This window comes from Numenius arquata, chromosome 1 (genome assembly GCF_964106895.1).
Source record: "Numenius arquata chromosome 1, bNumArq3.hap1.1, whole genome shotgun sequence".
Taxonomy (NCBI): domain Eukaryota; kingdom Metazoa; phylum Chordata; class Aves; order Charadriiformes; family Scolopacidae; genus Numenius; species Numenius arquata.
The window spans coordinates 48,291,303-48,417,600 of record NC_133576.1 but is presented as its reverse complement, the minus strand read 5'-3'; the positions used below and the strand labels follow the sequence as shown (position 1 = coordinate 48,417,600).

The 126,298-nt window shown below is 39.7% G+C and overlaps 2 protein-coding genes across 2 annotated transcripts; both read right to left on the bottom strand.

Annotated features, from left to right (window-relative positions):
* Positions 1-9,576: 9,576 nt before the first annotated feature.
* Positions 9,577-52,497, bottom strand: SRPX (sushi repeat containing protein X-linked). The gene is made up of 10 exons (XM_074149224.1): positions 52,418-52,497; positions 29,256-29,317; positions 22,986-23,177; positions 22,188-22,364; positions 16,326-16,452; positions 14,252-14,373; positions 13,388-13,567; positions 12,802-12,935; positions 11,416-11,537; positions 9,577-10,104 (listed from the first exon to the last, which is right to left on the bottom strand). Exons 1-10 carry the CDS (start codon positions 52,495-52,497, stop codon positions 9,924-9,926), a joined length of 1,377 nt encoding a protein of 458 aa, XP_074005325.1. The 3' UTR covers positions 9,577-9,923.
* Positions 52,498-82,029: 29,532 nt separating this feature from the next.
* Positions 82,030-122,841, bottom strand: RPGR (retinitis pigmentosa GTPase regulator). Its single transcript, XM_074159527.1, has 14 exons — positions 122,595-122,841; positions 120,327-120,452; positions 113,704-113,796; positions 111,092-111,154; positions 109,032-109,190; positions 106,991-107,140; positions 97,623-97,781; positions 91,778-91,933; positions 91,126-91,250; positions 89,813-89,995; positions 88,735-88,900; positions 87,316-87,422; positions 85,448-85,513; positions 82,030-84,450 (listed from the first exon to the last, which is right to left on the bottom strand). The coding sequence occupies exons 1-14, from the start codon at positions 122,668-122,670 to the stop codon at positions 82,030-82,032; spliced, it is 4,050 nt and encodes a 1,349-aa protein (XP_074015628.1). The 5' UTR covers positions 122,671-122,841.
* Between the last annotated feature and the right edge of the window lie 3,457 nt (positions 122,842-126,298).

Sequence of the window (126,298 nt, the reverse complement as noted above, 5' to 3'; positions counted from 1 at the left end):
AGGTCGTATGTGAAGAGCATGCTGTTTTGAATAGTTGTTGTGGGCTACTCCTGCCATAAGGAGATAGGGTTATAATTTTTTTTAAGGACAGCACATGTCTGCTTGCAAGACTGGATAACAATATAATTGCATGGCATGTGATCGCTCGGCGTATAAGACAAAGGAAGGTCAGTAAACTGACTGAACAACAATTCTTCTGAATTTTCCAGAATTAGAAACTCGATTCCTGTTTGAACTGGTAAATTCATCAAAATTCATCTATTCATCTATGTTCTTACCTTTTTATTTTTTTTCCTCCAATTGTTTTATTTTTGGAAGCAATGTAGTATTAGTGCTAAGGAAACAAATTGAAACATAGTCCTTACATAAGTTAATGGAAAAACCCAAACGTTCAAAAAAATGTATTGTTCCCTGTAGGTCAAAACAACAGTATTCAAAATTTCTGTGAAGAATAAAGACCATAAAATCTATCTGAACAACAGAATATGAACAGATAGCTAAGTAACTACAGCTGAAAATTTTGACATCTGTAGCTGTCCTAGTGTACAATTATGTCCATGTATTTAGACCTAAATCCAAAACATTAACATTTAATGTCAATTGCTTTTATTTTGAAGATATTTTATGCTGGTTTGGTTTGAGTGGCTTGAAACTGAGGGAAGTTTACAGGCGGTTTTTTAAAATCCTAATACTACTTATAAAAATATTTATTTTTGTTAAAAATATTATCTTCATTTTAATAAAAAATTTGTTTTATTATGAATAGTTTCCTATTAAAGTTATGATATGGCTTTAAAAAGTCATTGGAGGTACTGCTTGCCCAGTTTCAGACCCCCAATTTTCAGAAATTACTGAGTCGTCTTTGAAAATAAAATTCCCTTAGAAAATCTCAGTTTGGGAACCAAAAGTCAGTAACTGCTCAAGCAAACTGACTTAATATTCCTTCTTTATTTATTCTTCTTTTTTTTTTTTTAAGTCCTGCTCAAATTGGGCAGTGAAAGTCTAGTCTAGTTTAAGGTGGCTTTTCATTTTATGCCACAGATGCTGTGAGCTGATAAATTAGAGCACAAATATCAAGCACATGTATTTTATGACCTTTTTCTAATCATAATAGTCTTTAAGTATTATGGTTTTTTGGGGTTTTTTTGGTATCAGCATTCTCCAAACTGAAACCAAACCTAGTTTTTGGCACCTAAACTACCTCTCTTTAACAGAAACAGTGTGAATTGTCTTGGTTGTTTGTACTGCAAATGTGTGTTTATTTCGCGAATAATAATATTATATTGACATGGACGCACAAGCTTGATTTTTCCACTTGCTGGAAGTCGATTCAAAGAGATAAAGCTTGTTAAATCTAAAGAAAATAATTCTTCAAGGTAAAGTCCCAGACAGAGCTGTAGAGGAACAGTGGACAGTTGGATGTTTCAGTTTTGTTTCATCTTGATGGTGAAACTGGGAAAATGAAAAGAATACAAAAATTCCTCTATGTTGGCCCCCAAAATGGGAACCTTTTTCTCTTGTGAAAATGAAAAGCTTAAAATGTTTTTGAACTTAACTAAGCCTTTTGTTTTTACATGGAGTACAAGAGTTTGTCTAATTTTTGAATGGTATTTTCTAATCTTCTAAGCATTAACCTTTTGGCTATATCAAGTCTTGCTTTGAAAGGAAAAAGTCTGTGCTTCACCACTTCAGCTTCTGCCCATTTTGGTCCTATAGTAGAATTTGTGATGGATGGACTCCTCTGGGGATTGTCACCTGGCTCCTACGTGGGGTTTACGTTCTCCTTTTTCCTTCCAAAGGGCCAAAATGTCACTCTGAGCCTGCACCTGAAAGTATAGACCGGGCTGTGAATGTGGGTGTCAGCTGCAGTTCACATTATGAAAGGAACAATTTCACCTGGAAGTAATTGTGGCCGAGGCGGCGGTGCTTGCCGTTGATGGGATTTGGAGTAGTACAGTGAAATTACCTCCTAGATTAGCAGTGACAATTCTGCATTATGGTAGTGTATAGTAGATATCACACTCTGCCTCAAATGAGCCTCGGAGAGATGATGAGCATCATGTAAACACTAGAACAATTTGGAAAGCTTTGCTGGTCTGTCATGTTATCGGCACATTTGTAGGAAGTGTTTGATTTGTGGAAAATGTCACATTTAATTGTATCTCTTATATCTCTGTTCTCTTCCTTTACAAAAATGATTTGTGGTTTGGAAAAAAGCACAAGATGATTAACTGCAGATGTGATTTCTTGTTTCCCAGATATTTGAATTAATTGCCTATAATTGTGCGTCATCACGTACTGTGTGTTACCAGGCTGAACAAAAAGACAGAAAGCTAGGAATTAGGCAAAAAACCCTTATTTTTGTATGTATGTTTGTGGTATTGAAGGTGCATGAATGGTTTATTCAAGGCTAATTTTTAGGAGAAAATAGCCACAATTTTAACATTGATTCATAAACTCCTGTCCTGAGTAATTCGACACAGCAGAGCTGATGTTTCAAAAGTATTTCTCCACACAGACTTGAATAACTGAAGATGCGTCAATGGAGATGAAATCTTCTCTACAGTGGTTTTTGAAAGTGTATTACACAATGCATTTTACTCTGATACATATTTTTCTAGCAAGGCAACTACAAGGCTTTCATCACTATCTTTTTCCCCTTTGTGATTAGATTTTGAGGGTTTGACCCATTAAAGAAGAATAAAAGTGCAACTTTTGCTGTAAAACATCAAGTTGGGCCGGTAAATAAATCTTTAGACAGTGTGGTTATTGCAAGTATCCATCAGAAACAGCTGATGCTGACGGCTCCCCAAGCCCTGCCATCAGACTTTGGTATCCAGACCTGTTCTCTGGAAGTTTTTCTGCTCAGTTTATCAGCTATATGGCGACTTCAGGCTTCTAAATGTTGATACTCTTGCTTGCATGCTTACGTGCCCAAAGCAGGCCAAAATAGGTTTGAAATGGCCTCCCCATCTCCTCCACCCTGTTACGTTTGAGTGAGGGTGGGAGGAAAACTGCAAAGACTCTGAGGGACACTGTTGCCATCTTCCTGTGCTAATCCAAGTGCCGCTGCCTTCACTGAATTTCACTGAATTTTTAGAGTTGGAAGGGACCATAAAGATCATCTAGTCCAACTCCCCTGCTGAAGCAGGATTGCCCAGAGCAGGTATGAATGCCTTCCTTGAATGCCTTTTAGATGCCACATTTTGATCTTTCTTTCCCAGCTGGACGCTTTAGCAAATGGTTTAAGAGAGGAGGCGTTGGGATGGTGAGTATGTTTGGATCATGGTGCATTAGACTGGAAGCTTGTTCTTCTGGGCCTCTTCCAATGCAGATAATGCTAAGGTACAATGAAAAAAGGATTTTTATGTATTAATTTTTTATTTTTCTTTTTCTGCCTCTTTAGGCCCTGCCATGTGCAATTCTAAGTTTTATTCTGCAAAATATTGACTTCCAATCCACCAGTACTAATTGATAGGGAGAGATAACAAGAGGGTTGCATTTAGACTGGCGTAATTTTGGCTTCTTGAGGGGTATGCACATTGCCCAGCTTCGGGCATGTATAGTTTTCAGTTTGCTCTGTAGAGTCAATGAAGAGAAAGACTGCTTGGATCTCCTACACCTTCAAAAAAGAGCTCAGAGTCCTCTTTTCACAGCCGTCTGGTTTGTGTATTCACACAAGATAGTAAGAGTTGTACCTGAATCTTTGCAAGGGTGTCTCTTCCCTTCATCCCCCCCATTCAGTTCAGCAACCCACACTAGAGCGTTCTACCTGAACGTTGATCTCCAGTGTCTGGAAGGAGGTAGCATGCCGCAGTTAGGTGATAGCCCGGCTTCTTTTCATCCATACAAGGTAAAAACTGAAATTTTACTTCCCTAACATACAGTATTGATTTTCAGCACCTTGCCACAATGACAGAAGTAACCATCTCCTGAGAGCTGGCCCATGCACTTTGTAAAGTCTTTTTTTTTTTTTTTTAATAGTTTTTTTAAAATTACTTATTTAGTTTTACACACAGAAATGTCAACATTTGAGAACCCTAGAGAAATGGTGGTAGAGCGTGTGATGAATTTCAAAATAGGATGCAGACTTTTATTTGCAGTGATGTCTTTTACCTTAACTCAGCAAGAGACGCTGAGAAGCACGCTAGCAGAACCTTACCGCTGTGTCTCATGAAATCACCAGGCAGGAAATTCATGTTTGCAAATGCTATTTGATAAGTGGTAATAATACAGTGTTAATTATACTGCGTATATTGACACTGATACTGGAAAGTGAATCTTAACTTGCTTTTTAGGTGGTTTTTAGGTTGCTTGTCAAACTCACCCTAGCTGCATCTTGGCCCTTTATTAAGCTAAATTATTTCAACAATTCTACTTTGTGGCAATAACGTCTATTATAGCTGTGTGCTACTTCTCCTGACAGCTCGGTGTGTATTTTTGAGGATAATTCTAATTGTTGAGGTCTGCCTAAAGCCAAGTATAGTCATTTGTGGCAGCAATTAGAGAATGTCATGTATCCTTCGTTCTGCCTTTGTTCTGCTGAAAATCGGTTGCTAGCTATTTGTTTAATTATTCTGCTGGATGTGAACAGTAGTAGCAGTAAATGGCATTGCAGTAGGTTAAGTTCTGCCCAAATTTAGACAAAATAAAATGTTTTCTGCCCAGAACATTTTTGTACTGTGCACTGTATGTTCAGTTTTGTGGACAGTGGTGGCTGGTAATATATTTGCAGCTGTTGTCAAGATCAATGTTCTGTCTTTTAAATTAAAATACTGAAACATTGCTGTGTCCTTGTCTCTCCTAAAATACATTACAGCAAACTATAACTGTGTCCCCTAGGAATATCCCATATTATCACATTGAGTTAGAGAGTTACTTCACTTATATGTAATGAATAATGCAAGAGGCTTGGTATGTCTTCAGAGGTGGGACTTCTCTGACAATGTCTCTCTGCTTTTTTTGTCTTAATTTCTACACTTTAAGCATCTTTTTAGCTTTCATAAGCATCGAACCTGTTTTCTTTTTAACGTGCAATTCTAAGAATAAAGGAAATGCAGTGTTCTCGTCCCCCTTGCTAGTGAGTTATTTTACATTTGCCTTAACCCTGCAGGTTCAGCAGGTCCTCCCCTCCATCTCTGAACCTCCTACCTCTTTCCTAGTTCAAAGTCCTGCCCACCTGAAAATCCAGGTATTTTCAAAATGCATCTTTTCTGTAATTGCTGCTCTTGTTTATTGGTTTTTTTGGTGGTTTGTTTTTTCTTTTTTAATTAAAAATAAAAAGCATTCCATCACTCAATTTCTACTTGCAGCTGAGTAGTGTTCACTTCGACACACCTCCCAGAGCTGAGAGCTCTTTTGCATCTCTTCTCTTGGTTCACAATTTCCCTGAGGTTTTGTATCTTGCTGTCTCTTCCTGACCGTCTGAGACACCAGGAGGCAAAAAACGCTCCTGGGCTCTTGGCATGTGCTTGCCTCTTCTCACTTTGCAGTAGTCTGAAAGTCTGGCTCAGTGCGTTGGGTTCCTGCATCAAGATTAAGGGGAGACCACCACAGCGGGGTTCACTGGTCTCTTGGCATGATTTGGGCATAGGCACCTGGCTCTTTTGCCCTCACACCACTCCTGTCTAGTTTGTCCCCATGCTGGTTCTGGCCTTTATGGGGGTGGGAGCTCAAACACCCATAAAGTGGAAGGCAGCTCCAAATGGGGAGGAGACCTCCTGCCATTTCTCTGCTCATTGGACTTTGGTTATGACTGTACTTAAGGATTTGCCTGGGGATCTGGAAGACACCTCTGTAACGACTGCCATCTCTGCTCCCTTTCTCTTTGAGGTGATAGATGCCAAGTTCTCCTTGTAATTTTGAAGTATGGGCCAACCTAATTACTGAAATTCACGTCTTGGTTATTTTCTGGGTGCATGGGTGGCAATGGGAGATGCGGTGGTATCCAGATATGCACTAGCACATTGTGCGTGGACAGTGGCTTTCCCCTCTTGTTTCCCTTACGTTTTACAGAGCATGCAGCAGCTGGATCACCGCTTGGAAGAGGCCAGAGAAATGCATGTGCTGCCCACAGCTCCCAGTGTCCTCACTGGCTCCTTCAGCCCAGCCAGCTGTGCTGCTCTGCTCTCCCCTGCCAGTGTCTGCAAATGCTTCCCCTCTCTTCCCTTCACCGAGCTGCCATAAAAACATCCTCCAGCTGCGGATGGGGAGAGAGCAATGGGCAGCAGCTACATGGCCCAGAGGAGCTGTGCCATCTCCTGGCAGGGTAAAGCACTCACTCCCTTTTCCCTGTGGATGTGCAGCCCTGGCAGAGTGAGAGGTGAGTGGCTGGAAGCGATCTAGCGCTGAGATTGCACAGCCTAAACTCCATTATTTCACCACCTCAATTTAAAAAGTGGGTTGCGATCGTTAAGAGTATTTAAATGTACTTCAGGTTACTTTTTAGCCTCTGTGTTTTCATTAATTATGTGATGCAGTCTGACTCACGGTCTTAGGTAAGTACTGAGCTGTAACGAAGCTGCATGTTGTAGTCATTTAGTGCAGAGCTGTAAGGGTCATTGGTGATTTCATTAAAACACAGCGCTTTCTGTCCCAGAGGGGATGGTTTGAGCTTCAAGAATAGGAATGTTTAACTTTCAAGTTTGCCTCTCCTCTGTAGGCATAGAGGAGGTATGTGATGGCAGGGGTTGTTCTCATCAAATCAGGTGGATTCTTGGGTAGGGTCTGGGGAAAATCAGGCCATTTACAAAATTGTTTTGTGCTCATGAGAACTTGCTGCCTCTCACAACTTATCCCGGTAGTTTTGTTTGCAAAAGATCTTGCATGACAGAAACTTTAATTCTTTTCTGGTCTAAAATGGTTGAAGTCTTTTGGTTCATATTCAAAATTGAAACGTATCTCCAGACTGATGTAGGAACCTCCAGCCCGTGGCTGTATCCGCACACAGTGATCTGTCGCATCTCCTGCAATGAATAGCCTGGAGGTGGGAGTGGAAAGGACAAGGCTCATGGCAGGTCTTGCTTCTTGGAATCAGCCTTTAATCCTCCTCCCAGTTTGTGCTTTAAACAAGATTTGCATTTTGATAGCAGTGGTAGGATTAGAGGTATGGCAAGAAGAGCTATGTTGTTAGTACAACAAAGCCTCCCGCCTGTAGGATTTTGAGGGAGCTGAATTTTCTGTTAATTTTTTTTTTTTTTTAATATACACTAGTGTAGATACTGCATCTTGTTTACGCAGTATTATTTTTCTGGGACCAAAAGTCTACAGGACTAATTACTGGAATATATTTGAATATTTTGAGTTTATTTGAACATATAAATGCTGGGCTAAAGCCAGAAATACTAAGTCCCTTGTTCAAATATTCCTTTACCAAAAGGCCAATCTGCTACATCCCGTACATGCAGGCTGACTTGACTCCAAAACAGAGATGGCACAAGATGTTTTTCACTGTTCCATTCCTCCCCACAAAAATGCACAACAGAAAATGCCAGAAACCTTATATTACTAATCAAGAACAGCTTTTCTTAATCACAAGATTTTAATAGATGTTCTGTGTAGAACTATAACTAGTAATCCAATCACTCCTGCACTCTCCTCCACTTAATTCAATTTCCTGTAACAGCCCAGTGATTGCAATCACTTTCCTGATTGTAGCAATCGGAAAGCCCCACTCCTGCTCACTCGGTCATGAAAGATGGCTGGATGCACTGATTCTGTACCTAAATCAAGACGGAGCAGCAGCAGATTGGAATTGCAGCAGTACAGTAGAAAATTCAGACTTGTTAGAGATGGTTTCTTTAAAAAAAAAAAAAAAAATTACATCATTGGAAATCATTTGATGTGATTTTTGAATGATTAAAGTGAGGGGGAGGGGGGAACCTGTCTGCCTGTGCATTCATGCTGTAAGCATATGCACTCCAAGGCATCTGAGCCAGAGAACTGCACCCAGAGCAGTAAGTGTATGGAAGTCTCCGCAGGCTGGCTGGTCCGTGTGCGACGCTTAAGGCCTGAAGCAATGTGATGTGCTCAGCCACATCTAGTTTTCTTCATCACCGGTTGTTACACAGGTAGCAGAGGAAAGGCAGCTTGGGGTACAGCTGTGTCCATCACCACGCTGGCTCTTCGCCTCCTTGCTCTTCTATAGTGGGGTCTAGGACTTTCTTTTTGGTTTGGCAAGGTCTGGAAGAAAAATGCTATTTCTGTTTTTGCCACCAATCCTGTCCTTGCATCTTATTCCTAACAGCAACACTCAGAAAGCTCAGTCAGGGCTTCTTTGCCCTCCAGTTTCTCATCCTCGCAAACCTGGCACCACCACTTACAGAGTCCAGAGTGTATCCAGATCTTCTTTGCCTTTGGCATCACAGCAGGGCCAGCCAGCCAGCACCAGGGCTGTGCCATGCTTTCATACCTACTCTTGGGAGTTTAGTAACAGTCTCCTAATACTCCCAGAAGTAGACCGTCCTGTTCAGAAGACACCCTTCCACCCCCCACACCTCGGTGCTGTCTTACTTCAGTCCACAAATTAGCTTTTGCTAACTAGTGTCGGGGCTGACTTCCCTCTCTTCACATTCATTTCCCTCATTAATTCACTTGCAGGATCAACCCTTTTAAGAGACTTGCTAACTTCAGAGGGTGCGAGAGACTCAGTTCTTTGGTAAGGATTACTTTAAGGATGCTGACAAACTGTTTCTCTGCTGACACCAAAGTGTAAAATTAAACCATCTACCTTACAGTGAAAGACAAACAAACATTTGGCTGAAAAACCAGGGCCGTGCTCTGAGTGGCAAGAATGAACAGCACAGACAATGGAGTGCTGCTTTTCAGGCATGTCAAATTATTCATCAAATCCTATAAGCAGGCGTCCAAAGCTTTAACTCACAAATTTCACTCCTTTTATGCTTACATTCTTCGTGCATGATGTATATTTTTTTGCAGTGAACTGGCAAGGCTGTGGGCTATAACAAAATCAATTAAAAATTCTTTCCTTTTTTGCCTCCTAACAGTTTTCACTGCACAGGGAACTTTTTTGTTAATTTGTAAGTGCAAACAAATATTTTCACAGCTCTGGAAATGACAAATCCTTGGTGAAGTTCCCCTGGGGGTAATGTTTCCCTGCCATCAAATCAACAGCCTGGTCTGTCTCCAAGATGAAGAGGGGGAAAGAAATCTGTTACTCCAAGTCTGTTGGACATGAAAAACCAGCGGCATACCAGGTGAGAACATATTTTTCTATCAAGCATTGCAGTATGTGGCCTTCAGTAATTACTGCTCATCTCCTACACTGTTCCTTTATTGAATTCGTTCTGGCAATGACTTCCATAGTGCTGCTATCAGCTCATTTCTCCTCACTGCTGCTGAACACAGGTACCTTGTGCTGCCTTTGCCTTATGCTTTGTGTCTGTGATCGACCATATTATGAGTGGAACTGAAACGACACCACTGGGTTGCTTGTACACTTTAAATCTGAGGCTGATGTCTCTGTTCTAATGGTTTGCAGAGAGGTTATTTTGATCTAACTTTTGAATTAATCGATCAACTTTTATCTCCAAGAGGAATTTTAGACAACTAACTGTTTGCAAAACAATATTTTATTAATAAAAAGACTTATAAACAGTAAGAAAGAACCCCCCCAAAAAAATCCAAAATAAACTCCTGGAAACGTGCCTCAGTTCTTCACTGTCTGTACAAGAAATTCCACTGGGTAGTAATCCTACGTACAAAGTTCTCTAAAGGTGGCTGAAAGTACAAAGGAAAGCATCATGCATACTTCTATGCACAGCCTGATAGACTTAACAATACACACAAAAAAATCTGTACATCAGTGATTAAAAAAGCCATGCTTTTGTGTAGCACCAAGGGGAGAATTACGTGGACTAAAAAAAAAATAATTCACTGACAACTGCAAGCCCTGCAATCCTGAATTAGGGACATGATTGACCAATTTCTGCTTGCAGTTTCATCTCTTCTTTTCTCAAGGGAAAATTGTCAATAAGTGCAAAGAGCTCGGCTGGTGTTGCTGGGAAAGGGTAGCGTTCCTTGTCCATTCCGTGCTTGTCCATCACCACAATGTTGAAATTGTAATGGGGGATCCTCAGCAGCAGCCTGCAAAATAAGGAACTCATTTTGTTTAAGCCCATCATCTACTGCCTGGACACTTCAAACTAATAAATGGCAGAACCAGCCTGTTGGGGTCTAAGCAGAGGAAGGTGGGGATGGTCAGAGGGGGCTACGCAGGGTGGGCTTTGTTTCAGCTGTAAGAACAAGAGTCAGGTAGAGAGCAAGGTGTCGGCATGTGCTGCTGGCTGTACCTCTGCATTAGGGAAGGGTTGAGGTAACTGCACCCAGCTCTGTTTTCTTCTCAGACCTCTGAGTGTTAGTCTAGCACGTGCCATTACCTGTTGCTATCACAAGAGGAAAAAAACAACAGAAGACCAAAAAAAAGTACTCTATACGTTACCTAAAGAAAACCACCGCGACAGAGCTAGAGTTACAAGTAAACTATTCCCTTTCTTGGCTGGACTCCATTTCCTCAGGCATATCACCAAAAGATGCTCCTGGACTGTTTTCCTAAATAACTACTACTCTCCCTGCCAATGAGGCCTTCACTTTTGGCTCTTGTAGTCCTCCTGTCCCTAGGAAATGCTGGCACTTCAAGTCTCCCTTTCAAGTGAGAACCAACCCCCTGCCAGTCTAAACCCAAGCCAAAACAGTTTAGGCACCTCCGTAAAACTGCTGAATGCTGTAGTCAGGCTGGGGAGGCTGAGATTGTTTCCCCTTTGAAATACTGCCCACACCATTTCTACATGTGGGCCTTCAAAGTGCAACCACTGTGTCTGCTCCTGGCCTGGCCACAGCCACCAGCAGAGCTGTTGCTGCCATCTGGGGCTGCACTGGCAGCTGCTCCAAGGCTGTCCCTGCAGTGTAATTGCAGACTGTCGTGACTGCATCAGACCAACTCCAGCACAAACACAGACACATACTTGAAGTGTTTTGCGTGGCAGCACCCAAAAATATAGGCCTATAATGCGATCAAAGGGATACACAGGGAGTTCACATGAATTCAGAAATCCACTTTGGGTTGAGCAAAGGGTCAAGGAAGACATGGCACTTGACAGAGCGGCATAGACTACATTTTGTTTCACATTTAAATGGGTCACAGCCTACTTAATGTGAAACAAGCTGAAGTCTATGCTCTTAATTTCATAAATACCAAATGCCCACGAATTTGCAGTAGCTATTGCACAGACAGAGAGCAAACTCATCTTGAAACTTACTCTGCAAGATCTACCTTCCAGTGTCTAGCTATATATGCTAGTAGGATAGGTATATTTAGAGAGTAAGATGCATGGAATCAAAAGGAATGCGTCTCAAATACTAAGGTGCAAACACAACAGCAGCGAGAGATTACTTTACCTGACTTGCAGGGCAAGTGACGGGGGCAGCAGCTTTACCCCTATTCTTCCTATTTGTGCTGGGAAGACGCCCACCAATTCAACTACGGTAACATGTCGGAGGTCTAAACCACACTGTGCTGGCTGGAAGGGTTAAAAGAAGAAAGAGGTGTGTTAGTGATCAGTGAGAGAACAGGGGGTTGTTTTGATGTGCAGCGAGTGTTCGTAAAGAGGCCGATCTTCTTCTGTCAGTGAGATGGTTTAAACTGAAACGAGCGCATACTTTGAAAACTCTTTAATTCTCACTGCAAAGAACTACAGCCTCATGACTCCAGGGGATGTTCAATGACAGATTCTTAACTACTCTAAGAAACACAACACATGGGGACCACCTAGGAGAAATGTAAACTTGTCTTCGTAATGACATGAAAAGATGCCAGGGTATTAAGGACTGTGCCAGTAATCTAATTTGGCAATCAAAGCAAGGTCTGTGAGATGGAAGTTGACTGCAGAAAGTTTTCTTTCATGCCAACTTGTTTAACCACTGTCAGGCAGTGGGAAAAGTAGTATAGCCATTAAATTTAGTATTTTAAACTATTTCATTTTGATCAATATATTACATTTTCTTGCCAAGTAAATCTAGTGGGGGAAAAGAAAAACTTTTTTTTTTTTTTGTAATGCAACTGTAACTTAAGCCAGCAGTTATAAACGTCATCATGTTCATATCCCAGTGACTATACTGAGTTTTGTTACAGTTACGAGAAAAGAAGGAAGATAGAAGCACTTGCCACTGTGAAAGAATGCAGAACTGGCTCCTTTCCCTGAGGACACAGATATGTTTCTGAGGGACATCCCTAAGTCTAGCAAGAACCCAACAACAGCATCACATTTACAACACATAAGAAGGACAACTACCAGAAGTCCTCTGTTTTTTGGAACAAAATACCGCAGTGCTATCTCCAGCACTCTGGATGATTTCTATGCTGAGCCTCTAGTTGTTACAAAGTCTGTAGCCTGGTTTGCATGAACTGCAACCACTGAAGTGCTAGATGGTTTGGGTTTTTTTCAGCTTCTTTAGGAGCTGAGTTAGGGAATGATGATTGAGCACAAATTAATATTAAATTAATTTGTGGAAGATAGAAGAGGGTCAGAACTGCCTGGGATTGCCTGACCAGTCACTGAGAGGCAGCACAACCCAGATCTGACTTGAATTGGAGACTGAGGAGATGTTTCAACTCAAACCCATGTAAAAATGATTAATCCAGAACTCCTGATGCTTCAGCCAGATCCTCCAGTGTCTGAACTATAATAGTTGAAGCTTGCAGATTTGTATCAGTGGAACTTGTCCTCTTGTGTCCTTCTTTAAAGAAAAAAAAATAGTTGCACCCCCCCTCAAAATGTGTTTTACCTGCAGCATTCCCAACTGCATCCTGTAGAAGAAGTTGGCTGCAGTAGGAGTGGAAATAATTAGCAGTCTCCGCTTCTCATAAAATTGATCCAGAAGTGCAGCTGCAGTCCTCACATTCACATTAATATTCATGGCTAGGATTAAATTTAAAACAAAAGCTACAGAGGACACTGAAAACAGATCTATTTCTGAAAGCACAAACTAGACAGTAGACGCACAAGAAATAATAATAAAGAAGATATGGGTGAAATACCAGCCTCATTGAAGCCAACAATTTTATTTTAAGCTGAGCTGGCTTGCAAGATGGATTGACTCCAGGTTGAAGTTTTGTAGAGAGCTTTGAGCTAAAACACACTTATCAGTTTGTGAGGTACCATCATCATCCTAGGAAAGAGCAGCTAAAGGTGGCAAAGGCTTCAGCTGTAAGTGCAAATTGGCAGAGGAGATGAAGATGTTGAGTTTCTTACCTCTGGGGCATTAAAGTTTGCAGCTGTATTCCACCTCACACCCCCTTCCCAAATTCTCACTGCCACCAGAACCATTGCTCTGGCAGCCCTTCCGGTGAAGTGGTGAAATACTCACTTACGTGCACAGGTTGGCTCCACTCCCGACCACCCCAAATTGTACTGGCATACTCTAGCTGGGCTTCCTTGCAGCTCGTAGCCACCAATGCAGGAGAACTCACATGTAGCACCATAGTTATTTCCATCACCTGAACACTTGATGTAGCCATTATCTGGGGCGTTTAATTTCACACAGCGCCTGACTTTAAGCAAGAGGAAAAAAAAAAATAAAGAGACAAGGCATGAATCATCCTGTTTGCTACTAGGGTAGTATGGCCAGTGGAATACCAACATAGAAGACATTTTTTCTATTTGCTTTCTATATTATTGGAGTCGTGCTTAAAAACCCCAACCCATCAACCAAAAAAACCCACCTCGACTCATATGTAAACTAAAATGATACATATGTATAGGAGTACACATGTGACTGTGGTATCATGGTGATACATGGTGGTATGACAGCGCACAAAGAGAGCTGAAGTTGAAACCTACTGGTTTCATTTATCTATATTCAACTCCAGATTTCAAGATCTGGACTTATGAAAGGGCAGCCCTGCTTGACAGCTGAAAAAACTCCTTGCACACTTGTTTGAGCAGCTCACAAGCAAAGTATCAGGGAGAAGCCAGCAGGAGGGGTGTGGAGCTGGAAGCAGGACCCATCAATGAAGCTCTTCCCTGACGTGCACAGTGCTGGCCACCCACCCTGCCGCAGGCCTGGACCCCAGGGTCTTGAGCAAGACTACCTTCTCCCTTTCAGCATCAACATGCAGTTTATATACGTATATGAATATGCAGACAAATATAGAAAATGAGAGCATTTCTCAAATTGCCTACTAAGCCAGATGCAAATCAGTGACTGTATTTCTAGGGTAAAACATCGTTCTTACCTCTGACTTTCACCAGAAATTTGCAAGTGCCTTTGTTTTCAGCTCTGTCATACACAGTGTAGTGGATTTTGTGGTCGCCTTCTGGAAAATGTGACCCTGGTGGCAGGCCTTTCAAAATAACACTAAAGAAGGACAGACAATCATAAATTCACCACTATTTTCCTACTGACAATGCTGTAAAAGCCTGAAGAGTGACGTTTGGGGTATGCTAAAATTGCCTGGCTGCGCTGCATGACTGAAAAGTGTGAGTAAGCAAAGGAAGAAGCTGGGCAGCAGCAACTGTATTTAAACTGGCTGCCAGCATCCCACCCCGGAGTCGTACAAAAGGGTCCCACCCTTCAGATTTTCAAGATCACAAGGGAGGCAGAGCGAGCAGGGCCTGCTCACTTCTTGTAAGACAATCCATGGTGTAGCCAAGTATCAGGCCGTGCCCAAAGGAACTCCAGCTTCCCCTTCCTTACATAAAGAAAAGTCAAGATTGATCCTCCCTTAATTTATATCACGATCTGTCAGGGCTGCAGCGTAACCCAGAGCTGGCAGAGTGTAAGAAAATTTTCAGCCTCTCACAGTGGGGATGTAGCCATCTGGCAGCTCCGCGCTACTCCTGTGATTATACTAATGCACAAAAAATGGAATAGAAAGTGAGATTTATTGTCACAGCAGAAGGCTGTGTTGACCCACAGCAGTGTTTTCACCTGGAACTTGTTCCTAGCCTGCGAACGTGTCAGAAGAATTCAGGCATGTTAAATGTATCCTCAGTACTTAAGCAGTGAGGTTGAGCAGTGTTCCACATAATGGGAAAGCTCACATACTCATGGGGCTGCAGGAGGAAAGCACTGCACACGCTATAAAACATCACGGTTTAGCAAGATTTTATAAAAATAGATTTATGGAAAAGCTTCCACAGATCTTCAGACCTCTTACTCATGTGACAAAGTCTACATGGGATATTCCCCCCTCCTTTTTTTTTTTTTTCCACGAGACATTGTTTCATCAAAAAGACTTCCGAATGTCTTTATTGTGACACTTCTCAAAGTTTTTATTTTATAAGGCTTGATTTTTTTTATGCTGTTAATTGCCATAGAATTATCACATTAGACTTTTAACTGCAATATTTTTTAATTGTATAATGAATTCTTCTTTCTGCTATTATTTAAACTGTAACAATAAAAAGGCAACGTCACTGTCTGTCAACAGCTTTTTTGTATTCACATAAAACTGTAAGCATCTTTAAGCTTACAACTTTAAGATTTTAAGCTTAACCAGTCCACTATTACAGAGTTAAAAGATGTAACTTGCTTAATGAAAAAAAAAAGATTTTCTATACTCTTTCCATTACAATAATCCAACCAGACTGCCATAAATAATGCATGATAAAGATGGGGAAAATCAGAGACAGTGGTACCATCACAAGTGCACCTTGCTCTTCTGGAAAATGTGACTGGGAAACCATAAAAATTGACACCGAAATTTTGAAGAAAGCATTGAGTTTAAATCCAATGTTTAGAGCTCCCTAAGTTTCAAATGAGAAACATTACTTTACAAGTTACTGCAGAACACTGTGTCGTCAGTCCTCAGCACTACTTCAGGAAGAATCCTAAAGGTGATTGCAGGTATTGTTTTGTGACACAATTCAGCTTGGTTTTTTTAAGACAGTCAAAATTGCCTCTGCCACTACCTCCAATGCACTATTATCTTTTCATTGTTATGTATAAAAGGCAACTTGCTGTAAGAAAACTTGTTGTATATGAGAAGAGACCCGCAAAGAAGCCTCTGGAAAATTTCACAGCTGCAGTCAAAACGCTACTGTCATTTATTCTATCAGCTCTAAAAGAACCGCAATAATCAGCTACCCCTCTGCATTCCAGGTCCTGAACGATTCAAGTTGCCCATTTTTAATTTTTCAATTAAACACGCAATTCTTTACAGGCCATTGACGTGTGGCATCTATCAATAAGCATCTTGGATGAATTACAGGGAAAGGGTACCTGGCCACCCTCATCAGCTGAATTACTAACCAAGGATCCCAGGAATAAAAAGGAGAAAATGCAAACATTTACAGATTTGTACCTACTCTGTCAGAATCCCATCAGCAGTGTCCCGTCCTTCTGGGGTGTCCCAGAACACTCTGGCCGTCAACTTGTTGGGCTCTGCGGTTTTCTCCTTCACACTCGGGCACTGGATTCTGGGAGGTTCAGTATCTGTCAAAATAAACAGAATCACAGAAATGGCAAAAAGAGAAACAACGGAAGATTGACAAACTTGTCATTTCGCAGGGAATTGCTGCTGCATTTGATTTTTTTCCAAGTAATTCTTACAATAGTGCCTTACAAGTAATACAAAACAAAAAGTAGACCGGCTAAGTTTTGAAAGCTTATTTAACCGCTACCAGAATATTGTGACTATTATTCAGGAGCAAAGGAACAGTGGTGATGATAAAAGAACCTGATGGAGGACAAAGGTGATGCCCAGCTACTCGTCTTCAGTCACTTCTGTTACCAATCCTGCCAGCACAGCAGAAATAGATGGGCAAACCAAGTCCAAACACCATCACAATCATTAATTTAAAAAAATAATAACCTGTCTTTAATAGCTTAGTCTCAGATTTTTGTACCATTGCTTGGGTTATGCCCAAAACGAAGTCTAAATCCATGGATTTATATACCAGCTTTAAAAATGAGCATAGAGGCAGGAATGCAAATAGAAAACAATCCCTAAAGTGCTGCTTAAATGTAAAGGGTGGCAGGCCTTGTCTTTTCATTTGCAGGGCAGACACAAAAACTATAATCTGGATTTCTTTCAAAAAAATAGCAATGCGAAAAGGTTTAGGTCTTTATAAAAAGCATCAAATATGCAAAATAATTTCACAGCCCCTTATATTCTACAAGCAACGCACAATGTTTTCTACCAGTACAACTCAGGCAAATGCAGCCCTGCTATAGCCCCTTCAAACTTTCAATGGCATTCCAAGAACCTGGGACTCTTAAAAACTGGCTTGCCTCTATTTCTCCTGTTTTCCTCCAACCTCAAACACTGCAGCTTTGTGGGGCACCTCCACAGAAAGAGCTCCTGTCTTAATTTTGCACAGGAAGGAGTGGGGGAGGCACAGGCAAGTAAATAATTCAGAGCACATCAGGAGTATTGCAAATTACCTTGCACAAATGCTAATTTTTGTGGGACTTTTTTGGTAAATAATGATTTTTTATATATATATACACACATACATCTCTCCTCTTACAGTATTGAGAGGATAACCACTGCTTTCTTTGTAGATCCTACTGAGGGGTGAAGCTAGGAGGAGTGGGTTCCCACTACAGGGAGTGGAGCAATCAAAAACGAACAGCAGAAGCCAGTCAACAGCTTTGGAAGCTTCTTGTACTTTACAAGAATGCCCTTCACTAAAGATACACAAAGCACTTAGTTTTTCTTTATGGATTCTTTAACTTTTTCACTTTGTGAGTTCATTCACTCCTCCTTACTTCATCTGCTACTGTAGGTAAATGAGCAGGATTTTCAAGCATCCACTCCGGCTGTAGGAAGCACTTTGTCTCCTTTCCTTATGTTTCTTATTCACCCTCTTATTTTTAGAGTACCTTTCCATTATGTGTGGAAAACCACTCACACCGCAGCCAGAGAGAGCTCTGCCCTCCTCTGCAAAGCTACATCACTCTCAATAACCCCCCTCAGTATAGCTGAATTAGGGTAGGAAATAACCCAGTCTCACCAAGGCTGCTTCTGGCTCTGGTTAGTTTACTGCGGTGACAGCTCACCACTGTGCTACAGACAGTATACATTAAATAAATGTAATGCTGGAATAAAAGACAGAACAGGATTTAAGGACACAGTGTTTTAAGCACTTAATTAATCAGAAAGCTCATTATGCTATTTAGCGCAGAGAAGACTGGTTGGTATGAACTGGCTTGGACTTCCACATCATAAAGACAAACACCACGGTTACTGTGGGAACCAACTCGCCAAGCACCCAGGGGCCAGGCAGCCTTTTTAGCTGGGCTTAAAAATTCCTGGAAAGGATATTTTCTTTGGTCATTTCAGCTGCCTCTTAGTATTCAACAGGCACTAAACCGCACCAGAATAACAACTCTTTGAAACGGACCAAGAGAAACAGCAGTGGCCACTGGGATGTGTTTAAACCAAACAGCGCTCCGGTCTTTTTCCTCGTGCCCTTGTACAAAGTTACAGCCAATCTACAGCATATTAAGCACCTTGGCCACAGCTTGGCAGAAGGAAGACAGACCTAAAAAGGCCCAACCCACTTAAATGCAAAGAAGGTGACCAGAGAACATCCAGGCAAATGCACAAGTGACAAAACCGAAACACAACCCCTGTCCCCCACCCCCCCCAAAAAAAAGCAACCCACCTTTAATAAAATGTATGACATAAGCAAGGTGCCCACCTGCATCTTAGAAAACTAAACTGGTTCCAAAACAAACCCCAAACGGAGGAACCAACAAGATTGCTGACTGCTGGGGAGGTTTTATCAGAGGGAAAAAAATCATCATTGTAAGCACCAGATTGTCAGGATCTCTCTCTTAGTACGTATTCCCAGCCAGAGCTGGAGCCAGGACACACTGCAAGGTGTCTGACCCCCCCACTACGGCTGGTCTTACACTTTTACTACGGTGTCGCTGCTGAAAGACCAGTGAAAAGCCAAGCGGATTTGTTTAAGCTGTTTAGCAGGGTTATGTATGAAATGGGTGGATCTTGCCTGCAAGGTTTACAACACGGGCAGGGAAATTGAGTTTTCACAAAAAGTTTGGCGCCGGTCAGCCATTACTTCTCTTACATTCTCGTCAGTTGTCGCTTTTCTCAGCTACTTGGCAGCAGCAACTGGTACTCTGGCTCCACGCTGGGAAGTAGCATTGCAGACATGGCATCAGGAGGTCAGCAGTGGAATACTCAATTTTAAAGCTGTCTTTTGAACTTTGTGGAGAAAAATGCTAAGTTTTCAAATAGGTTTTTGATATTTTATTTTTTTTTAAACATACTTCTGGGACTGGCCACATTAACAGCATCAACAACATTTAAATAGCTTATTAACTGCCTTTCTCATAGTTTTTAAAGGATTATGTTTACTTGCTTGTGAATTTGGGATGACGAGGAAAGAAACAGAGGGATGGTACTGAATGCCCACCGCTTGCTTATTCAAGAGTCCATATGGGATAAGTAATCGGCCTGTTGCTACATAAACACGCTCTTATTACTGATTGCTAATGACATTAAATGATGGCTGGAAGCTAATTCAAAACATTACTCTGTGTCAGAAGCATAAAGAGATGAAGAGACTGGAAATCATAGAAGGGGGAATAAAAAACACTGTTCTGCTCTCCCCGCCTCCCTCTCCAAGGCATTGCTCTGTATTTCAAAACATCCATTATCAGGGCCTGTATAAGCTTGTTTCAGACATCCGTAGTTGGAAGCTGTTAGTTAACTACCTATCAATACAGTCTTAGGATGTGACAAAAGGATGACTTAGCATGGTGACAGCCATTTACCACAGCCTCTGTTATATAATCAGCAGGAAAATGAAACCTTTCTAGAAGAAAAGACAGTGACATTTTTCAGTCTTCTAAAGGAAAATAGCTATTTCAATCTATGTCACAGTGCATTAAGGATATAATGGAAATACTATTCAAGTGAGTATTGGCATTTTTAGCTAACTGATAACCAAAAGCAGCTGTACGTTGATCTTTTTTAATCAAAGTTATTTCAGCAAAATGAAGGATATCCTTCCTCTTATAGGAGGGTGACAGACTGCTTTGTTAGGACAAAATACTCACTGTCTGTAAGGACTTTGGTAAGCGACTACTAAAACATACCTAATGCTCTTTAATTAAAAAAAATACCTTTTTCCTCCCCTTTTAATGAATACCTGTTTCAGCAATGATAGTAGCCTTTCCTACATGGACCTTCACTACTACATTGTGAACCCCACATAGTTTCGTGCAAAACTGCTAAGCAGTGCAACTGCAATAAAAAAGAGGAAAGACCCTTGTTTTCAAGAGGATTATTAATTCAGGTCTGCAGTAATTTTCCCATACTTCATGGTAATAACTGTAGAGTCCCCAGGCCACTTCCCTACCTATTCTCAATGACACGCACTTTACCAGCCCATGCCTACAAACACACATCACATCCCTACTGTGCAGAGTACAACTAATTGCTTATATGCTACAGAAATAAGCCAGCCTCTTTGCCTTTGCATTTCGTTGCTTCCCTCACCTTAATTTTGTTCCTCAGCCGAACGTGAGCTGTTTAGCCACTTCTCTGCTGGCCACTGGTAAGCTTTCATAGGCTGCAGTTCACTAATGACTTTTCTGTAATTACTGAATTACACTAAGGGATATGTGTTCTGCTGCATCATACTGTTAGGGTCATGTCTGGTCACAAAAATCCTTTGCCCTATTCTTTCAACCTATCAAGAGGTCAAAAAACCCCTTATTAAACAGTTTGCTAACTATATAACTCACTATTTGCACGTAGGAACTGTGTACACACAAGATTTGAAAGGGTGTTCCTTTCAAATAGTTCCATACTATGTGGTATTACTAGAACTTAAAAGTATTGCTTTTACTGGGTTACTTGGGACTTGCAATCATACCATACGCAACAAATATCCTGCATTTCTGGAATCAAAAAGAAGTGTTAGTGCTAACTTAGCCTCTTTTTTTGCTTAAGACATACTTGCTTACTCTACTCTGCAAGACAGCATCCTCTGTAATAAGCACCTCGTTGCTGCCAACGGATGAGGTTCTGAAAGTGCCAGGAAATACAGAAGACAACATTTTATCATTCCCAAACTTAAAAGGGTTTGTTTTCCTTCCTCTGCCCACACCACTGAGAAGGACAAGGCTTGTTTTTTTGTATATAAAAACAAGAGACACCACAAATAGTCTAAGCATAAGCAGCAGGCTCATTTCTACATTTGTACAACACCAAGTAACAGGAAACCTGAACAAAACTCTACAAATGTCAGGCCACAGTGTAGAAACTCCAAAGCCATTTGCTAACCTAGACTGAGCCACAGGCATTCTGAGGAAAACCACGTTACCATACACAGAAAACACTGAGCACAACTACTCTACCACCCACAAGCTTAAATTACTGATAGCCAACTCAGATGGCCAAATACTTTCCTTTGTGGGTGGCTGCTGAACCTTTTATCAGAGACTTCCCAGAAACAAAAGCAGCAGCTGAAACTCAACTATCTTCCTAAATCTCATTAGTAGGAAGGAAAGTTAAATTTCAATATTTACTTATCTCTCTTCTGATTTTTGTATATAAAACCAATTATTCCAGCTCAGGTTCCTGGGAGACTCCTAACTATGTAATGAAAATTGCTGGCATAACTAATGTGAACTAGGCTGAAATTTAGTTTAGCTCACTGCAACCATGCTGGTAACATTAATCCAGTCACATTCCCTGGATATATCTGGAAACCATGATCCCAAGAAAGAAAAGTAACAGAATAGGTGAGACAAAGGGTTTAGTTTCAAACCCATTTTATCATTACATTGCAGAGAGCAGGACAGACTCCAGCACAGAGAACATGCTAGAAGAGCAGCACAGTAATTAGAGACTACTGAGTCACCCAGGAGACCAGGGAAGGCTGTTATAAGCATTGTAAAGCACTGACCATTTGCACGAACCTCATTACAGTTATACAGTGATAACACTTGGACCTGATAGCATGTGTGTAAAGAAGATGGTCACGTGGGACTGAAAGTACTAAGTGACAGAGAGCATTCTGCATCCCTTGGAAAACTGTTCTCTGCTACCTCAAAAGGGACAGTTGCTTTTTTTTCCCCCCCGAGGAGGTGGAAAAAAGAGCATTTTGGAATTCATTTGGATGACTCAGGCACCAGCAGGTACCTCAAGCTGTAGACTTTCCAGGATGCAGACTAACCATCCTACTTACCAACGCAGGATGCTGGCCGGCCACTCCAAACTTTGTTGTCCATGCATGTTACTATACGGTCGCCTTTCAGCTGGTATCCCGGTGAACAGTAGTACTCACACCTTGAGCCAAAGTAGGCACCGTCTAAACACTTGAAGCCCCCATTGGTCGGCATGGACAGGGTTGGGCAGCGCTTTTCTGGAAAGGAAAAACAAAGACTTCTGGAAACCTGTTATCCCCCTTTATGTGAATGTGGGGTATTACACAGAAATAAGGATTCAGATAGCAAACAACAAGTGGGAAAAAGTCATCTTCCACATGAGGCTTTTCGCACTGTTCTTATTAGTTGCATTTCAAATTTAACTTTACATACACAGTGGCCTAATGCAATATTTATATGAGCAAAAGATGGAAATTACCTATTCCTCTCTACTCAGAAAATGTTCTACTGCAAGAACAGTAGCACCTGATAGCACCTGACACAAATTGTGTCAGCTTACAAAATCCAAGATGGGCAATATCTTAAAGCAGAGCTTTATGCCTCTGTCATAAAATTATTCCCACAAATCAAAATCCCACACTCATAAAATGTTCCCTATCTTTGCCCTCTGCCAAGAGTATTTGTACCACTCATGATACTTTTCATGCCATGTAGCACTGTAAGATCATTAGCAACAAGCCAATATGCATATCAAAGTACACTGTCAATGTTTAAAATGCAAATAACAATCCCAAGATCACTGTTTCAAAGGCAAGTAAAATTTATTGTCTGCTGAATCTGAGGTACAAGCCACACACAGAGATTTCATAGCTACTTACGTTTGCACAGCACTTTCCCAGACCAGCGTTTGCTTGATTGACAAATTAGCTGCTGAGGGCCATGCAGTTCATAGCCTTTTTGACAGCGAATATCACATCTTGTCCCCAATACATTCTTGTAATATTCCCCTTGAGGGGTCCTGCAGTTTGCATAGCCATGTTTCACCTTAATGGGGGAGCACCATGGTGTTTCTAGCACAGAGAACAAAAAAAACCACTCATAGTACTTTGTAAAACGTGAAAGGTCAGACACAAACATAAAATCACTTTCTTTATTCAAGGTCACAGAGAAGACATAAAAAAAAAAAAAAGTCTTATTTAAAAAGCCACCAGTCCTCAAAGTGGAGAAGTAACAGTGCAGCAAGGTGTACTAAGTCTTATATACCAGAAGGTCAGCCCTTCAAAGGCTGGCAGCTCTTTATCACAAAACATTAAAGATTGTAGCCATTTGAAGGGGGGGTGAGGGGGTGGTCTATATTTTTTTTGTCCATGGAATAAGTGTGCCACCATGTGGACAGTTTGATGACAACCGGACCTTTTTTCCCCCTCTTGTTTTTTTAGATGGATATATCTCACTTCTCTTTGGTAACAAAAATTTGCATTGGGACCACCTTTGGTCTAGCTGTAGCTGTAATCTTTACAACATTTAGCTCTCTCACTGCCCACTGAAAATAAAACAAATCTTCCATAATAACTGGTGCAGTGCAGGATATCACCTTGGCTGAACTCTGTGATAGTTCAAGCTCTCCCACAATTATAAAGGCTGTGACTTATATAAATCATCCTGCCATTTTGTCAAGCCTGTCTGTACACATCCTCCATGTGTCAGAACAGCCACTCGGGGTTTAAGTACAGCTCCAGATTTGCAAAGTCACTTTCCAAGTCAGCACCCAGGATTAACGCTGAACTGGGACTTGGGAAGCACGCAAAACCAGCAGCTCCCTCCCTGTTCTCAGCAGTTCTGTGGTGCCACATTGAAATACTCTTTGTTATCACCCACAAAATGGCCTTCTACCAGCAAAGGGGCACACTACCATTGCCAAGATTAAATCTGAAGGCAACTGTCCAATCCAACAGACTAAGGGAAGAGCTTTCAAAAAAGATCTGACCCTATTCCTCTCTTTTTGGTAGTAATTTGTAGCTTCCAAGTGCAACGTGCTTTCAGGCACAATGCATGTATTTAACAGAACAAACCCCTGCGCTTCCTTCAGAGGGTGTTGATGTTCATTCTATATACTTAGCACATATCCAGAAAAGGGAACCCCAGCTGCAGAAATTTAAATCCAGTTCCAAATATGCTTAAAGGTCTGGATTTTGTGTATTGTACTCTTCACCTCAAAAGATGGGTGGGCGACTACCTTTCCTTAATATCATGGAAATGTAGCCTAAAGTACAACTACCCTCTAGTTGCTCCTGGATGCAGGCCAGTGACATATGGATGGATCTGACAAGTCAGAGGGAAGCTGGAATTTGGCTGGGACTTCATGGCTAATGCTCCTACCAAACCCACAGGAAAAAGGGAAACACATAAAACTGAACCTTTAATAGAAGGTCAGGACTACACTTTAAAATACTCAGGATATAGGTACTACCTTCCTGTGAGCATTTAATACCATAGTGTGATACTGATGAGTGCAGTATCAAATAAAGACTTCCCCTTCCCAGCCAAAGCTTCAAAATCTTTGTTTAGCTTGAACACAGGGTGCACCAAGAAAGCTGTGCTTTTTCTGCAGTGAGCAGCTTCTCTGGAGGAGTTTCCTACATGAGGAGTGACTAAGCCTGCCCCTTCTCAGCTCCAAGATTTGAAAAGGGCATATTGAGAGGGAAGAGGGAGGGATTGAAAGGCAAAAAGAGAAAGATGACAGGTCCTGAAATCCTGTGTGACAATGTGTGACATGCGGGAGGTACATGACAAAACTTTCAAAGTCTGCAAGAAAGATGGAAAAAGAAAAAACAAACCACAAAGAGTTTTAGCCTTCATCCTTAAAAAGTAACAGGAGACATTTAAAAACAATTTCTCAATCCTTTCTAGCATATGTTCACTTTAACTCTGAATTCCTATGATTATTATGTACATTTTTCTACACGATTTAGATCAGCTCCACACATAAACAAAAATCAATACAGCCTAGTATATTTCTCATATATGGGATATTTATATTCAGTGTGCAATGTCTCTAAGACATACACTTTCCCAATGGAAATTACATTTTGCACTTACATTTTGCTGTGCTGGTCCCGAATCCACACAAATACCATCTGAGGACTAAATTCAGAGACTAATCATCTTAAAAATCACCTAGTCAAAACTAGCTTTTGACTAGATCAAGAGCAGGTTGCTCTAGACTAGTCTGCTTTTGAAGCAGTTGTCTTGTACTACGACATGCTTGTTTTTGTATTTTGCCAATACATGGGGAAAACCCTTTACAAAGATGTGCAAATGGCATTACACGTGTCACCAAATACACAGGAACTAAGGCAAGGGAAATGAGCAGACCAGCCTCACAGCACACAGTAGCTTAGGGGTAGATTGCAGTTCAGCTTTTTGGCTAAGCCACACAATCATCCCATCTCTGTTTTTTTTCCACCTACGGTCCTGTTTTCTACAAGTACTGAATGTCAAATGTACCCTCCACTATTTACCACAGAATTATGAAAACGTAGTTTGGTGGAGAGTGGTTTTTGTTTGTCTGGGGCTTTTTTAGAACAATTTCCTGTCCTTCACTCTAATCTCTATCCCATACTTACCAAAAGACATAGAAAAAAAAAGCCCATCAACTGACTTGGGCCACTTTGTTGAGGGGCTGTATCACAGTGACTCACATTTTTCATGCTTGCTGTGAACCAAACTAAAACTGGGAGAGCAGGCGAGGGGGGTGAACTAACAGGAACAGAAGTCCATCAGCTACTGCTGAAGTAATGAGTGATGACAGCACCCATCCCCGCAGCCCCCTTAGCTGCCCACCCCACTGCCACTGCTGCAGCCTCAAGCATCACCTCTGACCACACTGGGGGAAGCCATGCACTTTGGATTCACAGGTGGCTCATTCACCTCCTGTGGAGAAATCCTCCTCCTCCTGAGCTAACAACAGCTTTTCCATGATCTCCCCTTCAGTGGTCTCATCCCCCAAATTCCCAACTTTTCTGTCCGTCTTCTTCTCCTGCCCCGAGACCCTAAATGTCAATTTTATTTTTTTTTAAATTAAAAAAAAAAAAAAGCAAGCTTTTCTTGTTTGCCGTAGGATCTCCTCAACTAAGGAGGCCTCAGGGTTTTTTTGCCGAAGGGTTTAAACCTGAAGTTCCTAGGAGAACACTGACTGAAGGGGCACAGCAGGGGGGATGAAGACTCAGGTAGGCTGAGATTTTGCCCCAGCCAGCTAGGTAATCCTTCCGCAAATCAGTTCAAGATATTTATGCCTCAGGTTTTCCACATATATAAGGTGCAAACGCACATGGCTGATTTTCTTTGTAAAGGGTGTGAAGACAAACACACTTTGCAACATGAACAAGAGGCTAATAAAATTAAAATAAACAAAAAAAGGCAAAGCAGCTGTTTCAGGTATTGCAAATTGCCAGAGTTGTTCTGCAAATTTTTGCAGCTTTACAAACCAGCTTGCCCTGATTAAACTGCTGCGTATATATTTTTTAAGAAGTAGCTAACAGCTAACAAATGCAGTTTAATGCACAAACGGAATACTGAAAAAGAAAAAGCCCTTCCTGTAGTGTTGTTGCAGCTACAGTGGTCTACACAGAGAAACAAAGCAAAGGCTCCTAGGGAGGGGTAATAACATCTTTTACTGGACCAAATGACACTGTCAGAAAGAAAAACAAAACCAGACATGCTTTTGGACGCAGATAACTTGAAGAGCTTAGGAGGAACATCTGTTTGATCTAAATCACTGAATGTGATTAGAAGAAAGTGGGTGAGGCAGGCTTTATAAGGGGGCAAATATCTGGGTTTAGACCAACTGATACCACTGAAAAAAGCCCCAGCTAACTTGAAAAGCTGATGTGCCTGAAAGCACATCAAACGATACAACAAAGTTTTAGATCAAAGTTTGTTTATTTTTAAGTGAAGGCACATACTCGTTTTCAAAGGCTAAGCAGCTACATAGAATATTTATGGAATATTAGGGCTAGACGGGGCCCCCAAAGGTCACACAAGATGTTCTCTGCCTCAAGACAAGATCAGCCATCTTCCCGAAGGCTTTGGGAATAAGAAAAGCTACAGACTGTTACAGAACTGTTATATCCAGGAAGCCTTTCCTCATCAAATATGATCCCAGCCCAGCCATGCCAAGTGGCTGCAAGGAAAGCATTTTCTAGAGCATCATTTCCCCCGATCCCTCAGTCCTGTTTGAACACCAGCCTCAGCTGAGCATTTCCTTCACAAGCAGCATGCAAAGGGACAGGTTGCACTGTTGCTTGCTGGTACATCAGCCAACAGAGCTGAGGGTTCACCAGGGAGGAAGGGAAAAGCTCTTTAAAAATGCCGTGGGCACAGAAGGTCTCAGTGATGTTTCTCTGGAAAGCTGAGCAAGTTGAAAAACGTTCAGATGAAGACAAAAGGGTTTGGTAGGAGGTCGATTCCCCCCACAATAAACTGCAATGTTTTGTTTGCAGATGCCAAAGAGGATGAATTTGTGTGCTTGCTTGTACTGTTTAGTGAGCGTGTGTGCAAAGACAAAACAATGCTGCTTATGTATGCTATCATCAGTTGAGAAAATTAATTTAGTTATTTGTCACTGGGAAGTTTTATTTGCTGAGCAATGGGCCATACCCAAAATGCTGGACTGCATACATAAGGAGAAGCTCTGAAAGTAGCTACTCAGCCCATTCTTCCTTGCTTTGTCTGTTTCCATCCCCTTCCCCCCCAATACTAACTTAAATAAGTATGCTAATGAAGAGTGAGCCTTTTCTACTCCAATGCTTTATACTCTTAGATTCACATTGTCTGATCTTCAATGTTTGGCAGTAGTGCTTCCAAACTCAGAACAGTTTTTAATATCTGCATGAATGAGTCATTATGTTTCACTTACCCTGGTGACACTTCGGCTGACATGAGTATAATCCATTTTGGATCACCATATAAAAGGAATTTATACAGAATCCGCATTTTAACTACTTGCCTGCCCTGGCATGAATTGGCATTGACTTATCTTCATGATCTCTGGAATACTTTTTCTATGTGTCTGCTGAGTGTTACATGTGAAAAGGCAACAAAAAGTAAGTTTACCTAAACAAAGCTTTCGAGAAATATTTCTGCATGTGTTTGAAAGCAAAATTTTATACTGAAGTATTTTACTGGGAGGAACGTAAGACATTTATGAAAAGAGCAACATAGCTGTAGCATCTGTGCTTTCCTCTGTTGTTCATAAATGTCTGAATCACTTTATGACTTACCTCCTACAAGGCCCATTGATTCTTTGCAGGGAATCAGTAACATATAAGACACCAATGCCCAGTATTTTCAAGTAATCAAAATGATTTATTACAATGCTAGCGTGTCCACATATTAGTTTGCTGCAGTTACCGTTTAAAGTGACAAATTAAATGCTACCTTTCTTTACTGTCTAGGCTTCTGAGGGATTTTGGCAGAGGAGAGGGGTATTGAGACAGAAGCAGACTTTTTAAGAAAATGGACAGAGTAAATGGAGTATTTACAGGTAGTGGCAAAAAGCTTCTGAATCCTGCCAAATGGCAAAATCTTCTAGAATAGGGAAGAAAACCTGAATTTTCTTTATAAACATGCAAGTCCATTCACTCCTTCATCCAGCTACATATTTTGGTTCTGGAATGTACACGTTCATTTGTTAAACACATTTCACTTGGCATTTCAGCTAGCAGGTTAACCTGAAATGTGATCAACTTTATGGGAAAAAAACTCATGAAAATCAAGTTCTCTTGCGTATACTTCTATACATTACCATCGTAGGCTCAGGTTTTGAGTTAGCTTATCATTGATGGTTTTGTTAGGATGTATGAAGAAGAAAGAGAAGCTCTTCCTAGATTTTCATGATTTAACAACCTGATCTTCCAAGAGCAAAGGCAGTGCAAAAGTTACTTACTCAGGTGCATAAAAGAGTGGTGATCAGTATTTTGTCTAATTTCCATTGTTCAAAAAAGTAGAAATTAAATCTTGATCTAAAAATCCATGAGAAAAACCATGGAGCTGGATCTCCAAGATTTTTTAATCCATGAAAAGAAAAAGAAGGAAGCTTTCTTTCAGCAATCAGCTGATCCTCTTTAGCACATAAGCAAAGCATTCACCTTTATATCTATTGCGTGCATACACATCTTCGTCATCTTCAAGGGGTGAATATCCCGATCCTACAATACAAAATAGAGAAAAAAACTGCAGCAAGAAAGGAAATATAAATTAAGAATAAAAGAAAGCTTTGCAAAAAGACATGCAAGATTAGGATGCAATAATCTATGCAATGCCATCAGCATGGGCTTCTCTGAAGCTGAGTCATAGCAGACCCAGTTTATAGTGAAGTTGGAAGGGGCAAACCGATTTGATATTCAAGTAAAATAGCAAATCTTTCTCTCTGCTCCTAGAGCAGTGCTGTGCAATGCCATGTTGCACATGTCAAGCCACAGCTCCTCTATTAAGTTGATCTATTAAGCAGAGAGAACAGAGGAGGTAGGGGGTGAAGGGGCACATCAAAGGTTTCACTATAAAGTGGTTCCATAGTGTAAGTGGCTGTTAATAGCCATCAGGCCAAACAGCAGAAGTAAAATGTGCATAACTCAAGAACAACTCTCTTTTACCACCTGTACAATCTTCATATCAAAAACAAAACATTGAGGTACATTACCTGCAAACAAAAGTTACACTCAAATCAAAACCACAGTTTGGTATCAACCAGTCTTCTGGGTTTGTTGTTCAAAATAAAGAGATAGTATAGTCCTGTACTTCTAAAAATCTGTGCAACAGATAAAAGCTTAAAATAAAGGTAGAAAATGCTTTATAAAAACAGAAACCATTTGGAGCATCACCATTCAAGTAATTCATCAATAAAACATGGCAGTCAGCAAGAAAGCCTTTAAAATATCCTTAAGCGACAGTTACTTAAAATCAGCAGCTTCAGCGCATGAATTCTAGTCTGAATTCTAGATAAGTCTTCTCCAAGAAAGTGGTCTCATACAAATTTCCCCTCTGAGAAATCTTTCCAAAAACCTTGCATGCAATAGGCAGGTACTCAGGAGGCTCAGCACTACGCTACAGGAGCTTCTCACACACGGTATCTCCAATTACAGCTATGGGGTTATTTCATCACCATTTGATCAGGTCTGACACCATGGTCTGTACAAGCTGCTGTTTAAAGTTATGCTAAATAAAATAATGCAGGCATCTCAATAAGCTACAAACTTCACGTGCAAAGCACACAATTTTCTACAGAAATCAAACCCAAAAGACATTAATGGCTAAGACGATTTAGCATAAGGATAAAAGAGCTACCAAAACAATGTTTATCTCCCTAAAATTACTGTCAGCATCTGTCAACAGATTCCACTTATTATAAAAAAAGAAAATAAAATTCCTGGAAACAAGCAAAACTTTACTTCTTACTCTACCTGCCTCAGGAAAACCCAGGAGAGAAACCCAGCCCATGTCTCTGGCAGCTGCTCCACAGGAATAGCTTTAGTGCATAGGGTCCCTCCACAGAAGGGCAGTGCCCTCCACAGCACCAGCCGCAGTGCAGCTCGGAAGGGTTTGGACCACCTGAAGATGAAGGCCTTTGCATCTCCCGTGACTGTTTCTTGCCTCGTTACTTGCTCGTTGGGTGCTAGCACCCAGGACCCGCGACCAGCCCGCAGCACTCACTCCAGGAACCGTGGGGAAGAAGGGGACACATGCGCTCCACATCAAACCAAAAACTTGCACCAGTACTACAGCTCTGTGAACCATATGCCTGCATGTGAAAAATCAAGAGTTGTGTTTGAATCTAGCATAAAAGTAGCAAAACTCACAATTCACCTTGGGGCCGATTCAAAGCTTGTTGTTATCACCGGGAATCCTCCCACCAGTGTTCAGAAGGCTTTGAGCTGAGACCTGATGAAGTCAACTTCCAAACAGCTTCTCCCCTGATGAAGCCAACTTCCAAACAGCTTCTCCCCTGAAACTGAGGGCTTTATACAGCACAGGCTTCCGATCACTTGGGAGCCATTTCTCTGCATTTTCAACTCTGTGTTGTTGTGGTTGAAATTCTGATGACTAAACACTGATCTCTGAGAAACTTCTCAACATAAAATCGTTAAAGTTTGTTGCACTTCAAGTCTGCAACATAAAGAGCAAGCTGTGATCCCCGAGGGCTTCATGGAAGCCTTGATATGTAAATGAACACCTCTCTAAACATCAATTATTCTGTCAGAAATTTACTATTTACTCAGTTTGAGAAAAAAAAAAAAGTTATCTCAGTGTTACCATTCTTAATTGTCCAAATTTTAGTGTGCAGTGACATTAGCATTCAAAATCAGTACATGTTAGAGCTATGTGAGCTCTTACGTATTTACCTTTACTTAGACGGTAAATAACTAAATGCTTTTCGAAGTCGCCTAACAAAAATTGGCCTGAGAGAGTTATTCACTACTCTTGCCCTGAAATGAAGCTCAGTTCACGGCGTTTGACATCTCCCATTTCCAGCTTATTTTCTAGCTTGAAATCAGAAGCGCTTTGGGTTTCTTTCCTGACAAACAGTGTTTTGTTACTGTTAACAACCACAGCAGGCCTGGCCTGGGGAACCATGGGAGAGGTGGTCCTCATGCTACCCTGGGAGGGTCTCACTCCCACTTTTACACAGCCTTGTCTCACAGGGAGCCCACCGGCCAACGCCGGCCCTCAGCGGGGCTGCGTAAGCTGGGGACATTAAGGGTAGTTTGGCCGTAGCCCATAAGCCCCGGGCCATGCCATGAAGAACTGACCCAATCCAGAGGGATGTCCCCCAATAGCTGGGCTGGCTCTAGAAGGACATAATGATGGACACACCACCACACCACTGCCCCAGGCACTGCAGCACTGCCTCACACAGAGGTGCTGGGCTTTCTCCTGTCTCTACACACTCTTCTTCACACATGCCTGGACCTAGTACTCTCACAGAATCACAGAATGGTAGGGCTTGGAAGTGACCTTCTGAGATCACCTAGTCCAAGCCCCTGCCAAAGCAGGTCCACCTAGAGCAGGCTGGACAGGAATGCATCCAGGCGGGTTTTGAGCATCTCCAGAGATGGAGACTCCACACCCTCTCTGGGCAGCCTGTTCCAGTGCTCTGTCACCCTCAAAGTATGAAGTTTTTCCTCATCCTGAGATGTAATTTCCTGTGTTCCAGTTTGTGCCTGTTGCCCCTTGTCCTGTCACTGGGCACCACTGGAAAAAGTCTGGCTCCACCCTCTTGACACCCACTCTTTACATATTTATAAGCATCGATGAGATCTCCTGTACCTCTCCCCATATTCACCCACCCACGTCCTGCTGACAGAGGCGCGTACAGCCATGTTACACAGCAGCCCGCCATCAAAGCTGTCCTGCTTCGGCAGATGGCTTCTGTCCCGGCAGCCACGAGGCCTGACCTGGTGCCTCATTCCCCACTGGTGCCACTCCATGAGACATCCTAAGCAAATCACCGTGTCATCCTCATTTTCTCAGCCACAAAACAAAGTATTTCTGCTTCACATACGTTCAAAATTAGCTACCAAGCCACATAAGGACAAAGCATTGTTCCGCGTTCAAAGTGCTAAAATTATCACTGTACAGAAACTGGATATTTGAGGAAGAATGACAAGAACAACAAGCTGCTTTACAGCTGTCCCACAGCATGGTTCAGGGTACAGCAGGTTCCTGCAAAAACCAGCTGTGGATTTTGTTCTGGTAGACGACAAGCAAAAAGCAGGAAATAACACTTTCATTTTAAAATGAGTCTATTGTGAGATTAATCTATGGACTTAGATGGTTTTGTTTATGTTAGGAAAAAAGTTTTTTTTATTCACAAAATAACTGCTACATTGTCTAACTAGGGCATGCCTAGGAAAACTTCCTCTTTACGTACATTTTATTAGGTCATAGAGTTTTAATGACACTACATGCCACCTAGTAGAAAAGACGTAGCAATGTCTGTCACCAAGATCTCAATAGTCTGTGCCAAATGAATAAATCCAGGGATAAGAATGCCACCGAGAGCAGGAGGAGCTATGACAGTGAGCTGGTAAGCCTTCTGACGAAGGAAAAAACCTTGTACAAGAAGAATTCGTTATTAAGAGAACACATTTACTTTCAGTGTTCAAACTGGCAAGCTCAGGGGAGACTCAGACACACACCAGTTCCCCACTTGGGCAAAACCTAAATCAGATGATTTCAGGATCAGTTTTGCCTGAGTTTTGTGGTTGCCCAATCCAGTCCAAGTGTCCTGATGCCAGCCTTCAAGCCAATTCTCATTCAGCAAAACACTTAAGTATCTCCTGAAGTGGTCTCACCAGCTTCAAGGGACCACTTGTTTAACCCTAGACCCACTCAAAATTGATTACAGATGTTTACGTTCATCATCAAGCATCTGATGAAGCAGTCCACTGCTTTAGTACCACAATCTACACCCAGTGAAGGCAGCTATTCTCAGTTTCTCGTGACGGCTCAATTTCCACACGTACAGCCCAGCATTTGCTCTCCTGGTCAGGGGCTTTGGTCTATTGGAAAAGAAAGGGAGGGAAGCAGAGAATATAGCCGCATTCCTGAATGGGCAGAGATTATAATGACACATTCACATACGCACAAAATACAATATATATAAATTAAATACAGCCAAACGTGTTGAGCAAGATACTTCCTACATTTCTAGGATCTGATTATCCTTCCCTTTGCCTGTTTGTTAGTAAGTCTACAAAAGCTTTGACAGGAGATCATTTCAACTGCTACACGAGAGCAACAATCAATTTGACAGTGTCTGCTGAGCCAGAGAAAGAAGACAAATGCTATTAGATTGCAGAGAAGTTTTAAGAGGACTTCTGCAGTCCCTCAGTTTTGCTCAAAACCTTACTTTTTTATGTACATTACTCCTTTGTGCACCATAGATCCCTGAGCAGACAGAAATCCACTTTCAGACAATAAGATCCCAAATTTCACCACACTTGTCAGGCACACCAACTCAGGTCACAGCAAGCAAAACCCCTCTAATGGGTAGGTAACCTCCACAATAAAACCTTTCAGATATTACATAGTATTAACCTTTAATTAGAAAACAATCTTTCCATTCTGCCTTAAAAGTCTCCAGAACTGGAAGAGCTATCAATAATTCCTTAGCCGCCTTGATCCTAGAAGCAACAAAAAACTTTGCACCTTCTCCAACCTGAAACTTCTCACTGGTTCATTTAATTCTGACAAGCAGCAGCAAGGCAAGGTTTAAAACAATAATAAAAACGCATAAAAAAGCCCCCCCAACAGTATCAATAGAAGACTTAAAGGTGTCTTTAAAATAAAGGAAAAACAAAGTACCAGTAAGTGAGAAACCCAACATTAAAGCCTGCAACTGCATATAAACACCGTAGCAGAGTTATTCACGCTAAGATCTCATGGTCGCCGGGACTAAGCTCACGGGCAAAGGGAACGAGGACTCTGGTGCTGCACTGTTCGATGCCCCTGGTTATGTGGGGGATTGCGCATGGGCAAATTTAGGGTCACGCACATGGGACTCCTCTCCCCACTGCAAAGGTTCACCCTTGCAGGCCTGCTGGCAGAATCAGGGCACAAAAACATAATGTCATAATGCAGGTGTGCACATGAACAACATACAACATGCAATTGTGTTATAAATCCTTTGTAATTGAGAAAAAGAAGGAATATGGGCTATAAGAGGCAGAACGGCCATGCAAACTTTTTTCCCATGACTAACATAAAATTTTTTAACTCTTTTTGAGTTGGATCAACTGAAAACAAGCTACAGACAACAACAGCATAGATCATGAAACCATTCAGAAACCTTTTACCGTTTACTGCCCTGAGACAGGACAAGTTCAGGAACTTAAGTACAAGAGGCTACAGCATTTAGCTTGCAATAAGGGCTTTTTTTCTGAACTGCAGTTTTCACCTCCCTAATTTAGCACCAGGCAGACTGAAGGGTTTCATATCTACTGCACTTACAGTCCTGCACAATACATTAGTAAAGGCTCGGATCTCTTATTTTGTCAATTAGGACCACTGGGTTTCTTAAGCCTTTTTTCTTCCCCTTTCTCATGGTCTTTTGCTCAGGGTTTATAAGGATTACCTGAAGTTGAGGTACATACTGTACAGCAGCAAAAGCTGACGTTCCAGTTTATGCTCTGCTGAAGCTTGAAGTCTTAAATATAGCACCATACTTAAGTATGTATTTCAGTAAAGATCACTATTTCCTATTTTTTTGAACATTTCTGGGAAATGGGAGAACAGATAAGCCAACCCTACAAATACAGTGGTAACTTCCAATGTCAGCTGCATGGCAAATTTCATAGAATAACCAAAGGGAAACAAAGTGAAAAAAACCCACCCCAAAACAAACAAACAAAAAAACTAGTTGTCATGACACAGGGAAACAACATGAGTTAAATGAGCTTAGCCGGCATCTTCTCTGGTCTGCAGGCACTGGCTACTCTTGATACTGGGAGGAAAGGAAAGGTTCATTCCACAGGCTATCCAAAACAGACGAGAGCTCCTGGGAATTCCTTCCATATTCAAACAGCTGATCAGTTTAAGCACGTGTAAGATGAGGATGATGAGTTTCCACTGGTAAGTCTGTAACATCTGCATTTAGTTCCTCCAATGTTTTGCCTCAGAGTTTTATATTCCACGGTACCTGAAGCCATATCAAATATACAAATTAAAACACTTAACCTTTTTGCGCAGCAGACCGAAGAGCTTCTTGCGGCACAGCAGGGCTGGTCACACTAAGACCTCAGAAGCCTGGTAGATGTACACGAGGTGGCAGAAAAGGTGCCAAAAATGTTCATGACCATCATGTTAGAGGGCTTTACTTTGTGTGTAAAATACTTGTACTCATTTTATGATGGCAGTAAACATGGAAAGGTGGGTTTTTTCATCTCATTCTTTACTGGTTTAACGTTACAACCCAGTTCTGCAAAGCTCATGCTAAAATGCCAGTGGCTTCAGTGAGATTTCAATATTTGTTTAAAAGCTGCCTGCACACTTAAGGTATTTTGTTGCGTCTGGTCTTTAAAGCTTGAAAAAAGCCCATAACAAATATAAAAGTAATTTTGTAACAGAAATCAAAGCAGAATGAACAACAGAGGAAAAGTCAGCAAAATCAATTAATAAACAGCCAGAGATACTGATTTGCCTTGAATCTTCCTACGGGTGAGCTGATACAGAAATGCAGCTGTATTAATTAACATATTTAAATGTAGAGAATTTAATGACAACTGCTCATATTAAGCAGTCTTCAAAATGCAGAGTAAGTCCAAAGACAACATTTGTCCTCCTCTTTCCTCAAAGGATGTTCCCATTGGCCACACCACTTTTCATCCTCCTGCTTGACTCAACCAATAGTCCCAGTCACCTTTGCAATGCACAGGATTGCAAATCCAAGCACAGAAACCCGACCATCTTGTATTCAGCAAGAGTTGTGCTGAACTGAGAAGTAGAGGATATCAAGCAAATCATGGCATATTCCTGAATCCAAACCTAGCTCATTCAGCCAGACCAAGTTAACAGTTTTTCCAGTAATCTTCTGTGCAGTTTAGTAGCCCAGTTGATTAACTTCCAGAGGTGTCTAGAAATTTCCCTGCTTGTATTTATGGAAACCGACACGTGGGTAGCACAGATTTGAGCTTCAATGCACACTCACAAGCCCCACACCACTGTCGTGCTTCAATTCCTTGCAGGTGTAAGGTCTTTCAGGCACAGAGAGTAATCCTGCAGTAAGAAGATCCCCTCAGGGCTATACACAGATTAATTCACTGTGTCTCAGTATCAATTAAGATGCAAACACCATGTTTTAAAGCACAGGTTTTAACTTGCTTCAAGAGAGATGCCTCATACGAGATTCCATCAAAGCACAGTTCTTTCAAAGCAGTCATAATCAAAGCACAATTGAAATGCAGAGCAGAAAGCTGCAGAATTAGCAAGTTCAAAAGAGGTCAGAGATGTGTGAAGTTTGCATGCCGGCAGTAGCTTATGCTTTGTGGAATGAAACCACCCAATTACACAGAAATTGTGAATCTGATCAGGAAAGATGCAGGCACAGGTTCTTTTCCCAAAAGACAGTCTTCCCTCCTCCCTTGCCATCTGTGACCCAGTGCGACTATGGGAAACTGCAGCTGACACCAAGCCATGACGGTGTTTCAAAACAGATTAACTAAACATGTTGAGAAAAACACGGCTTTACATAAAAGTCAGCTAACGAAATGAGTTTTATGTGCTGGCAAATACTGTGTGACAAAGAAAACACTACTCCTGGCACCAGGTCCCTCGTTCATTTCCATGAAATCACATATCCAGCAGCAGGCAAGCCATGCCCATGCAATTTACTCTCACAAAAATCAGCAGTGGGATAGAAATGGCTTGGGCACAGCAGTCAGTGTTAGTCCAGAAGAGCTCTGGAATGTACAATTGAACTCTGCTTCCTTTTACGTACACATGTAGCTATCTTAGACACAGCAAATCCATAGCAGTACACTTTCCACCACTGATTTGGTTTTTTGGGGAATATTTTTTTTTCCTCTCCAGACTGGCAATAAAAGTGGAAGTTGTTCAAGTGGCTCTGATTCAACCCAGGCAGAAGTCCTGTAACACAGCAGCAGTCAAGGGAAAAGCTGGCAGACTTAACCAGAGGCTATATACACCTTCGCCAACACATGTCTACAGTCCAGGAGCCTTAGTGCTGTCGTAAGCTGCTCCCAGATATCCTTCTCCATTGAAAATGCATTTGCTTTTACTATAATTGTGTATTTAGAGTTAGGATAAGCAATGTATTCAAATATCGCTTGCAGTATACACGTGGAAAATCACCAAAAGCCTTGGGTAATTTTTTTTTTTGTTTGTTTGTTTGTTGTTTTTTTTTAAATACTATACACTTGAAGCAGTAAAAAACTAACACACTTCATGAAAATTGTGTCCTTATGTTCAACAAAAACAAATGAGGCATTTTGAGAACCCAAATTCTGGTTTGCCCTAGATGCTCTTGTGACATATTGAGTGATTGAATGGGAAGCGAGTATTTCATCAAATTTTTCTTAAAATACAATGTTAAGAGTTGTAATATATATACACTTATATTGCTGTTTTTCAACAGATAATATATTTAAAGAAAATCTAGACTAAAAGGTGAAACATAAGGATGTATTGAAATATTGTCTAATACTGAAATACACACTATTGAAAAGTGTCAATTTCTTTAAAAAAAAAAAGCTCAACAGGCTAATAAAGACAGACATGGGAGCTGACACTAGTATGTCTTCAAAAGAAATATCAGTCATCTCTTGTGTTGTTCGTTATATCCCACATAGGCCACACTCCCTTACTGGCTGAGACATACATCCCCCAAGGTACCACACTGACTGATCAAGTAGATGGGCTACGGGGGTCAAGCTGGGAGCTTGGCTCAAAGGGAAAAATCTAAACATTACGTACATTGAACAGTGCTCTCATGAAATGCTGATTTTCAGCATGGCCAGTAATATTTTTTTTTTTTTTTGTTGGGACTCATTGCCAAACCAAACATTTAAATATCTAGGGAGGAACAAGTTCATTTCCATGATTTTTTAAGCTAGCAAGAGAAGGCCCAAGAGCACCTGCCCTCCCTTTTAAAGGGCTCCATCTGATCAGGATCTTGCAAATAAACTGAAATCCAGCAAAATAAAATAAAATAAAAAAACCCCAAAGACAGGCAAACAAAAGAAGTCCCTGAATATTTGGAGTGGCAGTTGTTATGCCAAGAAACAGTTGTTATGCCAAGAAACCAACAGGGAGGACATTGGAGAAAAATGTTTCCTTTGTTCAAGCCATGGGGAACTCCAAGTTTGACTTTTGCTTAAGGAACTCCAATAAATAATGCTTAAAAAAAAACCCCAAAAACCTAATGGCAGCATCTCTCTTCATCACCAGGAACAGTCACAGTACCACAGCCTGTTACCAAAGAAAGGATGAAAAGTGTCATGAACACTAAAATGTAAATCAATTCAACCGAACAAAATGTACATTCTTTAATCAATAGGTTTAAGGAGGGTAAACACCCTGCATTACATCTACATAAAACACAGCTATCATGGCTTCACACTGCATAATAATGTATTCACTATACTGAGCACATACACGGTCTAAGCCAGAGGTTAAGCATATCAGGAAAGCAAAGTGTTCATTATTTACAGCAGCTATGGGGTTGCATATGGAAAATATAGACAAGTCTTGATATAGAAGAATTTGTTGCCTGACAAACTACAAGAGGCTCTGCAAAGGCTGTCTGCACGTTGCCCATGGTGTGGACATCTGTAACCATTACAGGTTTATTTGCCGCTCTCACATAGAATCGTCCACCAGTAATACATATTTTCTACAGCAAAACCCATCTGTCCCATCCTGGCAGACACCAGCTCATCTCTATTCACAGCTTTGTCATTGCTCGTATGGGCTACAACAGCCTAATCTACCTAAGCACGAAGTTCCAGGCAATTAAGGAAATTCCAACTATTTTATAACCCTGCAGCACATCTCCACCTGCCCTGTTTTCTAGGCTAGCCTCTCACTGCGCTTCTACTGCTGATTTATGTTTGTCCCACCAGATAAGCTGTGTCCAGGTGAAGTCAACAGCCACCCTCGCAACAGCCACGCTGACTGGTCTGCCTCCAAGCTATCTGAAAGGGGGAAAGACTACATTGGGATGAATCCCCGTTGAGATGAACATGCTTGGATGCCGCAGTGGTTTCCATCCCTGATGGCAAGGCACACCTCCACCAGGACAGCAGATCTGATGATTAGCCCCCCGGCCTGTGGCACAAACTCTTCTAGCTCAAAGGGCTCTCACAGGCCATTGCTACCATCTATGCCAAGCAGAAGCAATTGGGGTTATTTTTTTTTTCTTTTAGCTTTATAAAACTGAGTTTATAACAAATCAAGCTTGAATTACACATAAAGCCCTACATAAAGAAGATGCTTCAGAGGCTTCTTCAATGGGGAAAGGATGAGAAGACAGGCTACATTGTGGGCAGGCGCACCATTAGATGCGCCAAAAGGCTGCAAGATGGAAAAGCAAACTGGTACTCTGAAGAGGCAAACAAATGCTACCACTTAAAGATAACAGTGTTATCTTTTAAGATCCAGAGAGATAATTCCTGTGAACATACTTCAATATGCCTTTTTCCCCCCCTTATATTAAAATATTATAGGGTCTTTAACATAGGCCTACATTTTAGGAATAGATTGAAAAGGCAGAAAAACAGAAGGCCACTTATAGAAGGCCAATAAAGGACTGAAAAGAGGTATTTACTACTGGTAACTAAAAAGAGGTAGAACTACTAGTACCTGGTTAATTAACTTAAGAACATTCAAGCTGAAAGTCTCCTAATGACAAATTCCAGTGGCCTTTGGGATAACTTTCCAACAGAAGAGACTGAAAACTAATCCTGATCTATTCTGAATTGGTGACAGATGGAAGAAATCTTTTTTTATTATTATTTTATTTAAATGCTGACACTGCAAACTGGCACATCTCAGTATCTAACTTTTAACATTACAGCACCAGATACACTGCTTTCCTCTCTTCATCCTTGAGTCACGTGTTATTTCTGAAGCTCTGCCATTTTAGAAGTATTTTTCAAATTTTATGAGGAGACTAAAAGAAAGGCTCCCTAGGAAAAAAAATCTCAGCTTTAAGTATCAGACACTACACCAACACTTGAAAAATAGCATCAGGAGCTGCCTATAATCCATAGGAAACTCTCCAACAAGTTCCTAGAAAACAGAAGAAAAATGTGAAGTTACTGACTGTAATCTCCTCTTGCTCTTTAGTAAGTGGAGTCACACAGTGTTAGAAGCGACACAGAACTACCATAAACCCTATGCTGGCAGCAAGCTCCCTTGAGGACTTCTCCCCTGCAAAATTTTTCTTTACCTTCTCTGCTTAAGTCACCACTTAAAAAGAAAACATCTTTTGTTGTGGCTCATTATCCTCAATTGGCTCAAGCAGGACTTCTCCCCACACCAGCTTCAACTTCTCATCTTGCATTTTCTCATTAGTTATCTTCTTATGAATAAATAAGACTGCAGACCAGAAGTCTGTCACAGCATACTTTACACCTCACTTTTATGTGAGCAGCTTCCTTTTAGAGAAACTAGAAGCACCAACACTGTTTTACGAAGTCCTTGCATCAGAAAATTTGTTATTTTATCCATGACACCTGCAAACAGACAAAAGCATTAAGGGCTGTTGGTATTAATACTGGAGGCCCTTCTTGGAAGAAAAATAAGAGACCTTCCAGGACTACCGATGCTTTACTAGTGCTTTGCAAGGGTAGCACGAAGAAGAAAAAGCAGGCATTACACCAGGGAGGAAGAGCTGAAGGAAAGACTCAGTGCCATGTAAGGCAGCCAGCAGTGAGTGAAGATGACAGAACTGAGTGAAGATGACAGAAAAACAGATGGAACGTAAAACAAAAAAACCAAACAAACAAAAAAAAAAAGAGGCGCAGAGGAACAGAAAGAAAATTTATCAGAAAACCAATCAATGAAGGAAAAAGTAAACAACTGCTGTCAAGACTCAGGAGGTAGGAATTTAATTTATTTCTGAAGACTATTATTAAAAACAGCCTCAAAGCAAACAGTATTTAATATGGAGTTCACAGCCAAAAGCACAGAAGTTGTATAAACCAACTGATGAGAACTGGCTTGCTCATTTTGTTTAAAATAATAAGTGTTAATCATATCCTAAGGCAGACTCAGAAGTTCTTTGCTAAAGACAGCATAAAATAATGCTGATTGGATCTTAAAGGAACATTTGAGATACTCCCTCCAAACCCTTCCTCATTTTTCATTAATATTCACATCAGTGGCAACTCCCAATCAAAAGGATATTCTCCAAGTTCTCACTTCCATTGAAAACAAGAGGGTAAACAAGTTTCCTTCCGGAAGAGTGACCAAGGTCATTTGTAAGGATACTGGCTTAGATGCTCCAGTTTCACTAATGATACATGCGTATTACAAAAGTCACAAGAGTATTACCAAAAAATATACTGTATTGTTGTCTTTTGATACACTAGACTTTGATCTTTTGGTGGTTCTTTTAAATTATATCTGCTGAAATTACATGATTCGTGAGAAGCATTAGCTTTATATTAAAAAATATATATACAGCCATACTGCCAAAGACAATACGCAGAAACTTCAAATTCCCCAAACTATATAAAATAAATCAACATAAAATTAAAATTTGTCAGTCTTTGGAACCCTAAATACTGGTTTAAGGCAAAGAGAAACCTGGCAATACCAATATAATAACTTAAGCAAAATTAATGACCCCAATGTTTTATAGAATTACACCCTGCTCTTTCAGGAGAGGGAAAAGGGCAGTGAAAATCCACTGCCCCTACCGGAAACAGCAGAGGTGACCAGAGCACCTAAAGTGGGACCCTAAAAGAAACCTTTTTGGAGAGAAGAGGAACGTGTATATGGCCAACCTGTAGGTTTTTCAGAAGCTTGAAGATAGAATGGAAACATACTTTTTCCTAGTCCTTGCAGTAAATGTTGAGGGCTTCTCCTTCTCCCTTGGTAACCTGGTCCCAGCTTCAGCAGATCCTTTACACCAGAACTCAGAAGAGCATCCTCAGCAAGTGCAGGGCAACAGAGACGGTGACCGTGCTTGCCTACCTCCCACCTGCACCACATCATTACTAAATATCCAGCAGAACCCCTTTCCTTCTCCCCATCCCTCCCATCCTGCGAGGCCAAGAGCAGATAACAGCAGGCTGTGGCCAGCACCACAGTCCTCAGCAAGAAGGACGATGCCCCATCTCCTTCAGCTCCTGGAAATGCAGCAGGAGGTCCAGCCACAACCTCCTGATACCAGGACAGAGCATGCTAGGAAGCAGCAGGGCTAAGCAGGGAAATACAAAGTTGTGCTGTATTTGGTGCAGCTACGTTACTTAAGGATGGCCATGCTCTGGGTCCCCTTCGTTAGGGGGAGGCTGATGGCTAGCACTGATGAACAACATCTGGCAGGAACGGCCAGCTCCAGCAAGCAAGCTGGCCAACAGCTTCAAATTACCAAGGTCAGGGTTCACTTAACGTAATTAGGATGTAATCCTTTAACAGCCAGTTCTACAAATTTCAGTTGTCCACAAAGGCAGTTTAGTACTGAAAAACTGCTCAGGTTTCATAAATGTCCTGAAGATGGCATCTAGAGGCTCTTGGAAAGCACTAGCCAAACTCCTAGCAGAACAGACATTTTTAAATAACAGATTTATGGGTTTGTTTGTATTCTTGTCACAGCAAGTTTCTTCTGAGTGTCAAAATATTATGCTATTCAAAGAAACTGGGAAAATACAGCAAAGATCAGCTGTTTTGTCTCATAAAGACAGGATAGGGATGCCACCATATTTCTCACTGGTTCCTCCTCACAGAAGCATCAAAGTCTGAAAAACTGACTGGTGAGATTTCAGGGCTTGCCATTAAAGGCAGACTGACAACCTGCAAGTTTGTCACACAGACCGGAGACAAGAATATAAAAAGGGAGCACATCAAACACACTGGGGAAAAAAAAATAAATTACTAATCCACACAAAATACTAAGCTGGTAATAATTCTCACAGAAAAATGAAACCATTGCCTAATCGTTACTACAAATTAATACACTGTAAATAATGTGGAATTTAACACAAAACGCATCAGGAGACTGAACACGTGAGACATATCACTCCCCGTAACACTCACACCAGCTCCAACCCTGCCAGCCCCTTGCACATCAGAGCCCTTGGCTTGGCCTCAGAGCAACCCTGTCCCTGCAGTGGGACCTGGTCCCTCTCCCAACTCTGCTCGCTGGCTCTGGGCTTCTGGGGGAGGTCCCTGTCTTGCTGCCAGCCCTCACGGCACCGGGACAGCCCTAAACCTGAAATATTCTATGTAGAAATGAGACATTTAAAGCCTCCTCCCCTCTTTTTTTTTTTTTTTTAATAATTGAAAAATATCAACTCCCCGGTTTTCTATGTATCACAACCAGGTACAACATTTCACAGAAGAAAATACAGTCTCTTCAGATGGGGAGCCTACATAGCTTTTGCAAAAAGCCTTAATGATTTGGACCACCCAGATACAAACATAAAATCAAATGCTTCCGTTCCTTCATTTAGTGCTCTCACCTTCCATTTGCAAATCTGATTCCATGTCATCAAAATGGTGAAACACTTGACATGGATTTCCACTGCAAACAGACCAAATAATAACCAAACGATCTACACTCGCCTATCTACAAACGTGCTTTTGAGTTTTGTTCATTTCTTTTCATGATTTAAAGTTTCCCTCCTTTCTTATGAAATTTTACTATGATATGCAAAATTGGAAATACACTGTATAGTCAGTTCCACAGTCTGGCGTGTCTTGTATGCAAAAGACAATCATATATAGTTTATATATAGTCCTGTGCTGGCCTTTTTAACATCAATGAAAATGGGATGTTACCTTCAGCATGAACAGCAGAATGCAAGGGGTTAAAGAGCTGTACAGGGCAGCTCATCCAGTCATTCGCCTCTCACCGCTCTGTCCCCCTGCAGTGGACAGGCTCCTCAGCATCTCTTATTTGCAAAGGCACCAGTTCAACAGCAGCCGGAGACAAGTCAACATTTGCCAGTAAGAAATCAGGCCAAGGGCAACCTCCAACAAGACCTGACAATAAGCTCCCCGGTTCCAGCTCCCTCACCCAGCTTGTTCTGAGAACAGAAATCATTTTCTGGGAAAAAGTAGCTAAATTACAGGTCGTTTCAACCATCCCTCGACAACCCACCACCTCAGCGAGAAGCTGGTAGCAGGACCAGTCCATCAGCCAGCCTTCAAAAAATTTTCAGGAGCTTGTTACAGGGCTGGAGCACTCTCATCACAGGTGGCTGAGAACTAAAAGCCCAAAAGAGACACAATCCTGCACGAACTTGAAAGCTGCTGTATACCACGGAGCCTGCCAAGCCTTCCTCCTCCCCTGCTCACACATAGAGAGTATCTCACTGCGATGGCAGGGATTCCTCACAGCTCCTTCCACAGTGGAAACTAGAAGTGACTAGGAATTAAATAGGATGGTTTTAAAAGAACCGTTTGAGCAAATGTAATCCAAAACGTAAGTTACTGCATCAGCTCTCACAAGGGCTTGGGAGGAGGGTGATGAGGAGAAGAGCCTGCAGCTTGTTGAACAGCACTGGCATGCAGGACTTTTCAGTTGACATTTATTTAAATTGTGCAATAACTAATCTATGCACCCACAAGGTCTTATTTATGTCTTCCCTTTGCGCACTTCTGTTGCCATCTGTCAGTCCCACTTATCATGGTGTCTTCATCCAAGAAAGACCCAGAAGATTTTGGAGAGCATGGCTTCCTGTGAACTGGAACCCTGAGAACCATCTACACCACAAAAAACATTGCTAATACATTAATTTATTCTCATGTGTCACGTACTACAATATGAATTTTTTCTGTTTCCCGCCTTCTCATTGTCTTTGTGCAATAAAGAATAGCCTTGTTAAGGACAGAAGAGTAAAAAGAGAGACAAGGGTTTTGTTTTAGAAATGACATTCACCCACTGCAAATAAATCAAAGCCCATTGTCCTTGTGAGGGGCTTACAACCCGGGAAATATTTTATAACTCAGACAGAGGACTTATTTTCAGTTCCTTTGTATGAATCTGTTTTGGCAAACCAGTTTACCCTTCCAACAGGGAAATCAGCTATACATCAATCATATTATCCTTCTAATGAGTTACAAGTTGTCTTTCATTGCACACACAATATAGGTAGGTTTTAATGTACGTTTTAGCTAAAATGTCTGAGTCGTTTTATAAGTATGCCACATATTAAAGATTTCCCTACAAACTGGCAGACAAAAATATTGCAAAAAGATAACTTTGAATAAGAATAAAACAAAAGAACATTCAGGGCTGCAGTGCACATCCTGTGCAATTACTGGCATCTAAGAGGTCTGAAATGCCTTGGAACCACCTAAAGATAGAGTTTAATATTCTTGGTTTTGACATTCAGTTGGCAAGAGGCACAGAATCCCCAATCGGAAGCATTTTTCCTAAAAACAGAGCCTAAAAACAATTCAAGTGTTTATATTTTCAGAAAAGATGACAAGTTGTCAGCCGGTTAACCACTGCAAGCTGAAGGACAAAAAGGTATTGGTGATACACCAACAGCACTACTGACATTCATACAAAAGCTGCCTTCCCTTATTACAGAACTACTCAGGATTTGATGCATTTTACTGGAAATTTCCTTAAAGTCAAAGCAAGTTTACAGTTACTGCTATCTCCTATTTCTCCCAGTTATTTCCTATCTCATTAAGAGAAATGTCAAGTACCAATGAGAAACTCAAAATGTGTTTCCCGATAGCTACCAAAATGGAAACGCTGCTGGCAGCTGTAACTGCAGCAGCCCAGAACCACAACCAGGCACAGGTCACCCCTTTTCAGCTTTTTCCTTACTTTCCCTTTTTCCTTACTACAGTAATAATAAAGGTGCCCCCTTTTCAGCCCAGGCCACTCACATCCATTCCCTTACTGGGAAAGATATTTTTTTATTATTTTTTGGGCTGTGGGTTTGTTTTTTTTTTTATTTAAACATTTCACTGCCACCGTAACTCAGTGCCAGGCATATTGTTTCTGTATCTGCCTCCAGGCAGCTTAGAACTGTGTGAATGTCTGCGAGCCAACATGGTTTTAATCTTCAAGAATAGCTGGACAGAGGCATGTTAATTTTGGCCTGTTTTACTTAAAAGTGACACAGTATAACTAGAGAACCACAACGGATGGACTCAAGATGGGCAGAATCAAATCAAGTAATTGTTTTTAAGTGCATTGCCCAACAGCTGAAAACTCTAAAGAAAACTGTAAGTGGCGTAGGCTCTTAACACCGAGGCAGGAGCTGGAAGCAGCATCTCCCACCATCTGGCCATTGTCAGGCAGCCTGATGAAAGACCTCTGAGGGACACCAGGATGGACCACAGACCCCAGCAGCTTAAAACTCTCACGGTACAGCCAAAAAGGAGACAGACTTTGCTAAGTGACTCATGTTGCCAGCCCACACTGGTTAAGTGTAGGCTTTGGGTAAACCATGCAGCATGACAAGGCACTGCTGGAGAAGCCTGAATACATGACTACTTTCAAACTGCAAAGCTATTCTTAGTGGATATATGTATGACATGTCTAAATCCAGTACCGTAAACGGCAATGGCATTTCCTGAAAAGAAGAAGAGGGCGAGAAGTAGGGAAAAATAAAATCAGATGTCTTCAATCACCCTGCTCAAATTGTAAGAAAACCTCTCTATTCAGAGTTGTGATAAAATTTAAATTCGACGTGACTGGAAAAAAAAAGGGTTTCCTTCTGTAACAACACCACAGTAATTTCAGAATCTTCAAGACAAACTTTCCTTATAACACAAACTTCTAAATCATCCAAATTGCATTTGTGAAGTATTCTCACACGTGTATATTTTTACCCTCTGCGAGATTTGGAGCAAAAGGTAGCAGTAACATAAACCATATTGTTATATATTTTTCTGCAAAGCTGCAGAAGGTTCTTCTGTGCCTCCCTGAAGGACACAGCCGCACGTCACAATTCAAGGACTATACAAATCAGACATACATGCACATATGTAGATACTTACTCACCAGTTTCAAACAAATTAATGCAATCAAGAATCCTTATGATATGCATCCTGCAAGTTTTGATTGTGGGGTTCCCCCCCTGCTTGAAAATAGCTCATAATGACCTGGTAGTGTCTCACTAGAACAACCCAGAACACGCCTCTTTTCACGCATTCTCTTTTCTTTTTGAGGTCTGTGCATCAGGCAAAACCTGGTCTCTCTGAGCAGCCAACCTAAACCCCACTGATGTCACCCATCCTCAGATGAAGACACATTTTTCATGAGTAAGCAAAAAACATGAAGTTATACAAACCGTATCTGCTCAAACGGCAAAAACCTTTGCCAAAAATGCCCTCCTGCCTCCAGCTTGAGCTGCACAGGCTGGCAGAGGCTCAGCACTCCGGCTTGGCTGGGGGTGTTTCCCTCTCCCAGCCTGTAATTTGCCCTGCAGACTGCCGGGAAGGGACGGCAGCTCTTCGACTGCTGAGCTGACCTTCGATGGCTGAAACGAGGGCAGTAAAGACCCAGAGAAGGCCACCTGAAAGAGACAACACCAGCCAAAGCAGTAAAATGGGTTCCAACCTTGCTACTTATTTCACACCAAATGGCACAAGAGGGTAAAGGAAGACATCCTAGATAAATTTATGTGAGCCACATCCCAGTTTGGTCTCTCCAGCAGGCTTCCCTCTTCCTGGAGGCTTGTGGCAACTCGCTGAGAGATCACACATGAAGCCACAACATTACTCACAGCCAGCGAGTCAGGGATGCTCACGCAGGGTAAGGCAAGAAAGCTGGGCGGCCCATCTCAAAGTCAAGAGATAAGTTAAAAATCGCACGCGGAACAGTAGAAAAGAGTTGAAAACTGCTGCCCGGCTGAGAGAAGAAAGGATGTTTCCAGGAATGCAAAGCAGGAACAAAAGTAGTTTTGGGAGAAAGCCATTTTGGAAATCTCTCCTGTACTGCAGACATGCCTGGGAGCCCTGGCCGGGGCCCGGACCTGGACCCTACCGTGTTAGCACCTGAACAAACAGGGACCCAGGCGAGGGATCCTGCCCAAGGTCTTGCACACCAGAAGTTAGGCAGCATGGATGGACAGGAGGAAGCCCAGGACAGCTGTGGAGAGAGCAAGGAGTCCACCCTGCTGGGCAAAACCAAGCTGCAGTTGTCTAATATATCCTGGAGGGAAAGCACGACTCCCAAAAGTAACCAAAAAAAAAAAAGAGATGCTGTTGAGAAAGATATGAAGGAACACAAAGTAGCTGCTTTTCCAAGGTAGCATCTGCGAAGTGCTACAGAGCAAAGCACAAAAACAGCACTAAAAATAAAAATCAGGAGTTGGTGATGAAGACCAGCCAGCCCAACCGGGGAACTGCAGCACAGCCAGCCCAGTAACTTCTGCTTGAGAAACAAGCAAAAACTCACAAGCAACACTTTCTCCTCAAATAAGCCTTTTAGCAGAAAAGATTCATTTTAACAGTAGTCCAGCACCAAGGTATTTCGACAGACTCACCTGGGCATGCCAGTAGCAGGCTTTTAACATGCTCCCATGCTAAACACATTCTCCCTCCACCTTCACAGAACTGAAGAGGGGGATGTGATTTTAGACATTTCTCTCGGGAAAAATCCCTGCAGCTGCCAAGAAACACTAGTTAGTGATAATGGTGGGTGGGGGAAGGATTTCTTATCATCCTGATGTTGCACTTGACGAGCTGTACTCTCCACGTATTTACTCCTTCCACATTTCTGTGCATTATGTAGAGGGCAAAGACACCATTTATTTCGTCAAGCACAACAAAATCTTGTCAAACCAAAGAAAGATATTGGCAAAGCTGAGCTTCCCATATGTACTAACTTGGGGAAATTTAATTTATTTGCATGGGTCTCTCAAGAAATATAAGAATCCTTTCTCTCGTCATGTAAAGACATGCCAAATGACAAGCTGAAGTGGTTTCAAACGCTGGCAGGGCTCTGAAGTGGCTATTTCAAGTTACAGAAAAGATCAGAATTGTTAAAACCTACAATTTGGAGTCACTTTCAAGGTACTGCAGCATAAATTTTCAATTTGAACAACCTTAACAGTGCTCCTTGAAATACAATCACAGATAGAAATGGTGGCAGAGAAGTGCCGGCCAGCCAGCCATGTCCTGTACGCTGAGCTAAAAAAATTTAAGTGGATGCCTTGTGAAATGGATGATCGCCAGCACACCACAACTTTTACATACATAACTTGAAACAGCAGATAATATAATAATAAAAAAAAAAAAGAACCAACACAGCCATTTCAGAAGCAGAAAAATTAGCCAAGTATTTAGAGGAACATGTAATTTTTTACCCCAGTTGGGGAAAAAACATTTATACTTTCAGAAATTTCGCAGAAGTACCACTAAAGACACAAAGACTGACAATATTAAATTATAGTCTGTATTACAATACAGTATACATTACAATTTCATGAAGTATTAGATTACTGATATACTTTCTGGACAAAAAAAATTAGTAGTGTGATGGGGGTGGAGGTAGGGAGGGATGGGAGTGTTGGTGTTTGCCTCTTCATAGCTCTCCACTCCAAACTATTACACTAGTGGACTGGGGACCCAACCCTTTGAAACAGTCTCTCCCAATGAAGACGTTCCTGGGACCCTTACATTACCTAATCTCACGTATGGCAGCATAGTACAGGTCTCAAAAATTAAGACCATTGCATTAGTACCTAAAAATTTAAGTATATTTTTTTTTTTACACACCTTATAAGCTACCAGAGAACCTAGTTAGTGACTCAACAATTATTTCAGGGACTCCTCCAAGATAGTCTGCCTGTGGTAACGGAATTGCAAGAAATTCCAACATGAAGTCAAAACACGCAAGAACACAGGATTCATCATTTGTGTCTTTACAGCGCATCCATGCAAATGGTGTTCCTCACACTTTCTCTGGCTTTCAGTCAATTATGGTTTTCAACAGTGCATTAATACATCTGACAGTGTGGGCTGAAGTCCATCCCCATCTCCAAACTTCATTCTTCCACTCAAACTCCAAACTTCCATTCAAATCAGTTGACAGTGCTATCTAAGCAGTAGACTTTTCACACAGGCATCTCCAATGGGGAAAAGCAAGGAAGAACAAGTCTATGCAACTTGCCTAAGGCTATATATCATATATGTAAGGAGTTTGAATTTTCAACCATACTCAACTGAATGCCAATATAATAGCAAGCCAACTCTTGTTCCCTGTACCTTCATCAGCCATAAATTTGACCCCGCTGATACTCATCCCATTCATATCTCTATAGTGGGAGAAAACCAAAATAAAAAAGTATTTCAGTAATGTTCCTGATTATTTATAACTACTGGTTTCAGCTGTCTGAGAGATGAGGAGACTACAGTAAAACACACCTCAACATTACCAAATTGTTTTAAGAACTGATGGCTTTGATATTCCAATTTATATGCCCATTTGCTCATTCACACCTTTCACAGATGAGAGCCCACCTGTACTGATGGCAGTCTCAATTGCAAGTTTTTATAAACACTGCATTTATACACTCTAGATGTTCAGGAAGTCCATATCACGTCTACTAGCATTTACTACTGCAGCGGACCAACAATGAAAAGGGATACAGCAGCTTGCAGGCACGAGGAATAACTGCTATTGACTGTTCTGCTGCACCTCCTATACCATCTCCAACGCTTGCCTGGACTTAACTACTCAAGCCGTTATAAACAGTTAGCATGCCTCTGCTCTTTGGCAAGGTATATTTCACTGCAAGAAAAGGCACAGCTGAACAACTCATCAAAAGCACCTCTCAGGAAATTTTCATAATTTCACCCTTCGTTTGTGTGATCTCACCCTGGAGATTTCAGCTGCACCTAACGAAGGCCCCGGGTGTTGCTGAAGAGCGAGCAGCCTGAGCTGGCCTAGCAAGGAGAATGTGATGACCTGGTTACTTAAGGACCATTTGGAAAGAAATGTATTGCTTTGATAATGCTTAAAGCCGTGAGGAGTTTTCAGTAGGGAATTACTAAAGCTCACGAAGATGGCCCACTTTACATGAGAAAATACGAAAGCAGCGTCAGGGGATGAGTTAACGTTATGAATTGATGTAAACATGATATATCTGTCGCACTTGAGGTCACTGGAGAATGTAATTTCTATTAGACTTCTCTGCTGCTGGAAGTCTTATTCATTCACGTGCAATCATGTTTGTTGGACTCGATGATCCCAAGGGTCTCTTCCAACCTGGATGATTCTATGATTCTGTGATCATCCAGCTAACTGGGGCTTATTTAGAAGGAGCCAACCCATCCAAAGCACAACGCTTGGGATAAAGCTAGATCTCAGGACATACTTATCCACTTGTATTCACGTGCTGGTTTTTGTCTTGTAGTGGGACGGCAAGCGACTTGAGGGCAGCCCCTGCCTTTCTGCTCTGTGGTGAGCCAGCATGCCCACCGCCTAACTCTGCCTCCACCACGAGCTCACCTTCAGCACCCTCAGCTTCAGGGGACCAGCACGGGACGGAACCAAGAACACAAGTGGATCCTGCGCGTACTTCTGCACAAACTGTCACCTAAGATTAACAGGCAGACAGCAAGCTGTATTTAAAAAAACCCCAACGATAAAAAGCTCAGCTGACACAACAGGCCCCACCCTTGGCAACGCAGAACACCAGCTGCTCTGGGGCCCGGAGACTGTTTCTTGACCATTTTGCAGCTTGGTCCGATGGATAGACAAGAGCTGTGAGTGGGACTCAAGATACTAATTGCAATGCCCTATTTCTTAGAAGCCTGCCATATGACTCTAAGCAATCTTAAATATTTACTTCCTTCAGTTTTGTCCTCCTGTCCTTTGTCCATTTACAGCATAAACTCAATTGGGCAAGGACTGACTCTCTGAAGGGCGGCAGGACTCGGGAGTCTCACCCACAGATGCACCCCTTGCTCTACAAAGCAACTTTGAGAAGAGCTACCCAACAACCCGACCTCCATCTACTCATATTTAATCCAAATATATACACGTTACAAGCTTACCACACGTATATATTGCTTTTCATTGAACTAAATCTCATACAGATTTTGAAAACAGTTCTGTAACGTTACATGGTCTTTAAGTGATTTTAATGGCATCTCTCTCGAGGTTCACACCAATACCCTGTTCCAATGCGCAGTTTCTTTTTTAATGCAGTATAACCACTTCCCATTAATTTTATCACAGGTTAGCTTTTCCTTTCATCTGTCTACTAACACTGTAAAAACACGAGTACAACAGTCTTACACTGTGCAGTGACACTTGATTTCATCTCCATGTACCCAAAACACCAAACAAGTGATTTCCGCATGTATATATGCACGTATGTACAGCTGCATGCTCGCCCAAGGAAAAGTTTTAAGGTTGTTTTAACTTCCAAAAGGCGCATCTCTAAAATGATCTTGAAGAGCAAAAACAGTTTTCTCTGACTGGTGCCATCAGAGAGATTTTGTCAGTGCATTGCGGGCTTTAAATGGAACAACGTGAAAAGACCACGGGCATCGTTTCAAGATTTGAAACTACAGCTACAGGTAATACAGCAGCTGTTTCAAATGCTTTCAAGTATTTTAAGAATTTTAAGTATTCAGGTATTTTTCAGTCTCCTCCTTAATGCCAAGGAGATAGTTAATTCAATGACATTTTCACAGACAAAATACTGTCTTGATTTTTACTGCCTAGCACCAAATATTGATCACAGAACTCTGTTTACAGGATGCTAATTATTTCTATTTAGTGTGGTGCTCACCATAGCCTTTGGGTTACAGAGCACAAATGTTCTACAGTAAAAACTTCAGCGTTACCAAATCATGAATTCAAGAACTGACTAGACTATTTCTGATGTTTCAATAGCAATCTACTACTGAAAATAAACATTTTGTATGAATCCAAAATAGACTGTTTGGCTTTGTCTACAAAATAGTTAAATGTCAACTTCCTGGTAACAGTTCATTGAAGTAAGCGCATGTATAATCTGTATTCAGGAGGGCCACATACACATGAATCCTATGGAGATTTTTTGAAGTCTATTTTAGTTTACTTAATGGCATTCTGTACCCAATGTGAACAATTACATATGGACACAGTACCATTAAAGAAAATATCTATTTACAGTTTCACTAGATTTCATATTGAGAATAAAGATTTGAAAGAATATCACACTTTCTCTATTAAAAAACAAACAAACAAAAGAAATGGAACCTGAAACTTTAACTTTATATTAGGGTTTACAAATACAGCTGCTGATGATTAGAGTTCTTTGGAGCCTTTGACACTAAGCATAAGAGGAAAATTGGACTTTCAAATGAGTGAAAGCTGAAACAAGCAGGCTATTGTGCAGCCAACTTGAAGATCACATGCAGAAATTGGATTTTTGAGATTGGAGAAGTTACATTTGGCCTTTTAGGAAGAAAGAGAAGGACAGGATATTAGCATCCTCTGCAAACTAATTGAAGGCTAACATTCACATGAACCGCAAAGTAAAGCATTCACTCATCTTCCTAAGAAAATAAAGAGAGTTTGGCAGTACAATAGTCCTCAGAGAAATGCCAGGACAGAAACTTCTGTTGTCTTTGTTGATTTAGCAACTGATGTGTCCAATACCTTAGTGTTTTGTAAAGAAAGAACATAAACGTGTTCCAGCATCTTTCACGTTGGAAAGAAGCCACTTCAAGCACGCCAACAAAAATAAGAAAAGCTAACTTCAACCCACAAATACCATCATTATGCCATTTTATGCCCCTCCACAGGCAGAACCATAGCTTAAGTAGGGATGGCTCCTAGATGCAAAAAATAGGTATCACCACAAACAGTTCTCCACCTTTCTCACCTGCTCCTTGCCTCTGTTCACTATCAGCCCATAGTAACGCACCGCAATTTGAAGCAATACCCACTGACTTTGAGGGCTCTGTTCTGACCACAAATTTTCATTGACTACACCTGTTAAACCCCCACTGCATGCCAGTTTACACTGGCTTTACTTGCCATGTCTGCCGAGCCAGCAATGTTTAATCTGACAAGGTGCCACTGCTTTAGAAGAACAGGGAGACCTACACGGCAATTTCCTTCTGCCAGAGAAATGGGCCTACGTTTGGGCTTATTTCAAATTTTGCGAGGGGAAATGCAAATAATTAGAGGTGAAACAGCATAAGCATATGCTTTTAAAACTACTCGGAGCGTAAGAGTCTAGTCAGATTTACCCTTTCATTTTTCACACTGAAAACTGAGATGAGCTTTCTGCATACGCCTGTCTACACACGGGCAACAAGAATGGGTGAAAGACTCTCAAGTGTCAAGGTCCTGGAGCCAGGGCTGGTAGATCAGACATATACTCGCCCCCTCCCCCCCCCCCTCCCTTAACAATTAAGGGCATCACGGAGTCTCTATTCTACTTAAGTAACTTCGAGTGGGCGTCTTCTCCTTCCTCTGTAGGTTTGCCAGGATAACGGCAAGGGAGATGCAGACGTGATGGATGCCCCACGTGAAAACGCCATGGGCCACCACCGACCCTGCACCCCGCCTCTTTAAACCCCCAAAACGGACCGAAGTTTTAACGGCGCCGAATAAGCCGGGGCTCTTAAACGGCGGCGGAGGCTTCATTTCAGCTGTCGGCCGTCCCGGGACGAGCCGAGGCAAGGACAAGACGGAGGACGAGACAAAGCGCTCCGGGCTGGGACCCAGCAGCAAGACACACACACACACACACGCACCCACCCCCCTCCCGCACCTCGACCCTCTCCCGGCCGGTCGCCCCTCGGGGCTGCCGGGGCCACCGCCCCGCTCCCCGGCCGCCCCCTCCGCGGGCCGCGGGCGGGCAGCGCTCCCCTGCCCGGCGGGAGGAGGCGGCTCCACCGCCGGGCTCCCCGCTGCCCCGCCACGGGGGGCTCCCAGGCCCCCTTCCTTCCCTTCCCTACCCTCGTAGGCCAGGCTGGGGCAGGCGCCCAGGGCGAGCAGGGCGGCGAGGCGCAGCCAGCAGCTCCCCATGCTGCGCGGCGGCGGCGGCGGCCCGTCCCGGCTGAGGGCTGCGCGGCAAAGGGGCAGGCGGGGGAGGAGGAGGAGTGGGACGGAGACATTCTCCGAGCGGGCTCCCGGGCGCCGCCAGAGACTCCTCCTCCCTCCTCCCGCCGCCGCTGGGGCAGGCCGCCCCGCCCCGCATCGCCCCCCCACTGCCGCCGGCACCGGGGGTGGCAGCGGGCAGGAGGGGGCTCGGGCGTTTGGGAGGGACGCGCTGCCCCCCCCGCCCCCCGGGTCTCCGGCACAGGAGGAGCCCCGGGGTTAACCCCCTTTCCCCCCGCCCCCCCGAGGGACTTCTCCCGCCCACGGGCGGAGGCGCAGCCCCCCCTCCGACGTGGCCTTCGGGAATCGCCCTGGCCCGGCGAGTGGCGTGGGGGTCCCTCGCCACTGGTGCGTGGCCTGTGGTCCCTCACCCTGGTGTGTGCGTGCCCTGACCCGCTACGCCGCCCCGGCCTCAAGCAGAGCACCGAGCTGGCCGGGACAGTGTCCCCTCCAAGGACGGGAGGGTACCAGCCCCGGCTTCGCTGGTGTTGGGGCTCCCCTTGAGCCAGGGCGGGATGGGGAGGAAGAGCCGGGCTCCCTCCGGTCCCTTCTCCGGCAGCCTGGGACCTCGCAAGGAAAGGAGGCCGCTGCCATCGCATCCCATCCAAGGTGGTGGTGGCCCAGAGAGTTTTGCGGGCAAGGAAACGGACTGCGCTTTCCAAGATGAACTGCTTCATTTGCTCAGCAGTTTGCAGATGGACAGGCTTAAATGTTCAAAAATCATGAGTCAGATCCTCAAAAGTCATGAGATTAAAAAATAAATAATTTTGAAGTCTTCACATTTCCCATTAACTTTTTGAGCTGCTAGGGTGTTGCGGGGTCACAGTTTCAGGCTTTCTTCCATAACCACAAAAGACTAGAGGCTTTTTTTCCACCTTCCAGATGAAAGCAAATTCCCCAATCGCTCCTACCCTACGGAAGTGAGGGCTTCAGGCAGAGCATCAAATGTTCCAACACTTTTGATTTGAGATCTGTCAACCCTGCAGCTTGACTACAGCTTAGCTTGGATATTAACTTATATTTTTTTTTCACTTTCTGCCTTTAGAGGTAGCATCTAATGTGCACTATAAGATGGTGAAGGTGCGGGAAAGTGCTGCCCCAGCTAGTGTGGTGACTGGAAAATTTTGGATGCTGGGGCAGTAAGGGGGGAGAGATCTCAAGGGAGTTCCTTGGGTCCCACCTCTGTGCTACATTATTTGCAGCAAAGCACAGACAAATAGGGAATAGTTCTAATAGTAAAGGAATATTTCTTTAAGGGATACCAATTTTCAGAGGGAGGATAGTCATCTCAAAGGGAAGTGCTAGTCTAGAAACAGAAGAAGATTAACGATTGAGGGAGCTGGGACTGTTTGAGGAAGAGGAGACTGAGGGGTGACCTCATCACTCTCTATAACTACTTGAAAGGACGTTGTAGAGAGGTTGGTGCTGGTCTCTTCTCACAAGCAAATAGTGATAGAACAAGAGGGAATGGATTCAGGCTGCAGCAGGGTAGGTTTAGACTGGACATTAGGAAGAAATTCTTCGCAGTAAGAGTGATCAGACACTGGAACAGGCTGCCCAGGGAGGTGGTTGAGTCACCATCCTTGGATGAGTTTAAGAGTTCCTTACCTGTGATGTTGGGGGATATGGTGTAGGGGAGAACTTTGTAGAGTAGGGTAGATGGTTGGACTCGATGATCCCAAGGGTCTTTTCCAACCTAGATGGTCCTGTGATTCTATGATTCTATGAAGAGGAGTTGCCCGTTTTGCCAGCCTTCGAGGCTGGCTATACCAAAGTGGCCTAAGAAAGAAATGAGATCTTGCTGGGTGGGCACTGTGTTTGGGAGCTTTCTCCAAAATATTTTCTTCTATTCGGAGTTTTCGTTTGGATCAGGAGTGTACCTGAGGTACCAATCAACTCTGCTACATTTGGTGTCTGAAACGGAAATGTGCACAGGAGCGTGGGCACCTCCTGCACCCAAGGGGCCAGGCTAGAGCTCCTCTCCAGTAAAATACCTGGATGGGTATGGGTAGGCATGAGGTTCTCAGCACCAGCTCTTCCCCAAGTTGTTTGCGCTCTGCCCAGGCTTCTATATACAGTTATGATCACCTTGATTTAAAAAAAAAAAAAAAGAGTAACAAAACAACTGTAGCATCATCTGAGCCATTGCAGTTTAACACCCTAAGGAAAGATTAAATTTCCATCTGAGGAGAGATTAAAAAGACCAACTTTACTCTGAAAGCAGAAGAATAAGGAAAAAGGAGTGCTTCAGGCTGTTATTATTGTTGGCACAGATATCATAGAAAAGATTAAAGTAAAAGGTTAGACATCTGTAATAAATAGCAATAATCTCTATGGTTTATCGGTGCTGCAAGACTTTGGTAAAAGTTCAGCATGCGAATGTGCTGGAGCAATAGAGGTACCTGAAGCACATCTTAGTGGGTCACATATCTCTTGCTTTCTCTTTGTGTATATCCTTTTAGCTGCCTATTTCCAAAACACTGGCCTTCATTGAGACATTCCTCCTAAGAATATAAGGTCTATACTAGTATGATAGCATTGGACAAGAAGAAGCCGCTGCCAGCACAAGTCTTGATGCAGCTTAATCTTCTCCATCAGCTGTCCCAATATTGTCCAAAAACCACAGGGCTCACGGCATCTCTCTTGGGAAGCCTTTTCTAGCCATTGAAAACTGTGCTGCCACTGTGCAGAAGTGTGCTGGTGGTGACAAATCCTCCCTGTCTGGTCAGCCTCTCAGTGGCAGAAGCTAGGTCGTCAGTAGTGGGGGCAATCAGTTAACTGCTGCTGTGGCATCCAAGTTGTTACAGGTGTGCATTCCACTTTATTCAGTATAATCAACGAGTTTTTAAACTGCTTTTGTGTTGCTCCTGATTGCGTAGGCACGATATCAGGTGTTCAAACAGCTGAAGCATGGGTGTTTTCAGGCTGGTTTTTACTATGCCTTGGCTGTCAACTGCATGGGTTTCTGCAAAGCTTACTGTGTGCGTTGTGCGTGAGCTCACCTGGGATGCTGGTTTTCCTCCAGCATCCAACTCACAGATATTCACAGAATGGTTTGGATTGGAAGGGACCTTAGAGATCATCCAGTTCCAACCCCCCCACCATGGGCAGGGACATCTCCACTAGAGCAGGTTGCTCAAAGCCCCATCCAGCCTGGCCTTAAACGCTTCCAGGGATGGGGCATCCACAGCTTCTCTGGGCAACCTGTTCCATTGCCTCACCACCCTTGCAGTAAAGAATTTCTTCCTAATATCTAATCTAAATCTCCCCTCTTCCAATTTAAAACCGTTACCCCTTGTCCTCACTACATTTCCTGACAAAGAGTCCCTCTCCAGCTCTCCTGTAGGCTCCCTTCAGGTATTGGAAGGCTGCTATGAGGTCTCCCTGGAGCCTTCTCTTCTCCAGGCTGAACAACCCCAGCTCTCTCAGCCTGTCTTCATAGGGGAGGTGCTCCATCCCTCTGATCATCTTTGTGGCCCTCCGCTGGACCTGTTCCAACACGTCCATGTCCTTCCTGGGTTGAGGACTCCAAAGCTGGACACAGTACTCCAGGTGGGGTGTCATGAGCGCAGAGTAGAGGAGTAAACTCCTGGAGTGTTCTAGCTGCCCTGAGAAAGGCAAGAGATTTAAGAGTTTACGTAGTCTGCAAGCTACGGCTCAAATCGAGACGCAAGCACGAGCAGCACTAGCCGTGTGAATGTGTCCTTCATGGGCTGTTTGAAATGAGCCTTGTCAACACGCCAGCACTGAGGTGTGCATTCATTCAGAGGCAAGCTGGCTCTGGAGTTTCTCCGCGCAACGTAACCCTTATTCTACATCTCTGTTAGAAGGACAGCGATGTAAAACCATCCAAAAGATTGGGGGCTTGAAAGACAAGTTCAAGGCGTCTTTAAAATCCATTTTTGAATTTGTAACACAAGTTAGATTTTTGTGAAGTAGTTTTCTTAAGGGAACTTTTAATAGGAGAAAGCGTTTGGAACTAGGAATGTATTAAACAAACGTCACATTTATTGAATTTGAAAGCATAGTCCTGGTCATTTTTACCTCACAGCTCAGCTTTCAATTTTCATAGAAAAAATTCCAAATATTTAAGCTTGTGGTTATTCGGAGTTCCAGGCACTACTGGCATTACACAAGAAATAACCAGTGTGCTTTTCATTGAAGAGTCACAGTTTTTGACTGTTCAGAAGTAAATTAAATGCAGTCACAGATTAAATAAAGAAAACTTTAAAAACTGAAATTAAGCAACACGACAGGATGAAAGTGTGCGAGAATGTCTTAGCTGAATAAACAATAAGACCCAAAGCAAAGTTAAGTGCTCTTGGAGACTTAAAGATATATTATTACTATCTCAAGGAGTTAATTTAAGCACATAATTTCATGCTTTTTTAATAGCAGTTCAGAAGTACAATTTTGTTATTCTGTACAACTCTATTATTCTGTACCAGAATAGCTGTAACTTAACTACAGTTACAGTGATAATAAAAATACAGCTTGTGATGGAGGGGAGAAATTCACTGAAGTACAATTTTTAATAATGTTTAACAATCCAACCATTTTTCTCCACATAGAAAAAGAATGATAAGGAAAAAAAAAAAAAAAAACCAAAACAACAACAACTCGATAACCCAGCTGCCTGTAATTAAGTTTTGGACGCCCCAACTAAGATTTGATTAGTCATGATAAGAGGATGACAAACTAGGGCCCCAATCCGAACTACACGGTGGTTTTAGCCTGTTGAACAGCCTTACTGAATGAGAATGCTCTAACACTTCAAGTTACTTGTGTAAATATCTGCAGAAATAGAGACAGTCCTAAATTAATAATAACAGAGAAAAAAATAATGCAATTCTTCTGTACAATTCTTGAAGTTTATGAATTACTTATGATGTTTAGTGCCAGCAACAATTAGAAATACTTATTTGTTGCTCAATGTTTGCTGTTATCAGATCCTCCTTCCAGCTGCTTGTAACTGCCAGCTCCTAGGGCCAATTTTTTTCCCCTCTGGACGTTAGCCTGTTGCCTATGAACTTTGCTAGGACACTGATCCCTGTTAGCATCCCACTCTGGGGGCATTCTGGGGGCTTGCAGGCTGGTGGAGTCCACTCCAGGGTTGGGACGTTTCTGAAGCTCTGACAAAGGAGAGCGAAACTGAAATGGAAGCAAAGATTGGGATTGAGCTGTGGAGGTAACGAGTGGGAAGAGCAGCTCTGCCGTAAGCACTGCTGTGGTGAGGGACTGGAGGCACCGAGAAGAAAAATGGCAAAAAAGAGTCTGGGGAAGGCACGGTCAGAAAGATGTCAGAAGATGTCTCCACTGCAGATAGCACGCCTGTCAAAGAGACTTTGCTCATTTCACATTTTTAAGTGATATATTCCTGTTTTCTAACAGAAAACTGGTTTTCCTAAAATGACAGGCAGGAAAGAAACAGTTGAGGCCAACCTACAAGAAGGCATCACTGGCTAAAAATGTTGGAAGGATGTAGACCAATGAAAATTCTTGTTCTGTAAGCTTAAATAACAGAGATAATGATCAAATAGTTTCTTGTGTGAGATAATAATCTTGACTTATATCTGAATAATTTCCTTTCTTAGGTCACACCTAATCCTTAATGGCACACTCCTTGATAAAAATACAAAAAACTATACTGTCCTGGCTGTGGAAATAACATATTTTTGGGAAATGAAATGTTCTTCAGGGCAGCGCTCTCTGTGTGGTCCCTCCCTGAGCACTTACGTGCTCCATACATCAGTGATCTGAAGAAGTCTCCTTGGGTCTTCCCAGTTACTAGTGGCCTCATGCCCTCCCTTCCAGCAATGGCATAGAGGAGATGGCTTGACTAACTTTCCCTCTGTTTCTCCGCTACCAAATACCTTGCTGTGGAAAATTTCAATGTGAAGTCCGGGTCAGGCACATACGTAGCACATACATGGTATATGTAAGAAGGAGGTCTTCAAGAACACCAGTTGCCTTTTCCCCCTTCCATCTGGTGGGGTGCACGTGTCCTACTGACAGAGTGTCTTTAAGCAGCCAACACACCACAAATTTTGTGGGGGAGACAATATTGCATTCTTAAATACTGAATGATGCATAAATATTTGTAAGAACAGTATGTGGTGCATCAGCAGATACATGGTTTAATGTTTAATAGATATACTGAAGAACAAAACCTCCGTATTTTTAATTTTTTTAAAGCTGTTAACATCTCTTAAATTTTGGTTAATTTACCGTTTCAGCTTTTCACGAGTGTGATCGGAAACAGCTGTGTCTAAACTGTTTCAACATCAAATGAATGGTCTTGAAAATGAAAGATTCCTTTGTGTGCAAATAAAAGAACAACAGTTTAGCCAGATTTAGATTTTGCAATGTTTTTTGTTGAGTCATTACTATCTGGTCCTGAAAAAGAGACTGCTAATTATCTAGTGTGATTAAAATGTAATTACAATACAGTCTTAGAAGGCAAATAGGTGTGAAATCTGAGACCTCATCGGTATGAGGTGTTGAGCAAAGCAGACCTACCACCAAAGCATTAATTTCTCCAATTATCACCACAGATAGTGGCCTCATCACACTTAACCAGGACACTATTTAAAGTTCTAAAAGGAATTTGACTTAACAGGGTGTGAAAATGTTGTAAACCCTTGTGAGTAGTGAATAGTAAAAATAATATAGCTCTTAAAAACACTCAGAGGGGATTTAGAGGTAGTTTATTTATAAAGAGAGAAAATAGTCCAGGCATGCAGTAAACGGTTATCAATTTCCTATACAGCATTTGGGTATTTTTAAATGTGCTCAATATTGGATTTTAATACCCAACTCAAATACATTTCATTACTACTGCTAATTCAGATATTTTAGGTAATTTTGGAACATTTATATTTTTTTTTTCTATGTTGCTAAGCCTCCATGCTGCTAGGTGCAGGTCATAAATCTGAATGAAGTGTTACTTCTTCACCTGTGGGGCTAGCGGATGTAGAGAGTAGCGATAGTAGTATGGCTAGTGGCTGTGTAACTCTGTTGCTTTAAGAACCACCCCTTTCAGGGCCAGCAAGGAGCCTGGCCAGCAATTTCAACAGAAATTGAGTACAGAACGGGCTTTGCATGCAACAAATCATTTCTGATGTACTAAGCAAATGTCAAAAATGCTAGATGTCAAAAGCCAGTTGTCAACAGCTGGGCAAGTTAATGTCTTACTCATGAGTACATTTTAAGTGAACCTCTACTTAGTTTATCAATAGCCATAGTAAGATTAGCTTGTGTATACATGTTTATTAGGAGTTACAGTGGTTTACCATTGTGATATTAATTAAATTTATTTCAGCTACCCTAATGTCAACAGCATGACTTAAAATCTTCCCCAGGGACAAAGACTGGACTAGTTTGCATATTATACAACCAATTCCTGGAAGAAGTTGCACAAAGTTCATTTGCTATATTATTATTATTATCTTTGGGTATATAAAATACTGTTTAAACAGCACGTTCTCACCTTTTCTACTTCAATCACCACAAACTTGCATAGGAACGGTATAGCTGCACAAATGAATCCTGTGCTTCCCGGAAATCAGTAAACGTGCATATGTAAAGGTATGGATGAAATGGAAATTTCAGGAGGTCAGGTAGATCATTTATATACATACATACATACATACATACATGTCTCTCTCTATATCTTCGTGTATATATATACACACATAGATAGTTATCAGTGCATATACATATATATACGTCTGCAAGATGCACTAATAGCACTTCTTTTTAGATCAAACATGTATACCTAGGCTTACATTTATGTATCAGAATTTGACCAGTGAACATCTAGATTGAGAAATACATGAGAAATTGTAGTTTTCTGTCTTTATGTTTTTACAAATACACAGTCTAAAACTTTAAAAATACACTATATAAACATATCAAGGTACCAGAGTACTTTAAGGCCAAAAGCGATGTACCAGAAAACATAAAGTTTTCAGAGAATTTTGAATCAGAAAATTTGATACAGAGTGAATATCTTTAGCTGCTTTTCAGGGGCCAGGGGAAGGAAAATTTCTGGCTCCAGAGGCTGGGTGGGATGAGACAGTTACACCTTCGAAGAGCACAAACTCCACCTAGTGGTAGGTTCGATGGTGAAACTTTAGAAAACCAGTAATTCTAAAGCACGATCTCAGTTGTACATCAGGGCTGTGAAACCTAGAAATAAAGATTTAAGTTGATATAGTTATCTTTGGGAAAATAAGAAAAAACAGAGAAAACTGTATTGTAAATGTTTCTTCCACTTTTTCCTACTCATCAGTTAATGAAAGCCTTTCAGTAATAAAACTCCCTGACATTTTTATAAGGATTGTGAATGTCAAAAAAACCCCACTTTAAATTAATACACGTGCACATGTAATCTGTTCTATTTTTTAATATTTTTTTTTTATTGCCGAGGAAGACATGTAAAAAAGTCATCTGAATGGTTCCTGCTTCTTCGTAAGTGAAGTGTATGGACAAGATAAGTGTTCCAAGTCCCTGAAACCACTTTGGTGTACACCAGTTTAGAATCCATTACATAAACTTCTGTAGCATTAGTTTTAAGGGTAATTCCCACTTTAAAGTAATATTTTTCACTAAATTTGTTCACATTTTAGAAAAAGAAATTGTCCTTATGATAACAATTTCTGTGACTGATCTCCCCTTAAAAATAATTAAAGCTTATTTAAATTAATGAGGGCACTCTATTTCTCCTTTTCCACTTCTTTATTATTCACAACAGTATCCAAGTAGAACAGAAATCACATATGCATTCAGGAAAACAAGAAAATATGCAAATATAATGCATATCGGCAGAAAAAAAATAGCTCGTGTAAGGTTCATTGCAGAACTCAAGAGTAGCCCAAGGAACAATAACAGAAAGAAAAGGATCTTAATTAACTCTGTCAAAGGATGACCTGAGCATCCAGGTTTTCAGTGTGATGCACACTGTGGCACAGAGGAGGCCCCCTGAAAGAATCTGTGCACCTGCCATACTTACAGGGACAAAGCGTTCAGCCGAATCAACTTCCACATCAAAACCAACTCCAGACACTACTGACTATATTATATAAAATTTAAGCCACTCTTAAACTGGGAAAGACTGATAATCCAAAGGCAAAATATGGCCAAAGGCGTATTAAAACATGTTCTTATGTCAGCAAAATTAAATAACGCTTTCCTAGGTTTTCTACAAAAATCATCTGTCCCTTGTAAATATTTCTGAAAAGTACTTAGTTTAGAAATAATTGTTTTATATTTATGCTAGAGCTTGTGTATATTCATAAAAACTAATATTTCTAGTATGCTTAGTTTTAAGTTTAGGGGCACACACAGACCCTGGATCAGATTCATCATGGTAAGGGTTACAGTTTTAAATTCACCTGTACTAAGTTTCCAGAAATCAAATTTTATTTGGAGGGAATGCTGGTAATTAGAATAGTAGGTTTGTTACTTCTGCTTCTTGGACTAATTAAAAAAACCCCAAACATTCTCCTCATTCATTCCAGTAACGGGACTCATTACTCCTGCTGCTCAGTCTCCATCTGAAGAAAAACTAGGTTGCCTGAGAAAAACATGAATATTTAGCCCATAATGACCTGTTTGTCGTAATGTATTCCATAGTAACTCTGGTTACACTATTTTCCTGTAGGAAAAGCTTCTCTGGAGACTCATTAAGGTATGGATGTTCAGAGACTATAAGATTAGAATCCAACTGAAACAACGGTGAGGATGTCCATTTTTTATTGGGTCTGATTCTGTGAGGAGAGAGTCCATCAGCTTACGCCGATTTCAGCAGGAGTGGAGGTGTTCAGCATCGCTCAGAAATGAAAGGTTTCTCCAAGGCGCACTTTGGCAGGACGCTTACTTAGATACTTACACTACTCTTTGGTACTGTTTCCAATGGAACCGCTGCTGTATATGAAATTAGGTACATACTTAAGTAACTTCTTCAATAACGGCCTACATGTTAACTTAGAAGTTTTATTGCTGTTTTTTCTAAGTCAAAACAGAAAGATGCATATGTATTTCTAAGTAACTGAGTACCGTCTTTAAAATGTGAACTTCAGTATTCTTACCCAGCTTGTTAAACCAAATAATATCTTACATCAAATATTATAATTTTGCAAGAGTATCATACTGAAAGTGATACTCTGTAGACTGAAACAGAATAAAATTATTTAGCAAAAACCACGAAATGCCTGTATCCAACTTTTCACATAAAAAAATATATTTTGTTTTACAACACTAACAGTTAAGGCCACAGAACTCCAGCAAGATGCTGATAAGCATATCAATTGCAACCATTAAAATTACCAATAAATATCAGGAAAGTGGTCTGCATGTTTAAAATCACAGCAATCAAATCAATCAAAAATGCAACCATTAACATCTGTAGTGAGTCGTAACTGTTTTCAAGTAAAAATTGCACTATGTGCTTTAAGACTGTCACATTCTTACATACTAATACAGTGTTAGAGTAATATACAAGTAGAAGATTTAATCCTTCTGTCCTGGTTAGTCACAGTTTCCCTGGAATTCTCCAATGTGTGATTCTGGTTTTCATCTTTACTGTCTTCACCAGATACATCTTCCTTATCTTTTTCTTGTTCATTCTGTAATGGCTTTCCAGATGTATCTTCCTTTTCGGTACGTACATTCTTCTGGCCTGTCAGTGGCTTTCGCTTAAACAGGGAAAACTGAAGTAAAATACAGGTAAATTATTATTTACCAAATTATTATTTATGCCCAAAACAGTTAGCTGTGAAATTAAAAAAAATAAAAAAAACCACCACAAAGCCTTTTGTATTTACCAAGGTCAATTTAGGTCCCAAATTTCTCCTTGGTGAAATAAGTAATTTTTCAAAAGAAAATCATTATTTAAAAAGTTAATGAAAAACATTCTGCTGCAATATTTGAAATGTGTCAAAATAGCAGAAATTAATCAGGGAAATTAAAATGATTGCATTTCGTCAAATTACACACTGTACAGTTTGTACAAAACACTGCAAGTGGTGCAAAACTACCTGTGTTTCTTTCAAACAAGAGTCTGAGGCAAGGTCCAAAAATACGGGATCAGATCTGCAAATCCCCAGAGCAGTAAATGCTTAATATGCTTCATTATAAACATGTGTATACTCTCATTAAAGTTAATGACAATGCGTTTTTATGTCAGTGAGACTACACATGTGCTTGAAGTTAATTGGTGCTTAAGGTCTTTGATCAACAGGAAACAGAGCAGCCAGTCTCTGCAGAAGCCTTTGGGTCCTAAATCTGGAAGAAATTCCATATAAGGTATTCCTCAACATGCATATATATGTGTGTGTTTATATATATATAAAAACCACTCTTGAAATCAGTGCATGTTGGAAATAGATACAAGGTCAACTAGCTCAGCTACTGCTTTCAGAGAGAAATATGGTGGGAAATACTTTAAGATAATGTCTCATAGGAATCAAGTCCTAAATTTTCACCTCACCAAAATCTGATGTGATTAACAACCTGTCTTTTATGGGCATGCTGTACATGAACAGCTGACAAATAGCTTTATCTCATTTATGCTGACAGAAGGACTATGATTTATTTTAATAGAGCAATTATTTGGACAATTTTAAATTATTTTATCACAAAATAAAATCAACTCTTAAACAGAAGGAACACGTTGCTCAGCAGTTTAATTGTTCATGCAGACCAGGTAAATTGGGTATTTGCTTCAGCTTGGTGACTGTCCACTCCCTTCTTGGTCATTGGTAAAACTGGAAGGAAAAATCAGGCCACGTACCTTTTTTCTCCCAGTGACTCCTCCAGTTATTTGGTCATCAGTGTTCTCTGAAGAACTGTTCACAGTGTGATTGTCAGTGCTTTCTTTCTCTACAACAATATAAACCTTTGTATTAACTTTCTTCTGATTCTTGCAAATTAAAGAGCAGAAAGAACTGTTCCTTGAATTATTTTTGAAGTAAAAGTCACTAAATAAAATGTGGATCTTAAAAAAAAGCAATCAGAATATTCAGTTCAATTTGATGCCCAGCCTGACAAGAATGTTTTTAATTTTTTACTCTCTCTACACAATGCCCTTATATTATTCTCCAGATGCTTGATTTTCAAGAACAGAACACTTACGGCAGTGACATTATATAAAATGTTTTGACTTGGCACTCATAGTTTCCTCTTGCTGACAGAAGACAATGTCTTGCACACTGATTTTGAAAGTATATTCTAATTTGGAAAAGCTGACTTTTAGGGCAGAAGTTATGGTTCAGCATGAATTTTATTCCATAGAAACAATTCTGGGAAAGGAGAAACTTTCCATCCGAGTTGACGTTCCTGTGTTTAAATTTTCCTATACTCCCTGTGTGAATGATATAAATTTAGAACTTAATATCAAAACTTCCAGATCACTGGATGATGGAAAAATATTTAAGCATCCATTCTGGACAAGCTATTTCCATTATAATATTGAAAATAAATGGCATAGCTTCTTCATTATTAATGCAATGGTCTTTTTTATACCACATTTGGTATTTTCTTTCAAAAGAACAATTATAGATTATTCCAGAAGTTCTAAAAGAAAAAAAGTATTTTTGACTTCTCTTGCACATAGGGCACCCAACTTTACACTCTCCAGCTTTTCTAAAGGAATATACAGTTCACTCAAAATGCCATCAAAGCTACAAGTGACACCTAGACTTACATCTTCACCATCTCTGAACAGTGTTCAGTAATTACCTAATTTCATCTAAAATAATCTGTTCGTGAACGTAATGAGGAAATGTCAGTTGACAGAAATGAGGAAGACTTTTGACAAGCTTCTCCATTGAAGGGAAAAAACACAGCACCTAAAGAAGTTGCTTGAAAGATAATACAATTACCATTACTTTGTCACAGCAGAACTAGAACTGCTCTTAGCAAGTAAGATATAGTCCTGCTAAAAGAAAGTCCTTCTCATGGAATTCCTCCAATACATAGCTGGGAAAAGTATTTTTTTCTTTTGAGTAATCATTTTTGCCTCTCAAATTTCATCACCTCTCAAGAACTGCTTTACCAACTACTGAAAATAACTGTATTGTTCAGGATTTTTATAATAGAGATTTTTTAGAAAAGTTTTATCTTTTGAAATGTTTTAGTTTTTTTTAGAATGTCTATAATGGTCCAGTTCTTAGGAATCGTATTCTTACCCTGCTGAATGACAGTCTCTTTCTGAGTAGTCTCTTCTGTCTGTAGGGAGAGAAACAATAAAATCTCTACGTTCAAACTTGTTAAAAAAATAAAATGTTTAACTATTGACACCTACATATTTATTCCTCCCTCTACCAAAACTACCCCAAACAACAGCTTTGCATTTCCAAGATAGCTACACATATATTCAAACTAATGTAACTTACAGAACCAAGTTCCTTCAATGAACACTATCTTAATGCTTTTACCTCTTCAGTTTCCACTGTGCTATTACTGCTTTTCTCTCGTTCGGGTCTTTTACTATGTTTCCCTTTTTCATATTTTTCCTCTATTTCCTCTTCTTTTTCTGTTCCTTCCTCTCTTTCTCCTGCTTCTTTTCCTTCTGCTTCTTTTTCTTCTTCTTCTGTTTCTTCTTCTTCATCGTCATCATCACCATCATCATCATCTTCTGTCTCGCCATCTTCAGACAAGTTTTGATCCTTTGACAAAATGGCCAAAACATAATTTTGAAACTCATGGTGCTCAATATCACAGGTCCTCATCCTACAGCAGCTAATCATACATCATAATTTGACTAAGAACAATAAAACTCAAAAGAAAACGTTTCAAGGAATAGAGAAAGGACAAAGACAGGAGCCCTCACTTGAGGTTTTTTAATTTTAACAGGTTTTATGAAAACAGACCTTCAGCGAACATTAGGAGTTCAGCTGACTTTTATGTTTGCTAACATGTGTCTCCTTAATGGAAAAACAATGAAAACAATCTTAGTTTGGAAACAAAATACTTATTTTAAATGTTTGAAATATGCGTAAGTAACACAAGCAGTAGTAATTCCAACACTGAAAAAATCATTAAAATCTATTCCCCAAGAAAATTAATAAACCAATACCACATACAATGTTCTGATTCCTCTGATCCCATATAGATACTATAATTTGAATTTAAGTTAGTTTCAGCCTAGGTTAAAACTTTAATATGGTAAAATAAAATAGTTATGCTTATTATGAAATAAATTTTTTAAAGTGCAAATGTTTTTGTAAAAATGTGTAGGAAAAAGAACCAATTATATCCTTATAACTCCATTCAATCAGATTGTTGTTATTACACCATTTTTGTATTTATAACAGCATGAAATACTATTTTTTAAACAGAAACAATTTCCCTCCCAGACAAATTGCAGAAATATAAGGGCCTAAACCACGTCCAAAATGGGACTTCTGATGTCAAATCAAGTGAACACTTATCACTGCATTAGAGTGCCCAGATGTACTATTACATCTTTGCATTCTGATGCTTTTCATCTATGACTAATGGCAATATAGGTTTAGGTATTGAACCAGTATTTTATGTTAAAGAAACCTGAACAACAAAACACTTCTGTTCAACTGCAGCCTTGGTCATGATGGGAACTGGTGCAAACAATCTGCGTGCTCTTTTGAAAGTGTTAGAGGAATGGGTCTTATTCTGAACACTTTTCTATACAAGCGATTCGTCCAAATGCTGTCTCCTATTTTTTGACAATTTTTTCCTTAGTCCCTCTTAGTTTTTGAAATTTTGCTTGTTGTCTCCATAATGACTGTCTTCATGCTCATCAGAAGGTAACTTGCTAGTCAGGGAGGAGACCATTAGATAATGTTTCTAGAGGCTGGAACACAAGCCTGCTTAGACAAGAATGTTAGAAGTATGCAAAAGATTAATAGGTTAGTTGTTTCCTGGCCTGTACTCTTCTGAGTGAGTTAACCGTGTAGCAAAGTGGTTTTGGACCTTACCTAGAAGCTTCCCACCACTTGAAGCACAACTGCACACCTGGAATTAAGAATCCCAATGATACCACAGATATTCAGCTTGTACCACTTTCATTTTTCTCTTTTGCCCCACTGTCCAAAGGCTTGTCTGGTGCCCTTCACAGCTTCAGAGGCCAAATTTTAAACTTAGAATAAAAAGCCTCCCTGTGCATACCAGCATGTCCAGCAGAGTTAGTGGGAGTTTGCCAGTGTCTAGTATCTGTGCAGCACACACCATGTTCTGAGAACCTCTGGGAAATGGGCCAGCGGCTAAGATGAATCCTGCATGGTGTTCAGGCTACACATTAACCACACGCTGATGCTACAGAGAGCACCTGGGAAACTGAAGGTAGTACGTTACATTGCCAGCTACATATTCCAGCTCTAGAAACGTTAAGAATGAAATAAAAGCAGAAATTAGCATGTGCCATTGGCAGAAAGTCCCTTTTGTAGCACAGCGCAATGGTGATCCAAAAAACCGGCATTTTGCAACAGATGAACACTTCAGCTCACACGACTAGGGAAAAGGCCCAACCATCAAGTCCAACCATCAACCTAACGCTGACAAAAACCATCAGTAAACCATGTCTCTAAGCACTATGTCTACTTGTCTTATAAATACCACCAGGGATGACGATTCCACCACTTCCCTGGCAGCCTGTTCCAATGCTTGATAACCCCTTTGGTGTAAAGATAACCAATCTAAACCTCCCCTGGCGCAGCTTCAGGCCATTTGCTCTCATCCTATCACTTGTTACTTCGGAGAAGAGACTGATGCCCCCACCTCTCTACAACCTCCTTTCGGGTAGCTGTAGAGAGCACTAAGGTCTCCCTTCAGCCTCCTTTTCTCCAGGCTAAACAACCCCAGTTCCCTCAGCTGCTCCTTATAAGATTTGTTCTCCAGATCCCTCACCAGCTTCGTTGCCCTCCTCTGGACCTGCTCCAGCATCTCAATGTCTTTCCTGTAGTGAACGGCCCAAACCTGGACACAGTACTTGAGATGGGGCCTCACCAGTGCCGAGTACAGGGGGAAAATCATCATTGGTACAGTTTATCTGTTAACTTCGATGGTACCACTGTGGGTACACTGCAACACACTCTACAGAATAGAGAGAACATTCCCACAGGGTTTTTGTCTTTGTAAAAAATGTAAAAAAAATGCTACTGGATAAAATACTGACACTCAGTCTTCCAGAGGAGTATGAGATTGACATTTGCGAGAAAGCCAAAATGTTCTATTTTTGGTTCCTTCAAAATTAAAACAGTCTTTGCATATGTTTAGCATAGTTATGGCCTATGGAAGGGATTCAATCTAGCCATTTCACACTAGAAGAAATTTAAGATTAGCCAGGCATGTATGCACTATGTAACATGCATCTACAAAACACAGCAAACTGTGTAAAGACAGCTGAATGTAAAAGAAGAGTTTAGTCCATCTTTGAACTACTGAAAATGTTTATCCCACTTTATAAGCACATGCAAGTATCCCTAGCTCTGCTGAGACAGAAATACTGGTCAAGCAGTTAACAACAAAAATACTGATGTTCCATCTAGCGTGGGCAATAAAAGCACTTAGGATTTGAGTTCTGAGGGAGGAACATCTCGTAACTACATAGTAAAAAGTAATGCCATATTCACATGAAAATCAGTCCCAAAGTCAAACTAATAAGAAGAACGCTTTTCTTCCGATCCTCACCTTTTCAGTTACATAATCCAATCTCAATCTCAGAAATGACCTATACTTCTAGCCTCATCTCTAAGCACACGATCTCCAGCTTTCTATCCACCGACAACTGGTTTCCTCCTCATCTAAATATTCTAAACATAATTTAAGAAATGCAAAGCTTATTTTCTTTCAAAACAGTTTCTCCTGCACAGATAATAAGGTGTCTAATGAGGAACAGCACTCTTTAATTCTCATTAAATTGGTAGCTAAATCTACTAAAAGTAACGAAGACAACCAGAACCTGCTGTTTATAAATACTGCCTAGAAGCACAGTCTAGTTTGTTATTAAAAGTATTGCCTCAGTGGGCATAACTGAGTGGGTATAACTGTCTTCTGCTTTCTTTGGGCAGATTAATACAGAATAAAGACATTTCTTTCCCAAATGCTCTATAAAAATGTGGCCTTATGGCTACGGAGAGAAGGGAAAAATGTCACTCCGTTCCGTGCTGTTGTCTCACCTGGTGCCATGCTCTGGTTGAAAGACAGTCTCACTGAAGACTGGAAACATGTCTCATGGTAGACCTAGCTCAAATGGCAGCTGCAAACTAAGTTTCTCTATATTGCCTTAGCTATTTAATTGTGGATTCCCCCAGCATACTTCATGGAAACTGAACTCTGGCAGATGGGCTGTTCATAATTATCATTTCAGAAAGGAAGGCTTATGGTATCTTTCCAAGCCTTCTCACAGAGTCAAAATATTTTATGTTTGCCACCACCATTTTATGTTTCTAGGAAAGAAAATCTTAAAACCACTGATGAGACAATTTTAGTTGCAGATCTTTTGAAAATCCAGTGAAAACTTGGCGATGAAGAGGTTTCTGTTTCTAGGTGCCCTGGAAACTTAAAAATCCACAGAGAAGACTACTAAAGACAGCTGAGAATGAGGTAGTTAGCTACTTGCTTCTTCCTTGGTGTTGTTCTGCCAAGCAGCCATAAAAAATCAATTGCTTAGCAGAGTTTTTAACCATTTATGGAAGAGATTTCTCCCATTACCTGTGCAGCCCATTACCTTTAGATGCCTAAAAGCATACCATGGCTTTCTTACACGCCTATAAAACAACTGATGGAATACATACCTAGCAGGAGTTTCACTATGAAGTAGAAGTCTCTTAGTAAATGGATACCAGGCCAAAAGAGGTTGGTCAATGGCCATAATGCTGCCATATGGGACTGAACAATGCTCCCTTTGTAGATCACTGGCAAAGACAACTACAAAATACATTTCTACAGACCATCCTTCTTTTTTTCACACAGGGCTGAAGAGGAATAGGTAGAGGAATCACATCCCGCACTAGCCATCATTTTGCTCTCCAAAATACTAGTGCATATCAATGTCACTCCTGAATTGTCCATGCTGGGAAAATGCACTGTGTTAACATTTTCCTAAAACAGCTTTTAAAGTAACAATATTAACCATGATTTGACATGCAGATGTGAGAAAAAAAAAATAAAATCAGATCTGTTTACCCCTTCTGGGTTGGAGATACATGGATGGGTAGGCACGTAACATTTTGTTGATACTGATATTGTCGTGATGTCATCTGATGTGAAGTGACTGGAAATTCTGCCTGACAAAACTCTTAGTAAAGCTAAGACATACACCTTGTAGTTTCTTACTTAGCAGTTAGAGTGAAAGCTTAACATATTAAAATCCACGCAGTGCTAGCCATTCGTCATCAGGAATTTGAACTGGGCTTTCATTTTGTAGCTATTAATATAGAAAAGTTTTCAGCTCAGCTGCTCTAAACCTTAGCGAAGTGTCTTTCACTTTCCAGATTACTAAAGAAAGAGCTGCCCAGTCTGGAGACTGACAAAATTCAGACATAAATACTAAAATGAGAGTACTCAAGTGAGAGATTTAACCGCTTATTCTTTCAATTGCAAGCAGTAAGGCAGTCAACAAGCCAAACTAGACTTTCTTTATATATTGTGATGGAGACAAAAAGAAGAGCTCAGCTGATTACACTTAAAAGGATTTTCAGTAAAAAGCTGAGCCTGTTGCCGTAACTTGTCTAAAAGTCAACATCTAGACTTCCACTAAGTTATATTGGTTTCCTAATGGTACAATTCTACATCAAGAGCACTTGACATGGATTACCTGATACTTATAACAATCCCTTAATGCTTCTGTCACGTACGTATCCTGGAATACTAATGCAATGCTGCACTCATAATTTCAGGCACACTGTGCCGACAGTGAAACAATTGGAAATAATTTTTATGTCAGGCATGAGTTTCTGTTGCTACGTCAAGCAAAAATTGAACTTTAAAGTTAGTTATGCCTTCTTGTAAATATGATGGAAGAAAATGTTTCAAAGTAGTAGATGCCCGCATAGTGATACACTGATTACCCTGAATATGTGATGACTAATTACCACAATAGTACTTGTGACACTTCAATTGCATCCTGCAACAGGATGGTGTCACTCTGAGAAAAAATGGAATAAAATAGTGAATACACAGCTGTAAATAACATTGTTAGAAACTGACTGAGCAGACTAATTTTTCATTATTGTTCTCCTAAGTCTTTTTCTGCCAATACTTTGCTACGCAATATATTTTATTTACTAAAAGCCAAACACAAGGACCTAGAAGTTTCCACAGATCTGTGCACGTTTGTCATAGGCTGGCAGTGCATGTACTTTGCATTAAGAGAATTAGTAATTCAAAGTCAAGACTTTAGGTATCATTCTGAGATAGTACACTGACATTTATTACACAGCAGTAGACAGTTCTTTTTTGATGGCATTATCTTAAAGATAATTTCAGTTGGTTTTGGTGTAATTATTCTGCGGCTTGCCAGCTTGCTGCTGTAGGTGTACCTGGAGAAAGATACATCTCTGCATTCTTGTTTTAGTAAAAATAACTACTTAACAGTGTATAAAATTCTAATGTAAAACTACATTCTAAAAGACAGTATTTGTACTTTCAAGTTTATTTGGGATTTTGACTATTTAATACAAAAGCAATTTAAAGAGTATCATCTAAAGGATTCTCTTTCTCCAGCAATTCAGAACAAATTTTTAGTATTTATTCCCCAAGATAAATCAACATCTGAAATAGCTCAGATGTACTATAGCTTTTATACACAAAACTCGTATCTTCTCCAAAACATTTCCTTTCTTTGGAGAGCAAATAAATAATATCAAATTCCAGGGTGAAAATTAAAAAAAAAAAAAAAACAAAAAAAAAAAACCACACACAAAAATCCTCTATAAAACTAGAAAGAATTTTTAAGGTGTTTTGTGAAGCATCATAAAACACTTTGGAGACTGTTTACATCAAGTATAATCTCTTAGGAGCTATTTTACATAGTAACGTAAATAGCCTTTAATATTCAGTCGCTTGGAAATAGCCTACCAAAATAACTCCTGGGTACTTAAGCAAAACAGATCAAATATAATGAGCCATTCCAAATTAGAATATGTTGATGTTATCTCAAAAACTTATTGTGTCTCTGGAAGATATTATGCTGCATAAAATGAATCCTTAATGCTAACAGACACAGAGAAAATCTAACTTGGGAATATTAGCCCACACTTGGATGCAGTTTGTGCATTTTTTCCAAATTCTTGTAGAAAAAAAATTTAGTGTCTGGAGTTTTTCATGCAGCTCCCACGTATTTGCAAATGAGCGAGGACAGTCACTACTTTCAGCTTTTATTGTGCCACATAGTTTGGAGTACTGCGTGTCTCTCCAAAATCCTGTGCTTTTTGCTGAAATCCTTAATCATGCTGATTATTATTCAGTGCTTAGATAAAAATATGGGCAAAGACAAATTTTCACCGATAACAGCACAGCATGCAGGAAGGTCCTTCGAGATGCTCTGTTCTCGGTACATTCCTGAAAGGGATCCCCCATGAGTTACTGCTAAAATCTCCACAGCCTACAAAGCTGGGTCTCTCAGGGGAGATCCCCCATTTCAAAATACTCTGATATAAAAGTGGCAATTTCTGTACAACCATCACTAATCTTTAAACCCATTCTCATCTACAAGTAGATTCTTCAAGATACAACAGACTTAGTTACTGAAGTCCCACCAGCTTCCCCATGCAATTGTTCTCCATCTCATGCTGTGAAAGTTCTACCCCAGCTACTGGAAGGCTGGCTTTAAAGTATGGCTTAACTTCTTTGTGTATTCTTGATACAGGACACATTCAGGTTTGCTTTCTTCTTATTCTCCTCAGAGATGACAACGAAGTGCCTAGTAAAAGTGATTAAATTTTGCAGCAGTTCTGCTGCTGTGTTTCTAATTATGAGAGTCGTTTTGTGCCTTGGCAAGACACTGGATCAAATTTAAGTATTTTAAATTTCCTGTAAGAAAACCAGACTCTGCCAGGGTGGCTCACAATCCCAAACTCACAATTAGATTGGTCATTATTGTTGACTTCCCAGTTGAACAGCACAGGCTCTTGTATTATCACTGGTACACAGGGAGTGGGAAATCTTACTCTTCAATACTACTGTGACCTGTATCCTTACAGGTATAGGTGCAGATAAAGGCTTTGTTTAATATGAAATTCTGCTTAGAGCTACCTTTGTTTAGCGCTCTCTCTCACTCTCAAATATTCACATTTCACACAAACCACAACTCTGTGTGAAAGGTACAGTACTCATGACAAATTATAAAGCTCTAAACCTTTTAACATTGAACCTGGGACATTCCAGCAGAATGCCCTGCAGCCCACCTCAAACAGAGAGAGAGTCATGTCCGATTTTTCAATGCTGGGACATTTATGAAAGCCAGAATAGTAAATATCTTTACACTTGACATTTCAGGGCACTGATAATAAATATTTTCATCACTAAGTATGGGTTTTTGAGATAACGGTATTAATATTTGTTTAAATTATTATAGCAAGCAACGGGCACTATCACAAATCCTTAAAAAGAACAGCGATTAAGTGTACTTGTTTATTCTTTTGGCAATAGAAAAATACAGCCTCTGTAGCTCTCAGCAGTGCAATTTTCTCAGACCAAAGCTATCTCTCCAAAATCCTTTCAATATGCAAAAGCTAACCTCTCCTCTCTCCATTAAAACATATGAAAAAGTGTATGAAAATATTACAACTCAGTGAGTGACTTCAGATTACGAATGTGCTCAGAACTTCACTGAGGAGAAAACTATAGGTTTGCCATTTGTGCAAGCAAAATATTTGCTCAGTTGCTCAGAGAATACCACAGTACTAAACATTGTTGTTTATTTGAATTGTACATTTAAAAATGAGTTGAGAATTTGCCCTTTTGCATTTACTTTGCCCTCTTTTGCCTTTTTACAGATCTGACAACATTCTTTGAAGATCCTGTTATTTCTGACCTTGATTCTGCTTCCCATATATTCATTATAAAATTAAAGACAATACACAGAAGTTCAGGTGAGTTCACAGCTCATAAATCCAGCCTATATGCACTAAGAAAAAACTCAGATTACATTAAAAAAAATGTTCAGCCTTTAATTACTCTCATTTGTTTTAGAGTATTTAACAATACTTTTTCTAAACGACTAGATTCACACTACAAATTCAATTAATAAAAATAAAAGACTTTTTGCTATTTTGAGAGGTAAGATCTAGACGGTAGTGTCATCTTCAGAAAAAGTAAGCTAAAATTTATCTTAAAAGGTGGCTAAAGCTAAGGAAAGCTAGGAGAAAAAGCTAAAAGCAATGGAAACAAAAACTGTATGTCCTTTTCTGAATGATTCTGAAAAGCCCCATTCTAAAGAATAACCACATACCTATCCAGATGAGACATGGGGACAAAAAATAGTGAATGAAAACCAGGCATTTTCTGTAGTTTGGAGAAAGACATTTTTGTTATTCAGCTTCAGTTATGCAAACAGAGCTATTATCTGAATAAATAGTTTGTTATTTTCAGATATAATGGAAAAACGTACCTGCTGAAATTTTGCAGGAATAAGAGTTGTGCTACAGCATATTCAAAAGTAATTTAGAGTGCTCTCACCTCTACCAGGAGCTACATGGCAAGAGCAGACTTGCACTCTGCCCCCCGAAAATGGATATGTACTTGTAATTCATGCCTGCTATAAAAGGCAGTATCTACATATGCAATTCTGTGACCGTGTATGTGAGAGTGTGCAGGGTGATTAAAACTTCTGAGATTAGCTGCAGAAGGGTGCTTAGAAATTTGCAGGTGCTTATTAACATTTTCTGGATGTCTGGTGGTGGTGTTAACTGCTGTATTGCTGCTCTTGATCTTGAATGTGTAGTTGGTTGATTGCTGGTTAATTGTTATTAATAAATCAATAAACCGCTTTGATCCTGATTTGATTTAAACCACATAGCTGAACAGTTTTTCCATGTGACAATCATAAGTGAATAAATCATATTTAGAGGAAATTTATTAGAAGAAATAGATGCTCTTTTTTCTAATACAAGAATACAGAGACATCAAATGAAGGAACCAAAAGACAGATTCAAGGAAAAAAAAAGGAGTTACTTCTTCAAACAACGTGTAAAATAATCTAAGAATTGTTTGCCAAAAGATGCTAAACAGGTTAAAAACTGATTGAAAGAAATTCATGGAAGAAAAATGGCTATTAAATGTAATAGTTAAATCTGCTGAATCACAAATTTTTGAATATACTGAATATATTTGGTATACTGACTGATTACACAGGAGAAGTAACACTGCATGTTTGCCAGGCATTCACCAGTAGCCTTTGGTAGAAAAAAGATATTGTACTAGATAGACCTTCAGTCTGAGCCGTTGTCTGTTGCTTTCTCTCTCCATTGCAGGATTTTTTTTTGTCTACTAAAAACTAGTTCAGGAGTACTTCTCCCATGTTGCTTAAGTACTGCATATAAATCTTTTTGTATCCCATAATAAATACCAAGGACATACTGAATTTCCACAAAACCACAAGTACCAAACTTTATAAACCAGTATGAGTCAAACTAAATAAAATTCCACTCGTTAAGCTAACAGAGTTCCAAAGTCCCCCCAAAGCCCAGAAACACTGGCACAGTGTACAATTTATGTAACGATTCTGTGGAAAACCCTTAGAAGTGCTGGAGTAATGCTCTGCTTTTCCCCTGCCACAGGAATGATCCACAAAACAATATAAAATCAGTTCTCAATTCAATGAATTTTCATCCAGACAGAAGAAAGAAGAGGAGATGCCCATAACTTGGCTTCCTTTACTCTCCTGGGAAGCTTTATGCTATCAGTGCATGTTAAGAGAGGAACAACAAACGGTCCCCATTTACCTAAGGATTTAGATTAAAAGCTACAGAAAAACAGTAAATGAAGACCCATTCCTATGTGGAATTGGAAATCACTTGCTTCAAAGTGGTCTCACTTTTTTCCCCCTTTCTCTAGCAAATATTTTTCATAAGAAATAACAGATTTTTTTCACAGCACAGTTTGCTTCCAAAGCTGAATTTTAGAATCACAAATAAGTAGATGTCATATCCAAGAAACATGGGTTTAGGCCTATACGAACACCTTTCAATACTACTCTACGTTTAATCACAGTTACATCCTAATCTTTCCTAAGAAAGACAAAATAACACAGTTTAGCTCCACTTAGTTTCAAAAGCAAATATCTTCACAGACGTTCAGCAATAACGCAGCACTCGGGAGAAATAACCAAGGACTCCGGTGTTAGAGTGTGCTGTTTTCTGGGGAAGTGCATTTAACTATTAAAATATTCCAGTCTATCAGAATATGAGGATACTTACCCTTTTCCAAAGACTTACACATGCCGATGTCAAGACCATGCATTCCAGAAAATTCCAAAGCTTGAAACAAATTTCGCAGGGACACAATAAAGTCATTGGAGAAACTTTTTGTTATAGTTAGGGCATGTGGCATGTGACTGAATGGGATCTTACCTTCAAATGCAGTATATGGAAGGGCTGACTGAGGTAAGAAGGACTGAACCCGACTAGAATCTACTGACAAACTATTCATCTACCACAGCCTTTTTAGAAAATAAATTCTGGAGACATTGTGTCAAAGACAGTTTAATGTCAGTATCTTACAAAACAACATTAAAAATGTTTCATAATCTCAACATAAGTATTGATTCTATTAACATCTTTAATCAATGACATTTATTCATTTTGATTCCTTTCTTCTCCTGTCCTCATTTCCAAATAGGATTTAAATAACTATTTTTCTAGAGAATGTCAATACTGAGATCTGTTCACAAAAATTTCTCAGACCACCCACGGTATTTAAGTAATAACACTGTATGATGAGCGCCTATCCCTTATTCTGCCAGTTCAATCACTAATAGTTGAAACAATAATGCAGTATCCTACAAAGTCACAAAAACAATTTGCAAGATTTGTTTGTGTACTTTAAGGAAACTCCAGAAGTATTATCATACTTTGTCTTTTCCAAAAAGGATTCAGACTTTCATGCCATTTTCTCCCCTGTTCTATCTGGCTTCTTGGTTTATTGTGCCATCCTCTTTTTGGAGATCACAGATGTGATTTTTGGAGGGAAAACCACAAATCTCCTCCAATGAGGAGAAGCTTAGGCTCTGATCCTGAGGACATATATACAATTCACACTGCAACAAAGTATATTGCCCACCTTGAGAACCTTAGAGTTAGATGAGTAATGTTATTTAGTCTTTCCTAGGCAGATACTGAATCTTTTGTTTATTGCACAGAATACACAAGTAAATAATGTTTCACAGGTGTGTATTTTTAAATGCTTAATTATGTCTAATCACCAAGTGTGATAGTCAAAAATTATCCCTAAACAGATGCATTCTGACTCTAATGTAATCTAGGCCAGGTTCTGAGACTTGTGCATGTCTTTTTGCAGATAATTGTGTGAGGACACCAAAATAAGAAGTCAACCGTAAGGCCTTCAAAAAAGCCTAGGCCACCATTTAGGCTCGTATTTATCGACCCATGTAAATTTGGCAACTTGTCCTTGCTTTAATTTATGCTGAGTACTCAAACATTTTACCAATATATGAACAGAAGGAAAGTAGAAGAATGAATATGGAGTGATACCAAAATTTAAAAATATGTATCTTTGGTGATTTACTGACACTCCTTTTGTATAAGGCACATTAACGGGTAAGCTATGCTGCAACTAAAACTGATGCATTACCTTACGAAATCTGATGCAAGGGCAAAGAAGGTTACAATGTATAATTCATGTTGTCAGCATGACATTATAATTTAATTAAGAGGCAAACACATTTTGCCTCCTCAGCAGTTATTTTTTTAAATCTGTCATACATGATAAAGATGATTGTGTAAATGACTGTATCAAAAATTTATATGATTTATCTCATAAAAACTTCCCAAATCCAAACATTTTCTTCAGTCCTTTTCAAGAAATTGGCACCTAAAGTACATGCATAATAATATATTTTGACTATATTAAAAAAAAAACCCTGTAAGTTATAAAAATCAATCTGTCATAGTTCCAAAGTTTCCTGAATAGGCTTACTGCATCTCCAGTAGTCTCTGCTACTTTAGTGTTAAATAGTGAGGTAGCACATTGTTCCAAAATTGTTCTGAATTATGTAAACCATTTGCTACAAGCTGTTTGGACTTCATTTTTTGTTTAGAGCTGTTTGGTAAAGCAGTACTTTCTGTCTTCGCTGGCTTCCTGGTTTTGCTTTTCTTTTGTGGAAGCTTATTACTATAATTTTTTCTTTTACCTTTTGCTTTTTCCTCTTCCTCTCCTTCCTCCTCCTCTCCCTCATCCTCTTCTTCCCCCTCTCTCACAACCCCTTCCTCCTCTTCTCCTTCTTCCGCCTCTTCCTCTTCCCCTTCTGGTTCTTCCTCTCCCTCTTCCTCTTTTTCTTTTTCTCCTTCTTCTTTCTCCTCTCCCTCTTCTACTTCTCCCTCTTCCTCCTCTTCCTCTTCTTCCTCCCCTTCCTCCTCCTCCTCTCCCTCTTCTTCCTCTGCTCCCTCTTCCTCTTCTCCCTCTTCTTCCTCCACTCCCTCTTCTCCCTCTCCTTCTTCCACTTCCTCTTCTCCTTCCACTTCCTCCTCTTCTTCAACTTCCTCTTCTTCTTCCTCCCCTTCTCCCTCATCTTCTTCCACCCCTTTTCCCTCACCTTCTTCCACCCCTTCTCCTTCTTCTTCATCTTCTCCTTCTTCCTCTTCTTCATTTTCCCACTCCTCTTCCTCCTTGTTTTCATCTTCTTCCACCTCCTCCCCTTTTGCTTCTGCCTCTGCTCCTTCCTTGTCCTCCTCCTCATCTTCTTTTTCCTCTTCCACTTCATCCTCCCCCTCTTCTTCTTCTTCCACTCCATCTTCTCCCTCCTCCTTAGTCCTTCTATTTGCTTCTTCCTCTTCCTGTTCTTCTTTGGATACCTCTTCTTCTTCCCTCCCTGCCAATGATTCTTCTAACTCCTCCTCTTCACCCTCTTTGTCTTTTTCAGTCTCCCTTTCTTTATTTTCTTCTTCATTTTCCTTTTCGTCTTCTCCTTCCTCTTCTGCCTCTACCTCTTTTTCTTCCCCTTCCTCTCTACCTTCATCTCCTTCTTCATTCTCATCTCTTCCCTCACTTTGAACCTGTTCTTCCTTTTCTTTTTCAGTGTCTTCCTCTTTTGCATACTCTTCCTCCTCCATATCCTCTTCTCCCTCACTCAACATTTCTTCTTCCTCCATCAACCCGCCTACCTCATCTCCTTGCTCTTTGCCATCTTCCTGATTAATCTCTTCAGTCTCTTCTGCACCCTCATTCTCACTGTCTCTTTCAGCTTGTGATTTCTCTCTTTCATTTTCTTCCTCATTGTCTTTTTCCTCTTCATCTTCCTCTTTTTCTACTGAAACTTCATCTCTACCTTTTTTAACCTCACTCTCTTCTTCTTCCTCTCCTACTTCACCTTCACTGTCAACTGTTTCATCTGGTTTTTCTTTTTCACTTTCACCCTTTTCACTGCCCTCACTCTCCTGCTCTTGATTAGATTCCTCTTCATTCTTAATTTCTAACTGCCTGTCTTCATCAGATTTAGCTTCAGAGTTTGTTTCTTCCTCAGTCAGACTTCTTGTATCAGTCTCTTCTATGTATTCTTTCTCATTGTTTGTAGCTTGCATCTCCTCAATCTCACTGTCATCTTTTTCAAAGTCCAGTTCTTTTAAATTTTCTACTGTTTTCACTGCCTTCTGGATCACTCTGTTTTCACAGTAGTCCTCTTCTTTTTCCCTACTCTTATGTACATTTTTTGCAAGATCATTACTACTTTCCTCAGATGAAGATGGTGACATATTTACAGCTATTTGTTTTAAAAATGGATCCTTTCTTTTAAAACCCCTCTGCTCTTCACTATTGTCTTCTCCTCTGACACATATTTTTTCACATTTATCAGATTTTTCAACAACATCCTTTGTTTTGTTTTGACTTTCTACTGCTTCTTGACTTCCTTGCTTTTTAATAGGATTGTATTTTTGTACAATTAATGAATCAATCTGGGGCCGATCCCTAGATGCAGAAGGAAGAACATCTATTTTAAGGGATTGCTTAGATTTAACAGCTTTTGAGTTTTTATTGGAAGAACTTGTTTTTTCAGTCAGAATTTGTTTTTCAGTGGGATGACTGTAAGTTACTTCCTCTCTGACAAATTCAGGATTTTCCACATCTTCTTTTTCCCTTTTCACTAATCTGCATTTGTCCCTAGCAGTTTGTTGAACACCACTTTTCAAAGTACTAACACTTTGTGCATCCTCAGATTTACCTTTCATTTTATTTTTTTTGGCCACAGGTTTCCCTACAAAGGCACTACTTTTTTCTAAATCTTGTCCCCGTGATTCTGAAAGTGAAGACTGCTTTTGTAAAGAGCCAGAGCCTAATTTTGAGCCCTCCTTCATGAAATCAGAATCCTTGGTTTTCAGCCCACCCTTACCATCTCTTTTCAGTTTCACATTTTTATTGTTCTTCTATTCCACATGAGAAGCAGAAAATTAAAAAGAAAGAAGGAAAGCATTAAGGACAAATGACAGTAAAATAAAAAGATTACAAAAATATCTGAACAAGAAAAGAAACAGTTCGTATGAGGGGACTAAAAGATAGCATAAAAGGTAGAGACTTTCACATGAAATGAATTTACAAATGCACATATTAGAAGAATGTAACAGCCTGTTGATGATAAAGGTACTACTACTCCTTTTTCACTATCCCAGCACTCCAAGTGGAAGAAGAACTGTGCAGCCTATATCATGTCCCATAAACTAGACCAATGTGTGAGGCTGTGCAAACCGAAGGAAAGAACTACAGTTCTCTTACACATTCCTCCACCTTCCCCCTTGGGAAATCTGATGCACTCACTGTTACGCTTTTTCTAGTAAGTCTGAAAATCTGCTGTCTTTCTGCTTTAAATTTTACAATTATTTAACAAATTCTGCAGATTTTTTTAATATAAAACAAAATTGTAAGGAAATATACCAAAAAGCTGAAATGCCGGAATCACTTTAGGAGTGAGATAGAAAGATAATACAAAAGTATTTTAATTTCATATTTAAAACCAGTATTATTGCTCCTTTAAATATACTCCATGGTGAATTTCTGTAAATAAAATCTTTACTTACATTGTGTCCCAAAAGTCAATTACAATATTTTAATATCAACAAACCAGTAGACATGTATGTTATCAACATAAGTTACAAAGTGTATATGATAGTCTTTTGTTCGTTAAACTGGTGAAGTATTATATACTCTCCTCTCAAACTATGCTGGATATAAGAAGTTCTATGTGCATGAACAGATTCTCTCTGACTTTTGTCAGCTTCTTATAATTTTACTTCATGGATATTCAGAAAATTAGCAAGAGGAGGCCCATAAAATTTGCCTGGCTTTTTTAAAACTTAAAGCAAAACAAGAATTATAGATCTTTTAAACATGAGTATAAGTATACATATATACAATTAGTTACAGTACCTTTTGTTTTTGGAGTGGTGATAATTTTAAGGACTGGTCACTGGGATTCAATTTCATTGCATGTGTCTGCAAAGAATAAGATCGCTATTAAAAAAATAAATATCACTAATAGCAGCATCAAAGTCCAGTTCTACTAAACAGAGCAATTTTAAGTTATATGAACATTTTAATACTATTGCATAGTCAGGTTGAGACAAATCTGTATAAGCACTCAACTCGCCTATTTCACTTCCCTTATTTACTCCTTATAAAGAGAGTGGTAACCAGCTTAGATGTCAACATCTAAACTGCCTGTAGAGACTGAAAGCTACATGCCCTCTCTTACAGCCCGCCAGCACATTCTAGATCCACTTTCCACTCATCGTGAAGTTGTGGCTACAAATATCACTGCTTACTCCCTTATCATCACAACCTTCAACTTAACATCCAGTTTGATACCACAGCCTTGAAAGAAAATGTTCAAAGTAACGTTATACAGCATAATTTTTCACTGAAATCTAATGCCTTTATCTCTTCTATATAAAGCAAAAAAATAAAAGGCAAGGCAATGTGGAATACTACTAGGTGGGCAAGTATAGTGAGATTTTGGTCATCCCTTCCCACATACTCTAAATGACACGATAATGTTCTCTGCTGCTGTTCGTTAACTGCTTATGGTTTAACCACCATATTGTTTTTCAACACAGTGAGCACGGACAGTTCTGGTCTCTGACTTCCAAGAATTTGTATCATCAATATGATATTAAATGTTTTGCCTCCTCTTGTCACACTTGTCAATATGATGTATGTTGCCACAGTTTAGAAAAATTGAAACAACTATGCTGTAACAGGTTATTTTCATTCAGATTCAAGAGCAATCATTTTTCTTTGTATTTCGACAAGTTTGCCTGACAATTTTTCAAATTTACTGATCCGTTCTGATAAATGTTTTAAAATTGATTCACAATGGGCAGAAAAACAAAAAGGAGAAGGAAGTCTAGCACAAAAAGTGTGCAATATGTTATAAATAATGAATGTCATGTTATGCATCGTATCTGGAAACAATTTTTTTTCTTGTAAATGAAAATAAAGTTTTGTAACTGTTAAATAAATGCTATGCACAGATTGTTAAATTACTAGGTACTGTTAAGTACAAACAAGTAATAATTCCTGTAAAATGTGCAACCCCTCCAGCATAACTGACAACGTATCCTGAGCTGAATCCACAGTGAGTTGCTCATTTGTTTCCATTCCACTGAAGTTTAAAAAAAAAGAACAAAACTAACATTCTTTCTGTACTGCATCCAAGGCCAGGACATAGCCTCTCTTCCGAGAGAGCAAAATGTTTGTAAAGGTGTACAAATGATAAGGTGAATATATTTTTTAAATAAGAGAAATACATAGGAACATGCTTGGGAATCATCAAATCATCAAAATATCTGCATTTTCGTCTTCCCTTTAATATGATCCATCTATAATAAAAAATCTCTTCTTGGAACAGGAAAAGACAGCTTTCTGCTTCATTTCCTGCAGTTCTCTCTCTTGGAAATCATCAAGATGAGGAAGGTCAGAGACAGAGATCACCATGTGGTATCCAGTGTCTTTTACCTTTTCTTTCTAATACCCAGAGCTAAAGTGTGGGGAGGGGCTGCATTACTTGGACTGCTTCAGTCTCATATTACAACATTACTTGGAAAATGAAAACGAACTTTAGCACTGGATAATGATGATACGAAATGCATGCTCATTTAACAGCATATCACTACTTCTTGATGCCACATATGGCTAGCCAGGAGTTCTATACTAGAACCTGAAACATGATTTAGCTGCTTTGTTCTCCCCCTGCATAAAAATGACTGAATCACAGATTCATTAGTGGAATATATTACCATATTTAGGATGTCAGTTGTATCTCCAAGGTTTTTGTCATTATTTTCATTATCTGAATCTTCTTCTGCAGAGGCTTCACCAGGTTTATCTTTTTGATGATTCTTTTCTTTAAGGTAAAATAGGGGGATGTAAACAAATACCATAGTAACAAGTGATATATAGCAAACAGAACACCACACTCTTGTAAAACAGAAATTATCTATTTTACTGACATGGGACTGAAGTTCTGAGAATCGTCATTCCTCCAGCCTAAGACACAGCAGAAATACTTCCACCTCCTTTTCGTCAGTATTAACATTACAGGTAGCTCAGCAATCCAGCCTTAGTGCACAGCAGATTTCTGACCATTTTTGCAGGCTTTCAAAGCATAAATATTACATGGAACAAAGCTTCTTTTGGATAATCTCTTTAATAACAGTGTACCAATTAGCCTAAATTAGCTGCAGTCATATTATCTACATTGCACATTATCTGTGTAATGGATGGAGAGACAGTGAGTTTAACTCCAGTGTAGCATCAAAAAAATGTACCTACATCATTTTCAGGTTCACCTCAAGTCCATCAGGTATATGACCAGTTTCATATGGCACAAAAAACTGCTTTTAGGCCTCAGAAGACTCTAAAGGCAATTCAAATTTCACTGCATTGCTTTCCTGGAATAAGAAATACTAATGGACATGCTGGCAGCTTTACAAATAATCATCTTAATTCTGACTGAATTAATTACTTTCAAATTGGATTTGACTCTCCAATAAATCTGAGCTAACTTTTACACAGAAGCACTGCATTCTGCAATCTTAAGCCTTGCTCTTCCCAGGAAGTCACACATGCCCAGGAACCCAGATGAAGTCCAGAACTGCTCTAGAAAATCTGTGCAAAAGTCCGGCACTGTATCAGTATCGTTGTTATCCAGGCTTTTGCATTAGCTAGAGTATAGTAAATCCTTATCATCTTAGATAACAAAGAGTTTTGCATTTCCAAGTGAAGAAGAAACCTCCCATAAGAATTGGTTATCTCTTCTAGGCCTTCCTGTGGCTTTACAACTGTACCTAATCATTTTTTTTCTGTAATTATTTCTTTTTTTCATGAAAACGGAGCAAGTGGTTACTAACCTTACAGTATTTTTGTGAAGTCATACTTCTACAGGCTTGAGGAACCTCAGGTACAATTCAGAAGTAGTTTTTTTTTCACTCAATCCTCCTCTAAATCTTTACATGTTTTTTCCAAACATGAACCACATATGAGGCAATTTCCTGTATGCATTTCTCAACTTTCATATCTGTATTCTGCCAGACCCTCTTGAGGTAAGACTGAACTTAAACCTTCTTTCATGTTCAAACTGAGCATTTGTTTATGAATGATGAAAGTCAAACTATATAGTTCTCAGAAAACAGCAACGAGATGGGGGGACACTTCACCTTTTTCATGGTATCTATCCTTCACAGGTTCAGCTTTAGGAAGACTTGTTGCAGAAAACCAGAGTGGGCTAGTGTTGCTAGTCACAGGCAATGAAGATTTTAAGAACCTTTCTCCCAGTGGAGGCAGAGTTCGTGCCATTCGAATAAACTGTTCTGGTGACTTTTCCTTTAAAAGATTAAAAAAAAAATATTGAGACTAAAAGTAGAAGAATAAAATGTAAGCAACCTCTCATACTTAATAGTGGTATTTTCCTTTAGTTGATGGTACAGTGCTGTAACTTTGTATGCAAAGCATAAACAAAATTTCTTGAATATTTTAATTATTTTTAAAAAGTGGAGAGATCTACTGGGGTATTTTAGGTCGTTTCTAAAAAATAATCTCAAGCTGTTTTAACATATAGATAAAGGATTAAAAGAAATTAGATTTTCATTTAAAATGAAAACACTAGTTTTTCAAATAACACTGAATTACCTTATCCACAGCATCAATATATTTTTACAAAACAAATGTGGTTTTGTGGTAGAGTTAATTTTCAGACAGGTAAGTGAAATGATCTAATTCATCGTGCTGCTAAAGAAATTACATGGAATGTGTAATGGAGATAAAGGAGAAGAAACTACTATATTCAGTAGCTACAGGATCTTCGGATCATTTAAAGTTGATTGTGAAACTTTCCTCTTTGCTGTTTTATAAACTATGAACTTGTTTAATCTATTCAAGGACACAGAGGGAACATCAAAAAGAGTCACGTTCTTGGGGTTTTTTTTTAATATTTCTAAGATACTTTCAAAAATGCAAAGGAACAGGCTCTACATTTTAGAATTAAAAAAAAAATTACAAAACCAATTTGAGTGTTTTTCATAGAAATAAACAAGTAAAATCTGACCAATTCCTATCTTTTACCTGCATCAATTTTGGGACCAATGTAGATATTAATTCTTCTTTTTATAAATTAAAATTTAACACGTATTTTAAGGAGATATATTTATCTGCTGGGTATATGCTGTGATTTTAGTTTTAATAAGTTATTTTGTTTCCTAAAACAAGTATGGCAACTCTAAACAGCTCTGAATTTACCCTCTCCCGACGTCGCATTCGTGCTGATGTTAGTTGTAAGGTGTTTGTTAGTAGTGGCTCTCCGCTCATTTTAGAGATAGTAGCAGTCAAATGGCTCTCATATAAATCTTCTAAGAGTGTTTCTTCAGATCCTTTAGTTCTTGGAGCAGCAAAAACTAGCATGTGGCAACCACCACAAGCAACCTATAGCACCAAAAAAGGGACTGCTTATTTCGTTTGCAAGTATCAATACAAGGACCTGATTATCTTACAATCATCTCTAGGAACTCATAAGAAAAACATAATAGAAGTAAGAGATGTTAAATTGCTTCAAATTTAGCTCCTAATGATGTTAGCAAGATAAAAGTACATAATTACAGTTCTTAATGACTAGTGATCTATGTTCATTTCTTCCTACTTAAATATGACATATTTGTATTGAACAGAACAAAAGAGAGGTCTATCAAATTATTGATACAGAAGAAAGCAAAGATATTTCCACTGATTTTGAACGGATTTGAGCTAATTATTTTTATGCAAGTCAAATGTGGGCAATACTTCAGTGATACAAACGTAGATATTTTACCACAAAATCCACAAAATATAATGCAAAGTCCTACACCCTCCAACAGACAAAGTATAATTACATAAAGATCAGAGATTTCATTTTCTAAAAAGTTTAAATGCCTTACCACTTCTGATAAAACTTCCTTAAACTCTAAGTCTAGTAAACAAACAGAAGTGAGCCACAGACTTAGTCCCAAACTTTGCTCAATCCTGTGTCATGTTTGTATTTTTTATGCTGGCAGTTCTGTGATATTTATTTCTTAAACACCTCAGGAAACAGATGACAGCAAAGCCCTTCAAAGAAAACAGTATTTCTCCTTTCTCATCCCATTTGGACTCAAAAAAGCAACTCCTCAAATTTTCTTAAGATTTAATAAATATCCCACTGCACAAAAAATCATTAAAATTAAAAAAATCTGGTGTTTTCAGAACAGATATTAGTTTCCCCCTACTACCAACAATCTAAGAGCAACAAATATTTAATTTTATAGGCTACTACCAGCTCTATAGACCAAAACACTATAGCACAACACTACTGAAAAAACCCCTAAAAAGCAGTCTATACGAGTAGTTCAAGCCAAGTACATTCTAAACGAAATGAACAGTGTGATAAGTAATTATAATTTCCTTTTTCTTTCAACTTGTGTTGTCTACTAATTAAATGTTGTAGGAAAAAAATCTATAATGAGATTTCAACTCTCATTAATACCATGTTTCATAAAAATATAAACATTTTGATGTCTGAGAAGCATGAACAGAAGTTTTACCAAAAGGACTGTGAACCTCAAGAAGTTATAACACAGAGTGGGATCAAATTGATTTGTAAAATTCTCTTCTCCAAGTCCTAACTTGCCATGTCGCCCATCTCCAAAAGTAAACATGAGGCCGTTCTCTGTATACAGAAAATAAAAAGGATGTTATTAATAACAAAGATTCAGTACAAAACGAGGACAAAACCATCACAATAAAAGCAACAGGCCATGCAAGTAAGGAATATTTATCTTCCAAAAGCAAAACCTGAGCAATTATTTTCAACAGATGATTATGATCCAAATATATATATATATTTTAGTCAAAGTAACATCGAAGACCAGAGTTAGTCCAGACAAGTGTGGAAAAAAGAAACAATAAGAAAACACTAAGATTGAAATTGTATAGCAAAACAAAGGCTTCTAAACCAGAAGGCATGATTATGAGGTTAGAATTCACCAGGAGACACCATGTACAGAACTATGCATGGCATGGCTGTGATCAGAAATTCCTAATATCAAATCTGGCCTTCTCACTTGCTCACTTAATCTGTAGAACTAGTAAGTCTGCAAATGTCTTTTCTGCTCCTTTTCTCATTTTATAAAGAAAGATTTTACAGTATAATAGAGAGTCAGTGGAAGTGCATTTCAGAATTTTTCACTTACATACCTGCAATTACAGCAGTATGATTTTCCCCACATGTAACGTTACATATTTTATGCCTCCTCAAGTGTTTCACAGACTTTGGTACTGAAGTTTCAAAAATAAAAGTACCGTGTCCCAGCTGCCCATACTGTCCAAGTCCAAAAGTATATACGTCTGTCTCTGAAAATGTACAGGCAAAGTTAACAACAAATATGATGATACATACATTATAACCTTCTTTTTCATAGCCAAGTGAAAGTGAAATCACATCAGCATCAAAAAAGCAATGTTTTATCAGTTAAAAAATGTATCAACTAATCAATTAAATTTATCAATTAAGAACAAAATAAATTAAAAGAACAGGCAATGAAGCACTAAAAAATATACAGAAAATAATTTTGAATGGTTCAATACGCAATATATTTTCTAACATAAATGCAAAGTAATCCACTGATCACATGTACACAAAATATCAGCCAACAATCAGCAGTATGGGAGTGCACACACTGCAATTAATTCGAGACCACTGTGATTACATATTTCTGCATTTTCAAGTAGAATAGTCTCATCTTAATTTCTGAGTATCTGCACGTACACTGTATAACCCAAAATTTAATAGATTAGACTTCTTTAAACCAATACTAACTCATACGTAAGAAGAGACTGGAACAATAACAGAATAGGTTTCAGTATTCTGTTTGGCTACCAAATGAACCCTGCATTAAATACAGAGAACACTATAACTGTGTTATCTTGTGACAGAATAATCATCTTTCCACGGTTACATTTGGTCCATTTAATGGATTGTCTGTGCCAGGAAAAAGAATGAGAGCTTCTCCAAAGCAATAAAGATTATTGGTGTGTCCATCCCTGGCACTCCATCACAACAAGGAAAGACTGTGAAGCCTGGAAATCTTGATGAGATCACGCTTGAAAAGGGAAATTCAAAGACTATGTTTTTTTGGGAAAAGGAGAACTTTTCCTGGAATTTTATTCCCTGCCCCTTTTTCTGTAACACTATGTATGGAAATGTTCTTTCTCGGAAAGGGTTTGCCCTTTCTGCCCCTTTTATATTGTTACATATTAAGATGTCATGAATTCACACCATTAAAAAAAACCATAATGATCTCACATTTTTTTCAGACTGCAGATGAAAATTATTCAGTAAAGCTGTTTTTTTTACTAAACGTAATAGTAAAGCTCCCTCTGCTGGAAATTTTAGTGCAAGAAAGCAACACCACCTCAGGATCTTTAAAAGGTAAAACAAGAAGTAAGAAATTTTCTGTAACATTTAGACTTTCTGCATAAGAAAGCATCAAACTACTCCTGAAAGACAGGAGCTTTCTCTAAGCAAACTGAAGTCTCATCTTCATTTTAGTAAATGGCTTATTCCATAAATTCTGTTTAAAAGTACTGCATTTGTCTTTTCTTTGGAAACTGGCAGATCTTGTAATTTTCAAACTATATGGTTTTATCTGATTAACATAATTATTTGGAGTGAAGTTAAAGTTTTTTCTTACTATCTTTAATCCTAACTTGAAACATGCAATGTTAGACCTCTAAAAGGGTGTTGGTGTTTAGACGGAGATGTTCTCAAATTGTAACTTTAGAAGTACAGGAAATTATTTTATTTTCCCAGTTTCTAGTGACAATGAGGAGAATGGGCCAATCCAAAACCAGGTTAGCGTGCCTTTATAAGAAGAATGATTTTTTTCTACTGCCCCTATAGACCCAGAGCACCTAAATTTGCTTCTCCTAAAATTCACTTATTAGTCAATTAGCAAGGCATAGGAAGACAAAAACCTTGCACCTTTCTTAAATGATTCACTGCTCTGGTGCAGAAGTGAGGCCAAACCTCAGTAATAACCTCATTTAGCAGAAATGGGGTATTTCCTCTAATCTGTCTTTATAAATACATGGAAAGAGAAATCTCTAGCAAACAAGCTCATAGACTTAGTGATAAAACGACAGAGGTGAATTTCATCATTCTGAGCTTCAGTTTGCAAGTGAATTTGCCGACAACACAAATCCAAAGGCGGATACAGCCCAACTCCCATCTTCTTACTGTTCTCAGTTCCAATACGGATATGGTTGGTCGGCACAAATTAAACACACTGCCAGCAAAAGGGCAGACAGATCTTCCTGCCCCGTTCTCTCTCTTCAGTCCCCATTTGCACTGTCTCTGCTGGCCACCTGGCTACATGGTGAGCCAGCTCAGTCCAGAAAGACAGGTTTGGGGCGGTGTTTGCTGATACAGCTTCCTGTGGTATGGTCAAGGCAGCACCAGAGTTCAGTGCTGCCTCCAATGCATCAGTGAATGATGAGGAAAGCTCAGCCATACTAACAGCACCCAAAGGAAACCGAAGTCCTGCCTTGGCTTCGAGGAAGGAACTGCTGTCTCTCCCATGAGAAGGGCCCTTGAAGGATGAAGAGAAATGGTTTCAGAGCCTGCACAGAAGCCAATGGCTTCACTGTTCCAAGTGAACTCCAGCACTTGAGCGCTAGGACTGCTTCCTATTTATTTCCTAAATTTTGTTTTATGGATGAACTGGCTTATTTCCCTGCAACCATCTATCTTCCACATTTGCAGGTATCTTCTAGAGTATATAACAGTTCTTTAATCTCCAGGACCGCTGTCCTGGCAAAAATATATAGCTTTCAGATTTGTTTTTAACACGTTATTTGCTGAAAAGGACTGAGTGAGCTCCAAGAGTGCTTTTAAGATTCACCCATTCTTTGCTATGTATTTAAGGGTACAGACAAAGTTAAAAATTCACAGAAGAAAACCAGAAACAGGCAGGTATGCTTATATCTTAATCCACACAGATTAATTTCCCTTTAACTTTATTTTAATATTAATATTACTACTACTACTATTATGTCTATGGGCTATTCACTCTTACTAGAGCTTTATTTTTAAACAGTTTATGCTGAAAAATATTACTGTAAAAATAAGCTGTCAACACAATACTCAGTTTTACTAAAGCTAGTAATTGGATTTGGGGATTTCAGTATAAATAGTATACAGATTTAAGAATGGTTTGAAAAATCTAGATAATAGTATATGGTTTGAAAAGTCAGTTCTGTCATGAAATGGTAGAGCTTTTTCATCCTTCTCATTCACTGTCAAAAGCGTATCTTGACTTCCTTTTAAAAGACCTTGAGAGAGAAGATGAAAAATCCAACATTTTACATACTAACACACTAGTGTGGTGTATTGTTATGTCAAACGATCTATTCTCGAAGGACTCCCTCCCTTCAGAGAGTAAAACGAGGTAATATATGCTTTTATACAGAGGATTATTCCCAGAGAATCTGTCATAATCTGAAAAAAATGGAAGATACTAAGGCCACTCCCAATCATCTGTTTCTTCTCCAATTTCTAGATTCAAAAGTTATTGCTACTCTACTTTTCAAAAGCTTTATTGAAAAAGTACGCAAATTGGGATTGCTGCTCTCTCACACTTCTTTTGAAAGTCACAATACCAACAGCTTTCATTTTCAGTAGGAAACATTTGGAAGCTTCTTGGGTAGTGGATGCTTTTTTTTTAGTCTCTGAGAGAAGTCATCTGAGATGAGGATATGATCTTCTTGAACTGGCTGATAGACTGTCATGTAATGAGTAAGTTTGTGCTGCTACAGTGAGAGAAAGCTTTTGCATAACAGAACTTTTAACTGTGATTTTGTTTACTCTCTAGAACAATTGCAAATATTAAAGGCAGAAGTAACAATAAGACTTGTAAAGAAGATGGTTTCCAATACCATATTCAACATTTCTAAAACCTTGTATCTTTAAGAAGTGTTTTTTTTTCTTAATCATTGCTCAACAGTTTAATTTTTTGTTCTCTGGGAAAAAAAAATTAGTTTCCCATTTTGGCGTTTCAGAGAAAAAAAATGAATTATTATAATATATCCTTTCTATCATTTACTCTGATAATTGCTGGAGAGATTCCAAACAGTAGTTTGATTTAATAATCTAGATAACAGTGGTTCTTACCATACAAAATTGCCAATAGAATAGATAAGACAGTCATAAAAAAGAAATCAAATGAAGTGCTTTGGAACAGACTAATTATGTATGAGAGTCAGGAAGAAACTTGCCTCGTACTCAGTAAGATAACTGGATTATGCTTTCTTCTAATTTGATAAACCCTAAGTAGAACTGATGACGAGAAATGAGACAAGATGTGCAACAGCTTCTCCATATAACATTTTCTCCTATCCTATTCCTATGTTACCCTGTTCCTATGTTAAATGAGAGATGAAACAGATGAATATACAATAGTCAGACACTCATTTCTTATTTTTTAACACTGAAATGATACACCCTGAAAAACTGGAAAGACCCTGAAAAGATAAAAAACTCATCAGTATGTATTGTGTTACTAAAGCGAAACAGCATTCATTTTCCCAGAAGACAATACATGAAATTCAGAATTTCTTCAAAATTGTACTACGTTCTTAATTTAGGAAAATGAGCTTAAAAGAGGTATAAATGTTTCTGCTCCTCTTTAAAGATCTCTCTCATCAGAATTCTCAATTTGTGGCCACACCACTTCATCTCAAGATGCAATATACGCTTCAGTACCAATTTCAAGTTAAGTTTCTGGTGCAAAGCCTATAATGCATATATCTACACTCACTTTTTAAATTATCACAGTGTCCAAATCTATCTCTTTTCCCAATTTTTCCCCAGGTATTTTTTCCACATTTTTTTGTTTTGAGTCAGAAAAATTTCTGTATGTCATCACTTCGGATGAAGTATCTTTCACTTGAGACAGTATTTCCGTTATCCTCTGCTATCCTAAGTATCTTAGTATATTAGACACATATCTTAGACACCATCCTAAGTGTCTTAGGCATAAGTTCATACCTGTAGCTTATTTAATAATAGCTGAATAACATCAAAAAACATCTATCTGACCTTTCACTCATCACAACAACTACAGGCAACTGTATATCGTTGGGGAATATTGCTTTCCTCTTCTCTTGACTCAGCCAGATCTTCTGGAACTCAGCACTTTCATCATCAACGGGCAGCTAAGCCAGCACTGAATTTCTTATTTCCCTTCTACTACAAAATCTATTTCCATAGGCAAGTAGATCTTACATACTGACTTACTATGGTGTTTTCTTCACTGTATTTGTTTTTTGGCATTTATATTTTGCCTCTTTGTTCTAGCTCTTGTACAGATTTCACTATAATGCTGATGTCATCCAGGTTTACATTGTCCTACTAAATCTCTGTAACAGTCATTTGTTATAATGAAATTTTATCACATGAAATACTATTAAAACAAAGTATCTATTGGTTGACTTCAGATTTATGGTTAAAAAAATAATCAATAATGATAATCAAATTCTTTCTGCAGAACTTCACTTTATAACCTGTAAAATAATGCTACAATTTATACATTTGCTGCCCCCAAATTTATGGTAATTTTTTTCCTAATAATGATAATCTGATTTCATGTAAAGAAATTTATGTTATGACATAGAATACTGCCAGTGTAAGACTGTATGTTGGTGGAAGAAAAGAAACAAAGGCATTGAAATGTAGATAAATGTTTGCATTATTTCCTGGATTGGCTCCTGTTATTTCCTCTTCATAGGAAATAGGAAAACTCCCAAAGGAGTTTTAATATACCCAGAACCTTGCAGCTTGACTCATCATATGCGCAGCACAGCATGGCACAGGCATGCACTTAGGTTAACTGTTAAATGCACTTCTACCTCCTCGATGTACAACAGTCTTCTAGTTAGGAACACTACAGCATCTTACACTCCAGTGGGGTGTAAATTCTTCACAGTAAATTGAGTTTACCAATTAAGTTATAGGGCTGTAAAAAAAGCTGGTTAAATTACATACCTGTTAGCACCACTGTGTGTTCTCCACCACAAGCAACCTTATTCACCTTTTCCATAATTCCCAGTACAGGCTGTGGAACTCTATTGTTCTTCAGCTGTTCGGGCAATAATCCTAGTTTCCCATTCTCAGGCTCTCCAAAAGTATAGAGCTCACCATCTCCTGTGTAAATACAGAACAGAGCAGGATTTCCAGCATGGACTCAGAAGCAAGGCTGGGTTGTCAAGACTGCTGCAGACACAAATCAGGAAGATAGCAAAGTGTATGAACACTGTGGGACAATGTAATGTATTTGTATAATGTCCAAACAGCTGTGCAAAACAATCTGCTTTGATGGGACAAGAAGGGGCTAAATTTTAGCCCCTCTCCAAGATGAGAACTACAAAATTTAGCTTGCAAGGAACCTAGCCAAGGGAAAAACAAAACCATATATACCCTTCTGAGAGTTTGGAATTCCGTCTGTAATCAGTATTTATGTCAACCAAAGTTGCTTGTAAGAATCTCAATTAAAACAGAAAATGGTTTTGCATGGAATTTTCATGGAAAATCTACACTTTCTTCTTGTAGGATATATAGAAAAAAAGCAAAATGCAGAGTAAATGACATGAAACTGTATGGTCTGGACAGCAAGAGAACTATTTATCCAACAACAGAAATACAGCAGGGTTCCATACCAATAATTCCACCACAATTTAGTTCAAGAAAATACTGAGAGGCCTTTGCAGATCTCTTCCTCTAACTTCTTTCTGATCTGCTACATAATCATACGAGAAGACTCTTCTCATTGACCCAGACTTTTTAAGAATCCAGTTCAAAAACTGTTCAATCCCAAATTTGGGTAATTAAGTTTATTTCCAAGTTTGCCTTGTTTTATCTTTTCCAATCACTCCCTTTGCTTTTTCATTGCTATGTAAGTCTGAATTATTATTCAAGACAGCATTTTATATATCCTTCTATCATAGTTAAAAATGGAACATGTAAAATGTACTTTCGATTGCTATATTTACAATTTATCTACATTTATTTACTTCTTTTACATTTTATCTAAATTTTACATTTATCTACATCTTTTTTTTTTTGCAATTTACCCACATCTATATTTTTTTATCTATACATCTGATTTTCCATGCAAAGGGCCCCCAGCTATCCTAACAGGTCAGAGTGAAGTTTAGGTAGAAACCATACCATACCGCCAGGAAAGCTTCAATTTAGTAGCTGAGCGTTCTCCACTCCTGAAAAGACCCTCTGTGGAGTATTGTCCTCATATCATACTGTAGCCCACAATCTGAACTTGAAATTACTTGCCAAAAAAATCATCGTACACTATTATGTTAGAAAAACTTTGGCTTTTAATCCCATTGGATACAAGAAAGCACAAGGATAAAAAAACCTCTCACATGGAGCTAGTCCAAGATAAAGAAATGTCTAAACCAGTGTAGGAACTCTCTGCTAAAGGAAATTCGAAGAGAGAGCTACAGTTACATAATGCACATAATAACAAACCCCAGACATATACTCCATTATTAAAGCTCAGTCAGCAGAAGCACCCATCTACAATATTTTTGGAAACATGTAGATTTGTGCTTCAGTACAAAATGTACTTTTACTTTCAGAGGGCTACATTTAGTGTTTTCAGAGGGCTACATTTAGTGTTCACAAATTTACTTGTACAGCATTTAGAGGCACTACTATTGCATGATGCACAAGTATCTGAGAGATTCTTAGTCAAAAGCAATTAATTCCTTGACAGCATGAAAGCTGGGTTAACCTTAGAAATGCTGGTCTTTCCCCACAGACAATGAAAAGAGATGAGCTCAAAGAAAGTGTCAAAGATGAAGCCTTATTTAGGTGTTCAGGATTCACCATTAGAGAAGTCTGTTCCTCTCTCCACTGAACACAGGCAGAGCATAAGAAAACATGCTTATTACTAGTTTTCTGTTAGCCTTTGTAAATAATCCTCCATTTGCACCGCTGCTGCATTTGTTGCTTTTTCCTTGCACTTTGTCAGCCACAACTTAAAATTTGGGAATTTAAGGACAATGGCAACAACCAGAAAAATAAGCCTACACAGAAATAGGAAATACGGAAGAGCTAAAAGTAAACGTATGAATAAAAATGTAAAGTAGAAAAAATGAAGCTGCACATGCATTCTAAAAATCAAATGAGATTGGTCAAATTATTAGAAACAAGTTAATAAAAATTGAAGGATATGATTCAAAACTGAAGTTTATTAAAACTTGGGCATACCAAACCAAGACAGGAAAGGAATTTTATCTTTTTGAATTTTTAATTCTGATGACAAGAAAGTCAAAACTGGTGTCAGTAAGAAAAGCGTCATTTTTATTGAATCTTCCTGAACTTCACCCTGGCAATACACTCATTTAACATTTCCTTTTGCATTAATAAAAGCTGAGCAAGAATTTCAGGTTGCAAAACTGCTTCTTAATTTTGTGTAATTATGGGACAACAACTTAGTAATACATTTTCATTTAAGACATCTGCCAAATCCAATAGATAAACTAGGTTCAAAATGTTTTTCCCAGAAAACTCTTCTGCTAGCAATATCTTTTTTTTTTTTCTTTGTGGCACTTGACTCTGGATTACTTTGTGCTGAAGAGTGACTACAGCAGTGGGAGCATAGAACAGAGCAGCAAAGACTGCTGTTGTCATGACCCTCCATCAGAAGGGCTTTGATTGATTCTGAAAACCCTTAAACTACTATGTCTTTTAATAAACCAGTGCTGCTCCTCCTGTCCTCTCAGAGGAAGTGATGCTGGAGCAGTCATGCTTATCTGTGATTTATGTTACCTTTGGTATCGACAGTCCACAATAACCAAAAAAAAAAATTGTCTAAATTATTATCTACCTTCTTCGAAGAAAGCCTGAGGATAGGTTTTCAGTGAATTTTAACTATAGGGAGAATCTGATGGAGAAGGACTTGGGGGTGTTGATGGACAAGAAGCTCAACATGAGCTGGCAATGTGCACTCACAGCCCACAAAGCCAACCGTATCCTGGGCTGCATCAAAAGAAGTGTGGCCAGCAGGTCGAAGGAGGTGATTCTGCCCCTCTTCTCTGCTCTGGTGAGACCCCACCTGGAGCACTGTGTCCAGCTCTGGAGCCCTCAGCACAAGAAGGATGTGGACCTGTTTGAGCGGACCCAGAGGAGGGCCACTAAGATCATCAGAAGGCTGAAGCACCTTTCCTATGAAGACAGGCTGAGAGAGTTGGGGTTGTTCAGCCTGAAGAAGAGACCTTATAGCAGCCTTCCAGTATCTGAAGGGAGCCTACAAGAAAGCTGGAGAGCGACTATTTACAGGGGCATGCAGTGACAGGACGAGGGGTAATGGCTTCAAATTGGAAAAGGGTAGATTTAGATTAGATATTAGGAAGAAATTTTTCACTCTGAGGGTGGTGAGACACTGGAACAGGTTGCCCAGGGAAGTTGTGGATGCCCCATCCCTGGAAATGTTCAGGGCCAGGCTGGATGGGGCTTTGAGCAACCTGGTCTAGTGGGAGGTGTCCCTGCCCACGGCAGGCGGGTTTGAACTCAATGATCTTTAAGGTCTCTTCCAACCTACACCGTTCTATTATTCTAAGTATGTCTCTTATTTTATGATGAGTTCATTTGGGACCAAAAAAAAAGATATTACTCACTTTTTAAGACACATCAGCTTCAAATTTATTTAAATGCATAAATTTATCAATTAACTTGATGATTCTGAAGTAAATATATGACATATTTAAAGAGCAAAAACTGTAAAAAGGACTTTTTTTCATAAAAGCTGAATTCCTGCTTTAAATGGAAAATGGGTCCTAAGCCTCAACATGAAGTTGCAACTCAGCACTTCCAGCTAAGATTTAGAATGTAACATTGATGGTACAATCATGATTTGTAAAGCTCACAAGACCTAAGAAATCTAGCCTCTGCCTTAGTCAAAGAAGCCCCAGACTATTTTATATGATTTCTGTATTTTCCAGGATCACTTCTGCCTCTCACAACAGCACAGATCCTTCAAGTACTATGCTCCTGGGCCACTAAGGCTAGCAACTGCACTTATTATCTTTATTGAATGCTCTAACTGCACAGAGAGGCAATCAGGGACTGACAATAACACAATCTTACCCAATGTCAAGCTTCCTGCAGGGTTTCACAGGGCTCAGGCTACTAAGAGTAGCCACCCACAATCTATTCACAGAGCTACATTCTATTTGGCAAGACAATGAAATGGGATAGCAGTGGTATTTCCCAACTATCATCATCAGAGGTGTAACCCCATCCTCCCAGCTGTCCTTATTTTTTCTATCATTCTGACTCTTTCCTGCACACACAAACTACACCAATAATATTGTAACACTTCATTTACCTGCATTTATCTGTGCAGAAATACCTTTGCTGTATTCTTCTACCCTTCTTTTCTAAGAGGTGTTTTGCAGTCATTTCAATCTGTCTGTGTTTTTTAAGAAACAGCAAATGATACAGCTGCAGAAAAGTATATGTCATTTCATTTCATTTCTAAACTATGGACTGTGTTTAGGCTTCTCTGCTCAGTTTGTTTTTCTGTTTTAGTCTGATCTTCATCTTTATACCTACATGCAGAAATACTCTGAACAGGCTGACACTTTGCAGTTATTTGCAGCAGCATCAGTTTTCTATTTTAAAACAGTAGCCCAATTAACAACAAAATCAACTGCAATGTGAGGCTTTCTACAACCAAAACATTCCATTGACAAAGAGAGATTTTATTAGGGATTCTAAGCGAAAAGAAAGGCAAAAACCCAACAACAAAAAGAACCTTTTATTTTTCGGAAGGTAAGTGTTGTTTTAATACTCTTGGATTTGCCATATATTTCTAGAAACAAGCTGATAAACCCCCAAAAACACTTGGGAGTTAACTGCTTATGCAGTTCTCTTTGAAGAGACCAGCACTTCTTTTAAAACCCTACTGCACTGCAAATATTAATCCAATCAGAATCTAATTAATAGGATTAAGAGATTCAAATGGCCAAGCTTCCACTGACTTCCCAAACTAATCAAGTTTATTACATTTTTTCAACTTAATAATCCAGCTAACAAAGATAAACCCATTTATTAAAGCAATTTTTGAATACATTACACATCCCTTTAAGGCAAATAGTAGTCTAAAAACTATGAAGAATAGCTATCAAGCATAAAAAGAATCCAGTCAAACCCAGATAAATTTTGAGTACAGTATGTGTGCAGTACATCAGCATTTTAAGGACATTATGTACTGTGTGCAGTACATCTGCATTTTAAGGACGTTCTGTTCACAATGGAACCTGGCTAATTCATTTTATCCTCTCATATGAGTCACATTCGCACATGTTGAACTTTCCCTAGTGTGGCACATTTTCTGTATCACTAAACTTTAGGTCACAGAAGCACGTCAAGCAAATGGGCAAGCAAATGGGAAGCTATCTTTGCCCCTCAACTGCCAATGCACATACTGCAGATGAGCAAAGATAAGAGACCTGGCTAGCGGCAAATGAGGGCAGTAGATGAAAGAATTGGATCACTCTACAATCCCCTACATAAATAAATAAATAAATAAAAGAAGCACTTATTCAAGATCAAATAGGTTGAAACCACCTCAAATGCCGAAATTCTGAGCATGGAAGCGTTTGTGGAATGGATGATCTTTAAAACTGATCCTTAAAAATAATGACAAAGTACATTAGGTACAAAGTACAAAGGTATTCAAGGAACCCCCAAAGCTCTCTACGAAAAGACATCTTCTCAGTGAGAATCTATCTTGACTTTGCTTATAGTAACAGTTCAGGCAGGGGAAACACCAGCAGAGGTCTAATATATTCAATTCCTTTCTGTCTCCACAAACGTAACTCTGCTGTGGACACCAGAGTAGTGGTTAGATAAACTGTCTTTTCCTGCTCTTCATCTCCTCCAGTGGACAAATGAGCTACAAATGCTTGCCAAGCTTAATGCTTTCTGAAAAATTGTCCCCTCTTGAGTGGGTGTGGTCAAAGACTAATCAAGCAAAAGTGACTGGCATGTTTAGTAGTTGAATTACTGTCTGCAAAGAAGGCATTCCAAAAAGCAAAAGTAAGAAAGGTAACAAATCATCTTTATGGAACTACCAGAATTGAGAAACTTGGTGGAGGATGGAGGGGGTGGGCACACACACTGGGGAGGGTTGTAGAACTGAAGTACAAATTCATATGGCTGAATGCCATACAATTTCCATAATACATGCTTTTATCTACTACAGGTTTGCATCTGGATTCTACTCTACTTTTCATTGACATTGCACTTGGCTTTAAAGTAGTTAAACACCTTAAAGATAAATGCCTACTAAAAACACTTTTATAAAACCAGCTGTTTCAAAGAAATAACAATTTTAGTTTAAAAAGAAAAAAAAAAAAAGCTGGAATCTACTTTTCACCACTTTTTTTCTCAATAGTCACTTATTAATGAACATCCTGCCCTGGAGAGGGCACTCTGTGACCACACTCTGTATTCTAGCAGCCTCATTAACCACCTTTTAGTTTTAATCCAGATAGGCCTGTGATCCTAACAGTTTGCTCACCCTGTATACAGATTACGTGAAACGTAAATATATTATGAAAGGGAACCATATGGTGCCATGCTCATCAGTTCACCCAGCAACATGTTAGAAGTCCTACATTCTGCAACTATGTTTTATTATTAAAGATAGTATATAATTTGATGCTTTTTATGTACAAGTCATGTTTAAAAAGTCAAAAAGTAGTAATTCTATAGTATAGTTATATAAGTATATAGTTATATAACTATAGTACAGATAAGTTACAGGTGTTGAAAGCTTTGTATTAACAGTGTTTTTCCCATTTCTTCCATAGTAAAAGCAACTACAATCTAAAAAAGTTCCTCTGGTATACTTTATTGATGTTGAGGGAATTAATACAGGTTATACACTCACCTGAATAGTTCAGATTTAATTTATGGAAATACAGAACCACTTTCTTTTCCAGGTATTTCCTCCAAAATATATATTAAAAGCAACACTAATCCCTTTAATTTCTAGTACACAAGATAAAATCATACAATAAAAATACATGGCAAACTCCCTGTGCGGGGCAAACTTTCAAACATACTTCAAGGCATAATTCAGCGACCAAATGGCAATTTTGGGGAAAAAAACTCTAACCCTATAATATGAATATTTCAAATACTCCATAATTACCTATTTTCTACCACCCCTCAGAGGCAGAATACTGAGAATGTGAACCACTGTTCTGAGCCAGTCCAACAAGTCCTACATGCAAGTGCTTTCCATTAGTGAAAAAAGAATCCGCATAATACTAAAAGAACCACCTTTTTTTACCAAAAAAAAAAAAATCTTTTAACAGCATAGTACCTTGACTTCCTTCCTCACTAGGCTGTAAGAAAAATAAAGGTAACTACATTTGTATTCAAATAGTCTCAGCTTGCAGAACTTCCAAATTCATAATTTAATGGCTAACTTCATAGCTAAAATAATGTGTGACTATGGTACACTTAGATTAAATGCAAAAACTTTGGTTTTAAACACTGGCTGGATATACACTGACACTAGTGCAACAGAAGATCAATTCAGTAAAAAAGAACCTGGATGTCCAACACTAAATTTCTGTGGTAGTTAAAGTATCAGTCAAATAAAACTAGCAGCAAGGGCCTAAAGGAAAATAATAAAAAAATATTTCTCTTTTCACCACAAAAGAGGCCATTTGCATGTCCATAGTTTCAGCAAAATAGACTGAAGCCAGATTTGTGCAGGATTTGCAGATACTAAGGCTGAAAGTTAAGATTTTCCATCTCACACCCAGGCCTGTTTAAACAGTAACAGGTTCAACAACTCCCCATTTCCACAGGTGATAACCAGTTCATCTTCCTAGTAATATTTTAAGAGGCTCCATTTCTCTTACCCAGCTGCTACCCTAACCCTTTTTTCTCATACTCCTCCATTAAAAGTTTCCACTTCCTTAGAGCACTTGGCACACACTGTTCTCTCCTTGCTCTTAGATGCTTGTCCTCAACCCTTCTTCTAATGGGAGCTTTTGTTACATCCCACTGCAATCTTGTCAGAGCTTCTGCTCTTGCCATTAAGGCAGAAATACACATCTTCTTCCTAGACCCTTGAAGTAAGGATCTTTTTTCTTTTCTTTTCTTTTTTTTTTTTTTTTTTTCATTTATTTTGAGTTCAGGAAGCTGTAGATTTCCGAACAGGTGCTGAGCTCTTGATCAGTCACAGGCACCTCATTCATTCACTGTTAGAAAGCACTTATAAAAGCAGTTGAACACTACCAGCATTAACACCTATTAGTATTTGTATAGCATAGGAAGCTCTCATTCTGTTAATAGCATATTCTCAGAGAGCTATATAGATATTGTTTGTGGAAAAGTAACATTTATCAAGTCTGAGAAAAGTATCTGACGGAATAGTTCCTGGGTACCCAGTAAAAGCTTTACAATCAAAACTATTGATCCTTTGAAATCTTTAATTACTCTAAGGGGACTAAACTGTAAAGCTAAATAAAGTAAATCTATATGGCTGAGAGGAGTTCATGGCTGCTTATAAACAATATATCAGTACTTTGAGAGAAATTTACCCATACTGGCATAATTAAAAAATGAGTCACATCATCACTTTGGAACCAACACACAGGTGGGAAGAGAGAGGTGGAAAGCAAGAGAGAGGTGGGTTGTTTTGGAGATCAAACACCGACTCACTGTAACATATGCTTCTCCTCACATTGTGTACTGCCTGCTTAACTGACTTCAAAACTTAAAATTTAATACATAACATCAAACTTTGACAACAATCTTGGACCGCTAGCAAATGAGATTAATTTTTCCACAAGACATAGTAAATCTATTCAATATGTACATTTCTAGAGAGACAAAGATGATTATTTGATCATCACAAAAAATGAATAATCTCAAGAAAAGCTGGATTACTGAAACCATGGTATTAACCCACAACATTTGTCATAACCTTCATGAAGATGAAGTGTGGAAAGATAGTAATTCTTTCTAATACACTTTTGCACAACAATGTGCAAATGCAGAAAATTAACTGCAGGTTTTTTTCTCACAGTATTGTTAATTCATCAATAATATACAATTATATAGTAGATTACATGCAAGTTTACCAAATAAATAAAGTAGAACCGCATTTCAGAGAACCTGTCTCTGGTAAAATCTCTCAATGTGATACAAAACTACATAGATGACTGTCTGCCACTTGGCAGCTTTTAATAACTATGGCATATCTAGTTTCAAAAGTAGTGAATGCCTCATTAGCTCCCTATACAAAGACAATAAATTGAGAACCACCAACTTGTCTCCACTAACTGCTATTCCCATTGTCTTACCTGTTATCAAGGCAGAGTGATAATATCCACAGGATATAGAGGAAACAGGTTTTCCAACATCCACCTGACAAGGGACACTGACACAGGCTTTATCAGCCAAGCCAATCTGACCTTCTGAATTGTCACCCCACACAAAAAGCTGCCCATCCTCTAAAATGAAGACACAGACAGTTAACAGATTTAAAACCAAAGCTAATAAAAAGTAAATCTACCCATTTAAGAGCATTTCATAAACTCTGTGTATGACACTACTAAATGTTATGCTCTCAGGGACATCAAATGGTATTTAGCACAATGCAACAAAACAGTCTGAAGTAAGAGGGTATCCCTTAAGCTTTTCAAAAGTGACACAGAACACTTATTAATCAACTGATGTTAGACCATAAATAGCAACAGGAAAAGTACTATGTAAAAACATTCCTTCAAAAAGAGTAAGATTGAGCATATAAGACAATGCAGTTGCCAGAGGTCAGTAAGAAAATATGGTGAATTTAAGGCATCTTCCCATTTCTACTAGCAAGTCATCACTTCTTCATTCTTCCAAACTTATTCTCTGTTCTGACTTTGGTACACATCCCACTTATTCTTGCCTTATCTTTCAGTTCTCTTCCCAGGTGATTATATTGCCCAGCTTCATTTTGCTCTCCTGAAACTATCACCATAGCTGTTCCAGGTTTATTAAGACCAGCCTCTGTTGACACAAAGACCAATGGCAGCAGTAAAAACCAAAAAAAGGTAGCAAACAACATGAAAAATCACTAGACTTTTCTAGAAGAGATGAGGTCTTCTCTCTGCATGTTTCTTATTGGTGGGACATAAATTGTGAATAAAAAAATGTACCTTCTGCAGCACTACTGAGACGCTGTTGGGAACTAAAGTCATTCAAAGTTGGCTTACAAATCTCAGGAGAATGTTAGCAAACCAGACGAGCAGGCTAGCATCTCTCTCATACATTCTTACAATCTCTGTTACATGCTGAAATGGCAGCCTCAGTAACTTATCCTAAACATGTACAGAAACAGCTGCTTTATAGCAAAACTTGAGAAATTACATTATAGGGTAATAAAGGACCACCCAATGGCTTTCAATGGCTGAAAGTATTATAACTGTGTGGACTTCAACATGTCGCAATTGTATAATTTGCCATTGGAGAAATAGGTCATAGGTTAGGCCTCTCTCAGAATTAGTAATGACACAGCTGTGTAGCCTGTACCAGTAGACCAAAATAGTTGCAGTAAGAAGTCGAATTAGAGAAACTTAGTTTTCATAAGATTCATGTTTTGTAGCTGGCTTCCCGGGAAATAAACTGAAGACGTTTTCCATTTTGAGGGTATACACACTGTCTCTCTACTACAGGTTGCCAGCCATTGTTCATGGAAAGGGTCTACTTTCACAAAAATTGTAGGAAGTTAGTGAGACTGCCACCCCTTACCAGACTCTGTTGAAACAGGCAATTGGCTAACAAAAGACAACTATGGTTACTAAGGAAAGAAGACAGGGAGGCATAGAAAATACACCTACATATGCAGACAGAATACTGAAATAAATGTTTCCCTTGAACACCAGGTCGGACACACGTAAATATATTTTATTTGAACTGGAAGATGCTCAGGGATTACACTGAAGGCATGACACTAATAGAAAAAAATAAAAATGTGCATAAAAAAGCTGGATGTAAAGATGTCAAAGTGCTTATGGAATCAGAACAATGCTGCATTGATACATTGACTAAGTAAATTTGGTTCAGCAGTGAAAAAAAAAAGAGATGTAATGTTGTAAACAGGACTTTTTTTTTTTTAATAGAGTTGCTCTTATGAACGTAAGTGTACGTAAGTCATAGTAGCTTTTATTTTAATCCATTTATTCTAAGTAACTAAAGCCAGTCTTTCAGCTTCTATGCATATACAAATATGTTTATGGCTTTGTTAGAAACTTACACAAACTTATGTAGATGTACATGAGACTTGGTAAAGTATTGTATTTGCTTCTTTATTGAGGATGAGTTCACTCATAAATAGATTTTATTAGCAGTTGCTCTTACCAGTTACTGCTGCTGAGGTGTATGATCCAGCTGCTAGCTGTTTGATCTTGTGCTGGTTGGTAAAAAAACTAATTAAATGAAATGTGGTCCTTTCCTCTGTGTCACCTAATCCCAACTGACCTTCGCTGTTACCTCCAGCAGCATACACATTTCCTTTTTCTGCATACAGAAAAGCACGTTATACACAGAATAAAGACATTCTTATCAGTGGTAAAAAGTCAGAGAAAATGGAGCGAGTCATTTCATTTTCAATGGAAAAACATTACAGAGAAGTTGGGGTCTACTGCCCGGAAATATCCTGAAGTTGACATTAGCAGTTTCTGTTGTAGCTAGCAAGGAGGCTTCCCCGCACATGCTTGGATTAGAAGTTTCTAAATGCCTTACAAGTACTTAGATTGACTGCGTTTCCCACCATTCTGGAGACTGATCTAAAAAGTAAATATAAATTCAAGTACTGCAAGAGTTCTGAGAAAATGACTACTAGTAGCCCTGGAAGCCAGAAAAAGCTTCTTCCCCAAATAATGTATATTTTAAGATAATGCAGGAGGAAAATGGTGAATGACGTCACAAGCAAGAAAACTGAAGCTGTATTAGTACATAAATTAAAGAGATGCATAACTTGATAGTTTTGAGTACTGTGAATGAAATATTTTTGCTTAGGTTTTTATTAGAAATATTTTACTCATTTTAATATTTAAATCACTTGATTTAATTAACTAGGTCTTTATTTTGTTTAAGAATCTCAAAGATGAAGTTAAAATTGATGATTGATATCTTCAACTTAAAATAACTTTAAGATTTATATTTCTAATTTTAGTATGTTTCACATCTAAAGTGCTCATCTATGATGAAAACGGTAAGTCCCATTAATAACACAAATCCAGACACAAATGTGATAAGCAGCTGACGTACAATTTGTAAATGGTCCTTGCTGTATAAATGGCCACAAATTATCTAGCCAGTGTGTAAACTAAAAGTGACTAATATTTACCCTGTGCAGTCTTGCATACTCAACTGTTATTAAAATGTTCTGTTTTATTCTAATAGTCTTATTTACAGTGCTCAGGGTCTCCACATATATAAACCTCCTAATAATCACACAATCCTCTTTATATCATTACTGCAAGCTAAAGGATTGTAACCACAAAGATGGCTATTCCATTACATAAATTTTAGATGCATGACAAGAATCTGCATCAATTCTCTGTACACTGTCTCTCTAAAAATTTATTTTTTAGTTTAAATTTGCAGTTTATTTATTTATAACTTAATAAAGCAACTTGTCATTGAAATAGCGGCCTACCTTGTCTAACCAAAATGCAACAAAATTTGAAGACTTGAAAACATTCAGTTCTACTATATTTACTCAAATATATAACTTCACACTAATAAAGATAAATTACTTGTCAAAGGTAAATTTGAGCACAGATATATAAAAAATACTAATATATCTTTACAGGGCTTAAATGAAATATTGATAATCTGAAGGGAGCCTTCAGGAGAGCCGGAGAAGGACTCTTTGTCAGGAAGTGTAGTGACAGGACAAGGGGTAATGGTTTTAAATTGGAAGAGGGCAGATTTAGATTAGATACCAGAAAGAAATTCTTTACTGTGAGGGCAGTGAGGCACTGGCACAGGTTGCCCAGGGAAGCTGTGGATGCCCCATCCCTGGACGTGTTCGAGGCCAGGCTGGATGGGGCTTTGAGCAACCTGCTCTAGTGGGAGGTGTCCCTGCCCATGGCAGGGGGGTTGGAACTAGATGATCTTTAAGGTCCCTTCCAACTCTAACCATTCTATAATTGTTAACCACACCTCAAATGCCAGCAAGAAAATTTTTCATCTGTCTACTGCTAGCAAACTCCTATATAACATTATTTTATGAACACATTGGCTCAGAATAAATCAAGCACTCAAAGAACTGGATATCAAACCCCAAGTTTTAACAGTCCCATTTTCATTTATATTTCCTTCCTCAACACTCCTGGGGTTCCTAATGTAATTTTTCATGAAAGCAAAGGAAGAAATCTATCTTTAATACGTACATAATATAGGTTACATACCTGTGTAAACTAAAGTGTGGTTTCTTCCACAAACAGCAAGTTTCGTTTTTTCTGGTTTTAAAGCTATGAATTAAAGCCAAAGGGGAGGTGGAAAGTTATAAACAAGTTGATACCTGGTTCAACAACAAAATGTCCTATGCTCTAGAGAGAGCTCTGTTTTTTTCATATTTTTACTAACAGAATGATTACAAGATTCGTCGCCCATTTGGACCTAGCACATGACTCATTAAATCAGGATCCCCCCAAGACAAGAAAACAGACATTAAAAACTTATAACTGACACTCAGGTTAATTTGATGATGGCTACTTCATCCCAATGCCACATTCCCCAGAATCTACCTTTTATGGGATACGCTTCAAAGAATATATCACGTTGCAGGACAAAATGCATGCTTAAAGCTGTCTTCAGTTTTCATTAACAGCACTATTCTTAACTCCCTCTTCCACTTTTCCCACTATCTTTAATCTTTAAAATCATACTGTTCTTTTGTCTTGTCATCCCTATCTTCTTTTGTTAGGCACAGCGACCGTTTTTGCTAGACTTTTGCTCTGCACTGCCCTCTTAATGATCACTAAACTCAATTGCCATGGACAGTCCTAGCTGGACCAGTGCCTAAAATTTTTGCATATACTATCCTGTCTCAATTTCAGCTCAATTGCTGCCCACCCATTAAATGTACTTCTCTGCAGTCTGGTCACTGTGAAAGACTGGGAAATGTAGGTGAGAAAAAGAGAGAATACAGAGGTGCTTTTTCTCCCATGGCAAGCGTACTCCATTTCAGAAACAGAGGAAAAAAATCTCACTGACTTTTCCATCCTCTCTCCAATTACTGATCATTGCCAACAATTTACCTTTTCTCAGCCATGTCCATGTGCCCTACACAATGCTCTTAAACCAGCATTATTTTTACATAATATATCTTTAATTGCTTTTCCACTGCACTAGTCCATGACAAAGCCAACAACCATCATCCCTTTCACAAACCCTTTTTCAGTCCTTCCAAATCGACTTCCATCAGCTCCATAACATTCAGATTAAAGTTCTTTCTGCCTTCTACGAAATCACTGAATAAATCCATCTACTTAAGCATGAACTGCCTCTGGTCTATCGCAAAGACACAAACATAAATTATCCAAATTCAGGTTCCTGCCTATCCTACCTGACACCTACCACTACCACCAGGCTGGAACTGTAACACTTCCAATGTTGGCGTCTTCCTACAACATTAAGTTGCTGCTTTATATACCAAAACTCTGCCTCCAACTTCAGAGATGATCTTAATCATCTCTTCAGAAGCCTGAGCCCCCTAACCTTCCTCCCACTGAGGCTAATAATTGTATTTGATGAGCCAGGCTATATTTACAACATTGCTGGCAATTTTTCATAACCAATTTCATTAGTCTCTAGTCAAGGCTCAGAAGATATTTTCTCAGAAAACACGCAGCCACAACCATTTGGCCCCAGGCAGAAGCTGAAATGTGTCCTTGCAACCCCATTCCCAAAGCCAAGTGATGACTGAAAGCTAGTGAGAAAAGCTCCAGGACCTTCTCCTGCTGCCTACTGCCAAGAGAAGAAAGATACGCCCCTTGTGACTTTTTTCAATGGATGCCAGGTCTGGTTTGAATTGCTGTGATCTTCTCTTCATCTTTTATTCTCCATTGCAATTTGACAGTAAAAACAAAACTTGACACCAAATCCATTTAAGCCAAGGTAAGAATCAATCTCTCACATGGCTGACAGAAGATGTGAACATGAGAGTAGCTGCATTCTCCCTCTGAAGTGAAATAGAGAGACGAGCAGATAAAGAACAGTAGAATAAACTAAATCAGGAAGAAGAGAGTTTGAACAAGCAGGATAATTTGCTTTTAACAATAAGCTAACAGATCGATCTGCTGGCAGAAAGCATGAGGATAAGCATTTAATGGTAAAAAGAAATGTGTTAATGGGATAGATCTGACTTGACGTAGGTAAAGGGATAGGGAAAAAAATATTGACTTAGTTTTGTTTGACAAGATAAAACTGGCTAGGAAAGACCAAGAAGATAACAGTGCAATTAAAACATATTTTACAACACATGGAAGAATATGGGCATTTATTTTACTGCTTCATACAAATATATTAACATTTATGCCCCCACAGGCACTTTTTATACTTGCTAAAAATGTAGCAGTACTTGTAGAAAGTTTCTGATGGATTTTTTCGTTTATAAAGGTGCTAAGACAAAAGTGATACAAAGGTTACACATGCTGTTGGAACTCTGATTCCTAATGCATAGACAACACTGCAGAGACCAGGCATCTGATTAATGTCCATGCAGTCACAATGAAAACGTGGTTTGTCAGAAAAGGCAAGTATTACATAAAATGAGAGCCTTCAAAAAAGACAGGATTCTTCGTATCTGAAGTAATCTTCAGACAGAAAAGGACCCAGAATCTGCAACTGATGGAAAATCAATCAGGGATCCTTTTAATCTACCTTTATGAGCTTGTGAAGTAATATGGTACACATGATGAGCAGAGAAGGCAGAATCAGTTATTTTGGAACTGCATCTTAGAAAGTACCTTTTCACAAGGGTATCCTTTCAAAAAGACAAAAAAAAAATTAAACAAACCTTTAACACATGTTGGTTTGCTGACAGTCTTCTTTGATCCTAGTCCTAACTGGCCCCAGTTGTTACTGCCGAACATGTATAGTTTACCATTCCCTGAAAAAAAATACACAGTTAGAATCCATACAAGTAAGTGAATATCTCATACAAGACAAGGTAGTCATTCACACACTACACTATTTATTACTTTCTTTTTAATGTAAGGTTTAAGATTAGGCAATTCAATACTTAAGTGTAAACAACAGTTAATGCCCTTGTGATTTTTCAGTACAAAGTAGTAATTGCATTGTTTAAGTAAGAAATCCACAACCAGAAGAAGGGACAAAAAGCAGAACAAACATCCTCTCCTTTAATCACAGCACAGATAAAGTGCTTTTCAGAAAACAAAATGTTGGACTCTTGGACAGACCCCTGCAGTTCAGAAACCACAGTACATATGGGCCTACTTATAAAGTAACAGCACGTTTAACTGAACATCCACGTCTTCTACCCCAAAGACAGGAATGAATAGTGCAGCTATATAATTAATATGAACACAACTTTTTAACATTCAGCTTATTTTATTATTTAGGGGGGGCTATTTCTTTTACTGCTAAATTTCTTCTCTTAAAATGGTTCACAAATTTGCACTTTTACAGAACGTAGTTTCTGATAAATTTTCCAATGTGTTCACGAATTGTATTAATTTGTTACTCTGCCTATAAAGAAGGGATGCATAAAACCACCATGCAATCAGTGAGTTTTGTAAACCTAAATACAAACATTGGGTTACAAATCTTCAACAGGAACAATGCTAGAATCGTACTTTGGAAACTGGTATGACATGTCACCGAACTTGCAGGTTTGGCCATTACAAACAATGAACTGTTGTAATTCCGAATAACTAATGTTTTTTTAAGAGGATGGTATATGAACTTTTGTCATCAGGCAAGCAAATTAGACAGCCAAAACTGACGAGTAAAAAATCTTAAAATGAATTAATTCCATTTAATTTCTTTTTTTAAACTATTACCTTTGGTAAAGCTGTGAAGTTCACACACAAAGATAAATTCTTGTTCCAACAGAAATCTTTGCAAAACAATAGAAACTGATTTGTCAAAAAGCCCCCTTTTTATAGCTGTTAAAAGGAGTTTGTTTACTTTTGATGAAGGTCTGCAGAGCTTTGTGAGTTACACTCCATCACAAGGCTGTCACATAAATAAACTCTGTCACCGTAGCCATCAACAATTACCACATGATCACAACATGTAACAGCAATTCCACGTGATAATGCCAAAATATCATGGCTGTTTGTACTTCAGTAGATTCCCAGTGAAGGTTCTGAATTTGATTTACAGGGACTTCTAAATACGATATTGAAATGTTTAAAATATAACAAAAATACTTACTCTGTTAAAAACCCCAAACATTTATTTTCTTAAATATGACCACATAGCTAAAAAAACCCAAACCAACAACAACTAACAATAACTAGTACCCAAAGTCCCAAATTGTTAGATTTGACAATTTTTGGAAAATGGGGCTATGTGTCAATACTATGTCCTTCAAGAAAGCTGGAAGGGAAGAAAGTCTGATGTCAAGTCTATGCTCATGATGCTTTACTAATAGCATTTATACCACCATCCTGATTTTCATAATGCAATTATGTCAGAATACACGCAGAGCTGTCTGTCACTAAGAGCAAAATGCCCCTTAACAGAAAGAATTTTTATTAACAAATGGCATCCTACATTGGTATATGCTTCCTTGTATCCTTGTTTATACTTTTTAACTGCCTTTATAAGACAGTGGCACTCCTGTGGGAATACGATGCCAAGCTGTGGTAATTCAATTTAAGCACATTCCCTTTTATCCATTCAAAATTCCAACAGGTCATGCTTTTCATCCTATAATCTGCTGCTTCTTACACTGGTCTTTAAATTCTCAGGCATTGCTTTGTAAGTCAAGGAGCTTAATAAGATGAGAGGAATTTTTTTACATTCTTGAATAACTGAGTGATAGCCTTTTATAATTTCAGGCTTCCAGCAATTAGCAGTATAACAGAAAATAAGAAAACTAGGAAGCAGGTCATTCAGGCAGTGAATGAAAACTAATAGGCATACAGAGGAACCTAAACAAATGCCCATAATGAAGCAACATTTCTGGGATTTGTACAGCAAATCAGGTTTTGGAACAGACATGATGCAACCTAAGTTGGCCAGGAAACATGACAGAATTTTGTATTTTCCTATATTGCCCTATTTTCATAATTGCATACTGAGGTATCTCCAGTAATCACCACAGATGCACTGAAGTGAGAACTAATTCAACAGCGGAGAAATAGGCAAAAGGATCATATTTCAAAACTTGGCAAACTCGGACTGCTCTTGGTTTTTTGCTTCCGCTTTGGTGCTGACACACAGAGACTGTGGCCATCTGCCATCTGGAAGGGCTGGCAGAGGACAGGTCCAGCAGAGCAAGATTATGACTCTGGGCAGCAGAAGGGAAACAACAGGATAGGAAGAAAGGGACTACTCGGACTGTTCTGGTGATGAAAACATACTTCCAACACCAGCCTCCACCTTCATCCTGACACAAGACTGGAGTATTTCTCCAAAGTACATATGCTATCACTAGCAGATGTTTCACCAATGTTAATTCAGGGCTATTAGGGAAGCCGTAAGAAGCTTACATCTTTAGGAACAAAGGTGTTGTGACAGACTTCAGGAAGAGAGTGTCTCCTAACCAGTACATTTCTCACATGAATAGCTGCTATCACAACTGTGAGTCCTGGGATCCCCACCTGTCACATGCTCCCCTGGTTCATGAAGCACTACTAAAGGCATCCATTCAGCAGCTGGGAAATACCAGCTAACATCCTCAACATGCTTCATGATAATAGCAGCCAAGTATTCTTATCACCTATGTTTAAAGGTATGTTCTAAATATTTCCCCCCCTTGCTTTCTAAATTATATTAGTGTGGGAGGGAAATAAAATGGGGAGACAAGGTACAGACTTTGAGCATTTATTACAAGATTCTACTGAGAAGCTATATCCAAAGAAAATGTTAAGAGGTAGTATCTTGGACAGAGTATCATAAGGCGGGCACCATGATTATTTTTTTTATTTGTGCTACTTTGTGAAAAAAATATATTAACTGTTCATTTAAATACGCAATTCAAATACATCTCACAAAAATGGGAACAATATCAGTTTTGTTAGGCGAGTCATGATATTCTCAAAATAAAAGCTTTATTGAGCAATAAGAATAGTCACGCTTAGGACATTTAGCATCACACAAACAAAACAGTGCAGCATGTTCCTTGCTCCTACACATATCAAAGATCAACACAAACGTGTACTAATCTAATTTTCCCCTTGCAGTTGGTGTGAAAGATACTGTGCCATGTTCTGATGGCCTGCGGGTAAGCAGAAAGGAATCTGGTGTCCAAAGACCTGGAGAGATTCCAAGGTCTCTTTGGTGTAAACTGTTGAATGTTTAATGCCTTACGAAACTGGAAATTATGAGCATACTCTCTTGTTGTGGTTCCACATGCACCTCTTTTCACTCCTCCTTTCACACTTGATACTTCTTTCTTTCTTTCTACGCTCTTGCACTGGGGGCTTCAATTCTCTCCAGAGCTCTGAGTTCAGAAAATGTGTCTTCCGTCATCACCAATTTCCCTCTTGTGAACAGGATCAGTCTCTTTGATCAAATGTGGGCAAGCTACCTAGGATACTCTAATCAAGGCAAATAAACAATAAGACAGCTATTAACTTTAAGAATTTTCTAGAAAAGGAAATTAATAGAAAGGTATTGGGAAGAGATTCTTAAAAATATGCATAACATCACTTACTTCACACCAGCTCCCAACAGAATGAATAAATTGTTTTCCAAAGCCTGCAGTTATAGAAGATGCAGGGAGTAGACTGTCTGTATTCTTGCACCAAAAAAAATATATAAATGGGGCAAGAAACATTATTAAACATACTACAAGGGATGCTGGAAGATATACTGCTTATGACTGCATTAAAGAATTAAAGAAGACAACTGCTTAAAAAAATTCCTGCTTGAACATTTTAATGAAGATTATGCTAAAGGTAGAGAGCAAATGAATAAAGAAACACAAATTTCAATCCCAAACTCCGAAACTGGAGAAGGAAATGTTTCTCTGAGTAGCTCAGAAGCCAACTCAAAGTCAGCAAGTAACTATCACTGGTCCTTTCTATTCCAACACACAGCCAAAGTATGTAAATAAAATTTTGCCTCTAACTCCTAATCCAGAAAGCCAAAGGACAGTGTGTTTTATATTTACTTCAAACTTTTCTTCCTAAAACTCGTATGGAAATACTGATGCTGGATTAGACGAAAGAAGTATTTGAAAATTTCTGACTATTTTGTTTGAATACTAAATGTTAGTTCCTGTACATTTTCTTCAGTTGCATTCAGTCAAGATTCAGTGCTAGATGTAGCTGTCTCTCCTGCCCAAAACCAGCTTTAAGGAATGATTAGTATCAGTTTGGGTGATTGTTTTACTTATGATGGGACATGTTAGCGTAAACCTGATACACTTCTATTAGATTTGAATTTACCTCATATTCCCACTGTCCTCTACATACATAGGTCCCACTACCTCTTCCGGGGGTTGGAAAAAAAAGGAGGGGGGGATTTTGAAACCTGTAAATAAAGACTGAAAATAAAATGAAGCATGCATTAACACACACCTGCTTGAGATACTCTTCCTTCCTCAGTGCTGTTTGTCTTTTACCTCTTCCAGGTCAGGTTCAGCTGGATTTCAAGAAGCTCCTGGTTTCCCACAAGGTCTGTACCCTTCTCAGTAAACTCATTATCGGCATGCACTTCTGGAGCTTTTATTCCAGGTGTTACTGCAGTTCAGTGTCATTCACCAAGGGTTGTAATTCCACTGTATTATCCAACTCCATCTAACAGCACAAAGGCGAGGTCCACACGGGCATGCACAGGTGTGAAGAACAAGTGAGGGACAAAGGTTTTCTGTTCCCCTTCTTCACTTTTTTGTACAACTCTTGCTCTTCATCGATCAGTATTTTACCCTCACTTTTGCCTCTACTTTACAATGTCCAAAAGAACCTTTTGGTACCAAAGAAATTTTGCACTCATGCTTCTACAGTTCCTTCTCCTCAAAAGCCTTGAGAAAATAAAGATCTAGAAGCTCCCCTGGTGATGTATCTGCACACTAAACCAGCAAAGGCCAGCTACAGAGACATTCTTGAAACATGTTGCGTACATTAGAATAACAGGGAAAAGGGGAGATAGTAGAGAAATGGTACTGCATGCAAAACTATGCACGTTGACTTCTTCAAAAGCTTTATTTAAGTGGCTGCTATTGCAGTGACATGGGAATTAGGGGATTGTTGCTGATTAGGGTAACAGTGCTGGCACAGGCTGGGGGAACTCAAGCAGGCAATTTAAATTGACTAGTCTAAACTAAGAATTGTACTAGTGTTATTTCAAACTAAGTGTGGGCATCCAAAAGGATATACATAAAAAAAATTTCAAAAGAAAAATTTCTCAGTGCCCTAGGTTACATTCTGATTAATTTTATGCAACAGGCAATTTAACAGAACTGGTTCAATCCAGGAAACAGTGTCAAGTTTTGTTCAAAATAAACTATTCATGGATAATTCATTTCCTATGAAGTTAGGCTTGAAAAATTAATTGTATAATTTCACTTCAAGATGTTCTGCAGTCCATGAAATCTATACTGGTTTTTTTATCATGCCTCGAATTCTAAAAATCCATTCTAAAAATCCAGCATCTTCAACTTTGCTTAGGCAAATAGCACGAAACCCTCAGGAAAATTATTGAATGAGCAATGACCAATTGGGCATTGATGAGGAACAAATACATTGCAATAAAAGAAGTCCTGAAAATATGTATATAAATTTCATAACAACAGAGTCTTATTGTCTATCAGCAGTTGATTGTCAACACAATTGACATACGTGCTCATCAACAAAAGAGTACTCCCTTCCATGGAAAATAAACTGAACAAATTCTTCAAGGAGTATTGTTTCCATCATTTCAAAGAAATGAAAATAAACATTAATACTGCTCACTGTATTGCATCTGAGCTTATTTGAATGCTTTTGCAATTTATTTCCAATTTTAGTAGGATCTTCTGAAGTCTTTTGAGTTGCTCTTTCAAGGGCTATTTTCAGTTGACAGCTAACTGTAATTCAAATTTTCATCTCAGAGATATAACTTTAGCTATTGTTTCAGGCAGATTCCTAGTGAACTTGTTGACTGTGTTCAACAGATACTGTTTACTTCCACGATACAAACCTCTATATTTAAGATTGCCTACTAACCACTGTCAGATTCCCAAGAAACATTCAAGCTGAACAAATTCACGCTTACTTTAAATCCTGTGTGAAACATTCAGTTATTACAGATTCCCTCATGACAGTTCTTGGGCATGTCTTGTGAAAACCTTCAGTGACCTAACACTAACTTCAAACACACCTGATAGTTCCCATAGAACAGTCCTCTCTCCTCTCCACAACCTCATTTGGTACATTACCTTAGGATTCAAATAAGAACCATAACTTTGCAAGCTGTCCAAATATATAACCTTTTATCATACAGTCCATTTCCAATACTGACCTGTAACAATAGCAGTATGTTCATCTCCACATGATATAAGTACAGGTTTGTCATTTTTGAACCAGAACTTGCTAGGAATATCTTCAGCAAACTTGCTTTTTCCAAATGTGAAAACAGCACCTGATTCTAAAACACAAAGAGATAATGGCAACTTTAGTGAAAACGAATTTTGCCTCACATATTTGTAAATCATCATTTCCTATTAATACAATTGCACATTTTAGTTTCCTATCTTTTTATTTTTTAAAAAAAATGGCTGAAACATTTTCTTCTATTCTGTTTCACCAAGACTACTTTCACAATTCAGTCCTTCCGATTCTTCTCAGCCTCTGTGAATTTCCCAATAAAGTAAGTATTGCTGCTGGTATATTGTGTTCTAAGGATACAATAATTTATTTTAAAGTATATTAATGTACTTTATCGCTACCCTCTGGGAAAAACTACTAGGTGTGTAAAAGAAAGAATAAAGAACTCTGAATAACTGCCCCCAGAAAGTAAAATAAAATGCTCATCCTGAAAGCAGGGCCAGACAAAGAGTTCTCACTTATGTTTATACTTGAATTAAATAGGTTTTCCAAACTGGATTAGAGACACACACACACAGGTGTGTGACAGGCTCCAAACTGACCACTCTTCCTCACTCATGTGAAAAGATATATGTGCTCTAAAAATGACCCCCTAAAATCAAAACTCTCAGCCTTCAAACCACAGTTTGGAACAACAGTCTTTGATCATAAAACCATGATCTAAAAAACCCAAACAAAACCACCCCAAAATAAAGTCCAGACCTCTTCCATCCTTGTAATCTGACTAGTTTTCTCAATTCTTTGGGCTTTCAAAAGTGGCAACAATGTTGTTTCAAGACAGAATGTTAACTATTCACTCACCTTTAGGTTAAGCATATGGCTTAACACAGAAAATATTAATTCTACAGGAAAAGAAACGAATTTACAAATTAAATAATTTGCCAAAAGCCATGCAGACAATGTGGCAAAGCACAATTAGACCTCCTATTTTAAAACGTCAAACCTTGTGCTTTAAGCATAGAGTCATTTTTTGGAAAAGAAAACATACAAAAAACCAAACCTTTTCCTTGCAGGCTTTTTGTAAACGTGTAAATTGTGATAACTCAAATACACACAGTGACACCAGATTGCTTCTGTAAAATTACATATAATTTGACAGTAACATTGAAACATCATCATGTATTTACTTTCAATGAAAACAGTCTCATTAATAGCCTGCACCCAAGCTCCAAAGCCCAAAGTTCTCTCTTAAACTGTAAATTTGATATTCACTTAGAAATGATTTTTTAATGCAAAACTTTCCCATATTTGCAAATAACATTTTATGCATTAGCTTCAGCAGATATGTATAAAATTGCATTTCCTACCTCTACAGATCGTGTTTAACTTTCACTGTTTTATTAAAAACAAGCCTTGCGCAGACAAATTCAAGCTTTTTAAAGAAAGGGTTGAGTTTTTCCTCATTTTATGTAGGCAAACCTACAACCTTAGACATGCTAAAAGGCATCTTAAAACTCGATTTTAAGTTTTAATCTCTAGCCAGACAGCCGTGCTTTGTACCTGAACATGCTTACAGTGGAGATCTCTCCTTCATTTCTTTTTCTTTCAGAAGCGTTAACATGAATATATATATATATTCTTAAATCAACGTATAGAAAAAAGTAGACAATCGAATTCACATACGTCCTTTGTATCTCATTCATTTCACAAACGAAACCTAAGCCGTCAGTTTGGAAATTAAATACGAGCAGTTCACAAAACTCACACAGAACATAAATGAGGTGTGTGCCGTCTCGGCACCGAGAAAACGTTTAGAAATTACCGTAGGTCAAACCAGGGACCAAAACTCATCTATTAACTGGAGAAAAAAAAACCAAAAAAACCACAAAAAAAAACCCCCAGCAACCCTGTCTGCTTAACACCGCACCACTGTACCATGCCGGTGACGACAGCAGGCTTGCCCCCGTCTAATCTCTGACGTCAGCGAACGTGTGTGTTTCTGCAGGAAGGCACCGGCCCCCGCCGGAGTCACCGAGCCGCGCCGCGGGGCACCCGCACTGGCCGGCGGCCGCGAAGTGCAGAGCGCAGGGGCCGCGGCCGCAGGCCGGGGCAAGGAGACGGCCGTTGGGGCGCCGGTGATGGCCCACCCCCCGCCAAGCGCCGCCGCGGTGGGGGAAGCGGGCAGGGACCGCCACCCGGCCCGCGGCTGTCGTCCCCTGTGAGGGACCGGCACCCCACTCACCGGGCACCGGCAGCTCCTCCTCCTCGGCGGGCTCGGCCATGGCAGCTGGCGGCGGGCGGCCGCCCCCGCGCCCCATGCAGCGCGGCGCCGGGCTGCCGGAAGTAAACAGAGGCCCTGCCACGGGCAACGGCCATAGAGAGCGGCGGGGAGCGGCGCAGCGCGACGCGGCGCCCGCCGAGGAGGCCGGTGCCGGGAGCGGGCCCGGCCGGGGGCCTGGCGGTCGTGACGGGGAGCGCCCCCTGGCGGCCGGCGGTAGGACGATGAGAGGGGGCTTGCTGTGCCCCGCCCCGCCATCTTAAGGTTTCCCCGAGCTGGCGGCGGTCCCTGCGTGCCCCCGCCGTGTACGGGGAGCGCGAAGCGGCCACAGCAGGCCAGGGTGCTGAAAGGAGGGAAGAATCACCTCTCTTGAAGGCCCCTTGCGAGTCTTCTCTCCAGCCGGGCCTTGCTTTCCTGGCACCGTCCCTACATGCCTGGGCATTGCTTCTGTCTCCTATCCCTGCCTCCAGCTGCTGGATGAGCCGTCTCCATCTCCCACCAGGGCTCTGCCTTGAGCACCCTGGGTAGCCGAGCCAGGCCCGTGAGAGCCTCTGCTTGCTTTGCTGAGTGAGTGGAAGGGCTGCCCTGCATCAGGCGGGTGAACAGAACATGACTCGGAAACTTTGTCACCACTGGGATTCTGCTGTCCTAAAAGACAAGTCTCCTCGGGTGGTCTCTCTTTCACCAGGATCTCCATGTAAAGTCTTCCTTTTGGGTGCACAAGAAGACGTTCAGTCATCCAACCAGCCAGGGACACTTAGATGATGGCAATTGTGCAGACCCCACTGGAATAAATCCAGGGGCTCGTAGCCTTTTAACCATATTTAATGTACAGTCTCAAACTCCCAACAGAGCTTTTCTCTCTCTCCCCCCCCTCCTCCCCTCCCCCCCAAAATCATAGGTGCTTTATGGATTTCCATTTCCTTGCTGTTCCTGTGTTTCAGATATGCCAGGACATCCCTTGCCAAAAGAAAAAGGTCTTGCTTTCAGGATGATGTACTGAAAAAGAGACTGCAACTGGCCCAATTTAAACCTTGTTTTATGTAGTTTAATCAATGCAGTTGTTGGTGCATAAAATGAGGTGTCCATATAAGTACACACAAAGAAGGATAGCCCCATTTTCAAAAGGAAACAGTGAGATTTTTGCCCCGACATGAGGCAGGGATTTCAGCTCTTTGAACCCCAATATCCTTCTGATGCTTTCTGCTCTAATTGCTTCTCCTAAGTCCAGAGCAAGGAGATATCCAGCAAAAGTGGTTCAAAATAAAACTGAACAAACATTGTTCCATGAAGAAATGCCTGAGATAGTAGTTACCAGATACTCTGGTTGCCAAGAATATAAATGGGTTATGAAATGATCAGGAAGATTAATGGGAAGAAGGTGTCTGCAGCAGAGTTTTGGTTTCTATGACTGTGGGATCCTATTTGAGGTTCAACATCTGGTTGGGAGAGATGGGGGCCACCTCACAAAGTGGGAAAAATGTATCTCTGCTGGTAGGATGGCTGACCTGGTAAGGAGGTCTTTGAACAAGGAATGGCAGAGAAAGGACAGAGTTTCCAGCAGCATCTGTGAGTGGCTGGATGCTGAGCTCCTGGAATATTTCATTGGCCACCACCAAGTGCAGGATGGATGGGAAAGGTTGTTTATAGAGTGGACATTTGGTTTTGGACACCTACTGCATGCAGACGAAGCAGAAGTCATGCTGGCAGGGGTCCAGCTATGCCATGTTGTCCCAGTTGTCCAAGCAGACACATACCACTGGAAGATCATAGAATCATAGATGCAGCAGGTTGGGAGCTGCTCCCCCTCGGAGGTGCCCCAGCTGCTGGAGCCCCACTCTGCAAAAGATTGGCACCAAGGTCAGGTGCTTCCTCGGGGCAGGGAGCTGGGGAGCAGATGAGCTGTGAAAGGACATTGATCTCCCAAGGTGTTTCTTTTGGGTTGAAAGGAAGCACCATGAGCACTTTTGGTGCACCATCCCACAGGCACTGCTGTATAAATGCTTTTCTTGCCTTTTCCTACCCTGACTGCTCCTTCCTCTCAAGAAAGGAGCATCAAGGGTCAGTCTCCTGCCAGCTCAGAGAGGAGAGAGATCTTACATGCGTATTAGATGACTATATCGATATTACTCATTTATCCTAATCTACTTTTCTCTTACACTACATTATTCTCTCTTCACCAGTGTGTCTCAACCCATGTACTCAACCCATTCCTTCATTTTCAATACCAAGCCCTGAAATATGTAAATATGCCAAACCAATTCAATCCTGATTTCAACATTGAAGCATTTTACGGTCAGTTTTTCACTTGGTAGTACATTGAGCCCTGGCAGCCTGGGGGCAGCTAGAAGGAACAGGGGGTGGCTCCGGGGATCTGCATTGAGAGATGCTGCTGTCACCCCGGATGTAAGAGAAGTGCGTCGCGACACTGGTCCAGCTCTTCTCCTGCACCTGGTGCTGCTGCTCGCTCGCAGGAGCTTACCAGGGAATTGGTTCACGTGAGAACTGGGGTCAGACAGTCCCTGTACAGGGGCAACCTGACAAAGGTGCACTGGCACTGTCCCCTCCCTGTGGGGCCGCAGGATGACACTGGTGGCCTTAGCACCTTGACCACCTTTCCTTTCCCCACCCTCTTTTCTCCTAGGTGACCCACTCTCTACCCCCAGGGGCTTGGCTTGAAGGCAACAGCAGTCGTTTGCCAGGGAAGGGCAACCCAGAGGGAAACCATGGCTTGGCTTTCTTCTCTATGTGAAGCTCGTCTGGCTCTTTCATTCCCTTCCCATTCATTTCTGTTGGGTTTTGTTTCTGCCTGACATTTCCCCTGGCAACTGCTGTGTTTTCCAAGCACCACAGGGCTGGGTTGGCTTGAGGGGTCCCGAACAAATCCCACCAAGAGCTATCACCCTGCGTGACTTTTTCATGACCATCTCTCTTTCTGGGGAAGTCAAACATTTTTCTACGTGTTTTAATTATACGACCCTCACATTGCAATTTCAACATACCGCCTTCTCCGACAGATATGCCATCCCCTTGATTTACCTATCTCCTTACACAGAGGAGGAAACGAGAAAGTAATGGTTATATTTCAAAAGTACCTACAGTGCAGGTGGCATAATATCTTATCTGACAATTACATTTGAAGGCAGAAATTTAAGTGAAATCACTGTAGTATTTAGCAATTGGCCATTATACAGCAAGCAATTTAACGTACGGAGGTATGCAGGCCACAGTATTTAAGTTTCTGGGCCTCACTGAGAGCTGTTTAACACTACCATTGCACAATTTAAAGCTTGGTCAAAAAAAAAACAACAAGAAAATAGACATTTTTTAATGTAGCCCTTCTCCATTCTTGTCAGCGTCCTGAGGGCACAAGTAAGTCTTAAGCTGGTCCTGCCCAGCCCCACACCTGTGGGCCCAGGACCCCCATTTTGGCTCCACACAAGGCCATGCGTCCCTGCCCAGGCCATGCTGGGGCCGGGGAGCACCCCCAGTCATGGTCTTGTCCCAAGGGGAACCTCCCAACTCGTGCTGCACCCTGACAAACCTTCTTCTGCCTTTTTCTACTAGCACATGCTCCTGTCCAAATATTTAACAAGCACAGAATTGCTACAAAATGGTGTTGACACAGGTGTGGTATGATGTAACCCCCTCCCCGAGAAGAGCACAAA

Excerpts from the sequence above, each read along its gene's own strand:
- SRPX (XM_074149224.1), bottom strand. The coding sequence starts at position 52,497 with ATGGTCAAGAAACAGTCTCCGGGCCCCAGAGCAGCTGGTGTTCTGCGT. Across the intron at positions 23,178-29,255 it reads TGCACGCAATAGATATAAAG|AAACACCATGGTGCTCCCCC; the intron begins GTGAATGCTTTG and ends TCTCTGTGCTAG. Across the intron at positions 12,936-13,387 it reads AGTGGAGCCAACCTGTGCAC|CCATGAATATTAATGTGAAT; the intron begins GTAAGTGAGTAT and ends ATTTAATCCTAG.
- RPGR (XM_074159527.1), bottom strand. The coding sequence starts at position 122,670 with ATGGGGCGCGGGGGCGGCCGCCCGCCGCCAGCTGCCATGGCCGAGCCC. Across the intron at positions 111,155-113,703 it reads CAAACCAACATGTGTTAAAG|CTTTAAAACCAGAAAAAACG; the intron begins GTTTGTTTAATT and ends TTTAATTCATAG. Across the intron at positions 109,191-111,091 it reads CCACACTTTAGTTTACACAG|AAAAAGGAAATGTGTATGCT; the intron begins GTATGTAACCTA and ends TTCTGTATGCAG.